Source organism: Sminthopsis crassicaudata, chromosome X (assembly GCF_048593235.1).
Source record: "Sminthopsis crassicaudata isolate SCR6 chromosome X, ASM4859323v1, whole genome shotgun sequence".
NCBI lineage: Eukaryota > Metazoa > Chordata > Mammalia > Dasyuromorphia > Dasyuridae > Sminthopsis > Sminthopsis crassicaudata.
Genome location: NC_133623.1, coordinates 61,618,109 through 61,762,287, shown reverse-complemented (window position 1 = coordinate 61,762,287; position 144,179 = coordinate 61,618,109). Strand labels below are relative to the sequence as shown.

Here is a 144,179-nt window from a genome sequence, read left to right as displayed (position 1 = left end):
CTAGAGAGGGGAAGTGGGAGTTTGTGCATTTTTTCTTCAGAGGTGACCACGAGGCGGGGGTGGGAAAAGAAGCAATTGGAAGAGGAGGGTTGGGAGGGGCGGTTGATAGCATGATGGAGAGCCCCACTTCGGCTGAATTTAACGATCGGCGGGAGGGACTAGTGGGGAACCTTCATTTTCTCTACAGAGAACTTTGGGCTGAGGTGAGGTATCTGGGCTGGGTGTCTTACCCCACGCCTTTGATAGCTATGGGGCTTTCAGACTCCTCCATGTTTCCTCTAAAGGACAGCACTGAGGTCGAGTATTGGTTAGGGTAGGGGGACACTGGGGCAAGAGCGGGCCAAGTTCACCCTTGCTGAGAACTAGGATGGGGAAGGGAGGAGAGCAGCCTCTAGAGCTCCTACCAAGAGCACGCTGAGGTGCCTGGCTTCTAGGTCCGGCAGCCACAGCCACCTCCCCCCTCCCACACTGCCTCCAAGGCAAGAAGGCCCTTTCTCCAGACTCTGTTCTGGGGCGCGGAGTGAGATAGCAAGCCTTGACCCTGCCCGTCGAGGCCCTTCGCAATTGCGGCGGTTTCTCCTTTTCCAGACAACCAACAGCAGCCCCCCCCACCCCCTGTAGAGGCAGGAGGGGAAGAACAGGCTGACGAGGAGAGACCCCCCGAGGTTGGCTTCGCTGGATTGGGCCTGGGCTTCGGTGCTGAGGTTCAAGCCGGCCTGGAGGAGCTCATGGAAGCTGGCTGGATCGGAGGAGAAGAAGGGGCAGCGGCATCAGCCGCCGCCGCAGAGGCAGGGGCGGCAGCAGCCACAGAGGCGGTAGTGGCTGCGGCATCAACAGGTGGAAGAAGAAGCCGAAGAAGAAATCGAGGCAGGCCCAACCAGGAAGAGCAGCTTGGTGGAGCCGAGGTGCCCGAGGAGGTCAACCCACCGACCGTGGCAGCCCCAGGAGCCCCTGCGGCCTCATCCATGGCCTCGACCCCACTGATTGAAGCAGCCCTGCCAGTCGAACCAGCCTTAGCAGAGGGAGAGGGAGCCATGCCAGCCGAAGCCCCCCTAACGAAGCCACCCACTGGACGAACCATATTCACAGCCTTCCAGCTGGAAGAACTGCTGCGGGCCTTTCAGGCATCTCAGTACCCAGATGTCATCGCCAGGTAAGGAGAGAAAGGAATTGGCGGGCACAGAGATAGGAAGCAGCCTCAGGCCCTCTCTCTCAGCCCACTCACTCACTCTGTGCCACACCTTCAGCCACATTTTCTCCAAAGACTCGGTGGTCCAAGCAGCCCGAGCTGACCTTCGCCCTTTCCCTCCTCATTGGGTGTGGCCTTGGGGATCTCCATCATAAAAAGTGCAGAGACTTTCTGGCTGGAAATTAATTGTGGACTCTTGCCGTGATCTGCTGTTTTAGTGGAGTGAGGAATGCCCGGTGTGGGAGCTCCCTCCACCAACACAAGGCCGAAAACCAATACACAAGTCGAACAGAGTTTGTGCTTATTATCATTTCAAACCTAGCCAATTAAAAAAAAAAAAACTGTCCCTCTTCTCACTTCACTTTAAAATATCCGATCTAAGACTCCTTAATTGAGTCTCCAGATGAATAGGAAAAAAATTCATTTATGTTTCCGTGTCAGCCCAACCGAGAAATAGAAGACAAGTGTGTGATCTTTTCCCCAACTTCAAGCCTGATCCTTAAACATTTGGGTTTTTGTTTTCTGTTTGTTCATTCGTTCCTTTGTTTTTCTTCCACAGAGAAGAATTAGCTGCTCGCTTGAATCTTACTGAAGCAAAAGTTCAGGTAAGTAGACCTAAGGATACATTAGGAAGGGTGGCTACCCAAAAACATGCCATAGAGGTTTCTCCTCCCTTTCCCTGTCCCGTCAACACTTTTTACTTCTATGTATTTTTCTTTACACTCTGGCTAAGATATCTAAAGAATGGGTAGAGGGGGTAGATGGAGCAGTAGACTGGGGAAATGGTGTATACCTTCTAACTATCTATTTGAAATAAATGTACCCCAATGATGAAGGAATTGATCCTTTAGCGTATAAACGCCTTTGGAGCAAGGATTGGTTTTTGTTTGTTTTTTTGTGTTTTTTGTTTGTTTGCTTGTTTGTTTGTTTGTTTGTTTAATATTCCTACTGCCTAGAACTTACTAAATACTTGTTGCTTGATCCACCCCTTGATAAATGCAATTCAGCATCTTATAAGGTAAGCTAAGAAGGTAAGAGACTTTAAACCCAGTGTATACATTAGATACTTTTTCAGTACCAGAGGATATATAGCTAGGACTGAAGTCCAAATCATAAGCCAAAGGGTTACCATACCAGGGAAAGTTCTATTGAATTAAATGACTTCTGTCCCATTGAAATTTAAAATATTTACAAATAGTCTAGGACAGTTAATTGGCTGGAATAGATAAAGTGCCAGGCCTGAAGTCAGAAAAACTCGTCTTTAATCTAGCCTCAGACACTTATTAGCTGACACGGAACCCCATTTGCCTCAGTTTGCTCCTCTGTAAAAGAGGCGGTGGCCAACCACTCTAGTATCTGCCAAGAAAATCCCAAATGGGGTTGGACTCCCCTGAAATACTCACCAACAAAGAATGAGTCTAGGAACTAATCAGTCCACAAACACAGAGCACTAGTGAGTGTAAAAATACCATAATAAATTAACCTTTCAACTGATAGGAAACACAAGCCATGAGCCAAGGAGCATCCCAAACTTTGGCTTTCCTAGGACTTTATTGAGTCAACAAGACCTGAGGATTCCAGTTTAGACAGTTCTGGAACCCAGAGCAAAATGAGGACCAATTTTATGTTCAATTTCCACATTTTGCATTGTGGATGTTTAATAAATTAATTTAATTTAATTTAGTAAATAAATTAATTTAACAATTAATTTATTATAGAAAACTTCAAGAAACATGTAAAATACAATTGAGGTAGGTTTTTAAAAAATTGACTTGGACCCTCTAATACAAACCAGCTTCTCAGTATTTGAAAGTTTACTGCTTTACAAGGCAAACTTAGTTTCTGCATAAATTTGCACTTGCCAAATTACTGACCTAGTCAGAGCCAGTGAAGACAAAGGTGGGTAAATAGAGAAAAGGGGCAATTATGAGAGGCCTTTTGGTTTCACCAACTCTCTCTCTTGGAACAACCATAAAGTGTCACTTTTTTTTTTCCCATCTTCCACTTTGGGTCTTAGTTCTATCGGATCAAACTTGCATTTCCTAAGTTGAGAAGCAACTTCTAACTATTCCTACTTTTCTACCCTAAATATTTCCAAGCAGGTATCAGCCAATGAAAACATAAGGCTTGTTTAATTAAAAAAAATTTAGATAAATATATTTTGAGAAATAACACACATTTAAATTTATAGAATATATTTATTTTTTAATAACAACATAGATTTAGGTTCAGATCATACAGGTAGGACAGGTGCCCAGTCAGCATTGGCAAAGAGCAGTTCCTCACTGGGAGTTCCAAAGAATTGAATTAAAAAATATTTTAAATGATATTTAAAATACAAATTTTTATCCTATACATATGTTTGTGTGTATTTACATTTCATGTATGAATAATCTTGTTATAATAATTATATTGATATGATACGTAATCTATAAATATATTTATATTTGCATCATGTAAAGTTGCAGACCTGGTACCACTCTACATTGGGAGACTTAGTTTTCATGGAAGCCCCTTATGCCAATGATACCCCAAGTCTGGTGTAATATTAAAATATTCATATTTTATATAATGATATACTATATAAGATCATATACATATATTTTTCAAACACAAATGCATTTAGATATGTGTGATATGAACCAAGGGTTCTTTATGCCAATGGAGTCATAGGACTACTGTAATTTTAAGATACTTAGATAAAATATACATTTTAAATTTATATAGATACATTTGATAAATGTGCACACGTATTTATAAAGCATGGATCTTTTAAGATTTATCAAACACATTTGCAAAGCAAATGATGATTGGCAGGAATAGAGGGAATTGCTATACTGGGAATCCCCTTTGCAAATGTATAATTTTAGGTATAATATTTTAATATCTAGACATACATAATATATTTCTATGGGAACTTGAGAGAGGGAAGGAATTCCCTATGCAAATGTATAATATTGGGTGTGATCTTATATATGTGTGTATTATATATTTGTAAACCATCTGTATGATACACAAATTTCAGGAAGGCACTTCCCTATACCTATGAAATAAGTTCAGCATGATTTTAAAATATTTAGATTAAATAGATTTATACTCCTATAAATATATATGCATTTATAAAGCATGAATTTATTTAAAGTTACTTAATGTAACATTGCAGAGCAGATGCCAAACTTCATAGTTAGAGAGAATTTCTGTTCTGGGAGTTCCTTATACCAACAGAAATCATAAGTCTGCTCTGATTTTTTAGTAGTTAGCTGAAACCAGTAAAAGATGTAGATTTCTATAGGTCCCCATGCAGATGCTGATATATATGACCTACATTGATAGAAGAATTTTCTTTCTTTAGAAATCTCTGCCACGCAAATAAAAGTCTGGCGTGATCTTTTAATATGTGGATTTCTGGAATATGTAAATCATAAATATATTTAGATTTATCTGATTTGGAAAGTGTCACAACAGGTGGCAACCTGCATTTGGAAAAGAAATTTCTGAACAAGGAATTCCCTTCACTGACAAAATCAGTGATTTTTAAAGTATCCATATTAAAATATAGATTGCTATGCTTATATTGACATATTTCAGTTTATATAATTGATAAAAACATGCATTATTTAGAAACTATATTTATGAAATATATTAAAATGCTATCAAAATATATTATATTTATAACTATTTAAAAATTATACCAGAAATGGGATTGTGGCAAGTACAGGAGGGACCTTCTAGTTCAAAAAATTCCCTCTACAAATCATCTAGGTACCTGCTCTACAACTTTCTAGGTTATATAACTTTAAATATATTTGCATTTAATAAATATATTATATAGTCTATTGAGATTATGGAATATACATACATATATATATATATATATATATAAACAGGAATATATTTCTAGAAATGTATACTTCTATATCATATTTATATTGTTCAGTGACTAACATTGAATCTTGATTCTATCTGAAGACTAAATCTAATTAAAACTCTTTCCTAGTCTCAGTGACAGCATTTCTGTGCCTAGTAGACTCTGCAAGTCAGGAATGTAAAAATGAATTCTATTTTCCATTAATTGGCTATGTAATCTCAAGGAAATCCCTTCTGGGCCTCAGTTTATCTATCTGTAAAATTACTGGACTAGACTCAATAATCTTTTTAGTCCCTATTCTATGAGTCTAGAGTTGTCTAGAACTATAATTAGAAGAATGTTGTACTAAATATATATTGAATCCTAGATATTTTCCCTCATAAAATTTTAGATGATGGCTATCAATATTTATTGATGATGGTTTTACTCTTTGTTCTAAAATTCACAGTGTTGAATGAGACTATATATGGAAATCACTGTGTAATAGAAAAAAACTATCTGAAGTAGTAGTACTAGTAGTAGTAGTAGCAGTAGTAATAGTAATAGTGGTGGTAGCAATAGTAATAGTAGTAATAGGGGTGGTGATAGTAATAGTAGTGGTAGTAGTAGTAGTAATAACAGTGGCAGTGTGGTAGTAGTAATAGTAGTAGTAGAAGTGATAGTAGTAATAGTAGTAGCTGTTGTAGTGGTGATAGTAATAGTAATAGTAGTAGTGGTGGTGGTGGTAGTAATAGTAATAATAGTAGTACTAGTAGTGGTAGTGATAGTAGTAATAGTAGTGGTAGTACTAGTAGTAGTAATGTAGTAGATATAGTACTAGTGGTGGGAGTAATAGTAGTAGCAGTAATAGTAGCGGTAGTAGTAGTAGTGTTTCCTGTTATTGTTGACAATATTTGGAATTACAGCATCTTGCCACTAAATGCTTGGGTTTTGTCATTCTTTCTTTCCCCCATGCACAAAAAAAAAAAAAAAAAAAAAAATTATGGCAACCCATGCCATACTTGACTTCGATTCTCTTGTTTTTTTTTTTTTTTTTTTTTTTTTTTTTTTTTCTGGTAGTTAATTTTGTTTTGAAAATGTCAAAACTGGTGCTTCGGTGACAAAGTTGGGCCTTAGCCCCCCTCCCCCTCATTTTTAATGCCCTATAGAAAATGTAAGGAATCACAGCATCTGACCAGCCTAAAATGGAGTCTGAGTCATGAGGCACGCATTTTCGGATGGAAAACAGAATATTTGCTTATTGTGGCAGCGGCAGAAATAGCACTTTACCATCATTAGAAATGGCCCAAATGGAAACAATCACCAAAGTCAGGGAATAGATTGCAAACTTGCTTACTTAACAAGTAGTTATTTAAAAGCTTTGGTTTAAAAAAAAGAAAAAAAGAAAGAAAGAAAAAGGTAGCTAGTGGAGGACAGAAAGTTCTGCTCTCTGTCACCTGAGTTTAAACTCTCAAAGCTCTGTAGCACTAGAGCTGGAAGGGACTTCATAGGCCATCTAGTCCAATTCCTTGAATTCACAGAAGAGGAAACTGAGGTTCAAAATTGGGAAGTAACTAGAACATCTACGCCCAGCTTCGTCAGACTGTGTCCTTGATTTAGGATTTAGTAAATGTGGTCTCGATTGTGTCCCTCTCCCCAGCACTTGAAATTTCACATCATAAAGGAAAACTAACCCCCCACCCCCACCCCCCAACATATTCCTTGGTTTTCTGTTACAATCCTGGAAAGAATATGGGACTGATTTCTGTGTATATAGCATGTCTCGTACCTTAAGATTTTCAAGGCTAATTTTAAGCCCGTGACTTCTCGGTACTAAAATAACCCTTCTTTTCCCTTCCGAATGGAGGTTTGGTTTCAGAACCACAGAGCCAAACTGCGCAGGATGGGAATGTTCAGAAGTTTTGAAGCCTCGGCCTTTGCTCAGCACGCACGCTACCTAAGAGATGGCCAGCTTCTTGGAAACCAATTGAATGCTGTCTGGAGAGGCATGCCTTTTGCAATACCCATGCTACACATGATGCCACCCATTGCACCACCCATGCCGCCACCTGTGCCACCACCCATGCCACCACCCATACCACCACCCATGGTGCCGCCCATGGCACGACCCCTGCTGCCACCCATGGCTGTACCCATGATCCCAGCCCTGCTGCCACGTATGGTGATACCCATGATACCACGTATGATTATGCCACCCATGATGCCTCCTATGATGCTGCCCCATATAGCACCACCTATAGCTCCACCCATGGGAGCATTTGTCCCAATACATGTACCACCACGTATAGCACTACCTGTAGCTCCACTTATAATACCACGTGTAGTACCACATATATTTCCACCTGTAGTGCCACCTTTGGCACCACTTATAGGCCCAGGCCCAAACGCAGCACTTGTCCCACCACCTGTTGTACCACCACTTGGAGCTCCACCTCTGGCACCACTTAGAGCAACACTCGCCGGCCCAGGCCCAGACGCAGCCCTCGCCGGCCCAGGCCCAGACGCAGCCCTCGCCGGCCCAGGCCCAGACGCAGCCCTCGCCGGCCCAGGCCCAGACGCAGCCCTCGCCGGCCCAGGCCCAGACGCAGCACTGGCCGGCCCAGGCCCAGACGCAGCACGTGCAGCCGCAGGCCCAGATGTAGCACCCGTAGGCGCAGGCCCAGGCGCAGCAGGCCTAGGCACAGCAGGCGCAGGCCCAGTCGCAGCCGCAGCAGGCACAGGCCCACCCGCAGCACCTGCAGCAGCTGCAGCAGCCGCAGGCGCTGCACCCGCACCACCCAGGCCCACACCACCACCACCCAGGCCTGCACCACCATCACCCAGGCCTGCACCACCACCACCCAGGCCTGCACCACCACCAGCTGTTGCCGCACCCGCAGTACCTGCAGCTCCAGCACCTTCAGGCCGAGCCCGAGGCCGAGCCAGAGCCCGAGCCCATGCACCATCTGCACGTCAGCACCATGTGAGTTGATCTTTGTTCAGAGATCCTTCTAATTCCTGGTTTGGAAGGTATGGTTTAAATTGAGCTGTCGTATCTCACGCAGCCCAGGCAAGGGCTTCATTTTCAAAGTTTGGGAATCTCCAGTACATTTGAAGTTATAGTTCTACTATTAAGCTCTTTCTTTTGCAGTACCCGGTATCCCAATAATAATGGCATATTAACACTCAGCCAACAAGGCCCATGGTACTGGACTGTCCCCCCTTTTAACCCCAGGCTCATGCTAGATAGCATGGTGTATGGTCTCTGGCCAGAGACCCAAATTTATTTTGTTTTGTTTTTTGCAGCTATGAAACTTCCTGAGTTCTATGTGCTATTCATACCCTAGCTGCTGTCCACTCCTTTAACGAACATTTCTGCTAATAGGGCAGAATGGGAAAGAGCTGCCTGTAAACTCTGTTCCTTATCTCCTCCTCCCCATCCCATCTGTGGGAAAGACGGGAGCAGACCCAGAGAAAGATTCTGTTTTCCTTTGTCCCCTCCCCAGCCAACAACAATACATTGTTGTCTCGTCCTCAGCTCAAAGGGAGACTATAGTGTTTTGCCCTCAAACACAGGAGAACTTTGACATCTGGGAGATAATCATCCATATTATAAGAATACAATTAGACCTGGACCTTACTTATACTGTTTGCTTGATAGGAAGTTGCCTAATTTCAAAACCAAGGCCAAGGAGGCCAAGAATAGCCAGTCATTTTTTTATTAAAAACATGAGTCACTTTTTGTTTTCCATGGGTTTTTCAGTCAGATATTTAGCAGTATAAAACTACTTAATTGAATCTACTACGAAGGGACTTGAACTATAGCAGAAACTATATAAGATTCCCTCGTGTATCAGTTTATATCAAATGTTAAGCATTACAAAGTTTATGTCTTCCCAATTGGAAGACCAAAGCCATAAATTCTTTTAAAAGCACATATTCCCAGTGCTGCTGCTTTTGATTTTTTAGTTTGTTACATTTGTGACAATCAAATGTCTACTAAGATTCTAATATGGGGGGGGGCAGTAAGAGAGGTAAGGAGTAAGAGGTTCAGAAACATACTTTAATTGATGTAGACAGAGGTAGAAGTTAGGAAGTTCGATCGCTTTTCAATATCTAATTTGTGCTATATTTCCTTTTGTAGAAATGAACTCCCATGAGACCGATCTCTGCCTCCTCTGGATCCAGTCACAGTTGAAAGAAAAAGACAGCCAGATCCAAATCCTTCTATTTAAGCATCATATCAGTCTTGCAACCACTCTGACAATAAGGACTATAGGGAAACAAACAAGCTTTACCCATTGGCAAGGAAAAACACCTACATTGAGTCCTTTCATATGGCACCCACACCAAGGCCTTCCATATGACGCCCATACCGAGGCCTTCCATATGACACCCACACCGAGGCCTTCCATATGACACCCACACCGAGGCCTTCCATATGACGCCCACACCGAGGCCTTCCATATGACGCCCACACCGAGGCCTTCCATATGACGCCCACACCGAGGCCTTCCATATGACGCCCACACCGAGGCCTTCCATATGACGCCCACACCGAGGCCTTCCATATGACGCCCACACCGAGGCCTTCCAAATGAGGCCCACACCGAGGCCTTCCATATGACGCCCACACCGAGGCCTTCCAAATGAGGCCCACACCGAGGCCTTCCATATGATGCCCACACCGAGGCCTTCCATATGACGCCCACATTGAGTCCTTCCATCTGGCCAATTGGGAACCAAGAGGCCAGGGCACAACATGGAAGCAGGAACAACACTACTGTGGGTCATTGATTTAAAAAAAAATACGAGATTGGGTGGGTATCCCTCTTGTAAAATGGCCAAGAACCATTCATTCCCTATAAAGAATTAGCGTATAAAGAGAGAATTTTGGTTGTTAAAAAAGCGAGTTGATATCCAAGAGCAGAGATGATATGGGAGTTCCAATATCAAGGTTTTGTTAAAATATCAGTTCAGTTTTGCTAAGGTACATATGAGATCTCTGAGTAACATCATATTGTTAGCTTTCAAACAAAGTGCACACTAAAGCATTTGGATCAATGAAATCTCAATTCAGAAAAGTGATTTCATCATCAAATTATAAGAGAAAGCATAAAATGTTTTGAATAAAAAGATCTAACTTTGCTTGTTTCCCATAAGCTGTACCTGTGTTCTAAAAGTTAAATAAAAGTTTACCAAGCATAAGAACTTGTAAGTGTCTTATTTTTTAAATCGTTTGGGATAGACATCAACTGCAACAACTGGGGGATGCCAGAAGAAGGATAAGAATTAGTCACTGGATTTAGTCACTGAGTGGTGTCCTATAGAATAGGAAATAATTACATGTCATTAATAAGTATAAAGTTGATTATAGTGTCCTTCCAACTCTATGATATAATTCCTCTATTTCCCTGACTTGTTTTGATGTTAGAATATAAATTTCTTTTTTTAAGAACATAAGTTTTGGGATATTAAAGGGTTCAGTTATAAGAAGAGTTATTGATGATCAGTTTGAATAGCAAAAATGTGGTATACTTGGAGTCAGGAAGACCTAGCTTAATATCCCACCTGAAATATGCTGTGTGACCTTGGATAAGTCACTTTACTTTGGGGAGAGTCTTAAATCTGTAAAGAAGATTGGGCATAATAACCTTTAAGGTCCCTTGCAACCCTAGAGCTATGTTCCTATGAATACTAATGAAAACTCCCTCATATTACAGAAGATGAAATCAAGCTTCCCAAAGATCTTAGAATATTCCACCTCAGATTGGATGGAATTACTTAGGTTTCACTCAGTTTTTCTATGACATGATTCTAAGGAACAATAAAGACCAAAGCAGTCAAAGGGTAATACCCAAACACCATCACCCATGGGGTACCTGCCTTTGAAAATCAAACTTTGACCCATTCCTCATCTTTAGAACATTCCTGGGAATATGAAGAATTTCTCATAAGATTATTTCTTCAACTTAGATTTGTGTTTGAAAACACAAGAACAAATATATCCTAAACATGTTTTGGGATTGTTCAAACTCAAGTTGTTGTCCCTCTGAAGTACCTGTCAAAGATGTACAGATAGACTAGTTCCATGGGTTGTCCATTCACCTGCCTATGAAATTCTCATCAATTGACTTTTCTTCATGCAGTTGGTTTGAAACCCCTTGAAGGTTATATAAATGTATTATTCTCCCCATTTTACAGATGAAAAAAAATGAAGTTCATAGAAACAAAACAATCTCCCAGCATTGTATGGCTAGTACTTAATAGAGCCAAGCTTTTAGGCCTGTGGCTGCCGACCAAAGCCAGGACTTCTCCCTTTCCAAGTCCATCAACAAGTATTAAGTGTTTCCTACATCCCACATTGCCTCCTACCACACTTAATTTTTTAAATTAAATTCATTTTATTAAAATGTTTCTCCTGATATTCATTTGAAAATTTCCCAATTCAGGACTTAGCTACTCTAATCAATCCAACAAACCAAAACAATTCCAAAGGACTCGGGATGAAAAAATGCTGTCCCCCTCCTAAAGGGAACTGAAGAATTCTGAATGAAGATTGAAGCTTTCTTTTTTTTCATTGACTTTCTTTTTGGTTTTGCATCACTTCCCATGTAGACTAGATATCACATTGCTTGCCTTTTCAATGGCTGGGGGAAAGGGCAGAGGGAAGAAGAGAATTGGGAACTCAAAATGATTTAAATGAATGTTCCAATAAGATGTAATGATTAAAAAGAAATCTTTCCACAACTCACAAGTGGATCCTGGGATGTCACAAAACTAGGAAATCATTGCCTCTGACTAGTAGTTTTGACTAATCACTGTCAAGTAATAGTAATAACTAATACTTACATGACACTCGAAAGTTCACCAAGCGCTTCAAATACATCATCCTATTTTAGGCTCACAACAGCCCTATAAAAGTATGTACTGTATCTATTATCATTATACCCATTTTTCAGATGAAAAAAACTAAGTCATAAAATGAAAGACTTCTCTGTAATCATATACCTAAGTGAGAGTTAGAAGCAGGATTTGAATCGGGATTTTTTTCTCCAAATCCATGTGATTGACTTTAACCCTCTCATTGTACAGACTGGGAAAATGAAATTAAGAGACATGATAAGATCTGTCCAGGATGAAACAAGGACTAAGTTTCAAAGGCAGAATTTTAATCTAGCACTTGAGACCCTTCCTTCCATCTTAATACTGTCTTCAGCTTGAGTCTTGGTTCTTGGATCTTACATCTCCATCTCCCAAGGAATCATTTCCTCTACAACGTGGTAGATTTGTGATTCAGTTCTCGGCCATAGAGTCGGTTGCTTTCTAGAATTAAACACCTATCTCTGGAGGGGATTAGACCTGTGACCACTTTGCTGGAGAGAGCAGCGGGGGCTAAAGACTGATGTGACACAGTATTGTGACACAAGGGAAAAAGTATCAGCTCCACCCATGGCATCTACTCTGTCTTAGGTAAGTCAGCTAATGGATCTCAGTTCCTTCAGATGACATTTTCATAGTCCTGCTGCTCAGAAAAAAAGTCACCTAAAAGGAATGGGTTAAATAGCCTTGGGAGGCCCTTTCAGTTTTAGATCTAGGTCCTCACTGGGCTTCAGCTTCCTCCTCTGTAAAATGAGAGGATAAAACCGGAAAACTTGGAAATACCATCCAGATTCATGCGGCCTTGAAAAGTCACATCTCCCTGAGCCTCAGTTAGGGTTAGCCTTTCAACAGTCCCTTTCAAATAAGAGGGAAACAGTGCACTAGCTGACCTCTGAAATCTATGACCCATGTGAGAGCAAATCACTCTCCCTGGCCCACAGTTTCCTTCTCTGTGAAATTAAGAAGTTGGACTCAAAGGCTTCTGAGGTCCCTTCCAGGTCTACATCTAGAATTCTGCTGAATGTATTCCCTCAACAACCTTCCTCCCATTCCCCAAATGGCAGGACCATTTGGGTGCCTTTTAGGCAGGGACAGGAAGAATTCACATTTTGGTAACGTCAGTGGTTTGAGCCTGTCATTGTGTAATTTGCATTCATTTTTCAAAGAATCCCTCAACATCATGCTCATCCAGTTTCAAGGGAATTCTCGCTTTGTTTTTTTAATTTTTGGAGGCAAAATGGATCAACTGACTTGCCCAGGGTCACAACAGCTAGTAAGTATTTGAACTTAGATCCTCTTGACACAGGGGTAGTACTTTTGCCACTGTATCACTTAGCTGCCCTTTTCATGTCTTTTCTTTAACTCCTGCTTGTAAAGCAACAACTGCATGAAAGATGGTATAAGTCTTTCATACTTATTTTTGAGAGGGAAACTGAGGCTCAGGGAAGGAAAGCAACATGAGAAAGGTCATGAAGCAAATTCAAACTCAAGTGAATTGACTCCAGGCCTTTTCTTCTTTCCACCAAACCAGTCCTCCTCTCTTTAATTTCTTTCTTGAACAAAGCCTTTTTTTAATAATAGCTTTTTATTTTCAAAATCTAGGCAAAGATAGTTTTCAACATTCAACCTTGCAAAGCCTTGTGTTGCAAATTTTTTCTCCCTCTGTCCCCCAGACGGCAAGTAATCCAATATATATTAAACAGGTGCACTTCTTCTATACGTATTTCCACAGTTCTCTTGCTGCATAAGAAAAATCAGATCAAGAAGGAAAGAAAGTAAGTAAGAAAACAAAATGCAAGCAAATAACAAAAAGAGTGAGAATGCTATGTAGTGATCCACATTCAGTCCCTCCAGTTCTCTCTGGGTATAGATGGCTCTCTCCATCACAAGACTATTGGAACTGGTTTGAATCATCTCATTGTTGAAGAGAGCCACGTCTATCACAGTTGATCATCCTATAATCTTGTTTTTGCCATGTACCATGATCTCTTGGTCCTGCTCTTTTCACTCAGCATCAGTTCCTGTCAGTCTCTCCAGGTCTCTCTGAAATCCTCCTGCTGGTCATTTCTTACAGAACAATAATATTCCATAACATTCATATCCCCTGGGATGGAGATGTCATTTACCCATCCATTCTCCAATTGATGGGCATCCACTCAGTTTCCAGTTTCTGGCCACTACAAAGAGAGCTGCCACAAACATTCTTGCACAAACAGGTCCCTTTCCCTTTTTAAAAATCTCTTTGGGATACAAACCCAGTAGAAACACTTCTGGGTCAAAGAGTAAGCACAGTTTGATAGACCTTTGGGCATAGCTCCAAATTGCTCTCTAGAATGGTTGGATCATTCCACAACTCCACCAACAATACATCAGTGTCCCAGTTTTCCCATATCCCCTCCAACATTTGTCATTATCTTTTTCTGTCATTTTAGCCAATCTGACAGGTGTGAAGTGGTACCTCAGAGTTATCTAATTTACATTTTTCTTATCTATAATGATTTAGAGCATTTTTTCATATGACTAGTAATTTAATGTTTTATAAACGCAAAGACTTCAGCTTCTGGGATAAGAACTCACTACTTGACAAAAATTGATGGGAAAACTGGAAAAAATAGTATAGCAGAAACTAGGCATTGACCAACACTTTAATTTCTTCATCTGAAAATTGTCTGTTCATATCCTTTGACCATTTATCAATGGAAAAAAGACTTGTATTCTTAAAAATTTGAGTCTATTCTCTATATATTTTAGAAATGAGGCCTTTATCAGAATCCTTGAATGTAAAACTTTTTCCCCAGTTTTCTTCTTCCCTTCTAATATTGGCTGCATTCGTTTTGTTTTTACAATTTTAAAAAAAGTTAATGTGATCAAAATTATTTATTTTGCATTCATTATGTTCTCTAGTTCTTCTTTGACCATAAATTCCTTCCTTCTCCACAGATCTGAGAGATAGACTATCCCTTGTTCCCCTAATTTCCTTTTATATCTAAATTATGAATCCATTTCTACCTTATCTTGGTATAGAGTATTAGGTGTTGGTCAATGCCTAGTTTCTGCCATACTATTTTTAATTTTCCCAGAAATTTTTGACTTTTTGTTCTCCTGATGAATTTTGTCATTTTTTTCTAACTCTAAAGAGATTTCTTGGAAGTTTGGTATGGCATTGAATAAGTAGATTAATTTAAACAGAATTGTCATTTTTATTGTATTTCCTCAACCTACCCATGAGCACTTGATATTATTCCAATTGTTTAGATCTAATTTTATTTGTGTGGAAGTATTCCAAGCAATTTCAAGGTATCCTTAGATCTCTATGAGTACCAAGCATTGTCATTTTCATTTATTTAGCTCCAACAAAATGAACAGTATGAGTGATTGTAAAAATATATTTTAGCTAAACACCCACAGTGAGTTCAGCAAAATATCTGTTGGGAGAACACAGATCAAATCAACTAAGAGCTTGTTTCTCAAGAACTTCAGAAATATTCTGTCTTTTCCTGTAGCCTAGATGTAGTCTTGTCATTCCTAAGTCATTCTTCATAAATATAGAGACACTTCCTTCTAGAGTGGAAGGGACCTTGGAGACCATCTCATCCAACTCCTTCACAGATGGGGAAACAAACTCCGAGTAGAGGGAAATGACTTACCCAATCAGATCATGACTACTATCTCTGCTCTTTTATATAAAAATTCTACTCTTGATCTTTATTTTATCTTTGTGTATATTTCTCATTTTTATAACATTTCCTGAAAGCAACACATTCAACTTTTTAATGTACTATCTGGTTCCATGTTATGGATGAATTTATCAAATTCACACCTATAATTACTTGTTATAATTACTTGTTAATTTTTCCCCTTCCTATTTTCCTCTCCATCCTTCACACCCCATCCCTATCCATCCTGATTGCTCTACTTCTACTGGCTACCTTACCCTCCTGTTATTTAATCTACCTTCCCCAAGCAAGTTTACCCTTGGTCATACCTTACAGTTGTTCAACATAATAGCTGCTAGGTCTTGTGTAATCCTTATCATACCTCCATGATACTTTGAAAACTAGAATTGAACAAAGGGAATTATTTTCTTCCTTAGATTTTTGGTTCTCTATTGCAAGTTGGTTGTTCTGAGAGGGGAATGTTGAAGTCACCCATTATTATAGTTTTGCTATCTTTTTTTCACTTGTAATTCATTTAGCTTTTCCTTTAAAAAATTTGTATGTTATACCATTTGATGCATATGGGTTTAGTATTGATATCATGTCATTTTCTATAATACCTTTTATCATAATGTAGCTTCCCTGTTTTTTTTTTCTTTCAGTTAAATCTGTTAGTTTTAACTTTGTAAAAAAAAATCATGATTAGTATTATGCTTCAGCTAAAGCATGATAAATTCTACTCCAGTCATTTATTCTTACTCAGGGTATATCATTCATTTTTAAATGTGTATCTTGTGAACAACGTATTATCAAATTAGGGGGTTTTCTGTTTTATTTTATTTAATTTTTCCCAGTTACATTCAAAAATAATTTCTTTACATTTGTTTCAAAACTTTTCAAGTTCTAGGTTCTCTCTTATCAACACCTACAATTAAGATACCACAGGTGAAGTTATGCAAAACATTGTCATAAAAGTCAAGATCTACTACCCTAATGAAAATAAATCATCAAGAAAACCCTCAATAATAATTAAATTAAGAGGGAGAGGGAGAGGGAGAGAGGGGGAGAGGGGGAGAGGGGGAGAGAGAGAGAGAGAGAGAGAGAGAGAGAGAGAGAGAGAGAGAGAGAGAGAGAGAGAGAGAGAGAGAGAGAGGAAAAAAGAGAGAGAGAGACAGAGACAGAGACAGAGAGACAGAGAGAGACAGAGACAGAGAGACAGAGAGAGACAGAGACAGAGAGACAGAGAGAGAGAGAGACATATTGAATCTCTTCTTTTTTCAATCCTTTGTCACATATCTTAAGATTCTGCAACCTCTTTGTAGTGGCCAGAAACTGGAAACTGAGCGGATGCCCATCAGTTGGGGAATGCCTGAATAAATTGTGGTAAATGAAGGCTATGGAATATTATTGCTCTGTAAGAAATGACCAACAGGAGGAATACAGAGAGGCCTGGAGAGACTTACATGAACCGATGCTGAGTGAAATGAGCAGAACCAGGAGATCATTGTATACTTCAACAATGATACTGTATGATGATCAGTTCTGATGGACATGGCCCTCTTCAACAATGAGATGAACCAAATCAGCTCCATTTGTTCAATAATGAAGAGAACCCAGTGAAAGAACTCTGGGAGACGACTGTGAGCCACTATGTAGAATTCCCAATCCCTCTATTTTTGTCCACTGGCATTTTTTATTTCCTTCACAGGCTAATTGTACACTGTTGCAAGGTCTGATTCTTCTTGTGCAGCAAAATAACTGTTTGGACATGTAGACATATATTGTATTTAACATACACTTTAACATATTTAACATGCATTGGTCAACCTGCCATCTGGGGGAAGGGGTGGGGGGAAGGAGGGGAAAAGTTGGAACAAAAGGTTTTGTAATTGTCAATGCTGAAAAAATACCCAGGCATAAAATTTTTGTAAAAATAAATAAATATTAAAAAAACAAAAGATTCTGCAAGTTTCAGGTAGGGTTCCTGAAATTGCTTTGAATAAACATGGCTTCTTTTTTCCTTCTTTTTTTTCATCCTTTATGAGTGATGGACTAAGGAAGAACTGGGCTTTTAAAAGTCAAAGCTTATTAAAGTTTATAATTTGACAGAACCTTTTATTGTTTCTTTTCTATATTGCCTGGTGCATTCCCCGCCCCCCATTTTACTAATTTAAATTTAATTTTCTTTTCCCATTTCCTCTTTGGATGAAGCTGTAGGCTGTGTTGCTAATGTTTTGTATGTGTGTGTAAACAGTGTAAAAGTTTGCTTACAGATTACAATCCATCCCATGAACTGTTCAGATCTGATCAAAAGTCCTTTGGGGTTAGAATTCTATCATTACAGAACACATTAAACCTGTGCTGTTCTTTTTTACAAAAGCCTTTGGCTAGTACATCATTTGGTGCATAGGTTTAGTATTGCTATTGCTTCACTGTCTATGAGGCCTTTTATAGCAACATAGCGTTTCCTTCTTTATCTTTTTAAATTAAGTACATTTTTTGCTTTGACTTTGAGATTTTACTTTTTTTTTTAAAGAAAATTATATATATTTTTTTTTTTTTTACTTCAGATGAAGTAATAGTAAATTCTGCTTCAGCCCTTTACCTTTACTTTCTGTGTCTCTGCTTAAAGCATGTTTCTTGTAAATAACATATTGTAAGATTCTGGATTTTGCTCTGAAATCATCTTTTCTAACTTCCTGTCAACTTCTCTTAGACTGAACAAGTGCCTTACCTTGGTTTTTACCACTTAAAGTTCACTTTGAAATATTATTTTTAATTATTTTTGATGGCGATGGGGAGATTCAGGACAGCCAGGTAATTTTCTGTCTGGTTCTGCCATCTTCTCAGGGTCCTTCCCCTGTGAATTTTTACATTTTTTTCTTAGCTGAGGCACTTGGGGTTAAGTGACTTGCCCAGGGTCCCACAGCTAGGAAGTGTTAAGTGTCTGAAACCACATTTGAGCTCAGGTTCTCCAGACTTCAGGGCTGGTGCTCTATCCACTGCGCCACCTAGTGCCCCTTAAAAATATTTTGATAAGTATTTCAATGATTGGTTTCCTTGGCAATACTATATTTTGTACCTTTTGAAACACAGTTTTGAGTGGGGATTCACACAACCTTTACCAGACTGCCCAACAAAAAAAGTTAAGAACTCCCCTGACTTTGTGCAAGTAAAATTAGCCCCATTTTACAAAGAAAGAAAGTTAAGCCCCTACTAAAGTATTATCCAAAGATACTGCCCCAAGGTCACCCAGACAGGAAAGTAGGAAAGCTGGCCTTCCTAACTATGTCCAGAGCTCCTTCCTCTAAATCCCACTAGCTTTCTGACCAAGCAGATAAACAGGTCACAACAATTATTTTTGTGTCTTAAAAAAAAAAAAAAGCAAGCTTCACAGCTAAAAGGACTTTGGTAATGTTCTTAGTTCCTTGTTAGAATAGTAACAAATCCACAGGAAAGTGTCATGCAATAATACTCTTTGGATCTGCAGAAGATAAAACTTCTGGTCTTTGGGGGCAGGAGTTCAATAACAAGAACTGGGACAATTCCAAGCAAGCCCAGAAGATAGGTCCATGGAGACCACGAGGGACTCTTTGCATAAAGCTCTTTGGCAAAAATATACGAAAGAATAGTAATAAATGGCATTTTGAAAATGGTACGCCACCACTAGAACCTAGAACCAAGGTGGACTTGCATAGTATGGGGTGATAATCTAAAGCTGGAAGCCACTTAAGAGGTTAATCTAGTCTGACCTTATTTTACAACAGAGGAAGCTGATGTACAAGGATGGGAAGTGATCTGCCCTAAGCCAGGAGTAGGATCTTAGTTCCTTAAAAGGAACATCAAAGACTATCAAGTCCAACCCCCTCATTTTATAGAGGAGGAAAGTGAGGTCCAGGGAAGGGAAAGGACTTGCCCAAAGTCATACATAAGATCCTAAATTTGGAGCTAGTAGGGGTCTCAAAGGCCATCTAGTCCAATGCCCTTCTCCACCATACATAATTTCATATTGAGGGTCCAAGAAGTTATGTGACTTCCCCCAAGTCTCTTTGTTAGCAAGTTACAAAGGCAGGATTTAACCCAGATTGGGATTTTTTTCCTTATCAATGAGTTTCTTGCTGTATAAGTCTAGTCTTGGAATCTCAGAGTCAAAGAGTATGCACATTTTAATTGTTTGCATAATTCCAATTGTTATCCAAATATTTTTATGATTGTACAATTGATTTATCCCACACTTCTGGAACTTATGACTGGAGGGCCTTTATTAAAGATTCACAGCTCCACCAAAAATACATTAGTGTGCCTAGCTTCCCACAACCCCTCTGACATTAATAGTTCTTATCTTTAGCCCTTTTTGCAAATTTATTGGGTGTTAGGGGAAATGTCAAAGTTCCTTTGATTTGCATTTCTCTTATTAGTGATTTAGAGCATTCTTTTGTATGGTTGTTAATAGTTTTCAATTCTTTTGAGAATTTTTTGTTCATAGTCTTTGATCACTTAAATATTGGAGAATGGCTTTTGATTTTAAATATCTATACATAGTTACACATATTTATATTTTTTTGCCTTTAGATTTTAAATAACAAACCCTTATCTGAGATATCTGATAGATTGTTTTCCCATTCAACCACTTTCCTTCTTAAAATTAATTTTATTTGTTCAGAAGTTTTTCAATTTCATGTAATCAAAGTTATCGATTTCATTTTGTGTCTCCATACCTTGTTTAGATAAGGATCTATCTCCTACCCCTACCTGTGAGAGTCATAGAATCAGCTTCTCTTCTAAATTTTTATGGTACAATGTTTAAAATTAGAGTCACATATCCATTTGGGTTTTTTAAAATTTAATTTAATTTTACAATTTTACAAATTCTCTCTCCCTCTACCCCCGATTGAGAATGGAAGAAATAAAATATTCATCATACATATGAAGGCACACAAAACATTTCCACATTCATCATATATGTGGGGGGGGACAAGAAATAGAAAGAAAAAAATTGTTTCTGCCTACATTGAGTCCATCAATTTTATATCTGGAAGTAGATAGCAGTTTTCATCATGAGTCCTTTAGAATTATGGTAGATCACTGTATTGATCAGAATTGCTAAGTGTTTCATAATTCACTATGTTTACAATATTGCTGTTACTGTGTAAATTGTTTTTCTGGTTCTTCTCACTTTACTTTGCATCACCATTCATGTCTTCCCAGACTTTTCTAAAATCATCTCATTCATCATTTTTTACAACACAATAGTATTCTATCTCATTCATGACTCGTTCAGCTATTCTCTGATTGATGACATCCCCTCAGTTTCCAATTCTTTGCCACCACAAACTTTGCCATGTATTTTTGTACATATGAATAATTTTCCTTTTTTTCTATCTCCTTGAGATATAGTGGTATTCCGGGTTCAAAGGATAAGTATAGTTTTATAGCTCTGGGGCCTTAGTTTCAAGTTGCTATCCAAAATAGTTGGTCTAGGGGTCAGCTAGGTGGCGCAGTGGATAAAGCACCAGCCTTGAATTCCGGAGGACCTGAGTTCAAATCTGATCTGACACTTAACACTTCCTAGCTGTGTGACCCTGGGCAAGTCACTTAACCCCAGGCTCAGGGGGGAAAAAAAATAGTTGGTCTAGTTCACAGTTCCACTTAGTGGACCTATTTTGTCACATCTTCTCCAGCATTTATCATTTTCCTTTTCTGTCATTATTAGCCAATCTCTGTTTTGGCTAAATATCCTAAGGGTCTTATTTTATTTTATTTTATTTTTACCTAGGTAAGAGACCATTCCCTGCCTTAATCCTTACCTAGCCTTAATCACTGACTGGACATTGCCTCGATCAAAGGGAGACCTGTCAGAGACCTTATCTTACCTACTGCATCCAGGGCTAAGTCCAGTTACCCCGATCTATATCTTGCCTACGAGACCCAGATGGCTCTGGAGGAGAAAGTGAGGCTGGTGACCTTGCACAGCCCTCCCTCATTTAGATCCAATTCACTTATGTGTAGTGCCATCATCTCTCTGATGTCACAATCTTCCTTGAGAACGAAGAACAAACAACAAAAGCCAATCTGATGGGGATGAGGTGACATGTCAGAGTTATTGTAATTTGTACCTCTCTAATTACTAGTGATTTGGAGTACTTTTTTATCATTAAGTATAGTTTGATCTCTTTCTCTGAATACTGTCTTTAAATATCCTTTGACCATTTATCAAGCAGGGTATAGTTCTTATCCTCATATTTGATTCTATTTTCTATATATTTGAGAAATGAGACTTTTATTGGACAAACCTCGCTACAAAATTTTCCTCCAGTATGCTTTCCTTCTGATTTTGGCTACACTTGGTATTATTTGAACAAAAACTTCTTAATTTTATGCAACCAAAATTATCTATTTTACTTCCCATGAATTTCACTACCTTGTTTGGTGATAAATTCCTCCCTTATCCATATAACTTCTCAGATCCCCAATTTGTTTATGATATCACCCATTTATGCCTAAATCATGTACCTATTTGGAACTTAATTCTCTATGTAGCATGAGCTGTCATTTTGTGCCTACCTTCTGAGAGACCAGTTTTCAGTTTTTCCAGCAGTTTTCATCAAATAGCAAGTTCTTGACCCCCAAACTGGGATTTATCAAACACTAGGTTACTAAGCTCATTTGCTTCTGTATTTTGTATAGCTAATCTATTCCACTGATCAACTACTATATTCTTATTCAGTGGCAAATTGTTTTAATGATTCCAGTTTTATAGTAGGATTCTGAGATCTAGCATGGGCAGGCCACATTCTTTTGCATATTTTCCATTAATTCCCCTGATATTTTTGACCTTGTGTTCCTCCTTGTCAACAATATATTGTTGGATTCTGGTTTCTAATCCCTTCCGCTATCCTCTTCTGATTTATGAGTGACTTCATCCCATTCTCATTCAGTTATGATTGCTAAACAACAGTTATATTTCCCTCCATCCTATTCTCTCATATTTATCATCATTTTTTTCCAACCGTGTCCCCCTTCAAACATCTGTGTCCTTTTGAATATTGCCTTCCTTAATTCACCTTCTCTATTAATCGTATCCCATCTTCTTTCTTTTAACTCTTTCCCCCTACTTCCCTTGTGGGTAAAATGAATTTCTGTATGCAACTGTGCAAGTGTATATTCTTTCCTCCTCGAACTAGTTAAAATGAAAGTCCTTACTCTCTCTTCCCCACAATACTCCCATCCAACAAATACTCTTTCTTGCATTCTTAATTTAAGATAATTTTTCCTACTCCTCTTCTTTCCCTTACCTGCCAATGCATCCTTTCCATTCTTCTTTTGAGATTATCCCAACATAACAGACTTGCATTCATGCCCCTAGAAACCATAAAGTTCTTAGGTGTTAGATGTATCTTCTTCCCATACAAGATTATTTAAAATTTAACCTCTTATTCCCTTATTTTTCACTCACGTTTACTTTGTTACACTTTTCTTGAGAATTGTCTTTGAATGCCACATTTTCTATTTGGCTCTAGTCTTTTCATCAGGAATATTGGAAAGTTCCTCTATTTTGTCAAATATGTTCTTTTCCTCCTTTAGTATCATAATGAGTTTGTTGGGTAGGTTATTCTTGGTTGTAATTCTAGAAATATCACATTCTAAAACTTGCACTCCTCTTTAATGGCAACTATTAAATCTTATGTGTTCCTGACTGTGGCTCCATGGTATCTGAATTATTTTTTCAGGATACTTGCAATATTTTGTGTTTGATCTAAAAATTCTGGATTTTGGATATAATATTCCTGGGAGTTTTCATTTTGGAATTTCTTTCAGTAAGTGATCAGTGGAGTCTTTCAGGTTCTACTTTGCCCTCTAGTTTTATCTAAGACTTGGGAAAATTTTTCTTTATAATTTCTTGAAATATGATATCTGGGTTCCTTTTTGTTCATAATTGTCAAGTAGTCCAGTCAGTATTAAATTATTTCTCCTGGACCCATTTTCTAGGTCAATAGTGGTTTTTTTTGTTTTTTTTTTGGGGGGGTTACAACAACAATTTTTTGCAAGCTCATATTTTGTTCTATTTTTCCCAGTTTTTTACTTTTCAAAAACTGTTTCTTGATGTTTCATTAAGCCATTAGCTCCCCCTTGAACAATTCTAATTTTAAATGAATTACTGTGTTCAGTGAAGTTTTTTTTAATTTTTTAAATTTTAAATTTTTAAAGATTTTTTCCCAATATTTTGGTGTCTCTTTTATTAAGCTCTTAGTTGTCTTTTCATAATTGCATTACATATCTTCACTTCTTTGCCCAATTTTTCCTCTGCCATTCATATTTGATTTTTAAAATTAGTTTTGTTCTACTTTAAATTTCTTTTATTACCTCTTTTAAAAATCCTTGTTGGGCTTGTGTTAAATATACATTTTTGAGGCTTTGCTTATATGTTTAAGTTATTGTCTTTTTCTTAGTTTGTGTCTTGAACTTCCCTGTCACCATGGTAGGTTTTTATAGTCATGTTCTTTTTTGATTTTGTTGTTTGCTCTTTTTTCCCCTCTTTGGACTTTGTTAGATCCAGCCTCTTCTCACTTGTAGGGGAAATGACTTGCCTAAGCTTCTATCTTATATCTCTTTCTACTACTTCCAAAGTTCAGCCTGGAGGCCTGTTCTCGGTGCTTCCAACATGGTATTATTTTGGAAGAGGTCCGTTCACTGCCCTCTTGGTCTGCTTTTCTGCCCCTTATATACAGGTGGAGCCCCTGCTTCCTCACAACTGTGACCATTTTACTTCATCCTGGGACTCTGATCCAGAACTAGGTAACAGATGACAAAGCTGCTAGGTGATATTTATTTCTGCTCCTAGTACTAGTATGAGAGGTCCCTGGGATCTCTTTCTCTTCAGGTATTCACTCCACTTTTACAGTCCCTGGATCCGAGGCTTCTCCTTGATGCTACCGCCATTTCCATGACCTATGCTACTCCCTCTGCTGCACTGTGTTCCTGGCTAGCCCTTACCCCAATGTCTTCAGACCTTTCTATCTTCCTTAGCTTCCTGGTCTAGAAAAATGATTCATTGTGACTGTCTTGACTTGCTTGCTCTGAGTTTCATTTGATGAATTTTCTAGGTCATTGGGGAAGAGGTTTTGAGAGAGTTGAGAGCAAATTTTGACTCCTCACTTTATCATCTTGACATCACATATCCATTTTGAATGCATTGTAGCCTACGAAGCATATGCTAGCTTAAGCCCAATTTCTTTTTTTATTTTTTTTTTAATTTTTTTCTTTTTCTGAGGCTGGGGTTAAGTGACTTGCCCAGGGTCACACAGCTAGGAAGTGTTAAGAGTTTGAGACCAGATTTGAACTCTGGTCCTCCTGAATTCAGGGCTGGTGCTCTATCCACTGCGCCACCTAGCTGCCCCAGCCCAATTTCTGCCAGACTGTTTTCCAATTCTCCTAGCAGGCTTAGGCAGTTTTTCCTAAAAATTTGTTTTTTTGATTTATCAAACATAGGGCAATTGAGGTCCATTATTTCTGATTCTCTCTTGTCTAGTCTGCTAGACTTCTTTTTTTAAACCAATACCAATTGATTTTGATGTGTACTGATTTAAAATGTAATTTGAGATCGAAAATACTATTCTCCCTTGATCTCTGCTTCTTTTCATTACATCCTCATCTAGATATTTTGTTTCCCAAAGTCAGTTTTGCTATTATTCCATCAAGTGCTATAAAACATCCTTCAGATAGTTTGATTTGATAGCATTAAAATTGTAAATTAGATTTGGAAGTATTGTCATTTTTATTATCTCAACATGGCCCAGTCATGAGCACTAAATATTTCTTCCAGCTATTTAAATTATTCTTTATTTCTTTAAGGAATATTTTGTAATTGGATTTGTATAAGCATTTTGTGTGCTTTGGTGGATTGATCTCCAAATATTTTATTTCCATTTGTTGTTATTATATAATACTTTTGATTTTGTGGGTTTAGTTTGCAGCTTGTGACTCTGTGTCTCAATTAGTATTTTGGCTAATTCCCCAAGATTTTCTAAAAAATATTATGATCTCATTCACAGAGATAATTTTATCTCCTCTCTGCTTATCTTTATGCCTTTAATTTCTTCCTTGTGTCTTGTTTTTATTAGCACTTCTGGAACTTTATCAAATAAAGTTTGACCTTGATTTATGTCTATATTTATTGGCAAGGCTTCTAGGGCATCCCCACTGAATGAGGATTGATTTTGATTTTAGATACTTTCTATGATATTAACAAGATCCTTCCGTGCCTATACTTCCTAGGATTTTAGGATAAATGAGTGTTATACTTTAGCAAAGGTTTTTTTTTCTGCATCTATTGAGATAATCATGAACTTTTGAATGTTTTTATTTTTAATGTAATTATATTAATTTTTTCCTAGTGGTGAACAATTCTCACATCTGATATAAATCCAACTTAATCATAATGAATGATTTCTTAGATGAATTCATGTAATCTGACAGGATTTTAATGACAAATTGTAATCAACATGCATTAATTACATTATTCTATTTTTCTCTTCCTGTGCTTTATGTTTTTTTTTAATTTACTATATTTGTCACCTATTTCAGAAAAAAAAAATTGAACAAACTATAAATGAGCTTCCTAAGAAAACAGCATCAAGACTAGATGGATTTACAAGGGAATTCTGTGAAACATTTAAAGATCAACTAATTCCAATATTAAACAATTTGGAACAATAGGCAAAGACGGAGGCCTATCAAACTCTTTGTGAGATAAATATAGTATGGATATCTGAACCAAGAAGAGCTAAAACAGAAATTATAAACCAATTTCATCAATGACTATAGATGCAAAAATCCTAAATAAAATACCAGGTAGGAGACTACAACATTATATCACAAATATTATACATGATGACCAAGTAGGATTAATACCAGGAATGCAAGAATGATTTAATATAAGGAAAACTATTAACATAATTGATTAAATCAACAACAAAACAATAAAAAGCATATGAATAGATGCACAAAAAGCTTTTGATATAAAATAAAGCACTCGTTCCTATGAAAAACACTGAAAGTATAGGTATAAATGGATTTTTCCTTAAATCTATAAGAAGAATCTATCTAAAACCATCAGTAAGCATTATTTGTAATGGGGATAAGCTAGAAGCTTTCCCAATAAGATCAGGAGTGATCAGGAGTGAATAATGCCCATTAGCACCCACATTATTCAATGTTGTATTAGAAATGATATCAATAAGAAAAGGAAAAAATGTGGAAAGAATCAGAATGGGCAATGAAGTAACAAAACTATCTCTTTTGCAGATGATATGATAATATGCTGGTAAAATCCTAGAAATTCAAGTAAAATGTTACTTTAAACAATTTTAGCAAAGTAGCAGGAAATAAAATGCAATCGACATTTCTATATGACAGGATTTCTTAAACTTTTTCCACACACAACTCCTTTTCACCTGAGAAATTTTTATGCAACACGGGATATGTAAGCATATAAAATAGGCGTACAAACCAAACATTTACTGATGATAAATTGCAATTTTGCAATCCCCACATTCAGTTTTGAGACCTCATATGGGTCATGACCCACAAATTAAGAAGCCTTGCTATATACCACCAAAAAAATCCTGTAAAAAGTGATAATAAGAGATAACCCATTTAAAATAACTGTACACTGTATAAAATATCTGAGAGTATATCCACCAAGACAAATTTTAAGAACTAGAGGAACATAATTATAAAATATTTTCTATACAGATAAAGTCAAATTTAAATAATTAGATAAATATTAATTGTTCTTGGGTGGGCATAGCCAATATAATATAAATAACAATTCTACCTAAATTAACCTGCTTATTCAATGCCATTCCAATTCAAATACTAAAAGAAAATTTTATTCAGCTAGAAAAAAATGTAACGAAATTACTTTGGAAGAACAAAAACTTAAAGGTATCAAAAGAGTTAATAGGGAAAAAAATATGAAAGAAGGAGGTTTAGCAGTACCAGATCTTAAACTATATTATACGGCAGTAATTATCAAAACTATCTGGTACAGGATAAGAAATAGAAAGGTGAGTCAGTAGAACAGAGTAGACATACAAAACCTTGTGTTTGACAAATGTAAAGATTTGAGCTTTGAGGATAAGAATTCACTATTTTATAAAAACTGTTGGGAAAACTGGAAAGCAATCTGGCAGAAATTAGATATAGATCAATACCTTACACCATTTACTAAGATAAGGTCAAAATGGATACATGACATAGATATAAAAAGAGATCATAAGAAAATTAGAAGAACATGGAACATATTATCTATCAAACTTATGAACAGAAGAATTTATGAATCAACAAGAGATAGTGAGGATTGTAAGGAGCAAAGTACCTAATTTTGAATGCACTAAATTAAGAAGGGTTTGTACAAAATAAAACCAATGTGACCTAAGATTAGAACAAAAGAAGAAAACTGGGGAGAATATTTTATAAATAGTGATACATGTATCCTTCACCTGATAGTGGCTGCTGGAGATCCACCCCAGACCTGCAGAATGGATCTCCTCTTGTGAGAGCATGATACAAGGAGACTGAGAGGCAGTTGCTATTCTCTGACCCCTCTGACTGAGAAGCCATTGCATTGTCTGACCTCTCCCCTCTTCCCCCTGCCTCCAATTTATCTGATTCCCAGTCTGTAACACCTGTGTCAGCAAAGGCTGCCCTGCGGCTCCTTCAGATGCTCTGATCCACAGCTGTGGAGGCTCTTGGAGAATTGACCTGCCCCTTAATAGTTATTGATTAGAGAAATGCAAATTAAAACAACTTTGAGATATCATTTTATATCTATCAGGTTGGCCGAAAATTACAAATGTTGAGGGGCTTGTGGAAAAAATGGGACACATACCCTGTTGGTGGGACTGTGAACTGATCCAACTATTTTGAAGAGCAATCTGGCATTATACCCATAGAATTATAAAATTATGTATGCCCTTTGACTCTGCTATACCATTATTAGATCTGTTTCCCAAAGTAAGGGGAAAGGAAAAGAAATTATGTATTCTAAAATATTTATAGTAGCTCTCTTTGTGGTGGCAAAGAGCTGGAAATTGAGGGGATACCAATCAATTGGGGAAATGACTGAACAAATCGTGGCTTATGAATGTGATCCAATACTACTGTGGTATAAGAAATGAGCTGTTTGGTGTTAGGAAAAAAAAAAGTGGAAAAGACTTGCATGAGATAATACAGTGAAATGAATAGAACCAAGAGAACATGGTACACAGTAACAGCAATATTGTTCTAAGAACAATCAATTACAAATGATTTCTGAAAGAAGATGATATCCACCTCCAGAGGAAAAAAAACTGATAAATTTATGTGTGCTTTCCATACATAAATATATGTGTGTGTGTTTATTTATATTTGCAACAAATGGTAATGTTCTCTAATGCAGAATGAGGAGGGAGGGTGGGGAAGTAGTTCAAAATTTAAAATGTAACAAAAATAAATCAAATTAGATATTTTTAAAATATAAAAAGCAAAAAAAGGATTATATTTGTTTCTCTGAAGTTGTGCATTCCTTCTTAGGTTTTGAAAATAATTTGTGAAACCATGATATAAGAATTCTTTTGTGAATCCATCAGGATCAGAAGTTCCCTCCACCCCTTTGGTAGTTCTTTCCAGCTAGTTCTATTTCCTTTTCTGAGACTAAATTATTTAAGATCTCTATTTGGTCTTTTGTTAGTTTGGGTATATGTTTGGAGGTATTCTTCTGTTTCTTTTTGTTCTCAGATTTGATATTATATAACCATGCATAATCTTATACTTTTAAAAATCTCTTCTGCTTTGCTATGATTTCAGCTTATTTATCTGCTAGTTTGTTGATGTAATTTACAATCAGGATAACTAATCAGGATAACACAGGGTTTATCAGCTTCTACATTAAAGACTAGAGGGGCTTGGAATATGACATCCTAGAGAACAATGGAGCTAGAATTACAACCAAGAATCACCTACCCAATAAGATTGAGTATAATCCTTCAAGGGGAAAAGGGAAACATTTGTTGAAAAAGAGCACTTTGAAACTTTCATGATGAAAAGACCAGAGCTGAATGGAAAATTTGATTTTCAAATACAGAACTCAGGAGAAGCATAAGGAGATAAACAGGAAAGTGATATCATAAGGGACATAACATGGTTTATCTGTTTACATTCCTACATGGAAGGACAATACTTGTAATTCATTAGAACTTTCTCATGATTATCGCAGTTTGAAGGAGTATATATAGATAGAGGGCACAAGTCTGAATTGAATATGGAGGGAAAATATCTTTTTTTTTGGAAAATATCTTTAAAATTAAATTAGGGGATGAGAGAGAAGTGTACTAGGAGAAAGGAAAAGGGAAAAGTGGAATAGTGCGAATTAGCTGTCATAAAAAAGCAAGAAAAAGTTCTTATAGTGGATAGGTAGATAGGGGAGGAGAGAGTGAGTGAACCTTACTCATCAAAATTGGCTCAAAGAGGAAATAACATACACACTCAATATGGAAATTGATAGATATAGATAGAAATCTATTTTATCCTGCAGGAACATAGGAGGGGATTAAAAAAGAAGAGAGAGAAATAAAAGAAATAGTATATTGAAGAAAGAATGCTGAGTAGCAAAACACTTTCAAGGAGGGACAGGTGAAGAGAGAGAGAGAGAGAGAGAGAGAGAGAGAGAGAGAGAGAGAGAGAGAGAGAGAGAGAGAGAGAGAGAGAGAGAGAGAGAGAGAGACAGAGAGAGAGAGAGAGAGACAGAGAGAGAGAGACAGAGAGAGAGAGAGAGAGACAGAGAGAGAGAGAGAGAGAGAGAGAGAGAGAGAGAGAGAGAGAGAGAGAGAGAGAGAGAGAGAGAGAGAGAATAGAATAGGTGGGGAGAAATACAGTTAGCAATATCATTTCTCAAACATAGAGTAAACCGAGTAAAATTTGCAAAAAATAAGAACCATTCCCCAATTGATAAATGATCATAATATATGATCTATACCCAAAAGGCTATACATTCATGCATATCCTTTGACCTAACAATACCACTATTAGGCATGAACACCAAAAGAGATTTTTTTGAGATTTTATTTATCATTTAAAGGTGAAAATATTCTGTTGTGATCCACATTCAGTCCACATAGTATCTTTCTGGATGTAGGTGGCTCTGTCCATCACAAGTCTATTGGAAGTGGCCTGAATCACGTCACTGTTGGAAAGAGCCATGTCCATCAGAACTGATCATCATATAATCTTGCTAATGCCGTGTACAATGTTTTCTTGGTTCTGCTCACTTCACTCAGCATCAGTTCATGTCAGTCTCTCCAGGCCTCTCTGAAATCCTCCTGCTGATCTTTTCTTATAGAACAATAATATTCATAACATTCATATACCACAATTTATTCAGCCATCCTCCAACTGATGGGTATCCAGTTAGTTTCCAGTTCCTTGCCACTACTGCTATAAATATTTTTGCACATCCCTTTTTGATGATCTCAAAAGAGATTTTTAAAAAGGGGAAAAGACCTACATATACAAAAATCTTTATAACAGTTCATTTTTCAGGGCAAACAAATTGGAAAGTGAGGTGATGCTCATCAATTGGGAAATGGCTAAATAAATTGTGGTATGTAATTATGATGGAATATAGCTATTCTATGGGAAATGATGAGCAGGATGCTCTTCGGAAAAAAACAACAATTGTAAAGTCCTTCATGAACTCAAGCAAAATGAAATGTACTGTGAACAAAGTAACAGTCATATTCTGGGATGATCAGCTGTAAATGACTTTTCTATTTTCCGTAGTATAATAATCCATGAGTACTCTGAAGGACTTATGATGAAAAATCCCGTTCATACCCAGAGAAGTAACTGATTGTGTCTCAATACAGATTGGAGAATTCTCTCCTTCCCTCCCTCTCTGTCCCTCTTTCCCACCCCCCCCCCTTTAAAATTATTTTTTTTACTTTATTTTTCGTGAAGATTATTTTAGGTTGAGAGATTTACATTTTTTTCACAATATGACTTTTATGAAAATGTTTTGCATAACTTTACATGTGGTTTCTTAATGGGGGTTAGGGATAGGGATAATGGAAAAATCTGTTACTCAAAAGTTTTTAAAGCAAATTTAAAAATTGTTTTAAATGTAACTGGGGAACATATTAAATAAATACAATTTTAAGATGCATATTCAGTTCAGTAAAGTTTTCCTTTTGTATTTTGTTAATGTCTATTTTGAAAGATATATTTTCCCTCCAGGGACCACTTTAGCTGAATCCCTTAAATTTTGTTATTCATTGTTATAATTTTTCCCAGTGTTGTTTCTATGATCTGCTCTTTGGCCCATTCATTTAGGGTTCCTTGTCCATTCAAGATTTTATTCAGCCTCCATTATATTTATTGTAATCATATGGGGTAGTGAGAGATATAAGGAAAAGATCAAATTATTGGATGGGGGGGGGAGGAAGAGATAACTGGGAATTGTGGGAAAGAGAGGGAAGAGGCAAAGGGCAGGGATCACTCAAGATTTGGGTGGGAAGATAGAAAGAGAAAATGAAAGGATCAGTTTGGAGGGAAAAAAATAGTGGAAAGATTGGGGAAGGTAGAAAAGTAAGAGAAAGATACCAGAGTAAAAGACAGAGAGAAAGAGACAAAACAATTACTCTAGGTTCTGGGAATATGATAAAAATGAATAAGTCCTTGTCTTTAGAGAGTTTACATTCTTTTGGAAAAAAAAAACCATTTATACACATAATTTTTATTTTATTATTATATTTATAATTATTTTATTTTTATATATAATATATTTATGCATAATAAATATTAAAATTATATATTATATCATCTATAGAATTATAATTATTTTATTATTATATTTATATGTGTAATTAATATGTTACATATATTTGACATATAATTTTATATACAATATTTTTACATATAATGTAAAAAATATATGAAGTATGAGGACTGTGATTTCATTGGTACAGGAAAACTCCCAGGAAAGTGACTATCAATGCAAGTGGCCACATTCTCTACAATTCATAGTCTTAGAGGGTTGTCCTGGGACACTGAGAGCTGAAGTAACTTAACCAAAGTAATTTCTAGGGGCATTATCAATTAGCGTGATCAGAAAAGGCTTCATGGAGAAGATGATACTTAAGCTGAGCTCTGAATAAAGCTACTAGGAATTCTTTGTAACAGAGTGAAGGAGGAACCCCCAGTAGGGGGTTTGCTGGAGCTAGAGCTACCTTGCTATATACACCATGTGTGGGGAATGCCCTGTGGCACAGTGCAGAGATAGAATTTATTGAGAAATGCAAAGAGTATTTTAAATCCATAGTGTTGGGGAAGTGTCTCCTAAGCTGTGAGGAAATAATCATTTAATGCGATATTGATAGTGAGGTAGTGTGTTGGAATGGGTAGAGCACCAGACTTCAGAAAGACTCACTTCTAAGTTCAATGTCACATATTGGTTTTATAACTTTTAACACCCAGGCAACTTTCTCTCAGTCTAGGGTCCTGATTTCAATAAAGAGATGGAGCCCCCTTATGGAATTCTTGATGCAAATCACAGCTCCGATGTAAAAAAATCTTGAATTGAAAATCGATCCAATTTTCATTTTATTGGTACATTTTGTTTTTATATGTCATTTTTATACAGATCCCTTACAAGAAAAACAATAAAGCAAAACAAACCACTTGGTGACCTGGTCCGATGTTGATGTAACATTGTGTTGCCATAGTCTCCCATCTCTCCAACAGAACAAAATGCAACGAGTTACAAAATATCACTAAAATTCTGTATCTAGGATTTTATCCTTTTTTTAAAATCACAAAAAAAGAACCTATTTCTAAAGGAACATGGGAAACTGGAAAGAGGGGTGAGGTGGTTCCCTCCACAAAGACATGAATATTTAAAAGAATAGAGAGTATGGGGGGAGAAAGCTAATTCTCTTTATTTGGAGGCCACATTGTAGTGGAAAAAGCCTTGCATTTGGAATGGGATAATCCAGTTTTTAATGTCCTGGATCCAGCACTAACTAGTTATGGAACCCAGGGAACATCCCTGTCCCTAATAGGGCTTCCTCTGTCTCCGAGATTGGATTTGATGATATCTGAGATCCCATGCCAACTTAAAAGAATGTGATCTTAACTTAACCACTCTTCAGATTGTAAATCCAAATGCAAAGTTAGCATTGCCTCTGAGAATTGTTATAAACAATATTTTTAAAAAATTATTTTGTATCTTTTGTTTTTTCTTCTGAATCTCTTAAATATTCTTGGACACACACACACACACACACACACACACACACACACACACACACAAATGGGCTTTTGCTCCAAATTCTGTAAAAAGTTTAGTTGAATGTTGTAGAGGGTCACAGATAGTGAAGGAACTCTGGGTAAGGTATAACTTGCTGACTTGTCTGATTTGGTTCCCCATCCCCCCAAGGGCACTCGGCCTTCCTGAGAAGTCAGGGGGTGGTGAAAACTTGTATTGTAGTTGAAGCAAAGTGATACCAGGTGGCAAAGAGACATCTACACACAATAGCAAGTTATGTGGTCCCACATGAGCAGTATATAGTTAGTGCATGTGCAGTGTAGGTAAAGATATTATGTAAGGGTATTAGGATATATAAAGCTGAGAGAATTTGGAAAAAACAGATTCCATGTTTGACCAACCATGTGAGTCCCACCTCCTCACTCCTCACCCATGATCAGGATCTGGACTGGTACTGAAATCCTCCAGAGAGCAGGTCGGGACAGAATACATATGACAGAATGGCAATGCCCAATGGCCCTGTAATCTGTGGAGATTAACTTTCCTCATATAACTCCGGCAGAGAGAATATTAGAGACATGTACATAGTGTGGAACTGACTTGGAGTTAGGAAGATTGATTTCAATCTGGCCTCAGAAATTTATTTAATGGGTATAGCCATGGGCAAGGCACTTAATCTCTGTCTCAGATTCATCATCTGTAAAATGGGGAGATTCTCAAGGCTCTTGTAAGGATTGAAAGAGAAATTATGTGCAAAAAAATCTGCAAACCTTAGAACAGTTAATAAAACACTGTTGGCTAAAGTAACTATTTGCTCTCCAGGATAAGAGTTGAACCTGTCCCAAGCACAGAAATTTCTGTCTAATGTTAAAGGCTGGTTTTTTTAAAGAAGGTGGGAAAGAGAGAACAAAACCATTTTTAAAATTTTCTGTCCTCATAATGAATCCACCTCATTCCAGAATGGCAACTCATCTGTAACTTTTAGTCTCAATCATCAAGTTCAAGATGTTGTCTTACAATGACATTCCAAGTGTTTATCAGAAACACTATTTGAATCCAGTTCTTCCTGCTGCCAAGGCCAGGCTGGTGCTGTATCCAGTGTGTTCTGGAACAACTCATCAGGATATGTTATAATTATTATCAAGAATTCCACTAGCTAAGATGGTAAAAAATTATTCGATAAAAATGTCAGTCACTACAGAGCTGGTATCAGGAGAAAAGTCAGGCATTTGTGTGTGGCCAGTAGAGCAGCCATTTCATGAGAAAAAGTTCCTATGTCTTCAGTTTTGTGCTTCTTCCTTTGTGTGGAAGCTACAAGCCAGTAATCATTTTCTCGCTGTTCCTCGAACATGATGTTCTATCTCCTGTGTCTCTCTACTGGTTGTCTCCCATGTCCAGACTGCACTTACATGGCCCCTTCTTTGGCTTCCATCAATACTCAGCTCAAGACTTTCCTTCTACAAGAGGCTTTTCTGTCCCTCTATCTGCAGTACCTCCCCTGTGAGATGAATTTCCATTTATATTGCTCAATATGAGAGAAAGGTGATAGTTCATTGATCCCAGGTCCTAAATCCCTGCGTGGAGAGCTCCTTGTAGTTTGGAAAACTCACTATGTACCAAATTTACATCTAAGACAGGAAGGTGATTTTCTTGGTTTTTATTTTTATTTTACTTTATTTTTTGCCCATGGATATCTGTGAAATGTCCATTATTTTCTTTGTATTTGAAGTTAAAAATAGGGAGAGGTCTGGGAAAGAGGGAAGATAATTAAGTTGGTCTTGGTCATGTTGAGTTTTAGATGTGTGTGAGATATCTAGTTCAAAACATCCAATGGGGATAGCTAGATGGAGCAGTGGTTAGAGCATTGGCTCTGAAGTTAGGAGGACCTGAGTTCAAATTTGATTTAACTTAACCTCAGTTGCCTCAAAAAACAAACAAAATGCCCAATAGGCAGTTGGAGATGCAAGGCTGGAGATCAGGAGAGAGGTTGGGATGGGATAAACAAATTTGAGAATCATCAGCATAGAAATGATCATTGGATCCATAGGAGCCCATGAAATCATCAAATTAAATAACAGAAAGGGAGATGACAAAAGGGCCAAGGACAAAGGATATCCAAGGTCAAAGATCATGACCTGTATGCAGACCAAAGGAGATTGAGAAGGAATTGCCAGGCAGAAAGGAAAACAAGGAGAGAGTAGTGTCCAAAAAATATAGGGAGAAATGAATATCAATCAATAACATCAAAAGCTGTAAAGTGGTCAAGAAAGATGAGGTTTGAGGGAAGGCCATTAGATTTGGCAATTAAGAGGTCATTTAGAGATCTCTTTAGGGAGAGCAGGTTGGGTAGAATGATAGAAGCCAGGCTGCAGAGTTAAGAAAGAAGTGAAAGGAAAAGAAGTAGAGTGACAGATTATAGATGGCCTTCTCCAGAAGTTTAGCCACGAAAGGTAGAAGAGATATAGTTCAAGAGATAGGAGGGATGAATGGAGCAAGAATGAGTTTTTTGAAAATACAAAAGACGGGGGCAGCTAGGTGGCACAGTGGATAGAGCACCAGCCCTGAAGTCATGAGGACCTGAGTAAAAATGTGGGCTCAGACACTTAACACTTCCTGGCTGTGTGACCCTGGGCAAGTCACTTAACCCCAATAGTCTCAGAAAAAAAGAAAAAAAATACAAAAAACATGGGCTATGTTTGTAGGCAGTGGGGAAGCAGCCAGCAGCCCCGGAGAGATCAAAGATGAGTGAGAGAGTGGGGATGATAGTGGGAGGCAATCTGCTGGAGAAGATGGGCTAGAAGGACTGGCCTTAATAAGGAGAAAGGCAGCCTTCTCATGTGAGAAAGGAAGGAAGCAAGAGGCAGAAAGGATACTTATAGGATTATCTATTGTCAATTGTTTTAGGACATTCCTGTATCACATTGGGAACATGGACAATGTGCTCCAAAAGCACCTCTGCCTATTTTCTGAGGACAGCAAAGTTTTCAAACAGGAGTAGAATGTAATAGAGTTTGGGGCTTTTTTCCAAGCTTTAAAATCTCGATCTCTTTCTCTTTCCATCTCTCTTTTCCCCTTTCTCCCCCATACTCTGCTCTCGTGTCGTGTCCTCAGAGAAACAGGTTGGAGTTTTGCTCTTTTTTGTTTATATTTTTCAGTTCTGGGTCCTGGGAGTGGTGTCCCAGATGCATAGACTCAGCCGTAGGGATCTTGGAACCCAGAATTCCAAGCTAGTCATTGCAGCCAGGTCAACCAAGAAGCCCTGAGAAACCAAGGTCCTGGGGAAGCAACACAGAAAAGTTTTGAACTTCATTTTGCTGACACTAAATACATCCTAGGAACTGAGTTCAACTGTGAGCCCAGGCCCTCTCTACTCCCCAGACTGAGGTTTGGGGGCGTTGGGAGAGGAGAATTATGCCACGTGTTGGGAGAAATGTTTGTATGTAATAATAATTCTTCTGTAAAAACCTTATCTGATGTAAAGTGATAAAACAGAACTGGGTGCCTGGACCCCTAAAACGGGGAGAACAATCTGTGGGATCTCTAGGCAGTGGTAGAGAAGAAAGACCTCACCTTTCTCCTCAGGGACACTGGTGAATCCTGGGGGAGAGGTGAAAGGGAAGTTCCCGGTTGTCATAGAGTGGAGCCAGAGTCCATCCATGTTACATGGGCACAGGTTGGATGTTGTCATCCCCATAGAGTCTCTTTCTTTGTATCATAGCACTTCCCATCTGCTGTTCTGCCTGGTTTCAACTCTGTGGAACAAGATACCCCCTTGTTGCTGTCATCCCCATCCACACTTTTCTGCTTTCTATGTTGTCACCCCCTTTAGATTATAAACTTCTTGAGGGCAGAGACTCTTTCTTTTTATTAACTGTATTCTCATCACTTAGCATAGTGCCTGGTACATAGTAGGTACTTGGATATTGGATAAAATATGCTTAATAAATGTTTTTTTCTTCATTTTTTATTAAAGCTTTTTATTTTTAAAACATATGCATGGAAAATTTTTCAACGCTGACCCCTGCAAAATCCTGCATTCCAGTTTACCTCCTTTCCCCCTACTCCCTCCCCTAGAAGGCAAGTAATCCAATATATGTTAAACATGTCAAAATATATGTTAAATCTAATATATGTACCCATATTTGTACAATTATGTTGCACAAGAAAAATCAGATCAAGAAGGAAAGAAAATGAATAAGAAAACAAAATGCAAGGGAACAACAACCAAAAAAGTGAAAATACTATGTTGTAGTTCACACTCAGTTCCCACAGGACTCTCTGTGATGGCTCTCTTCATCACTGAAGAAGTGGAACTGGTTTGAATCATCTCATTGTTGAAGAGATCCATGCCTGTCAGAATTGATCATCCTATCATATTGTTGTTGAAGTGTATAATGATCTCCTGGTTCTGCTCATTTCACTCAGCATCAGTTCCTGTCAGTCTCTCCAGGCCTCTCCGAAATCATCCTGCTGATCATTTCTTACAGAACAATAATATTCCAATGAGTGTGGACCACAATATAGCTTCTCATTCTCTCTATTCTCATTTGCTGGCACTTTGTTTTCTTTCTCAGTTTTTCTTGTGCAGCAAGATAACTGTATAACTATGTATACATATATTGTATTTAACATATATTTTAACATATTTAACATGTATAGGACTAGCTGCAATCTAGGAGGGGGGTGGGGGGAAAGAGGGAAAAGTTTGGAACAGAAAGTTTTGCAAGGGTCAATGTTGAAAAATTACCCATGTTTTGTAAATAAAAAGCTATAATAATAAAAAAGAACAATAACATTCTAGAATATTCATATACTAGAATTTATTCACCCATTCTCCAACTGATGGGCATCCATTCAGTTTCTAGTTTCTTGCCACTAAAAAAAGAGCTGCCACAAACATTTTTGCCCTGTAGAAACACTACTGGTCAAAGGGGATGCACAGTTTGATAACCTTTTGAGCATATTTCCAAATTACTCTCCAGAATGATTGGATCCATTTACAGTTCCACCAACAATGTATCAGTGTCCCAGTTTCTCCACATCCCCTCCAGTATTCATCATTATCTTTTCCTGTCACCTGTCAGAGCTGTCTGAATTTGCATTTCTCTGATCAATAGTGATTTAGGACACCTTTTCATATGACTAGAAATAGTTTCAAATTTCTTCATCTGAAAATTTGTTCATATCCTTTGACCATTTATCAAGTGGAAAATGGATTGAATTCTTATAAATTTAAGTCAATTCTCTATATATTTTGGAAATGAGGTCTTTATCAGAACTTTTGACTGTAAAAAATGTTTTCCCAGTTTATTGTTTCCCTTCTAATCCCGTCTGCATTAGTTTTGTTTGCACAAAATCTTTTTACCTTAATGTAATCAAAATTTTCTATTTTGTGATCAATAATGATCTCTAGTTCTTATTGGTCACAAATTCCTTCCTCCTCCACAGGTCTGAGAGGTAAACTATCCTATGTTCTTCTAATTTATTTATAATCTCATTTGTTATGTCTAAATCATAAACCCATTTTGACCTTATCTTGGTGTATGGTGTTAGGTGTGGGTCAATACCTAACTTCTGTCATACTAGTTTCCAGTTTTCCCAGCAGTTTTTGTCAAATAGTGAATTCATTGGGATCTTTGGGTTTGTCAAGCACTAGATTGCTATAGTTATTCACTATTTTGTCCTGTGAACCTCACCTATTCCACTGATGAACTAGTCTTATTTCTTAGCTAATACTAAATGGTTTTGGTGCCTGCTTCTTTATAATATAGTTCTAGATCAGGTACAGCTAGGCTGCCTTCCTTTGCTTTCCTCTTCATTAATTCCCTTGAGATTTTTGACCTTTTGTTCTTCCAGATGAACTTTGTTGTTATTTTTTCTAGATCTGTAAAATAATTTCTTGGGAGTTTGATTGATATGGAACTAAATATTTAGGTAGTATTGTCATTTTTATTATATTTGCCCAGCCTACCCATGAGTACCTGTTATTTTCCAACTTATTAGATATGACTTTATTTACATGGAAAGTGTTTTGTAGTTGTGTTCAGATAGTTCCTGACTTTCCCTTGGCAGATAGATTCCTAAATATAAATGTTTTTTTTTTTGATGTTTGGATTATGACCTCTGTGGCCGTGGCTTTGGAACCTATCACATTCTCATCTCCCCTTAGTGAAGGAGAATATTTGTCTCTCTGTCGAGGATGGATCTGACTCTTGGAAATGGCCACAGTCATTTAGAAGACTGATCTGGGGAATGATGGATTTGGTTGGATTTGAGGCAAAGTGGTGAGATGGGTGAGAATTGGCCTTTTTTGTGGATGTGGCTTGTAAACCACCACTATTGGTCCAAAGGTCCACTTTTCCTTCTAAAGGGGGATTGTAAAACACCCCTGGGGGCCTGTTTGGAATGATAGTGTTCCTCCTCTCCTCCACTCTCTACTGCAAAGGAGGTAGGTAATACATTTGAGTGTATAAATCTGCTTTCGTGAGTTGCTTTAAAATCTCCTTATTTACACCTGGCACCATACATGCCAATAAAGACTGGAGTATCATTTTCAGGGTATAGGCCTTTGTGGTTGTAACCAGGTTTGTCTTCAGATGAAAGACATATGGTTCCACACCAGGTCTTTAACTGATCACAGCTCTAGAGCTGAAATGAAGCTCCAAAACTATCCCCTTCAGGCCCATCCCCTTCATTTTTACAGAGGGAGAAACAGAGGCCCAGAGATGGGCAGAGACCTGTACAAGAGTACAGAGATAGCAAAATGCAGAATCAGATGTTGGAAAAGACAGAAATAAGAGTCCCAGAGAAGACAGTCTTTGTTCAGGTAAGGTAGACCTCCAGTCCTGAGACAATGGTTCAGAATAATCCCCTATTGATCTCAAAATACCCATTTTCCTTTCCTCTCCTGGTTGCTCCTGGGAATAGGTTCTTCATAGTCTTCAGTGTTCTAGATCCTGAAGGTTGGAGCTAGAGACTGCGACTAGAAACAGATGTAGTGTTGGTGGGGTGAGGTGGGCTGGGGCAGATTGGGCTTCCTCCATGCTTCCCTATGCCTGATGTGGATGGAACCATCGACAACAAAGAGGTATCTGCCTTCCGATACAGGGTTGAACAAAAAAAAAACCCTTTGGTTCTAGTTAATTATGACAAGGGAACCAGAATCTCCACAAACACCTTCTGAAAATACATCAGCTCTAGCTGACACTAGTTGAAATATTGTTCTTAGTCTATTTTAGCCAGTGCTGGTCTCTGTGGGACCCAAAGGGCCCTTCTCACCTTTTTACTGAAGCTCATCTCCATCCAAACATGGCGATCATATCACTGTGGGGAAATATTTGATTGGTACAGTGGAAATGATTTAGTCAAGACTTCACAGATCGAAAGAAGTCAGAGTTACAGCCTAAGCTGGCTGTCATTTTTCTAAAGATCTCTCATCCAAAAACCAAAACAAAACAATTAAAAATAAGTTCATTTGTTATCTTTTTACTCACAGCACCAAGGATGGAATCCAGAAAAATATCAGAAAGACACATGAAGAAATCCATGTTGCCATTATGTTCTGCCCATTGCTGTAACAAGAAATGCCAAGTAAGTTTTTAGTGGCAACAGTAAAATATGGTTTTACTGATTAAAATAGATGGATTGATGTTAATTGATTCATTAAGAAAATGAAAATGATACAAAATAATTTCCATACTGCAAAAGGCCTTTTTTTTCTAGTTCAGAAAGAATATCTTCTCCATCATAAACTTAGATGGCATTTCTTCTAATACTGAACTTGCTACTTAGTCCTCACTGTGAAGTTTTCAAGGGGAAAAAATGGTTTAGTTAGCATGAGTCATCCTTTCTGAACTTTGAGAAATGGCCAATTCCTTTTGAGTAAGTAAGACCAGCAAGTAACAGTTGAAGGGGATATGAAGAGTGGGACAGGAATAGCCTGAGACCTTCAAAGGAGCTTTCAGGAGGACAAAGATGAATTCTTACAGAAAATAGGAATTTTCAGGCTGAACATGGGAAAGCTCACAAAGTCAGGGAGAGTTTTCTTAGAGCAGAAAAGCAACAAAGATGGTTAGAAATTTAAAAAGGACGAAGTGACTCCTCAACCTCCTCTAAAACTCCAAAGGCTTGAAAGTAATAATATTTATATAGCATTTACTATATAGCACTATATAAATAATATTTATATAGCACTTATAGGCACTGTGCTAAACACTTTAAAATTATTATCTCTTTTCTTGTGCAACATGATAATTGGAGAAACATGGATAGAATTGCACATGTTTAACATATATTGGATTACTTGCCGTCTAGGAGAGGGAATGTGGGGAAGGGAGGGAAAAATTTGGAACACAAGGTTTTGCAAGGGTGAATTGTTGAAAAATTATCCATGCATATGTTCTGAAAATAAAAAAGATAAATTCTTTAAAATAAATAAAAAGAAAAAAGATCTTAAGAGTTTGAACTTTTTATTGAAGATATAAAGATTTTTGTTTGAAATTCCTATTGTTAAAACTATTTTGTAGTGGTAGTTTTTGGTGTTATTCATTATTGGATTGTGTTAATTCTATCCATGTTGATATTGATATTATATTCATTAATGATCATATTCCTGCTATAAGTATACTCCATGTGATATATAAAAAGATAAAATAAAACGAAAAAAAATATCCCATTCAATTCTCACAACAAACCCAAGAGGTAGGTGATTTCCATTTCACAGAGTAGGAAACTGAAACAAAGAGAAATTAAGAAACTTGTCTGGGATGACATGGCCAGTAAGTTTTTCAGATCACATGTGAACTCACTTCTTCCTGACTTAACATTTAGAGTTCTGGGCACTAAAGTGCCAGCTTGCTGCAACTAAAGTACTCAAGCTAGGCTGTATGACTCCCGAAGCTTGAAAGGTCTATGATCATAGGATCCTAGATCTGGAGCTGAAAGGGATCTTAGATGCTCTTTAGTCCAGGTCTTTCATTTTACAGAGGAGGAAACTGAGGGCCAGGAGGGGAAGAGACTCATTGAAAGTGAAATCTAGGATCCCAGATATAAAGCTAGAAGGAAACTCAGATGCCTTGTAGTTTAGTCACTTCATTTTACCAAGCAGGAAATTGAGGCTCAATGTTGGAAGTGACTTGTCCACAGTAATACCTAGGCTCCTAAAACTAGAAGGGCTCTCCAAGGCCCTTTAATCCAATCCCCTCATTTTTCAGAGGAGGAAATTGAGGCCCACGGAGGAAGAAAGAGATTTACCAAGGTCATCCAGGTGGGTGGTCTACTTGTGGATAGCCTCAAATTCTGCAGGTGGGATTTGAATCTAGGTCCTTTGTCTTCAGGGCCAGTTCTCCTTCAGACCACCACCTTTTCCCACTTAGTTCCTTGGTAAGATGTAGTGAAATCAGAAAATGGCTAAGAATTTGGGTGAAAACTAAAGGAATATGGAGAGTCAAGGGGGAAGTGACTGTTTTTGTCCCTATTTTTTTTTTTGTATCTTTAAAGTTTAATGAGTGATGAGCACTTGTTGATTGATGCCCTATCAGATTCATTATTACCCTTGCATTTCACTGGGGGATAGGGAAAGGATAGAATAGGTTTTTTCCCCTCCATATTCATACTTCTTGCAAGTCATTTCATCTCTCATTAGATTCCTCTAAGATCCCTCTTGATTCTAAAACAGCTATGATGTTCAAGGTTGGATTTGTTAGTAAAAAAAAAAAAAATAGACTTTTCTTTGCCCAGCCATTGAATTAATGAATTTACTCAAAATTGTTTAATTTTGAAGCTGGACATTACCTCAGGGATGACTTAGCCCTGAAAAAGGTACTTCTTTCCTTCCTTCTTCTTCCCCTGGATGTTACATGTACCCAAAAAAGAATTACCTCTGATAATTCATCTTACAAGTGACCATCCAGTCTTTGTGCATAAATCTCAACCGCTTTTTAGGGCCAAACAGAATGAATATAACTCATCCCTCTTCTGGGACACTAAGTGGCACTGCAATGGATAGAGCTCTGGGTCTGGGAGCAGTATGACTCAGACTCTGTAACTGTGTGACCTTGGGGAAGTCACTTCATCCTGTTTGCCTCAGTTTCCTCATCTGTAAAATGAGCTTGAGAAGGAAATGGCCAACCACTCCAGTATTTTTGTCAAGAAAACCTCAAATGGGGTCACGAAGAAATGGACAACTGAAAGAACTGAACAACCACTTGGAAAGAGCCAAGTGGAAATCCTTAGCAACCAGCATGGGCTTATTAAGACTGTGTCGATGTGTTGGCTTGTTACAAGGGAAGATACTTAGTGAAAACCCTCCAATCCCTACCCACCACCACCACCTCAAACACAGAAGAAAAATTGGACGGGACACAATCAAGGCAATTTTGAATGACCTCATTAAATTTCCTATTTTTAAAAACGAAATGTAACAAGTTCTGTTTGATATATAGTCCTAGATTGTGAACTCCTTGGGAGCACTGACTGTATTTTGTTGTTGTTGAGGCAATTGGGATTAAGTGATTTAACCAGGATCACACAGCTAGGAAGGTTAAGTGTCTGAGACCAGGTCAGAGCTGGTACTCTATGCACTGCGCCACCTAGCGGCCCCACACTGGCTGAGTTTTTGCCTTTTTTTGTATCCCTAGAAAATACTGAGCAGGGCATGGCATGCAATAGGCATGTTCTGCCCAACTGGAAGGATCGTATTCATTTGTGAAGTTCATACTAAAGAAAAAAATTGGCTACGCCCGCCTGAATTCACTTCATTTTTTGATAGGATCACTAGATAGGTGAGGAAAATGATTTGAAAATGATACATGGAGATTTCAGCAAGATTCTTGACAGAGCCTCTCATAACACCTCTCTGAGGCAGCTGGGTGCTACAATGGGTAGAGGGCTAGACTTGAAACTAAGGCCCAAGTTCAAATTCTCTCTCAGATACTTCCTGTGATCCTTTCCCACCTCCTTGGTCCAGTGACATCAGCCTGCCTTGTCCTCCTTTCCGTGAGACACTTCATCTCCTGGTCTTGAGCATTTTCTCTGGCAGACCCCATCCCGGAAATGTTTTCTTTTCATCTCTGCTTATGGACTTAAAGCCTCAACTAAAATCTCATTGTCTTCGGGAAGCCACTGCCAACCCCTCTTGCTTCCTACTTATTCTATATATTGATTTATTTGCTTATTGTCTCTCCCACTGAGCTCCTTGAGAAGAGAGTCCTTTTTCTATCTCCAGAGTCTGGCACATAATGTTTGATTGGTTCTGGGCAACTCACTTGCCTCAGTTTCCTCAACTGTAAAAAGGATCAGAATAGCACCTACTTCACAAGGTTGTGAGGATCAAATGAGGTTATTTATAAAGCAGTCTGGTCCCTAGCAAATGCCTCATAAAATCTTGTTTCCTGTCCTCTGCCCTTACTTTGTGGGCAAGATGGACTCATGGAGGCGATCCAGTTACTTCAGTGACTAGGTTTTCATAAAGAACGGGCAGACCAGTAATGGAAAAAACAATACCTTTATTATGGGGCAACCTGCTAAGTAACTGTTATCTAGATGAAGTGATGGGAGAGGGAGGGAAAGAGAAAAGGGGAGCAGGATAAAATGTATGAGCAGATCGGTCCCTGGGGTATAGTGTCATGGATTTCCGGTAGTTGTCATGAGGATCAGGTGCTGGCTGAGGGGGATGGCAGAAGAGGCTGCCCTTCAAGCCGGCACATTCAGATCCCCACTTTGCCTTCGTGGTTAGGTAGGACTCCCAGATTCCTCATATCTTTCACATTAAGGTAGCACTTCTGGTGGTTATTCTTCATGGAAATCTGGTCCCAAACCCTGCTAGCTAAATAAAGGCTTTTAAGTGCTTCTTGGGATGGAGCCCTGATGTCAAGGAAGTAGGTAGAGTAAAAGGAGGCAACATGGAGGAGTAGGGGAACGGAGGGATCCTTCCACTGGGCAATTCTCTCCAACTGCCATCGGGTGGATTCAAAAGGGGGCCAACAGTGATTCCTTGACAAACACTTTTTTGGTTCCACAAGATATTTTAAAGCAATGACTTGGCATTTATTCAAATATGCAGATGATAAATTGAGAGATAGATGGCTAAGAGTGGGATACGGGCTCATCATTTTCACCTATCTGAAGGGATCAGCCAAGTGACTCTCTTGAACTGTAGGATTGTCATCAACTCCAGTGACTCACTACCACGGCCAGTACAGAAAGCATTTGTAAAGGTTTACTCTATGCCGGACACTGTGCTAAATGCAGAGGATACAGAGGAAAGCAACTGGCACTGTTCTCAAGTTTACGTTCTAATGGGGAGGACAACATGTAGGCAAAGTGGATAAATGGGAAGTAACCTCAGAAAACAACAGGGAAAGGCCTCCTGTAGAAGGTGGGATTCAGAAGCCAGAAAAATTAAGTAATAGGTGGGAACAGAGAGCATTTTAGGCATAGGGGACAGCCAGTGCTAAGGCCCAGAGATAGATGGAAGCTCAAGGGTGGGCAGCAGCAAAGAGGTTGGATGGTAGAATACGTGGAGGGGAGTAAAGTACAAAGCAGGGGTGGGAAACATCTGGCCTGAGGGCTGTACATGACCCCATGAAATCATCTGGTTTGGTCCTGCCAAGTCAACCCCAGGCAATGATGAGTTGAAAGCTTGGGAAAACAACCTCCCACTGATTGAATTCTAAAACTTGTTAATATTGTTTGGCCCGTGAATGTTGTTTTAACTATCCAGATGGCCTTTGATAGAAAAGAGGTTCCTCATTGCTAGTGTAAAGGTAGGAAAGGGGCCAGGCTGGGAAGGGATTTAAGTATCAGAGGACCCACACTTGACTCTTCTTAGGACTACTAACCTGCTTCCTGCGATGCTCCATTTTCCATTTCGGGACTGTCCCCCATGCCTGGAACGCATCCTTTTTGACATCTGCCTTGACAATCACTAGCTTCAAGATTTAGCTAAAGGCCTCTTTCTCAAGAGGCCTTCCTGATCCCTTCAGCGACTTGAATACTTTTCTATGATTAATTTTGAAGTTTTCCACATTCACTTCTTTAATTCCTTGGGGACAGGAGTCGCTTTTATGTTTTTGCCTTTCTTTGTATCCTTAGTGCGTAGCAAAATGCTAGGAACATAGAAAGCACTTACTAGATATTTGTTGACTGACATCTAAGGAGGCTTTTTGGCATTCTGTTTGGTCCTGAAGGAAATAATCAGCACTACTGGGCATGTTTAAGGGAGGCAGATTCCGGCTTGACATGAGTTTCTGGAGAAAGTTGGGGTGCTAAGGTAGGACTTGTGCTTTAGAACCATCAATCCGACAGGTCATAGAGTATGGACTAGATGGAAGAAGCTCGGCGGGGAGACTGTTGTCACCTAATGTTCCAGGCAAAAGAGAAAAAGAACCTGAACTAGAGTGGTTGTTATTGAGAAGGGGAGGGACACAAAAGCTACTGTGGAGGCATGTGCAGTGACACTCAGCAACTGAATGGTTCTCACACACGCTAACTTTATACTGTTGTATAAATAAGGCCAATGACACCTTGCTACCCAACATGGTGGGGGGGGGGACAGTGAGAGATAATCAGCACTTGAAGTACATGGAACGGTGACATTTGATGGAAAACCACCACAGGAGATGCTACTCCAGGGGGCCATAATTACAGAGTGCCTTTAAAGCTGATTCCAGCAGTCAACAGAGACTGGCGATTGACACTGACCAACTTGAAGGTGGGTCAATCTCTGTGTAAGAGGGCAAAAGCACTTCACATAGTATGCCCGCACTACAGTGGCACTGAGGAACCTTGGCTTTTAACTCTCATGTTTATGTTTACGCTAGATTCCGGTACCCAACACCTTCAAATGGCTCAATAAGGCTCCTTGTGTAGATTCTGTGTGTTTTACCCTTGGGAGAGTTGACTCTGGGGGCTGCTGCTAAGTGTATTTGTCCTATGCTAGGGGAACACAGTGGCCGCTGTAGTGGAGGATACTTGTTTCTGACAATAGAGGGGGCGGGTGATTCAAGGAGAAGTTGAGGAAGGTGACCATGTAAAGTCCTCTTTGTGTCTGTGACCGTTTATGCATTTTGTACACAACTCAAACTTCAATTTAATCACCTACAACAGGATGAAGTGATAGAACAAATTTATTAATTCCCCCAAATTTACCATTCCGAGTGTGAGGTTAATGTGGCAAATACTTGGAGAAACTTGAAGGAAGGGAAAAACAGAGGTGAGACAAAACTTTTTTTTTCAATTCAGAGCCTAACCAACAGCAAGGTGCCCAATGGACAACCACAACTACCAGGAGCAGTGCTGTTCAAAATCAAGGTTATTATTTAGTCCCAATTCTTCTTTGGGGTTTGCAAACAAACACACTCTCTTCCCCACTTCCCACCCGCCCCACCCGCGTCCCCTTATATCTTTAAACAACTCTTAGTCATACGCACAGTTCATGGCCACAGCCATTTTCTAGATGCACACGAGATACATGGAGCTACTACCACTGAGCAAACACAACCTCGTTGTTCTACTAGGATCACAGATGAGTCACTAAGTAAAAATGATTAATCACAAATCAATGCTACTAGGCTCATTTCAAGACTATTCTCCCCTCACAAAGCAGGTACAAGCACTAAATTAATAGGCGAATGAGTTTATTCTGGCTATGGTAGTCATGTTATTGGTCTCAGCATCAGAGTGTACAGGAAGTTTGTGTGCAATTATGATGAAGTGATGACCCCTTATACACATTGTCAGCACATCTGTAACGGACAAAGCTATAAAATGCAATCAATCATCACAGACAAATCAGGGTTAATGCAACAGCGAGAAGTGTTCTAGAACTTTAATACATACATCAATACAATATTTAAGAACCCTAAATGACACTCACTTTATCAGCCTGCAAACGGGCTTGTCCTAAGGATCAAGCCTTTGCTTCATCTCCCAATGACCGGCACTTGTAGCAAGCTCAATCAACAACAATGTGCAGCTCCAAACCATTTTGAAGAGAACGAGGATCGGTAGAAAACATAGAATTTCACATCTACTTTCAATTGAATGGACTCCTCTAAAACAGGAGGAAGGGAATGTTGTGCCTGGAGCTTTATGAAATTCTATTTGGGATCAAAATATATTCTTTCTGCACAAATCCTAAAAGCTCTCGTGACTAATAACGGCACTTCAGTATATACCTTCAGATACTCACAAGTGACTAAAGCTAAGTCACATTCAGAAACAGTACATCTTTGGATCCCCTAAAGCAACAGGGAGATTGTAGAGTAGAGGGAGAAATTTGTTTAAGCAATTTTCTGATGGATAGTTGTCCAAATTCATTTTGCTTCCAGTGTTAATTCAGTTCAATTCATTTAAGTAGCTATTGAACTCTGACAATGTCCTCTCCCACTGAGCTAAGTGGAGAGGCCTAACAAAGAAACAGAAGGCAGTCCCTACTCTCAAGGAGCTTATACTCTACTCAAAGAGACACAAGACACACAAACAACAATCAGATAATGATGCAAGTCAGGGACTTTTAGAGAGCCCAAAGAGCCAGAGTACCAGAATGGAACAGATATGGAAGGCCTCAGGGAAGGGGTGGTACTTGGTATGGGTCCTCGGAAAAAGGAGAAGATCTAGATAAGCAGGAAGGAGGAGGAAAGAGACACTCCAGATAAGTCCAGATGGGGTGGGTGGGGAGAAGCAGAAGCAAAAATTGCAAAGGCAGGAAAGAGTACAACCCACTTTTAGCACAGTGAGAAGACCCAAGTGACTGAAATGTTGAGGAGACAACTAATCAATCAGTAGTGGGCTAAGAAGGAGCATCATCAGTAATGGATCCTCATATATCCCTGATTCAAAGAATAATTAGACATTTAGACAAGAATCCTCAAACCTATTCAAATCCAGCTTCTCTCATTCACCTCCTGGAAAGGAGTCCCATAACTTTAGGACCTGGCATATAATCTAGTTTTATTTGTCCTAAAATTACCTCTTGCCAAACTCTTAAGGAATGTCTCCTGTTTCTAGAGTACTCTAGGAGGTGGCAGATAACTTGGTATAAATTTCACCCCCGATATAGTCATTCACATAATCTGAGCCATTCTTTCCTCATTACAAGGTGAAACAAGGCAATGCTTTCTCGCAAAGACTTCTGGGAACGTATACCCTAATAGATGGAAGCACTGGTCTCTAAAAGGTTGTGACATGCGAGGCTGGACAAGTACTAAATGAAACCACGATCATTCTTAGCTTCTTTGGACTCTTTGGGAATGGTCCTATCTTGTTTTGGAACCAAAACCCGAAATCCCAGCTTGATTTCCTAGCCTTGCCTCCCAGATGATTTTTTGGTTAGTTTCCAAAACCAAATCCTTCCTCAAAGAGATAAAAAGATTTGCCACCCCCTAAAATACACCTTCCAAAGAATTTAGCGGTTTCCATGCTAGCCTACCTATGTAAAAGGAGACAACATATACCAGAATGGAAAGAGCATCAGGCCAGGAATTAGGAGACCAAGGTGCGCATCCTGACTCTGACACCAACTGGCTTATGGTTCCTTCACTCACTTCATCCCAATATCCTCATCTATAAAACGAGGGGGTTTGAGCAAGATGAATTCTAATACACCTTTGAAATCTAAAACTAATTTGATCTAAGTCCTGGTACAATTTTAAAAATAATAATCTTGATATAGTCACATATTTGGGAATTTCAATTTCTTAAAATTTCTAGAAAAACGAGGATAGGGACTATGTTTTTTGTTTCTTTGAATTCCTTCAAATGGCTAGCAAAGTGCACTTGTATAACATAGATGCTCAACAATGTTTATTGATTGGTCTGGCCAAAACTAGCTCAGATTATTTAGGTCCTGGGGTTGTAAGATAATTTCTGGTTTTGTCCTACTCCTCTTCAGTAGTTCCTTTCCTCCTTTCCTCCCATCCTCATGTTCTTTATTCCCCATGGCTCAAATGGAAGGAGAAAAACAGACACAGGCTTCTTTTAGCTCAAAAATATTCACTAAGCTCAGTGAAAATGTATTCAAACACCATCAGTAGTTTACTGCCTAGCATACAATAATAGTATAAACAATTACTCTATGAGTGATAGTCAAATGCACAATGATTAACTCTAATTTTTAAGAGCTTAATTTAAAATGAAAAGGAACAGTGAACACTATATATTTATTTCAAGATGAACTCTCTTTGATTCTTACTACTAAAATAAACATAAATGACAAAGATTCAGATGATGAATTTTACTCACTGGAAAAAACAAATTCAGAGCCGGCTTTATTCTCTTTCAACCTGCTAAAATTCTAAGAAAACACACACATGTAAGAAACACACACTCACTTTTACACACGCTCAAACACATCGCCTACATTTCCCACTAACCCCCCAAAGATGAAGTAAAATGTGCCCACCCAAGCATGACAAGAAGGGCTTCTCTGCCCCAGCAATGTACCAACACTGCACAATGTGCCACAAACACTTTATGGAGGATGGGTCTGGAGTTTCACATCACTGTCAATGGATTTTCTGATACCACAGTAATATATCAATGTAAAATGGATTTCTTTCCTTCCCCATGTTACTGATAACTGATCTTGACAGAGAGGAGTACTAGGCTAATAAGAAAAAGTTAAGTGGCTATGGACAGGGGAGAGAACTAGAATTTCCTAAGCTAGATTAATGAAGATAGAGAATTTCCTACACTAGTCAATCATTAGTTATCATCCCTCACCCAAACAAAACAGCTAAGATTTGAGAAAGCTGTTCACTCAGCTATGTTAAACTGCCCAGCTCCCCAATTTAATGGTAGTTTTCCACAAAGTGAGGCCACCATTTCCTTTCAAATACAACCCTCAAGTCCCCCATTTCTCGATCACCAAAGCTCATTCATAAACTGAGTGGTTTTGCATCCCATCCAAAGTTTTACATGACCAAAGGTAGGAGCATAAGCATGTGTATATGTGTGTGTATATATAATATATATATATATATGTACCATATGTTCTAAGCCACATTGTTTTAAAATCTAAGATTACAGAGAAAGCATGAATTAGAATTTCATGAAAAACATGAATTATTTTCTTTTATCTTTGACCAAAAAACCTGCTTCTCCAACTCTACTTTTTCTTCCCCAAAGCAATCTGAAACAGATCAGTCCATTTCATTCTACACAATCCTACAGCTTTTTCCAAGAAGGTAGGTGTGGATGTGGGGGGGATAAAGGCTATTGTTATTCTCCACTGCAACCCTCCCTCTAGTGGCCAAGATATTACTAAAAATCTAACTGAAGTCTGTCTCTGGATATTTCTTAACCATGGTTCAATGATAATCTTCAATTTAATCAGTAATGGAAACATTCTGTTCATAATTATTAATTTTTATAGAAAAATCTGTGAAAGGCAATATCTGAAGTGAGAAAGAATAAAAAAATACTATGTTACAGGTGCTATGCAAACCTTCTAAGCTGGTTTTATATTAGTTTTTTTTTTTAAATGACAAAAATGCACTTAATTATGATGCCCATAAAGTGTCAGAAGTGTCTGATCTTTTTGGGCAATTTTGGTATTACCAATGAATGAACCCTGGAAAACAACATCCACAAAAAAGTTTACAGGGGACTAAAGAAAATCTTCCAAGGTGTAGGTAGAAGAAAGAGAAAGAGAAAGAGAAAGAGAAGAGAAGAGAAGAGAAGAGAAGAGAAGAGAAGAGAAGAGAAGAGAAGAGAAGAGAAGAGAAGAGAAGAGAAGAGAAGAGAAGAGAAGAGAGAGAGAGAGAGAGAGAGAGAGAGAGAGAGAGAGAGAGAGAGAGAGAGAGAGAGAGAGAGAGAGAATGTATGTGTGTAGAGGGAGAGGAAACAGAGTAAGGGAAGAAGCATCAAAATGTTTTTCTATGTAACCCATGTGTACAGTGTAGTAATTTATCAACTGCATCACAGTAGGTAGATAGCACCATTGTTATGTTCCTTCCTTGACAGTAAGTTGAGATTCTTGGGTAGAGTGAGAAGGGGAAGATTAGGCAAGAGCAAGAGTGAAGTAAATGCGGGATGTGTATAAATCCAATGTGTAAACATAGATTGATCAATGGTATCTCTGCATGAAGGCCTCACGATCCAAACACTTCACTTGTATATACAATTTCAACAGACATCTCTGCCACGTTGTCAGTTTTAACTGCAACCCGTATGTGTTCGTTCCTAACTGCATGACAATTTTTAAATGAGGGCCTCAAAGTAACAAAAACTATGAATATTGCAGCTATTATTAATTCCTTCACTTCAGAAAAAAGGCTTTTATATACATTGTGGTAGGTATAGAATATACAGAAACAGCTTGTATGTACAAAAGTGCATTATAATGTAATATTATAGTGTAATAATATAGTGACCAGAGATCAGGAAGAAATCCTGATTTATCTTATACAGTAATTCAGAGAACTCAAAAATTACTCAGACCAGCCAATTTTATCCTTGTTTTGGTTCTGAGCTTGGGCTATATAACTACTGACCTTTGAAAGTGAACAACTGATTTGAAATTTAACCACCTATGAAATGTTTTAAGTCTATTTTCATTTCCTTCACTGATTTTGACAGCACAGCTACTGAATTTCAGACATGCGAAGGCTCAGAACAGCAAACGGTGAACTATCCAAATGAATCCAAACACCAGTAATGGGAATTTGCTGCCATCTTTCTAAAACCTTCAAGCAAATAACCAAACATCAACCTGTCAGATTCAAAAGCTTAATGGATCAAGTACTACTGAGAAACAAGCTGTCCCATGCATGGGAAGGGTTCTGGCTTCCAGCTCCATTCAAGTCACCCAGCTGAAGCCTTAAAAATAACTTAAGGAATTCTTTCTCTGTTTCCATAGTTAAGATGCCCATGCACAGCTAGAGCAGAGCCCCAAGCCACACACATCCCCGTACTTCCATCTCAAAAGGTTCTACTCATCACAATGATGGAAAAATACATTTTCTAACAAATTACAAACTTTCACCATGGAACCCGGTGAAGACCAATTAGTCTGCTTACTGTGCTTAGTAAGAACTTCATTTTCAAGTGTTCTAAAAGTTTTCATTTAATGATTGTGCTAAGAGGCTGAAAAGCACTCAAGAACAGGTACTGAAAGACAAAATGAGCCAAGCAGTTGTTTTGCCCCCTGCCTGGGCAGCAGGACTTCAGAGCTGTTGCTTCTCTACAGTCCAGATGAAACTTAGTTGCCAATGTTCCTTTGAAGCCTTTTTTAGTACATAAATTATTACCAAAGGAAATAAAATCTAAACATGATCTGAAATTGCTTAAGTGGAGCATTTATGTCCCAGGCCAAAGCATGACAGCAGTGCCTAGGTGGGTATTATTCCTATACCTCTCAACTGTTTCTCTTATTCATTGAGCATGAATATACTGTCTGATTCTAGATCGCAAATCCTATCACTTAACAGACCATGAGGCATTACTGCATGGTCCCAAACTACACTGTTTGTTCTTAGGTGGAATGATAATGAGAAAGACAAGTCTGGAACAGAAAAAGAGAAGTGTTTACTGAATTTCTTACCCAGCTCCAGAGGCCTTGATGGCACAATTAAAATACTGAACTAGTAGTGTGATTTGATGTGATTTGAGATTTTAAAAGCATTTGTAAATTTGGTCTAATTGTCATTTAACATAATATGCACTTCTTGTCCCCAGGTCAAAAAACAATCACATTTTTCAAATTCAGACAAGCTTGGTATGAGTTATAACCTAACATAATAAAAATGACCATGTGTCCCAAATTAACTCACCTATTTAATGCAATACAAATTGAATTGTCATGGGCTTCTTTATGGAACAAGGCAAAAACAATCTGCATGGAGAAAAGGGAGCAAAACTGCCAAAAAGCACACTAAAGAACAAAGCTGACTAAATCACCATTGATCAGAGAAATGAAAATTAGGACAACTCTGAGGTACCACTACATACCTCTCAGACTGGCTAAGATAATGACGAATGTTGGAGGGGATGAGGGAAAACTGGGACACTATTACATTGGTGATGGAGTTGTGAGCTTATCCAGCCATTCTGGAGAGTCATTTGGATCTATGTCCTTTGGACTAAAAAACTGTGCACACTCTTGGATCCAGCAGTGTTTCTACTGAGCCTGAATCCCAAAGAGATCGTAAAGAAGGAAAGGGGTCCCACGTGTGCAAAGATATTTGTAGCAGCCCTTTTTTGTAGTGGCAAGAAACTGGAAATGGAGTGGATGCCCATCAGTTGGAGAATGGCTGAGTAAGTTACAGTATGTGAATGTTATGGAATATTATCATTCTATAAGAAATGATCAGCAGGATGATTTCAAAGAGGCTTGGAGAGACTCACAAGAACTGATGCTAAGTGAAGTGAGTAAAACCAGATCATCGTACATGGCAACAGCAAGACAATACGATGATCAATTCTGATGGACGTGGCTCTTCTCAACAATGAGATGATTTAGACCAGTTCCAATGATCTTGTGATGAAGAGAGCCATCTACAACAGAAACAGGACTGTGGGAACTGAGTGTGGATCACAACATGGTTTCACTTTTTTTGTTGTTGTTTGCTTGCATTTTGTTTTTTTTTTTCTCAATTTTTTCCTTTTTGATCTGATTTTTCTTGTGCAGCATGATAATTGTGAAAATATATATAGAATTATTATACATGTATAACATATATTGGATTACTTGGTGTCTAGGGGAAGGAGTGGGGGGAAGAGGTTTTGGAACACAAGGTTTTGCAATGGTGAATGTTGAAAATTATCTATGCATATGTTTTGAAATCACAAGTTTTAATTTTAAAAAGGATGAATGCTGAAAACTATCTTTGCTTATATTTTGAAAATAAGCTATTATTAAAAAAAAAAAGAAAAAAGCTGAAAAGGTGGTCTTACCTTGTCAGACCTTAAAACAAATTATTCCCAAGTGGTTACTATCAAAATGATCTGGTGCTATACAAAGAATGGAACAGACTAGATAACACCATACATCCAACCAAACATCGAAAAAGACCAGTGTTTGGTAAACTGATAGAAAAGAAAGAGATTAAGCAGAAGATTCATTACTCATCTTGGGAAAACTGGCTGGCAATCTGGTGGAAAAGGATTTAGCCTCATTTTTTTTACACACTACATCCCAGTAAATTTCAGCTAAAAGAGAAACCTAAACAGAAAAATATGTATGAGGATAAAATAAAGTATATATCTAAATTGTAGAAAAGGGATGGATTTTTTTTAAAAAAATCAAATAGAAGACAAAACTGATGTGCTTAACTATATTAAGACAAAAATGTTCTGTACAATAAAACTCAATGTAACTTTTTAAAAAGAATAGATTGAGGAAAATATTTAAGGATAAATATGACAGATAAAGATTAATATCTAAACTACATATGGAACTCTTAAAAAATTACAGTGCTAACTACCACACTCCCTACTCCCCATACCTCATCCACAATGGGTAAACAGCAAAAGGATACAATTTTCAAAAGAAAAACAAGTTACTAACAACTTTAAAAATGTTTTTAACCTCACTAATAATCAAAGAAATGCCAAATGAAACCAACTTTGAGGTATCACCCCGAAACTATCAAACTGGCAAAAATAACTAAAAGCAACAGGGATTGCTGTGAAACAACTCATTCATTGCTGGCAGAATCTTTCTGGAGAGCCATCTGGCCAGGACAAGTCATAAAACATAATCAAGCCTGAGTTTCACAGAGGCATTAATTTGCTTGCAAAAAGACCTGGAAATAAACTAAAGGTCCAACAATAGGGAAATGGTGAAACAATTGTGGTACATCAACAAAATATAATTATGATGACCCATTTAAGGAATACCAAAAAAATCTAGACCTTTATGAAATAATGTGAGATGAAACAAGCAGAAGCAATAGAAACAAGTACACATCAATAAGAAACATGAAAAAGAGAAAGGGAAAGAATCAAGACGGCCAAGGTAGGCCTTAAAATACAAACACGGTGCAGTAGTATCTTCCACATATGGACTGGAGAGAAGATTTCCCTATTGTTTCTGAACTCAAATGCATATTTGAGTCATCAACATGGAAATATGTCATGAATTTAGTCTGAGGATCAGAACTATTCCAAAAAAAATGTAAACACAATAGGCTACTCCTTCAAGAGGGGATTTTTACAATTATAAAAAGGCAGATTAAAATAATATCTGTACCAAATCTGTGAGGAATCACAAATGTCAGTATCTCAGGATTCCTTTTGCAATAGTGACTTTATTTGAAGGAAAGCAGGCTTGGTCAAAGTACTGTTATATTTTATGAATTCTGACCAAGTTTTATTTCATGGGCAAGGAAGATGGTATTCAACAAACACTAGTTGAGACAGCAGATCAAATGATCCTTTCTGTACCTCACTAGACATTCAATTTCTTTCTCATGACTCCTCTTTATGAATTTTGTTGATCTGAAAAGTTGGATGTTGCCATCTTGATCAGGACCTATGGTTTTATTGGTGAGGTAAATTGCCACGGTAGGGATTGAATTTCTACTTGACAATGAGATTTTCCTGGAGCAATGAGAGGTGTCATACAACTAGACTAAAGAGGAAACAGGACTTGAAACCATTATTTTGCCTTTAAAACCCTTGAGAGAAAAAGAATGAAAGCTAAAGTACAGAGTCATTATAAATGATTCTGCTACATCTGTGAACATGGATCAAATCTAGAATTAATAAATTCAATATCGTAAATTCAAATCATTCAATGATATCTGCAGAAATGATGTCTCTTTTTTGCTATAAACTAAAAGAATAATTTGATTTCTAATTTTTTAAATGCATCGGGAGAAATTGGTTCATTTCTGTTGCCTTATCATGGCCAGAACAATGACTCTAGATTCTCCAAGGCTATTAAGGCTGCAGGGTCCAGTCCCGGGGGCTATGAGTACTTTGTAAGGAATAATTCCAACTGGTGTGTTCATTATTGATAGGCTGGCTATAGAGCGATCATCTGCCCAGTTTCTCACGAAATAAGGAGAAATATAAAATGGCTCTCAGTCACGTAAGAGTGGCAGAAAAAAGAGAATACTAAATGCTCAAGTTATTCACAAGAGAAATACAAAAGCGCTGAGGCTTTACCTAACACCCATCAAATTGGCAAGTATTCTAAATGATGAAAACAGTCAACATTGGAGAACAATATCTAAGACAGGTATACCAGTGCACTGTTGGTAGAACTATGAACTGGTTCAACCATTCTAGAAAACAATTTGGTATTATGTTTACATCCTTTGATCTACTCACTACTCATATTTGATAAAGATCAATGACAGGAAGCAAGGTTCTATACATATTAAAATAGCAGAGTAGCAACTTTTTACAGTAGAAAAAAGGCAGGGGGCGAGAGGGGAGTGAATCACATGCCCAACAAAGTGAGGAATGGAAAAAAATATATCTTGCCATGTCAATGCCATGGCCTGCTATTGTGCTGTTAGAAATCATATGAAGAATTCAGAGACATATGCTTAGAATTATATGAACTGCTACAGAGCAAAGAAAGAACCAAAAGATCATATAGAACAGCTACAAATAATGGAAATGAAGACAAATGAATTCAAATCAAATACAATGACATGTTGGTTTCACAGGACTAATAGTAGTTTCACACAACTAATATAATTTCACACCACTAATATTAAAACATGCTTCTTTACTCTCTAAGAGCATAAAGTGACATGTGCAGTCAATTGCAATTGCAATATTAGACGATTTAAGAAAAGGTAGTATGAAAGGGGTATATATTTCATAGTGATCACTCATAAAACAAAGTGTGTCAAGATTTGTAAAAAACAAGTGTAGAATGTGCACCGTGTAGACTACAGCATGCAGTTGAAATGAAAACCCCTCTACTCTGGACATACTGTGGGTGTACAGGGACCTGAGCACGAAGTTGAATAGGAGGAAGAAGACTGATGGAATTGCCTTTGGAAAAGTGTGCAGGGCTTTCAATGACCCCAAATTTCATCATAAAACAAAGGCCTATATTTTTGGTATTAAGATTCCTCCTGTGATATATAGTATGACTCCAGGTCATGGGATACCCCAGCAGTCTCTAACAATATAAAGTTGAGGGTTAATCAAAGGACAATGGAAAGCTATATATGAATAGGCTACCACAGATTATCAAAGAGTAACTATGCACAAAAGTGGTATAAAGGATACCAGTGAAATCTATGATTTGTTTCAAGCGACACAAAACAAAGACATCAAAATCAAAGAATATATACATAGTGATTATATAATGGAAATGAAGACAAGAATTCAAATCAAGTACAATATTGATTTCACACAACTAATGTTACGACATGCTTCCTTTCTGTTAAGAAATGGAAAACAATAATAGTATAAAGTGACATGTGCAGTCAGTTGCAATTGCAATATTAGACAGTTTTAAGGAAAGTTACTATGAAGGGGACGGGCTAGATCTGTATAAAGAAAGGGATAACCAATGGTTATTAACTCACTCCTCTAGTATCCCCAATCCTCTCTGTATCACAAGATCTTGTGGAAGAGTCCCGCATTGGGAGAAACTCTAGTGGAGGAGTTTCAGGAGCACATAGACAAGAATCACAAGATGGACAAGGATGGGTTACTCTCTGCAGTGCTGCAGGGAGCACTCAACTTGATAAGATCACAGATCCACTGAAGTGAAGTGTACCTGGAAAGGGATATCACTGAATGGGGAAAAGGCATCCGACTAAAGGGAGAACACAAATTCTCACGCATCCATTCATTATCCAACATGCCCACGTGAGTACGATAAAAAACATCAGCCAAGACAGAACACTTATGGAGTGTGACAGATGGGTCTTGAAGGTTATCACTGAATTAGAAACACTTTCATAGTCAAAAGAAATGAAATTCATCTGAATTCACATTTGGATAAATTTCTATTTATCTGATGGACAAATGATACTTTTTTCAAACATTTTCCTCGAAATGCAGCTCCAAAGACCAACCAATCATTCTCTTGAACTTCTTTCTTGGCTAAACTTTTCAAGATTCAGTTATAAATTACCTAGAGCAGAGGTATCAAACTTAATGCCATGGGTTGATCCAGATTAATGGGAAATGTTTAACAAAACAAATAGAAATTTGCAACACAACATAGATAATGTCATTATGGAGTCTCAAGGAGCTGTTTCTATTCGAAATTTGACATTCCTGGCCTAGAGCCATGTTGTCCAACCTGGCTTTGCCTACCCTTTCTTGGAGAATTTTAGTGTCTGGCTTTCTTGCTCCTGAAGCAAAAGAACCATTTGAAGGTGTAAAAAGTAGCAAAGAAAGAAGAGAAGTATAACTACTGTGAGAAAACAATAGGATTTCTTACAGATGTGATCTTTACAATATATCTGCAAAAGTCACATTCCCATTGTTCTGTGTCACAAAAGTTAACAGTTCTTTTTCATTTGTCATTTTTCTTTCCCCTCTGCTTCATTATTTAAGCCTCTAGGTATCAAAGTGAAATAAAAATAAAGTCACTGGAGATATCAAATTAGGAATCAGGAGCACTTCTCTCTTCAGTAAATTACCTGCTTAGAACTAAATACAGAAAAGTAAAATACTGCAGAAGAATGTGGACTCTAGGGCAAGATTATTCTGACTTGTTTCTTTTATAATCACACATATTTTAGCCCCAAGAATGTAATCATCAATTATAAAAAGCAGCCCATCAACTGTCAACAGTAGTCCCCAACATACACTTCCCTATAGAAAGATTCAAAATCTGTCTTAATTAAGCTACTTAAAATTTTCAGTGTTTCTAATACTCATCAAACATACTACTATGAAAATATTTTAAAGAATGCCCTCATTTCACACTATCTTACAAAGCAGTGATTAACTAGCCAATATAAACATGTACTTAGTTCACGTTCATGTCAGACACTTTAAATTATGGTTCTGATGGAAAACCCTGATGGTTCAAAGGTTTTGTGCACTAAAAATGTTTCACACGGAAGTTCAGAAGAATTTCCAGAATTATCACCAGGGAATTTTGTACATGCGTCTCTTAGCAAGCCAGAAAGTATTACTCAAACTTAAAGGTCCAAGTTGGGCTAAGTGAAATCAATTGCAAAGATTAGATCAAATTGAAAAGGAAAATCAGCCTTGAAGAGAAAGAAAAAATTCTAGATGCTAAAAGTCCAGAAAATGTCAGAAAGAAAGTCCTCCTTTAAAAGTTTTCTCACCCAATGACTATTCAGCATGATGTCAAGCTCCCCAGAATGTGATTGCATGCAAAACTATTCCCCCTACAATCATCAGGCTCAAATTCCAATGGGATTCTGACTTCACAAAGAATGGAAAGGAGAAAAAAAGTAGGATCTAATCTTGTAACTATGACTTTGTGAATAAATAATAGGTGAAGACATAAGACAATACTCCCTAAAAATATACAAATGGTACCTTCATCTACAGCCCTGCCTCCTTGCCCTCAATACCACAAAAAAAGGTTTTCAGCTGGGCATCAAACACAGAAAGAGCAACCCTTTGGAAAAGGTACTACAGCAAAGAGAATTATCTATGATGGACAATGATTTTAAATCTATACACTGATATGACTGAATTTAACTAAAACCAACCTGTGAAGTCTTCTAACTTGGAAAAGCATTTGTCTTTTTGCAAAAAGCCACTTTCAATACTATACTTCAGTCTGAGGAGTCAAACATTTACCTATATCATCAGCACAGCTCTAATCAAAATTTTGGTTAAAAAAAATCCACATAAACTGTGAGGATAATGTTAAGGCTTAGAAACCCCATGGCCAAATTCACCCTGGTCACATTAAAACATCAACATCTCCTTCATGATCTTCTTCGGTCACTTTCAAAGACAGCACTTCTTCATTGAGGAAGAGCCCACTCAACCTCTCTTTGCGGGCCTGCCTCTGCTCCTTCAGCTGCCTCTTGCGGAAGGCCTTCTGCTGTAACTTCCGCTGCTTGGAACGTTTCTGGGAAAATCAAGTTTTAAAAATGGCATCAGTTCTGGTGTATTCTCTACAAGAACTTCACAGATCAAACAACAGTATTCAGAATGCTAAGGGACTGCTCAGATTTCATTGCTGTAACTCATATTGCTTGAGTAAAGAGACCACAGCCCGGGGCTTAGAAGTTTTAATAAAAAAATATAGGTAATAGTACTAAATCCACATTTAGTCACATGAACATTTCTTGCTATTCTATATACATTTTTTTTCTATATACATTTTTGATGCTAAATCAAAAAAAAGAATAAGAAATTTCTCTAGCACCCACTGTTATGGACTAACAAGTAAACTGTGATATACATTATATAATATGAAGCAGTAATGAAGTATAGTTTTGTGGGGAGAGAAGTCACTGGTAGAAAGACAGAATTTACATGCTATATGGCAGAGCTGGCTGGGCCATGGTCATTCGCATGAGTTTAGTCAGGCAGTAAAACTCTCAATATGCTTTAAAATGATCTGGTGGCTGTATGGTAGACATCATTTGGTAAATATTCTTCCTCTAGTTTGTCCCCAAATGTTTTGTGCTGTAGAGATACTGTGGGCATTACTCTAATCCTCCCTATGCTTTAGAAGTATATGATGACTTTGTGGATGAAGCCCTAGCACTTAATGCTCAAGAACTTTCCCTATTTCCCAAGTTAGGAAAGTAGAGGTTACAGAATAAACACTCAAGATAAACCTTAAAGAACTTCAGAGGAGTGACTTAATCCATGGATCTCAGCACTTGACTTTTAAGGTGCCTTAAATTTGGAGGAAAAAAACCCAAAAAGACTGTTCAAAAGAATTTGCTATTTTTGCTAAATATAATAGGATAAGATCTTTTTTAAACAGCAAACTACCTGCTGCAGAAACTTGGAATCTGAATGGAAAAAGATGAACCTGATGGTTTTGATTCTAAGGATGAGGCTGCTCAGCATAAGACTATGCAGGTGGTGACTGATCCCTTATTGGAAATCACTCTCTGTTCAAAGAGCTTCAGTTAATAACTCAAGAAGACATAGATGAGCTTGTTTGGGTCTTAATACATCCAAAAAAGCTGTATTTTTAGCTTCCAGACCAAAAAAAGGAAGGATGGCAAGAGGATACCAAAGTATGTTCTAAACAGAACTTCTCCCTGAAACATTCCATGTGAAAGTCATTTTTGGCATCTGTGTGGGGATCTGCTCTCTTATTAGGATTACAATGTGCCTCTCCGAGAATGCCATTTTATTTATAAGTGAGATTGGGAGAAACAGAAAAACAAGCCACAATATATCCAAAAATACTGACCTCAAAGAAAGAACAGATTCTCAAAAAGAATGAGGGATAAAGAAAAACTAGCTGGCAGCTAGTCCTGAAAGTTACCTTACTTATCATTAAAAATTAAAACTTTGTCCAGTGAAAAATGGATCAAATAAATAGGTTTTCCTTATCTGAAAACTACATTTTCTAAGAACTTGTGAAGCTAAAACTCAATGAGAGGATAATTTTTGGGTGCCCCAATAAGAAATGATAAAAGATGAACCTTCTGAAGAACAAGTGAATGAAATGATGTGACTACCTGTAGACTGTTTTTCAAAGGGACCAAAATGGTTTTCTTTTTTTGGGCAACCAGGAGGCATAAAATTACCAAGAAACTGTCAAGGATGTTCTCAAGCATTCATTTACATTTGGAATCCTTCTCCCCAAAACCTCATAGAAGGCCTCCTAGGGCCCCGGCAATGTTTCCAAAAAGAAATCCCCACAATGGACAAATTTCACTGGGGCAAATAGAATCCCTATGTACTGCCTAATGCCAGATGTTGAGGAAAGCTGGTACACAGGTGAAATACCACAGAAATGTAGTGGTGGTTACATTTTGGAGAGTAAAAAGGATGCAATTTGTTTAGAAAAATAAATTTTTTTAGAACTATACAACTATATTCCCTGTAAAAACAGTGGGTGATAGATAAAAATCTGAACTTATACTTGAAGTCACCACAATAATATTATACATAGGTCACTTAGTTTTCTGTTCATGACAGGAAGGGAAAAAAAACAAAACCAACAAAGCTATTTTTCAGCTGTGGTCCAGGGCTATGTTGAAATGGTATTTGACTAATAACACTCCTCCCTTTTTAGATAAAGAGAAGGTAAATTGGTAATTTTACTTAGTAACAGGACTCAGTTAATTCTAGTTTAAATGAACTTTTCTGTAAATGTAATTAAGGCTCACTAACAAAGAAGCTAAATGAACATTACTGATGCTCCCATCAGGCAGCCCCTACTCCCGGGAACCTCTGCAGATTCTCTTCACCCCCCAGTTTTTCTTGGTAACTCAATTGGCCCTCCCTCTTTACAACACTCACATTTGCTTTCCTCCCCAATTTACTCGGCTTGGTTTACTGACTAGCATGTGTCATCCCTATGAGGGCAGACTTAGTCCCATTACAGCTCTGGATGACTGGACATAGAGGAGGCTTTTTAAATGCAGGTGGAAATAAGTACCTTGGAACTGGCCTTCAGGCTGGGAAAGAATCAGGACCCTTCTCCTACAAAGCTAGCTATGGTCCTGCCTCCAAGAACCATGGGGATCTTCTCTACTGGTTCCAGAGTTGGAGGAACACCTCCATGCTCAAGAACCAGGCTTGAGGCTCTGTTGCCATGGCAAGGACCCCAAAACCCCACTGAGACATTAAAGAACTCTATTAACGTGACTTCTGTTTGTTAAGGTCAGGAAAAAAAAAAACTATACATAAAGTTGTAGACATAAAGTCTGAGGGAGAAAAGAATTCTGTCAGGCAGGAATCACACAGGAGGAAGTGTGTCCTATACAAACAAGCAGTTAGCATACAAGTTTGTAAGCACACTGACCTAAGCTGACAGGGCCCTTGGAGAATAAGGAGGCCATGTGTGGGACAGTCTGTTCTGCCAAGGCACCATCCACATTTCATGTTCCATGGTGACACTGACTGAACAGTGAACCTCAAGAAATAGTCCAACCCTCCGAAACACTAATTCTATTTTCAGCAGTTCTCTTTGCTTATAATGGACAATGTATTTCTACAAAGTTTGCATTTGAACAAACCTGAAAACTGCTGTCTGGAAGAACATCATAATAGTTACCGACATTTACAGAATGTAAATATTATATATTAACTTTATAATTAAAGCTATATTAGCTTTATAAATTATATATTAGCTTCTTTAATGCCCAGTGCTGTGAGGCAGGTGCTCTGGGCATTGGTGAGGTAAAATGATCACATGGCTAGGCAGGTGTGGTGAAGAGTAGAGCTCAGGTCCCAAGAGCTGGGTCCCAATCCAGCCTTAGATACTTCCTGGCCAAGTCCTTTCCCCTTCCTGGGTTCCTCAGTTTCCCCAGCTTCGATAACCTCCAAGGTCCCTTTTCTAGCTGTAGAGGTGACAGAAGCAGGCACCTTCCAGCACTAAACCCAGAGCCACCTGTACCTGAGCACTGGTATATCTTCACATGGTGGATAGAGCAGGGAAAAGGGGAATTTCAGCAGCATGCCAAGCACTCCCTTACTCAGTCTGGGAAGACTTGAATGAACTGATGCAAAGTGAATTGAGCAGAATCAGGAAAACAACTGAAATAAGAATACTGTCATGATATACAATTTTGAAAGATCTACGAACAATACAATGACCAACCACAATTCCAGAGGAACCGTGATGATGGCCACCACTTAACAGAGAAGTAAAAGACTCAAAATGCAGAATGAGACATATGATTTTGGCCACGACCAATGCAGGACTTTGTTTTGATTGACTGAATTATTTGTTGGATTGTGTTGTTCTTTCTCAATTGGGGAGGAAGGGGGAGAAAATAAATGCTTGCTAATTGAAAAAAAATAGTTTAAAATAAAAAGTCCTGTTTTCTAGTCCAGTGGTATCAAACTCAAATAGAAACAGGGGTTGCTGAAAGTATATTACAAGCCACATACTTAGAAAACCACGACAACTTTATCTGTTCTATTGTATGTCTAATTATTTTGTTAAATATTTCCCAATGTCATTTTAACTTGGTTCAGATGGATCTCTGGAAAATTGTGGGCTGTAGCCCATGCAACATATTTTGACATCTCTATTTTAAATGATGCTTCAAAAATGTGGCAATGGAGGTGAGGTAATAAACCCTTAAGGACAAAAAATCATTTTCCTGATTCTTTTGTAGAAAACAACATTATCAAGTGTCATGAAAAATAATGGTCTACTCCATAGAACATGCGATTTTTAACACTGCATCCAGCTCGTGCAACAAAACAGCCAAGCCCCTATCCTTGGAACTTAGTTTGCAAAACATCTCAATGAGTTCCAAGTTTGGGCACAGCGGTACTATTACTAACTACCAAAACCACAATAGGCCCTTGCACTTACCAATGGGACACTTTACCTTAGAATCTCGAATCCGCTCAGCTGCACTGGTAGATAGGTTGCTGTCACTGTGTGCCCGGCTCATGTTGGCACTTGAGTTGGAAGCGGAATTGCCCACACTGGAACCAGTACTGCTGGCAGAACTGACCATGCTGGCACTGCTGCTGCTGGCGCTGGCGCCGCTCACACCGCTGGTGCTGCCACAGTTATAGCTGCTTCTCTTCCAGGGTTCTCTCGTGGCCCGCTGGCGAGGCCCATGCTCCTTGATGTAATTTCTCACCTTGAAGTACACAGAGAAAAAATGGTTTAAGTCTGGGCCCTCAATGACCTTTCATCAACCCACTACAAAATCAAATCAGATTTCCATCCCAGTGTGTATTTAGCCAAATGTGCTAGGCACGTCCAAGGAAGAGGTTAATTTTTAAAACCAGAAAAAGTAGAAAAAAGAAAAGCATGAGTGTTTGAGGTTTCAAAAAAAAAAAAAACCTAACACATAGCTTGATGATCAAAAAATAAAAGCATTATCAGAGACTAATGTTTGTGGTATAAAACAGTAATTCTCAAAATGTGGTCTCAAAGGGTTGCCCTGGGAGATTTTTTTTTTTTTGGGGGGGGGGTCTTTGAGGTAAAAACATATTAAGATGTTTAAATTTCTGATATTGACAGGTATAACTCACATAAACATAAGTTACGGGGAAGAGAGGCCCTCAAAAAATTTTAACAGCATAAAGGGGTCCTGAGACCAAAAAAAATTTGAGAACCATTAATATAAAAAAGGTACCAAATTAAAAGGCAAGCTTCAGCTCTGCCTCTTACTACACATCTGACTTTGTGCCAGTCAATCTCTCTGAGCTTCCTCATCTTTAAAAGGGAGATAATACTATCTGACTTGCCGACTTTAAAGCCCTGGAGTAAAGATCAAATGACATGTACATACAACTTAGTAAACCATAATGTGCTATCTAAAAGCATAATTGTCATATCAATTGTAATATTTTAATCATTCATGTATATTTCCACAGAAATCTGACCTTTTGCATATTACCATTTGTGATTCTTTCTGATTACATCTACAGACATGAATTTTTTCCCCTCACATACCTGTTTGAGTTTTTCATCGGTGAGACAGTTCAGTTCAATAATAAACTCACTGTCTGTAGGGGAGATCTGTGCAGTGGGATCAATAATTTTAATGATATCAAGTTGTTCCCGAAGACCCATTTCAGTACTGACTTTACGACTCAAGTACTCAATATATTCAACCTATTTAATGAAAAAGAGTGTCGTTACTAAAACCTGTTCATGTTTAGTATATAATCCATGGATAGATATTGTGTCACATTTCAAAAAGTATTTTTCATTGCCATGTTTTGCTTGAAGAGGTCAGGTAGAGCTCCATCCCACTCCCCATTCCCCACCTCCCACAGATATCTAGGCTCTCATAAGGTTGTTGTGAACAAAGCACTCTGAAAGCCTGAAAGCTCTATGGACAACAAAAAGCTGTCTCTAAGGGCAAATTTGAGTTTGGAGTGCCTACATGCGCACTCCGCCTTTAGAGAGATATTCCACTGACCTTCACCTTTTAATTACAAATGGAGAAGAGAGTTCTACCTGCTCATCATTTGTCATGGCACTCCAGGGGAGCTCATCAAGATTTCGGTGTTTGTTTTTCTTCTTTGGAAGTAGGCACGGTGAGCTGGGAATGCTCGGGATGACATCAGAGAATACATCACTTCCACTTGCAATGTCACTGCCTGGTAACTTCAAAATGGGAAAAAAAAAAAGAGCCAAACTTTCAGTTCTGTAGGAACCAAGGGCCTGAGCAAACAAAATCAGTTCAATCACTCAATAAACATTGTGCCTACTATGTGCCATGTATTTCCCTAAGGTTAGAATGCAAAGAGGTAAAAGAACCAGCACCTGTTGTTAAAGAGCTTACAAGATAAATCTAATGACAAATAAAGGAACTCAGAATATCAATTTTTAGCCAAAATTTCAGACACCTGAACAAGAAATATAAGGTGGTTATTCAATGAGCCCGTTGCTGTAGTTTGATTTGTTAATATCATATGCAAGTTATTCTTTGAAAATAAGTGTGGAAAAAAAAAGAATAGTGCCCTAAGGGTGGGACATAGAAAGCTTTGAAGAAGATAAATATAATATCCTTATTACATATTATTCTCTAAAATTGAAAAGATTATCCCTACCAAGCTCCTCTTATAAAACAAACAGCTCTAATACTTAAACTAGGGAGTCTGAAGCAAAGAAAACCAATATAACCAAGAGATATCAATTCAAAAAATTTAAAATAATGTCCTGATCAAAAACCAGTAGTGAGTTCTAAACCTCACACCAAAATTATAGACCAAGGTTTTTGAATCTAGGGTACATAAATTTGTTTTAAAAAATTGTGACTTAACATGTCCTAGTTATGTGACCCTAGGCAAGTCACTTAACCCCAATTGCCTTAGCGCAAAAAAAAAAAAAAAAAATTGTGAGAACTGTATTTCAATGTAATTGGGTTTCTTTGCGACTCCATTCTACTAAAGCATTGCTGATAGATTTGTGAACTGATCTAACCAATCTGTAGTGCATTATGCCCAAAGGAATATAAAAGTGTACATATCATTTGACCCAGCACTATCACTAAGTCTGTATCCCAAAGAGATTTTTTTTAAAAAGGAAAATGATATATATTTTAAAATACTTCTAATATCTCTTTTTTTGTGGGGGTAAAGAATTGGAGAACAGCTGAACAAATTATGGTATAGGACTGTAATGGAATAATATTATGCAACGAGAAATGAAGAGCAGGATGCTTTCAGAAAAACCTGTAAAGACTTATATGAACTGATAGAAAAAAAGGTAAAAAGAAGCAGAACAGTGTACACAGTTACAGTAATATTACAAAGATGGTCAATTATGAATGACTTACCTATTATGAACAATACAATGATCCAAGATAATTCCAAAAGACTCATGATAAAAAATGCTATCTGCCTCCAGAGAGAGAACTGATGGAGACTGAATGAAGATGGAAGCATACTGTTGTGTTTGTTTTTTTTTTAAACTTTATTTTTCATGGAGTTTTTTATGTTGTTGTTGTTCTAAGACATGACTAATATGGAAATATGTTTTGTATAACTTCATATATAACCTATATCAAATTGCTTGCCTTCTCAATGAGAGAACGAGGAGTGAGAGAAAATTTGGAACTAAAAAATTTTAAAAACAAATATTAAAAATTGTTTTTCCAATATAAGTGGGAAAAATAAAATGATTAAAAGAAAAAATTTTAAATATGGCTTTGAGAAAGGGATAGCCAACCAAATGTATATGAAACATTAGTGTTTGGTGAACCTGCAGAAAAGAAAAAGTGACCAAAGGATTCACTATTTAACTTGGGAAAATTGCCTGGCAATTTGGTAGGAAAGGGCTTTAAATTCACATCTTGCAAAAAAACATAGTGACTTCCTGCAAAGTGATAGACTTAAAGATAAAAAACCACTATCAGAATACAGAATGACATATTTATCTGAATTGTAGAAATCTGAACTTTAAAAAATTCAACAAATAAAAAGGCAATGTTAGCAATAAAACTGATAAGCTTGACTAAATTAAAATATAAAATTGACTATATTAAAATATAAACTCAATCATATTAAAATATATGCTTTGTATAATATAGATCAATAATTTTAATACTGCTTATAATAAAATTTTATTAATAATCTTTTCATGGCCTAAATTTCTCCCTGTATCTCTCTTCTAATCAATAGATTGGGGGAAATATTTATAGTCATATTCACATACAAATATATGTCAGATAAAGATACATACACACACAAAATAGATATATATGACATATATATTTAAAGTATATATGAAATATGCAAGGTATATATAACTATCTTAGACATCTAACAGAAAAATATAGGATATCTAAAATATATAAATATACCATTATGACAAAAAAAAAAATCAAATTGGCAGCAGCACGCAGTCCACAATAGAAAATGGTTCCAGAATAAAAACAATTTCCAAACAGGAAACATTTTCTTACTTGAAAAATACCCAACTAACAATCAGAAAGCAAATGAAAGCAACTTTTAGATACTAACTTGTACTCATCGATTTAGAAGGGAAGGGAAAGAAGAAGAGGAAGGGGAGGGAAAGGGAAAAGACGGGAAGAGAAGAGAAGGAGGGAAATCATGAAGGAAGGGAACAAGGAAAGGAAAGAAGGAAAAGAGAAAGAAATAGGGCAAACAGGGGATGTGGAGAAACAGTTTAAGTGCTGGTAGAATCTCAAACTCATAGCATTTCTTGGAAAGCAATCTGGCAGCACTGAGCATCAGTCATAAAAAATAATAATAATCATATTATTTGACCAATCACTCAATTATTGAGAATGTACCTTGAAAGTGTAGCTAAAAAAAAAAATCAAGGTATTTTATGTCCCAAAAATGTTCATAGCAACATTATATGTAATTGCCAAAAACCTGGATGCAACAGAAACATGCAATGATAAGGGATGAAACAGACCAAGTGTGGCACATCAGTGTGAGGTCCTACTAGAGGCAGCCTAATGCAGGGGAAAGAGTACAGGCTTTGGAATTGGAGTGTCTACATTCTACAGCTTGCTTTGACCACCTGCTATTCCCTATGGGATCTTGGGTAAGTCACCCCATTTCTCTAAGACTCAATTTGTTCACATTGAGGGGGTTGGTCTCTATGACCTCTTCCCTATGACTTATAGTCCCTTCTCATTCAAGAGTTAGGATCCTGTGAGCTGAGTTCAAATGCCCCTTCTCCCTGGATGATTTTGAGCATCACCTAATCTCATCTGACAGGAGCTTCATCATCTGTAAAATAACAGGGTTAAGTTAGATGACCACTATGAACATTATGAATATTCTTGAATACTGAATATGAGTATTACACAACTATTAACATCAATATATGAGGAAGAAAGATATCCAGAAAAACCTTCCTGAAAGAATGCAAACAGAAGAAAGCAGAACCACAATGGGAAATCTCAGAGGTGGTAACTAAAAAATGGTTATACTTCATGCATAAAAGTTAAGCAACTTAAATATTAATAGCTGCTGAGAAAGTTTAGATGGGGGTATCGATGTTCAATACTCAAGGTTTTTAAAATGTTATTTGTTGAGTCCTTTATTTTCTATGTCACATTCACTTCCAAATATGTCTCTCTTCACTTCTACACAGTGAACAAAGCAAAACAAAAGCAGTTCGGCAAAACAAATCAATATACAAAAAGTGGGGGGAAAAAAGGAGTATGAAAAAACCAAGAATCACAATGATTTAAAAGGAGCAACTGAAAAGTTGTGACAATTTAAGCATCACAGCTGATTAAATAAAATAAAAATAACTACTGAGAAGTCTTTAATGAAAGATGTAGTAATACAAAAGGACTGGGGCATAAGTGATAATGCGCAACAAGAACCTGAGGTCTCAGGAACCCAGATGAGGGTGGAAGCCATGGTAAGAAGGAACAGGTGTTCATGGATAGGTCTGATTAATGCAGGAAAATTAACATGCACCAAATTAATGGATTGTATTTAATAGTATGTCAAACAATTACAAAGGAACCCCCTTTGTTGAACACGAGAAAATAACAATGAAATTTATATGAAAAAAGGGAAGTTTTTGTGATAAAAAAGAGCATCTATGGGGGGGAAGATACAATGTGAAGGGAGCAAAATCAGAACATCTGTACATAGTAACAGCACTACTATAAGATGATTAATTGTGAGTGACTTAGCTACTCTGATTAATACAATGATCTAAGACAATTCCAAAAGACTCGTGATGAAAGATGCTCACTCTCTCAGAGAAAGAACTGATGATTCGAACATTTTTTTCTTTGTTTTTCTTGCTTTTTTCCCCTTGGAACACAGCTAATGCAGAAACATGCTTTGCATGATTTCATGTTTATAATAATAGGTATCACATTTCTTGCCTTCTCGATGGGTAGGGATGGGGTCGGGAATTTGGTACTGAAAATAAATAAGTTTTTAAAGAAACAAAGGGAAGAAAGGCAGGCAGCAAAGAGAGTTGAATTTGAAGTCAGAGAACTTGGTTTCAATTCCCACTTCTGCTCCTTAGTACCTGTATGATCCTGGGAAAGTAAGTGACCGGTTTGGACTTCAGTTTTCTACAGATTTGAGAAAGGAGATCATAAATATCTAATCCAATCTCTTCATCATACATATAAGGAATGAGGAAAGAAGAAGTGAAGAGACTTGCCTGATCAGGGTCACACAAACTAAATCAGGAATTGAACCACAATGCTCCACATAACAGGACATGCTTGCCACATTCTCAAAACAGATTCATGTGCTCCAGAGACAAAAGAAACAGTACAGGGATGATGACAACAGTTTAAAATTTCATCAGTGTGGTCACTTCCCCAGTTCACTGTCTTCTTCCTCAGTGTAAGGATTGATAATCTGAGGTCTGTGGATTTCTTTTTTTTTTTTTAAATATTTTGCCAACTATTTCATTATTTGCATCTCATGGATTTTTAGGCATTTAAAAAATCCTGAGAAGATGATTCCCAGGCTTCACTACACTGCCAAAGGGGTACAGGACATAGCAAAAGGTTAAGGCCTCCTGTATCAGTACTATGGCCAAAACCATTTGTCAACATCTAGCAGAAAGATGGCACAATGGATAGAGCTAGACTTGAAGTCAGGAAGACCTGAGTTTGAATCCTGAAGAAGACATTTAGTAGCTTTCAGACCCTCTTTTTTAGTTTCAGATTCATCCCCATAAAGCAAGGATAACAATAGCACCTCTCTCTCACAGTGTGGTGAAGACTAAATGAGATAACACAGGTTAAAATGCTTTGCAAGATACCCTTTGACCCAGCAGTGCTACTACTGGGCTTATATCCCAAGGAAATACTAAAGAAGGGAAAGGGAGCTGTATGTGCCAAAATGTTTGTGGCAGCCCTTTTTGTTGTGGCTAGAAACTGGAAAATGAATGGATGCCCATCAATTGGAGAATGGCTGGTAAATTATGGAATATTATTGTTCTGTAAGAAATGACCAACAGGAGGAATACAGAGAGGCTTGGAGAGACTTACATCAACTGATGCTGAGTGAAACGAGCAGAACTGGGGGATTATTATACACTTCAACAATGATACTGTACGAGGATGTATTCTGATAGAAGTGGATTTCTTCAACATAGAGAAGAGCTAATCCAATTCCAATTGATCAATGATGGACAGAATCATCTACACTCAGAAAAGGAACACTGGGAAATGGGTGGAAACTGTGAGCATTTTTGTTTTTGTTTTTCTCCCCAGGTTATTTTTACCTTCCAAATCCAATTCTTCCTTTGCAACAACAACAAAATTCGGTTCTGCACATATATATTGTACCTAGGATATACTATAACATATTTAATATGTATGGAAATGCCTGTTATCTAGGGGAGGGGGTTGAGGGAAGGAGGGGAAAAATTCGGAACAGAAGGGAATACAAGGGATAATGTTGTAAAAAAAATTACCTATGCATCTGTACTGTCAAAAAATGTTATAATTGGGGCAGCTAGGTGGCGCAGTGGATAGAGCACCGGCCTTGAATTCAGGAGGACCCGAGTTCAAATGTGATCTCAGACACTTAGCACTTCCTAGCTGTGTGACCCTGGGCAAGTCACTTAACCCCAGCCTCCAAAAAAAAAAAAAAAAAGTTATAATTATAAAATTAATTTAAAAAGAAAGAAAGAAAGAAAAAGAAATGCTTTGCAAGCCTAAAGTGTTAAAGACTAGCTATAATCATCACCACTCCCCAAGTTCTCAGAGATGAAGCTCAGGAGCAGATGAGGTATTTTGCCCAATGGAGGCAGGTGCCTCAATTTGAGGGAGTTTGACTTCAGCTCTAGTTCTCTTTAATGAAAACCCACATTTCGATGGTGCTTGAAGGTTTGTAAGATGCTTAACATACATCATCTTATTTGGTCCTTGTAACAACCTCAGCAAGTGATAAGCCTTCTAAAGGCAGTGTGGCATTGTGGCATTGTGGCAAGCAAGCTGTATGGAGCTGGAGTCAGAATACATGGTTTGAAACTCTGCTTCTTCTACTCAGCATCTCCATGACTTCTTCTAGCTCCAATTCTACTTAATACTGTTTTGCACATTAGGTGATCCAAAAACTCTCAAGTACTTTAACTTAGTCTGTCTCAGTTTCCTCATCTGTAAAACGGGGATGATAATAGCACCTATCTTCTGGGGATGCTGTAGGAATCAAATGTAATAACATATCAAATACTTAGCAAATCTCAATGTGCCCTAAAATGGGAGCTATTATAATTATTATTTTCACATAATTCTCATCTGTGGTCCTTAGCCTAAGTGATTCCATATATAGTCCTATCATTATAACTATAACATCAAACAATATAAAAATTACAAAGATTACATCCTTGAATTAGGTTAGGATCTCAGATTCAAGAGACACCAGAAGAACTCAAGTTTGAAGTTAAGGTGAAAAGCAAGTGCCATCAAGGGAATCATATTTTGTGTGCCTGTTGATAAAGAGAAAAAAAAAAAAAAAAACATACCTGCCACTCAAACTCACTGTCTGACCAGTCCCAGTAAGTACTAATAGAAGAAGAGACATCACTGCAGACACTTCCTTCAGGGAATAAATCAAAAGATGTGAACTCCTGGTCATCTAACAGGGAATAACAATCATCCTGGTCACCAACAGAAACTGATGAAAAGAGCTCCTCGCTGCACTCTGAGCTCGCTACGCTGGTTCCGCAGGAAGTTAAGTTCCACCTGTATAAAACCCAACAAAAAGTAAATGAGTAGCAGCAACCATTTACAGCAAAAGGAGCAGTATTTTAATTCAGTACAGATATGCACACACATGTGTGCATCTCACAAACAGCCACAGCTTTATACACAACAGACCAACGTCTGATGAACTGAAGCCACATGCGGGATTTTTAGGCTAAGGTAGGCACAGTCAAGGAAAAACCTGACTTCAGAGTTTAAAGGACCCAAACCCAAAAGGTAACAATGAAACTACTGGGTTCAATTTAAGAGATATTTTTAAAAACAGACTATATGTAATATAATCATAGTGAAGTCAGATACAACTCTCCCTGATATTTTTTTTTTGTTTTCCTAATTTTTTTCTTATTTTTTTAAGCTTTTTTATTTTCAAAACATAGGTTTGGATAATTTTTAATCATAGCCTTGTTTCAGATTTTCCCCTCGTGATCTTTTTTGTATAAAGAAACATTTGTGTTTGTTGATATTTGTCAAATTCTTAATAATAAAAATACAAACAAAAAGAATTTACCCCCTTCATAAAAGATTCATCACTAAAAAGTGAACTTGGCATCTAAAAGTGCTGAAGGGAAAAAAAGTTTTATATGCAAAAACATAAACCCTATTTCCTTGATACCTGTGAATTTAGAATGTGATCATCTTCAGATTTTAATAAATGCACATTATTATGAGGGGAAACTGAGGTATGCACCAATTGAGAAATCAAGCAAATTATGAAATCATAGCTGTCAGTTAGAAATGGGCCTTAGAGGTCACCAAGTCCAACCATCTCATTTTAAAAATGAGAAAACAAAATCAGAAAAGGGTGACCCTGCCCAAGTAATTGGTCAGTAACAGGATTAGTCTTAGAACCCTGGCTCCCAATGCATTGTTTCACTATTTCAATCCCCCCCACCGAAAAAAAACACAATGAATTCCATGCCCCCAGAGTGCAAACATTTTTGTACAAAAAGAATTTCTATGAAAAACAGGCACAGTCGGAGTGAAACCATAGGGACTCTAAGGAAGAACTTGTGATTTCTAAGCACAGCTTTGCTAGTGACTCACTACAAGGCACAGCAAGGTCAGCAAATTCCTTTCCTTTTACCACCTACCGGTAGGGATGCTGTGAAGTTAATATTTGTAATAAGCTCGAGTCCTAGAATTAGAGAGTTTGTTTATAATATGTTACTGTATTCCAAAGGAGGCCCCCTTCTCAACAGATACTGACTGAAATTTGAGGGAAAATCAGAAAGTATGAAAAGATGTTCAAGCTCAAGACAAACATACCACTTTTTCCAGTTTAAAAAAATAAATACAAAAATGCTTCGCACCCCACTATTATTTGACACAGAACTGGAAAAGATAAACACAGCTATAAAGCAACAGAAGAACTAAAAGTATAAACATCTGCAAAAAGAAAACAAAACTTATCCCTATTTGCAGAAGATCTTAATGGCTTACTTAGAAAACTGAATCATTAAAGAAACGGAAATACTTAACAATAAAAAGTATATAATATATTAAATAAAACTAAACTAAATCGAATTTTGGAGGAATATGATGGAAAAAAGTAGGAATGAAGGCCCAGAATTAGCAGATCTCAACTGTAACATAAAAAGAGTAATCATCAAAATCATCTAATACTAACTAAAAAACTGAAAAAGAGATCACGGTTACAGGCTAGATAAGCAATAGCAACAAGCATTTACTGAGTACCTAGACAATGGAAATACAAAGGCAAAAAGGGAATAGTTCCTGCCATCAATGGGCTTATGACACCTAAAAGCAAACACTGTATCCTAATGCTCTGCTCAGAATCACTTCAGTCCCCTTTCCTTTTCCCTCTCAAAGGGTTGAGGATCAACTAGTAAAAGTTTGTGATGGGGTCTAATGCTCTGTCAGTCACTAACCCACAGGGAATGGGCAGCATGTGCTGAGCACTAAGCCACAAACTTATAAAGGCAAGGCTATTTAAAATGGAAATGGGGGCAGCTAGATGGCACAGTGGATACAAGTCAGGAGGACTTGAGTTCAAATTTGGCTTCAAACACTTACCACTTACCAGCTGTGAGACTCTGGGCAAGTCACTTAACCCCAATTGCCTTGGGGGGAAAATAAAAATCAAGAACATATAAAATGGAGTTCCAAATGTATGAAAAAGCAAAATTCATGAGGTGGTATTTAACTCAATAAGCTACCGGAAAAGAAATCTTCTTAGCAGCCGTAAGAACAGTAAAGACAGCCTTAGGAGAGATTTTGAGGATGTGGCAGTTTAACATGAAATTATTTGGGACATTTTTAAACAGTAGGCTATGAACTAAAGAACAACCTTAGAAGGAATGACAGAGCAGCTATCCATGCTGGGCCGCTGAATCTTTCAAGGTATGATCAATCAATTAGGTTCTGAGACCTAATTTCTTCATTGTAGATAGGCAGGAGTATGAAAAGCACATAGTTCTCTGAAGGCCTGTATGAAATCATTATTAATCCATAGTTTCAAAATTCCTAAGCCACAGAAAAGAGGCAGTGTGGTAGTCAAAACAGAATTCATCACAAAACCTGGACTGATGTCCTGACATTTCCAAGCTATATGACCAGCAAGTCACTTTGCCCTGAGTCTCAATTTCCTCACCTGCAAAATGGGGATAATAAATCTCTACTAACTATAGCACAGATTGTTGTTTGGGGGGGAAGGAATTGGTTCTTACTGCTCTAGCAAAGTGTCTTTGGCCTTGGCTGTATGAGTTGTAAATAAGGTACAATCCTTCTACACAGTTTTCACAATTTTCTAATGTTAAAAGATTCATACATACATGAGAAATAAAGAGAATAGTTTTAGGGGTGATATTCTTTTACACTAGAAAATCTTTCCTGGCAAATAAAACATGTAGTACATAAGAGTACTTTAAAAAAAAGTGATAGCTGAAGGGAGAAAAGAAATCAAGAGATTCAAGTTCAGGGCACTGAGCACTAATAATGCAGACTGATGCAATTAGGATATTCCATTGGAATATCTGAAATAGGACCAGAGCCTAAGACTGCACTGAAGTGCTCCATGATGGTCCTTTCTCTTTCGCGTCTGCGTGTGTGTGTAAAGGGGGAACAAATAATAATGATTCTATAGCACCTCAAATGCTTTTGAAAATGGCAAAACTGGGCAGCCAGGAAGACGGGAATGTCCCCAGACACCTTGAGCTATCCTTCATCTCCCTCAGATAGGAAAGGAAGGTTAACATAGAATACTGCAAAGCAACAGGATCCCTGACACTCAGAAGGGCAAGGTATGTACACTAAAAACATTAGTCTTCAAGTGTGAGCAACTCTAGGGAGCAGACAGTGGGTGAGAGTGCAAATCTTGGCAGAGATACCTGAGTGGATTGCCATTTCCTTCTCCTGCTCATTTTATAGATGAGGAAACTAAGGCAAACAGGGTTAATTGACTTGCCCAGGGTCACACAGCTAGTGAGTGCCTGAATTCAGAAAAATGAGTCTTTGGCACTCTATCCATTGCACTACGTAGCTGCCCATCAACCCATATGGATTTAACGATCATCTCTAAGCAATTCTTAGATGGATTTGTCCAGCCTTAACCTATCTTTTCACATCCAGGCTTGCAGCTCCCAACTGCATATTGGACATTTCAAACTGGAAGTCTTGTAGAGATTTATGGAACTCATTATTTCCAAAAGTGAATTATCCTTCCACAAAACCTCCCCTGTTCCTAACTTGCTTAACTAACTCTTTCACCCTGCCCCTCCCACCAATATCTATTCAGCTGTCAATTCTTGCCATTGTCACCTTCAAAATTTCTCTCTCGAATATGCCCCCATCACCTCACAGCTGGACTACTGCAATAGTCAACCGGGTAGTCTCCCCTCCACAAGTCTCTCCCACCTCCACTCTATCTTCCACTCGGCTGGCAAACTGATTTTCCTCAAACACAGGTCTGAACATGTTTATGTCTCTTGCCTGCACAAACCAAGTCAATTAACTCCAGGGGCCCCCTATTGGCCCCAGAATCTAATACAAAATATCTTCAGTTTGGCTTTCAAAGTCCTTCTTAACCTGACCCCCTCCTACTTCTCTAGTCTTCTTAGACCCCCCCTCAAACTCTTTGATTCACACACACTGGCCATCTTGCTATTATAGGACATTCTATCCCATGGCTCCAGGCATTTTCACTGACTGTCCTCCCAACTTGAAACATTCTGCTTCCTGGCTTCTTTTAAGTTCTCAACATTATCCGTGGTATCTCCACTTAGAAGACAACTAGATTTTGAGGCAATTAGGTGGTACAGTAGATAGAATGCTTGTCCTGAACTCAGGAACACCTTAGTTAAAATCTAGTCTCAGATACTTCCTAGTAGCTATATGAGCCTGGCAAAAACACTTAACCTGCCTCAGTTTCCTCATCTGCATCACAATAGCATCTACACTGAAGGGTTATTATTGTGTTGAGAATTAAATGAGATAATATTTGCAAAGTGCCTGGCACACAGTAGCCACTCACTGAATGCTTGTTCACTGAATGGTTCCGCGTTTAGTACTTTGGTCATTCTGGGCTTCTTTTTAGACAAGTGCCAATTTCAAAGGGCATGACAACTGGGGTTTCTCCAATCTCTCCTTTCTCAGATCACCATCCCCCAGTTAATGCTCTTTCTTTCCTCAGATTACTTTGTATTTAAATACCTATGATGTAATCTCCCCAGTAGAACATAAGCTCCTTGAAAGCAAGAACTGTTTTATTTCCTTTTTAACTGACTTAATAAATATTGAATTTTGAACTAGTCAGAGAAGGGGAGGCTTGGAGTGGCTGGCAGCTCTTGAAGGATGGGGGGCAGAGGAAAAAAAGAAGAGGGAGGGTTTTCCAGATGGAGACCAGGCTAGTAAAAGTCTGAAAGCTTAACTTGTATTTCAGAGAGCAGTCTAACCCAGCTGAACTATATTTCGAGGGGTGAGGAGATGGTAGATAAGTCCCTTTAGGTCAAACTGGAGATAATCCTGGAAAGGCAAAATGGAAATACATTATGTATAGCCCTGAATCCAGCATTAACAAATTTAGGCTTTATACTCCAGGCAGTGGGAGCCATTAAAGGTGGGTTCTGTTTTGGCAGAGAAGTGATATGCACCCTTTTAGGAACTTGAGGAACACTGGTTTCCAAACAAAAGCAATCAAAATGGATGATTAGATTCAGAGAATGCAGAGATTCAAGAGAATCTATATAAGATCAGAAGTGTGAAAACGAAGGCACAGAAAACCAATGTCAGCTAAGTAGTGAGGAAAGGAGCCAAGATTCAAAACCAGGTTGGTGGCTTCCCAAAACACTGCTTTTTCCTCTGGTTCTTCCCTGTACATTATCCCTCAAAGTCTCAGGCAAACTAGAGGTGCTTGTTATTCCACATGCCTTCTTTCTGTTTTAATCAGGCACCAAGCATTTATTAAGCACCTACTGGGTACCAGGCACATCAGGATTTAAAGAAAGATTCAAGCTCACAGTCTAATGGGAGAGATAACATTTAAACAACTATGTGCAAAGAGGATATATCCTGGATATACGGGAGATAATCAGCAAAAATAAGGCACTAAGATCCCATGGCTAATAAGTGTCTGAGATTGAATTTGAACTCAGGTCTTCCCTACTCCAGGCCCATTGTACTATCTGCACCTTCCAGCCACCTCAAAAATTTAGTTACCTTCAAACCCACTAATAGCATCTGCCTCGGAGGGTTTTGATGAAGTGAAAATGAAGTAATGGATGTAAAGCATTTTGAAAATCCTCAAGAACAAAATAAATATCTGCTCTAAGGCAACAAGTGTTAGAAATTGCAAGCAGAGCTGGGATTACTGTCTGGTCATTTTTTTTTTTGGTAGTTTTGTCTTCCACGGTTATATAAGCTCTATAAATGTTACCTATCATTATGCCTACTTAACTCAACATAATTTGTGCCTTGTTCCCACAACCAGAACGCTAGTCCCTTGAGAACAGCTACCATTTTGTGTGCTCCCCACAGAATCCAGCACCACTAGTAGCTCAGATATAGGAGGCACTCAAATATATGTTGACTGGGGGAAAAGTGGTAAATTGTTTCATTTGCCTGTCATCACATGGAGAGCTGCTAAATACACCAGAAACAAAAACTAGAACTTTTGTAATCTCCTCTCCAATTTTCTTAGACCTTGATATCCTAACACCTTATTACTAAGAGGGAATGTATTCACTAACAAATCTGTATCTTTACAACTGATACTATCCTTGGCTCCCTTCCACTGGGTATGCTAAAAAGCAAACAACTTGTACAAGGGGAGAAGGCGGAAGGGATGGAAGATGAGATACCTTGGACTGCTGGAAGGACCCAAAGTAATTGATAAAAAAAAAAAAAAAAGATCTGGTTGAAAAAAAGAGTGGGAGTCTTTATTCTGCAAATCTTTAGCAGAAGGGAGAGGTCCTGAACTGCGTCAAGGTCAGAGAAGACTCCCTGCTAATAGCACAGTTCAGGCAGAGCTGTAACATCAATAAGAGATTTAACCCTGTGTTTGTCACAGACATTCAACTGAGAGACAGCTGTATCACAGAAGATTGCTAGCTGCTGTCTGAAGAAAATCCCATGCCTGGTGTACCCCAAAGTTAGGAACTCTAGAGCCCAGAGGTGACAAAGGGCTGATGTCCATATGTTGGGTGGAATGTTCCTGACAATAGCCTTGATGAGCCGAGTGCCCAAGAGCCATGGCGCCTGGACGTGGCTCTTGTCCCAGTATCTGTTTTTTTTCCTTTGAAGTTCTCCTTGCCCTGGAACTTACTGCTACTTGTGGAGAAATCTCTGCTCTGTCCTGGGTTGCCAAACCATCTGAGAAAACAAGGCAATAGCCATTTGTTATTACTGAAGGTTCAGGACTGTATCTGAAGGTCACTCCTCTCTGGAACTTACTCCCACATATGCAAACACTGTCGACTTCACCTGGGTACACAAAATCAGGATAAGTAACAATCCCTCAGCCTCCCCTGTCCAACAGCCACCAGGCCCCACAAAGAACCAAGAGCCACATGCAGGGTATCTTCTGAGGCTGCACCATCTTTTCTCGCTTTGGGATAAGGCAAAGGAACTGCCCAGGGCCAGTCAGGCTCACGAGACCTGATCACCAGATATTTATCACCCTAACACACTCTCCTTTTGGCTCAAACCATTTCTCCCTGTTGTCTGACAGAGTCTGGAGTATAATATTCCATTGTCACCAGGACCCTGAAGAGTGGGACCCTTGGCCAGCTGCTGTTTCCTATATCCTTTTGATCTAGTGTGATTCAAAGGTGCCATCTTTTGAGAGATTATCATCCCTTTTCCTCTACTATCACTATACATAGTCTCATCCCTTAATTCCTTTCAGTCCTGTATTTCCCCTAACCATTTCTACTGTGCCCTATGGGATTCTCATTGTATCATTAATAAACTCTTCATCCTAGATCTCCTCTTCTCAAATTCTATTTCCTGATACGTAGAGAAATCTGGCTGCTTCAGGAATATACATCTCTCTTCAACTCTAGATACTCCTCTCATGTGCCTGGTCCACTAAGCAAAAAAGAATAGCCACATTTCTTGCTCCTAGATGCCACCTCTGGATCGTCCTTTTGCCAGACCTCCTTTGAGGTTGTCTTTATTACATGGTTCAAACCTAATGTACCATCTATTCTGGTACATTGCATGTCAGAATTTCAGCATTCCAGAACCCAGTGCACCCCTGAAAAATGATGCCCCCCAACATACCTGACATCATTCCTTTTAGGTACTCTACATTCTAGCCAAACTGGCTAACCTCCCACTCACGCTCTTGATAACATCCCTTTCTATCTGCACTGAGAGTCTGACCACTACATCATTCACTCTCATCTTCATCCTCTTATCTCCTGGCTCCTTTCCTATTACCTACATGCCCAGGTCTCTCCCTTAAAAATCCTTACTCATTCCTGCTACCTCAAGCTATTTCTTGTACTACTTCTCTCTTTTGTAATCAGTTAGCTAGTGTCTTCTAAATCTCATTTCTAGATTAGTCTCCATTTCTTCACCTCCCACTCACCTTTTCATGCCTTATTCCCTCCAGGTTTCTGACCCTACTACTTAATAAATTGTCCTCACCAACGTCACCAATGATCTCAAAATCTGACGGCTTGTTCTCATTTGTCTCTTGCCTTTGAATTCTCTGAGGCTTTTAGGATGGTCAACTACATTCTCTTAGAATCTCTCCTCCCTTGGCTTCTCCAATATAACTCTTTCCTTATTCTTCTCTCATCTACTTAACCAATCTCCGTTTCCACTGCTATCTCCATCCATCTCCTATCTACCAAGAATGAGTATTCAGCAAGGTTCTACCCTGTGCCTCCTGTATCCATATAATTCTCTCTCTCTCTTTTTTTCCTGAGGCTGGGGTTAAGTGACTTGCCCAGGGTCACACAGCTAGGACATGTTAAGTGTCTGAGACCAGATTTGAATTCGGGGCTTCCTGACTTCAAGGCTGGTGCTCTATCCGCTGCGCCACCCAGCTGCCCCCATAGCCATATAATTCTCAACAAGTTTGGCAGAACAGTTTTCAATCTGAACTGATAGGGATTTCTGACATTAGTCAAATTGCAGCTTAAAAAAAAAAACCCTAAAAAAATTATGTTTATTCTTTTTCAAAGAATAAAATGTAGATTAAAAACTAGTATCTGACTCAAAGAGCCTAGTAACTATTCATAATTTTGAAGCAAGTCAAGGGAGGTGATTTTCCCCAGGTGCAATCTGGAGAAATGGCTGCTTAATAAATGTTTGTTGAATTTTACTGAGGACTAAGATAAGGCCTTAGGCATAAGATAAACACAAAAGGGCGTACTTTTCAGAGGTAGGGATTTTTCTAGCAGAAAAAAAAGGATTAGTTGTTCAGTTAAAAGCACTTTCCAATGACTAGAGCCCTGGAGATGTAACTATAGATATACCTTCCCTTTTACCTTACCAATATTACGAAAGCTATCTTCAAATATTTATAAGAGGCTGTCAGGTTGAAGAAATATTAGACTGGTGCTTGTGTGGTTTCTGAAAATAGAGCTAGAATAAATGGGGAGAAGTTAAATCAATATAAGGCAAAACTTTCTAACAATTAGAGCTGTCCAACCACGGCTTCCGAGGCAGCAAATTTCCCACCATTCAGGGAAGATGTTCAATCAAAGCACAGAGAGAATCACTCCATGGAATGGAGAGTTGGATTCAAAAGTTCTGAGATTCTATATACTGGATTTGGAATTTGAGAAATTAAGTCCTAAGAAATGTGGCAAAAGGGAGGGCCTTGGGACTCAGCACTGGTAGTGACAGAATGGGGATAAAGGGTATATTTAAAATGGGAATACAAAAGTAAGGAAAATAAGAACAAAATACATGCAACAGGGCCAACCATGGGCCTGGGCAGATCTAGGAGGTGGGAAGAGCCCGGGGCTGGGGGACATGCTGGCTTTGGAGTCTCGGGAGTTGGATTAGAAGTCGGCACTTGTTAGTTGCCATGTAGTCTCTGGGCCTTAGATTCTCTATGTGTAAATGAGGATGTGGTACTAGAGGGTTTTAAGGTTCTTTCCAGCTTTAAATCGAAGCATGTACTATGGAAAAGATGGCTGCTGGGGAGGAGGTAGGCTAACAGCTGGGCAGGGCAGAACACTGAATGGAAAATAGGGGGGTGGACTAGATGGCCCCGTAGTTCCTTAAAATGGGTGACCTTGGGTAAATCACTTCCCTTTCTGGGGCCTCAGTTTCCTCCCCTGTAATAAGGAGGAGGAGGGTTGGAGTATGGTCTCAAGGATCCCTTGCAGGTCAGGATGGAGATTCCTAGGTGTGATCTTGAACAAAGGTGGGCTAACTTCCCCTCCCAGACCCTCAGTTTCCCCAGGCTCCCTCTGGCCATTTTCCAGCTACTCAATGTCCTCTTTCCAACAGCGGCTTTCGGTATTGAACAAATCCTCCCCGGGGTTCCCATCTCTGATCCCTCCTGGCTCCGGATTTGCGGCCCTAGGAGGCACAGAGGGGATGAAGGTCGAGGGCAGAGGAGACCCAGGGCTCTGCCAGTGAGTTGGGTTGCTAGGAGCAGAGAATGGCAAGGGGCCCACCGTGGGGGAAAGGAACCTAGGGAAATGGGGTGAGGGGGGCGGGGGCCGGGAGGGAAAGAAGAGATAAAATGGGGGAGGGGAGGAGCTAAGGTCTCGGGAGACCGTGAAGGGGGTTTGGAAGGGTCCCCCCCGTGGGTGTAGGGGAGACGGGGACGAGGAGCGGAGCAGGTGCCAGGGTCCCGGGGGGAGGGGTGGGGCTCCCCATGGGAAGGGAGATAGCCGAGGCGAGAACGGGGGTGATAGCAAGACTGGGAGGCGACGAGCAGGTGCCAGGGTCCGGGAAACGGAGGGACGCAGAGGTGGGGAGAAGCAGGTGCCAGGGTCCCGGGGAAGGGGCGAGAATCGAGGCGGCGGAGACTGGGGGATGCGGCAGGAGCAAGCGCCCGGGTCCCGGGGAAGGGGTCGGGGTGGGCGGTGCCATACCTGTTGGTGTGGAAGCGGTGCAGGGGGTCGGTGCGGTGGCAGGAGGACAGCTGGCAGCCGAAGTCGCTGACATCGAGGCAGCCCGATTCCTCGCTGAAGCAGGTGCCCGGGCCGCGCGGGGGGCCCAGCAGAGGGAAGGGCTCGTCCGGCGTCAGGAACTTCTCGGCCAAAGCCGCCGCCGCGGCCCCGTCGTCCGCCATACTGCCGCCGCCGCCGCTGCTCTCACCGCTGCCTCCGCCTCAGCCGCTCCCTCCTCCGGGTCTGGGCGGGCGGGCCCCGGCGGCGCTGCTTATAGGCCGCCCGCGGGCATGGGGGAGGGGGCCCCAGCCAGGCCCCGGACACGAGGAGAGCGCGACCGCCGCCGCCGCCGCCGCCGCCGCCGCCCAGAGAGCCCGAGCTGCGGCACTGGCCTGCTCTTTCTCCTCCTCCTTCGCCTCGCCCGACGACGACTACGCCGCCGCCACGCCCGCCACAGGCGCTGCTAAGTACAGCGGGCGGCTGCGGGTGCCTGGAGGGGACGCCGAGTGCGCGTGCGCGGGGCTCTGCCCTCTGCCGGCCCGGAGGAGGAACTGAGGGCCCTGCGCTGGCTGGGCGAGCCGGGGCGGTGACTCAGGGCCAAGGCCAGGTAACTCTATCCCGGGAGGAAGCGGAAAAGGAGATGATCTCTGACCTCGGGTCCTACCCCTCTCCGAGCCGCATCAAAACAAACCCCACGCCCTCGGGAGGACTCGGCCGTGCCGAGGAGTGCCTGCTTGGGCGGGCGGAGGGAAACTTGAACTTTACCTAGAACTTGGAGAACTCGGGGAAGCGCTGGCGGGCCTGAGAACACGGGCAGAGAAGAAAAGGAGGAGGGGGGAAGTTGAGGATCTTGGAGGGCCTCCCCTGTTTCCTTTTGCCATGGTTCTGTCTGAGATCCCCAGGGCCCGTCCCCTAGTATGTGATGGGGTCGAGATAGCAACACCTAGCTTGAAATAAACACGTGACAGAGTCACAATGGTCATTCTGGCAAAAGGCTGGCTGATTTAGGAGAGGGGGTTGATGAGAGCTCACATAGGCCCCAGGAGTGACAAACGGGAGGTAGAGTTGGGAGAGCATATAGTTAGACTGAAGAAAAAGACAAGTTCCCCGGGGGGAACTCCCACTTAGCCGGGAGAAAGGGAACAAGGTGGGAGAAAGTCGCTGTCCGGCTGATTACACTGACCAGAGTTAGCCAGAGTAAGGAGGATGTTAAAAGGGAAGGCAGTATGACGGAGATCCTGAAGAGAATTTGGCAAAGATTTTCATCATAAGCAGAAAGGAAAAGCCAGGGGGAGGGAGGGCGGGGTTGCAAAAGCTCCCACCGAAAAGGGTCCGACCACCAGTTGGCAGATCAGGTCTACATGCTGCTTAAAGATATGCTAAGCAATATCTCCCAAGGTTGATGGAAGAGACCCCGAGGTGGGGGGGATGGGTCGCGGGGAATGGCTCAAAAGTCCCTTCCTAATTGTGTAGGAAAGCTACATTGCCTTCCGGGCCTTCTCCGAGATTTGTGGTGAATGTCTTCAAAGATGCTAACTCGATTGGAGCCCTGATGGATGAATTAACAAGAAACTCTGCCTTCCCAGTACTCTCTAGGAACAGGATTTGGCAGTTCACATCGGTGTTTAAAAGTGCTTGTGAATTTACAAAATTGATTCCCCAAGTGCCCTTGTATATGATCAAGTGTCCCCTTCCCATGTCTTCTAGCTGGAAATCCCTCACTAGGAATGCTCCTTTCTAGGAATCCTTCCAAGCCGGCTTCCCTGAAAGTGCTCCCCACTAAACTGATTATCCCTTTCTGCAGCACTGCTCGGGAACCTAGAAGTGACTCACTCTCGGAGGTAACCAAACATGCTGCCTTGCATTCACAGAGATATAAAACTGGAAGGGGATCTGAAGATCCCAGGCTGGCTAGGCTGGCATGACCTGTTCCTAATGAAACCATCCTGACTCTTAGTAATCACCACTTCCTTTTCTAAGTCATCGAGAGCTGAAAGGAGCTTCAGTGGCCATCTCAGGCTTACTCCTTCATTTTATAGAGGAGGAAATGAAGGCCAAGGACATGAAAGGACTTGTCTGTGGTGCAATTGATGAGGTCCTGTTTTAGACCCAGTAAAATGAGAGTCTTAATTCCTGAAGCAAGCAGACAGAAGGCACTGATACAGACGAGTTGTGAAACAGAGAGATGAGTTTAGCTCCAGGGTCCCTCCCTCTGGGGAGGTCAGCCAATCAGAAATCCAAGTTATGCCAAACTCCTGAGAATTTCCCTCTGGAGAGGTCTCAAGCACTATTACCTCGCCATGCCCTGCCAGAAATCCCACTTATGTCCCTGAGATTAAATTGTAAACTTTTCCTATAAAACCTACTTACAGGCCATCCCATGGCTGCTGCCCTCCTTTGGGTCAGTCCCCCTCATGGTGTCTTTCCCCTTCCCCTGTGCCTCGTGGTCTCTCCCCTAACTCCACTCTGCTTCCCAATCCCACTTCTCCTCCTCACAGCTAACTTTTAAGGTGCTAAGTCCCTGCCAGAATAAGCTAAGGGCATGCTCCAGCTTCATGCAGTGCTCCCTTTCTATTGGGTAATTGGGAGTTCCAGTGAGGAACTGGTCTTTCATATACTCTCCCACTCCATTTCAGATTTACCATTCCCAATGTCTATTGTATCCCTTCATTTTGTCTGTAACCTCTTCCTTAAATAAATCTACCTTTTGCCAAAGAGAACGGCCATTGTGTCTTCTTTGCATGATGGAACCCCAGGTTTTGGTGCCTATCATCATCTGATGTCTACATCAACTACATCATGTTGGTCCTCAAACCAGATCACTTGGTGCTAAACCCCGCATCATAGATCATATCATTTCGGTGCTCAAAACCCTTGGCCTTCTTCTTGACGAAAGATAAGCAATTGTACCTCAGTATTTTTCCTGCTACTCAATCCCTGCTCCTCAGTCAAGGAGGGGAGTAATCAGAAGCCCAGCAAACAGCCGGTTCTTCAAAACCCACTGGCCTTCTACATCTCAATGGAAAGGGGGTCCCCCAATTTAAAGTCCTATTCCTCCATGTAGCAGAGCTTCTGGGGGGAGACGCAGTGTTTTTTGCCTTTCCAAGCCTTGTTAATCACTTAGCAAAACTGGGGACTAGTGGTCAAACTTACCTGGGTGATGCCCTGAATGAAGTTGTTTTGGCATTTCTGGGGAGGACCCCACTATTCTGGAAAGCTGGATCTGTGGACGTGGGCTACGAGGATGCGATGGGAATGGGAGCCGCCACAAGAATGTAGGAGTGTGTTCTGGGGCTTTTAGGGGTGTCTGCATCCTCAATATTACAAAGGGAACTAGTGTAATATCTGGCCAGCTAAGATTAAAAAACACAGTTTTCTGTTTTGTTCCTGTCTCTGTGTTCTCCTTCCTATCTCTATCTTTTTTTTTTCTTTTTTTTGCTGAGGCAGTTGGGGTTAAGTGACTTGCCCAGGGTCACACAGCTAGGAAGTGTTAAGTGTCTGAGGTCAAATTTGAACTCAGGTCCTTCTGACTTCAGAGCTGGTGCTCTATCCACTAGCCGCCCCTCTATCTCTATCTATGACAGTTTGCCTTGACTTTGCAATTCAAATTAACTGAAATTGTTCTTAAGTTAAGCTTCTCTTGCTTGAGGAGAGATTTACTGTCCAAGACTATCCTGATTAAATCAGTATACCCTAGGGATAAAGATCCCTGGTTAAGTAGAGCCTCAAATCCAATTCTCCAGACCCCAAATGTGTAAAAGCTAATGGCTTATTAGCCCAGTCATCCTGTGCCCTCTTTCTCTTTAACCTTAACTGCAGAAAGGTTGAATTGAATGGACAGACTTAAAGGGGAAGTTTTCTGCCACTTTTAAATTTGGGGGCTCTGTGTGTGTTTACATTGGAATTCTGGTTCTAAAATTGTATGAGAGAATTGTATGAGATAATTACTATTAACAGGTACATGCTAAACTGTGAACTTGTTTATTCTGGGTATAAAATCTTAGAAAGATCTTAGAAGATCTCTCTGGTAACTTATTCAAAGGGCTCATATTTTTGTATCTCTTAATTAGATAAAATATGTTAAAGGTGTTTTGTCGCTTTCTAAACTGTACATGGTATAATTTGGGAAAATGTTATGAGCTATGTATTTAAAAATTCTGTCAGGCCTGCTGGATGTGAGCTTTATTTTATGAAATTTTTGCTCAACCTTATTTAACTATCATCCACCTTTTAATTTTAGAAGCTTGAGTTTGCTGAAATTCATTTTCAAATCTAAACCTGATACTGTGTATAGGACAGTGACCAATTTATCTAGATTTTATTTTTCCTTCAGTTACCCTTCCCCATCCCCACCCTCCCCCAGTGAGTGAATTCACAGAACCACTCTTGCTAGCAAGGACATAAGCTCTAGGAAGTGACCTTGATATGAAATTCCTATTCAAGAAAGAAAATTCAGGTGACAGTTTGGCTATCATTTCAAAACATTCTAAAGGATTTTTGGTTGTAATCTGAAATTTAGGATTGAAAACTATCGTTTTATTTTATTTTAGACCCACTGACATCATTATACATGGGGGTGTAGTCCACCTTCTCTCATTAGGTGTGGCTACTCTCCTAGTCTGATCTGAGGCTTCCCCCCCACACTTCACTGATTATTGAGGGAAGTGGAAATAATCCTGTTGCTCAGTCCTTTTCTGAGCCCCCTGGTGGTTCAATGAAATTTCTTCAACTAGACATTTCATTAAGTGGAAGTTAGCACTAACCTTCCACCAAGCTACCCACCTGAAAAAGGGGTCCCTATTCAGCCTATGTTTACAAGGTGTTTTATACCTGAATGTTTGGGGTTTTTTCCAAGTGTGTGTGGGTGTTTTTAAGAATAAAATCATTTCCATAATGCTAAAGATCACTTAGGTAAGATGCTGTATCAAAGTTCTGTTACTTAGTAATGAAAGGAACTTTTAAGAGAAGTTTGTTCAATTTCTGGCTAAATAAAAATTCTCTGAAAATGATTATTTCAAAACCCATTCAGCAAATGATCTAATATTTACTAAGTGCATCATGGTCTCATTGTGTACAGCCTCCCACCATGTATGGGGCCTGAGAGAGTTACAGGCAAAGTGATTTGTAAGTTTTTTTTTTTCTTTTTTAGATCTAAAATGGATTGGGCTAATTCAGAGAAAAAATTGGGCCAGAAATGTACTTAATATGACTTTTCAAATAAGTTTGAATCTAGATATAAATAAGGACCAATGTCCTCTAGTATGGATTGGGATATATGAGAGGGAAAAAATTGGGGCAGAACTATAACTAATATTATTTCTCAAGTTTGAATCCAGGTATGGATAAGGACCAATGTCCTCTAGTATGGATTGTGTTATTTCAGAGAAAAAATGTGGCAGAACTACCATTAATATTATTTCTCAAATTTGAATACAAGTATGGATAAAGACCAATGTCCTCTAGTATGGATTGGGCTATTTTAGAGGAAAAAATTGGGGCAGAACTAAAACAATTATTATTTCTCAAGTTTGAATCCAGGTATGGATAAGGGACAATGTCCTCTAGTATGGATTGGCCTATTTGAGACAAAAAATTGGGGCAGAACTATCATTAATATGTTTTCTCAAGTTTGAATCCATGTATGGATAAAGAGCAATGTCCTCTAGTATTGATTGGGCTATTTAAGAGAAAAAAATCGTCATAAATATAATTATTATTGTTTCTCAAGTTTGAATCTAGGTATGGATAAGGACCAATGTCCTCTAGTTTGGATTGGGCTATTTGAGAGGAAAAAATGGGCAGAACTATCATTAATATTATTTCTCAAATTTTAATACAGGTATGGATAAGGAACAATGTCCTCTAGTATGGATTGGGCTATTTGAGAGGAAAAGAATGGGCAGAAGTATAACTAATATTATTTCTCATGTTTGAATACAGGTAAGGATAAGGACCAATGTCCTTTAGTATAGATTGGGCTAATTGAGAGAAAAAATTGGGGCAGAACTATAACTAATATTATTTCTCAAATTAGAATCCAGATATAGATAGGGACCAATGTCCTCTAGTATGGATTGGGCCATTTGAGAGGAAAAAATTGGGGCAGAAATATAACTAATATTATTTCTCAAGTTTGAATCCAGGTATGGATAAGGACCAAGGTCCTGTAGTATGGATTGAGCTATTTTGGGGGAAAAAATGGGCAGAACTATAATTAATATAATTTTTCAAGTAAGTTTGAATCCATATATAAATAAGGACCAGGCTCCTCTAGTATGGTTTGGGCTATTTGAGGGGAAAAAATGGGCAGAACTATAACTAATATTATTTCTCAAATTTGAATCCAGATATAAATAAGGACCAATGTCCTCTAGTATGGATTGGGCTATTTGAGAGGGAAAAATGGGCAGAACTATAATATTATTTTTCAAGTTTGAATCCAGGTATGGATAAGGACCCATGTCCTCTAGTATGGATTGGGCTATTTGGGAGAAAAAATTGGGGCAGAAATATAACTAATATTATTTCTCAAATTTGAATCCAGGTATGGATAGGGACCAATGTCCTCTAGTATGGATTGGGCTATTTGAGAGGGGAAAAATGGGCAGGACTATAACTAATATTATTTCTCAAGTTTGAATCCAGGTAAGGATAAGGACCAATGTCCTCTAGTATGGATTTTGCTATTTGAGGTGAAAAAATGGGTAGAACTATAACTAATATTATTTCTGAATTTTGAATCCAGGTAGGGATAGTGAACAATTTCCTCTAGTATGGATTGGGATATTTGAGAGGGAAAAAATGGGCAGAACTATAACTAATATTATTTTTCAAGTTTGAATCCAGGTATGGATAAGGACCTATGTCCTCTACTATGGATTGGGATAATTAAGAGGAAAAGAATGGGCAGGACTATAACTAATATTATTTTTCAAGTTTGAAGACAAATATGGATAAAGACCAAAGTCCTCTGGTATGGATTGGGCTATTTGAGAGGGAAAAAATGGGCAGAACCATAACTAATATTATTTCTCAAGTTTGAATCCAGGGATGGATAAGGAGCAATGTCCTCTAGTATGGATTGGCCTATGTGAGAGAAAAAAATTGGGGCAGAAATATAATTAATATGTCTTTTCAAGTAAGTTTGAATCCATATATAAATAAGGACCAGGCTCCTCTAGTATGGTTTGGGCTATTTGAGGGGAAAAATTGGGGCAGAACTATAACTAATATTATTTCTCAAGTTTGAATCCAGGTATGGATAGGGACCAATGTCCTCTAGTATGGATTGGGCTATTTGAGAGGGAAAAAATGGGCAGAACTATAATATTATTTTTCAAGTTTGAATCCAGCTATGGATGGAGACCAATGTCCTGTAGTATGGATTGGGCTATTTGAGAGAAAAAATTGGGGCACAACTATTATTAATATGACTTTTCAAGTAAGTTTGAATCCAGATATGAGTAAGGACCAGGCTCCTCGACTATGGATTGGGCTATTTGAGAGGAAAAAATGGGCAGAAGTGTAACTAATATTATTTCTCAAGTTTGAATCCAGGTATGGATAAGTACCAATGTCCTCTAGTATGGATTTGGCTATTTCAGAGAAAAAAATAGTCAGAAGTATAATTATTATTATTTCTCAAGTTTGAATCCAGGTTTGGATAAGGACCAATGTCCTCTAGTATGGATTGGGCCATTTAAGAGGAAAAAATTGGGCAGAACCATAACTAATATTATTTCTCAAGTTTGAATCCAGGTATGGATAGGGACCAGTATGCTCTAGTATGGATTGGGCTTTTTGAGAGAAAAAATTGGGGCAGAACTATAATTAATATGTCTTTTCAAGTTTGAATCCAGGTATGGATAAAGACCAATGTCCTCTAGTATAGATTGGGCTAATTGAGAGAAAAAATTGGGGCATAAATATACTTAATATGACTTTTCAAGTAAATTTGAATCCAGATATAAATAAGGACCAATGTCCTCTAGTACGGATTGGGCTATGTGAGAGGGAAAAAATGGGTAGAAGTGTAACTAATATTATTTCCCAAGTTTGAAGACAAGTATGGATAATGACCAATATCCTCTAATATGGATTGGGCTATTTGAGAGGAAAAAATGGGAAGAACTATAACTAATATTATTTCCCAAGTTTGAATCCAGGTATGGATAAGGACCAATGTCCTCTAGTATGGATTTGGCTATTTCAGAGAAAAAAAATAGTCAGAAGTATAATTATTATTATTTCTCAAGTTTGAATCCAGATTTGGATAAGTACCAATGTCCTCTAGTATGGATTGGGATAATTGAGAGGAAAAGAATGGGCAGGACTATAACTAATATTATTTTTCAAGTTTGAAGACAAATATGGATAATGACCAATATCCTCTAGTATGGATTGGGTTAATTGACAGAAAATTTGTGGCAGAACTATAACTAATATTATTTCCCAAGTTTGAAGACAAGTATGGATAATGACCAATATACTCTAATATGGATTGGGCTATTGGAGACCAAAAAATGGGAAGAACTATAACTAATGTTATTTCTCAAGTTTGAATCCAGGTAAGGATAAAGACCAAAGTCCTCTAGTATGGATTGGGCTATTTGAGAGGAAAAAATGGGCAGAAGTGTAACTAATATTATTTCTCAAGTTTGAATCCAGGGATGGATAAGTACCAATGTCCTCTAGTATGGATTGGGCCATTTAAGAGGAAAAAATTGGGCAGAACCATAACTAATATTATTTCTCAAGATTGAATACAGGTACGGATAAGGACCAATGTCCTCTCGTATGGATTGGGATAATTGAGAGGAAAAAATGGGCAGAACTATAACTAATATTTTTTCTCAAGTTTGAATCTAGGTATGGATAAGGACCAATGTCCTTTAGTATGGATTGGGATAATTGAGAAGAAAAGAATGGGCAGAACTATAACTAATATTATTTTTAAAATTTGAATCCAGGTCTGGATAAGGAACAATGTTCTCTAGTATGGATTGGGCTATTTGAGAGGAAAAAATGGGCAGAACTATAACTAATATTATTTCTCAAGTTTGAATTCAGGTGTGGATAGGGACCAATGTCCTCTAGTATGCATTGGGCTATTTCAGAGAAAAAAATTGGGGCAGAACTATCATTAATATTATTTCTCAAAATTGAATACAGGTATGGATAAACACCAAGGTCCTCTAGTATGGATTGGGCTATTTGAGAGGAAAATAATGGGCAGAATTATAACTAATATTATTTCTCAAGTTTGAATCCAGGTATGGATAAGGACCAATGTCCTCTAATATGGACTGGTCTATTTCAGAGAAAAAATTAGGACAGAACTATCATTAATATGTCTTGTCAAGTTTCAATCCAGGTATCGATAGGGACCAATTTCCTCTAGTATGGATTTGGCTATTTAAGAGGAAAAAAATGGGCAGTACTATAACTAATATTATTTCTCAAGTTTGAATCCAGGTATGGTTAAGGCCCAATGTCCTCTAGTATGGATTAGGCTAATTGAGAGATAAAATTGGGGCAGAATTATAAATAATATTATTTCTCAAGTTTGAATCTATGTATGGATAAAGACCAAAGTCCTCTAGTATGGATTGGGCTATTTGAGAGGAAAAAAATGGGCAGAAGTATAACAAATATTACTTCTCAAGTTTGAATTCAGGTGTGGATAGGGACCAATGTCCTCTAGTATGGATTGGGCTATTTCAGAGAAAAAAATGGGGCAGAACTATCATTAATATTATTTCTCAAATTTGAATACAGGTATGGATAAAGACCAAGGTCCTCTAGTATGGATTGGGCTATTTTAGAGAAAAAAATGGTCAGAAATATAATTATTATTATTTCTCAAGTTTGAATCCAATGTAAGGTTAAGGACCAATGTCCTCTAGTACGGATTTGGTTATTTAAGAGGGAAAAAATGGGCAGAACTATAACTCCTAAGATTTCTCAATTTTGAATCCAGGTATGCATAAAGACCAATGTCCTTAATATGGATTGGGCTATTTCAGAGAAAAAAATAGTCAGAACATTAATTATTGTTATTTCTCAAGTTTGAATCCTGGTATGGATAAGGACCAATGTCCTCTAGTATGGTTTGGGCTATTTGAGGGGAAAAAATGGGCAGGACTATAACTACTATGACTTCTCAAGTTTGAATCCAGGTATGGATAAAGACCAAGGTTCTCTAGTATGGATTGGGTTATTTGAGAGGAAAAAATTGGGCAGGAGTATAACTAATATTATTTTTCAAGTTTATATCAAGGTATGGATAAGGACCAATGTCCTCTAGTAGGGATTGTGCTATTTGAGGTGAAAAAATGGGTAGAACTATAACTAATATTATTACTGAATTTTGAATCCAGGTAGGGATAAAGACGAATGTCCTCTAGTACGGATTGGGATATTTGAGAGGGAAAAAATGGGCAGAAGTATAATTAATATGTCTTTTCAAGTAAGTTTGAATCCATATATAAATAAGGACCAGGCTCCTCTAGTATGGTTTGGGCTATTTGAGGAGAAAAAATGGGCAGAAGTGTAACTAATATTATTTCTCAAGTTTGAATCCAGGTAAGGATAAGGACCAATGTCCTCTAGTATGGTTTGGGCTATTTGAGGGGAAAAAATGGGCAGAACTATAACTAATATTATTTCTCAAGTTTGAATCCTGGTATGGATAAGGACCAATGTCCTCTAGTATGGATTGGGGTATTTGAGAGGGAAAAAATGGGCAGAACTATAACTACTCTGATTTCTCAAGTTTGAATCCAGGTATGGATAAGGAGCAATGTCCTCTAGTATGGATTGGCCTATGTGAGAGAAAAAATTGGGGCAGAATTATAATTAATATGTCTTTTCAAGTAAGTTTGAATCCATATATAAATAAGGACCAGGCTCCTCTAGTATGGTTTGGGCTATTTGAGGGGAAAAAATGGGCAGAACTATAACTAATATTATTTCTCAAATTTGAATCCAGGTATGGATTAGGACCAATGTCCTCTAGTATGGATTGGGCTATTTGAGAGGAAAAAAATGGGCAGAAGTATAACTAATATTATTTCTCAAGTTTGAATCCAATGTAAGGATAAGGACCAATGTCCTCTAGTATGGATTGGGCTGTTTGAGAGGAAAAAATGGGCAGGACTATAACTAATATTATTTCTCAAGTTTGAATCCAGGTAAGGATAAGGACCAATGTCCTCTAGTATGGATTGGGCTATCTGAGAGGAAAAAACTGGGCAGAAGTATAACTAATATTATTTCTCAAGTTTGAATTCAGGTGTGGATAAGGACCAATGTCCTCTAGTATGGATTGGGCTATTTCAGAGAAAAAAATGGGGCAGAACTATCATTAATATTATTTTTCAAATTTGAATACAGGTATGGATAAAGACCAAGGTCCTCTAGTATGGATTGGGTTATTTTAGAGAAAAAAATGGTCAGAAATATAATTATTATTATTTCTCAAGTTTGAATCCAATGTAAGGATAAGGACCAATGTCCTCTAGTATGGATTTGGTTATTTAAGAGGAAAAAAATGGGCAGAACTATAACTCCTAAGATTTCTCAATTTTGAATCCAGGTATGCATAAAGACCAATGTCCTTAATATGGATTGGGCTATTTCAGAGAAAAAAAATAGTCAGAACATTAATTATTGTTATTTCTCAAGTTTGAATCCTGGTATGGATAAGGACCAATGTCCTCTAGTATGGTTTGGGCTATTTGAGAGGGAAAAAATGGGAAGAACTATAACTACTCTGATTTCTCAAGTTTGAATCCAGGGATGGATAAGGAGCAATGTCCTCTAGTATGGATTGGCCTATGTGAGAGAAAAAATTGGGGCAGAATTATAATTAATATGTCTTTTCAAGTAAGTTTGAATCCATATATAAATAAGGACCAGGCTCCTCTAGTATGGCTTGGGCTATTTGAGGGGAAAAAATGGGCAGAACTATAACTAATATTATTTCTCAAATTTGAATCCAGGTATGGATTAGGACCAGTGTCCTCTAGTATGGATTGGGCTATTTGAGAGGAAAAAAATGGGCAGAAGTATAACTAATATTATTTCTCAAGTTTGAATCCAATGTAAGGATAAGGACCAATGTCCTCTAGTATGGATTGGGCTGTTTGAGAGGAAAAAATGGGCAGGACTATAACTAATATTATTTCTCAAGTTTGAATCCAGGTATGGATAAGGACCCATGTCCTCTAGTATGGATTAGGCTAATTGAGAGAAAAAATTGGGGCAGAATTATAACTAATATTATTTCTCAAGTTTGAATCCATGTATGGATAAAGACCAAAGTCCTCTAGTATGGATTGGGCTATTTGAGAGGAAAAAAAGGGGCAGAAGTATAACTAATATTATTTCTCAAGTTTGAATTCAGGTGTGGATAGGGACCAATGTCCTCTAGTATTGATTGGGTTATTTCAGAGAAAAAAATGGGGCAAGTTTGAATCCATGTATGGATAAAGACCAAAGTCCTCTAGTATGGATTGGGCTATTTGAGAGGAAAAAAATGGGCAGAAGTGTAACTAATATTATTTCTCAAGTTTGAATCCAATGTAAGGATAAGGACCAATGTCCTCTAGTATGGATTTGGTTATTTAAGAGGAAAAAAATGGGCAGAACTATAACTCCTAAGATTTCTCAATTTTGAATCCAGGTATGCATAAAGACCAATGTCCTTAATATGGATTGGGCTATTTCAGAGAAAAAAAATAGTCAGAACATTAATTATTAGTATTTCTCAAGTTTGAATCCTGGTATGGATAAGGACCAATGTCCTCTAGTATGCATTGGGCGTTTTGAGAGGAAAAAAATGGGCAGAACTATAACTACTCTGATTTCTCAAGTTTGAATCCAGGTATGGATAAGGAGCAATGTCCTCTAATATGGATTGGCCTATGTGAGAGAAAAAATTGGTGCAGAATTATAATTAATATGTCTTTTCAAGTAAGTTTGAATCCATATATAAATAAGGACCAGGCTCCTCTAGTATGGTTTGGGCTATTTGAGAGGAAAAAAAAGGGCAGAACTATAACTAATATTATTTCTCAAGTTTGAATTCAGGTGTGGATAAGGAGCAATGTCCTCTAGTATGGATTGGCCTATGTGAGAGAAAAAATTGGGGCAGAATTATAATTAATATGTCTTTTCAAGTAAGTTTGAATCCATATATAAATAAGGACCAGGCTCCTCTAGTATGGTTTGGGCTATTTGAGGGGAAAAAATGGGCAGAACTATAACTAATATTATTTCTCAAATTTGAATCCAGGTATGGATTAGGACCAATGTCCTCTAGTATGGATTGGGCTATTTGAGAGGAAAAAAATGGGCAGAAGTATAACTAATATTATTTCTCAAGTTTGAATCCAATGTAAGGATAAGGACCAATGTCCTCTAGTATGGATTGGGCTGTTTGAGAGGAAAAAATGGGCAGGACTATAACTAATATTATTTCTCAAGTTTGAATCCAGGTAAGGATAAGGACCAATGTCCTCTAGTATGGATTGGGCTATCTGAGAGGAAAAAACTGGGCAGAAGTATAACTAATATTATTTCTCAAGTTTGAATTCAGGTGTGGATAAGGACCAATGTCCTCTAGTATGGATTGGGCTATTTCAGAGAAAAAAATGGGGCAGAACTATCATTAATATTATTTCTCAAATTTGAATACAGGTATGGATAAAGACCAAGGTCCTCTAGTATGGATTGGGCTATTTTAGAGAAAAAAAATGGTCAGAAATATAATTATTATTATTTCTCAAGTTTGAATCCAATGTAAGGATAAGGACCAATGTCCTCTAGTATGGATTTGGTTATTTAAGAGGAAAAAAATGGGCAGAACTATAACTCCTAAGATTTCTCAATTTTGAATCCAGGTATGCATAAAGACCAATGTCCTTAATATGGATTGGGCTATTTCAGAGAAAAAAAATAGTCAGAACATTAATTATTGTTATTTCTCAAGTTTGAATCCTGGTATGGATAAGGACCAATGTCCTCTAGTATGGTTTGGGCTATTTGAGAGGGAAAAAATGGGCAGAACTATAACTACTCTGATTTCTCAAGTTTGAATCCAGGGATGGATAAGGAGCAATGTCATCTAGTATGGATTGGCCTATGTGAGAGAAAAAATTGGGGCAGAATTATAATTAATATGTCTTTTCAAGTAAGTTTGAATCCATATATAAATAAGGACCAGGCTCCTCTAGTATGGTTTGGGCTATTTGAGGGGAAAAAATGGGCAGAACTATAACTAATATTATTTCTCAAATTTGAATCCAGGTATGGATTAGGACCAATGTCCTTAATATGGATTGGGCTATTTCAGAGAAAAAAAATAGTCAGAACATTAATTATTAGTATTTCTCAAGTTTGAATCCTGGTATGGATAAGGACCAATGTCCTCTAGTATGCATTGGGCTATTTGAGAGGAAAAAAATGGGCAGAACTATAACTACTATGATTTCTCAAGTTTGAATCCAGGTATGGATAGGGACCAATGTCCTCTAGTACGGATTGGGCTGTTTGAGAGGGAAAAAATGGGCAGAAGTATAATTAATATGTCTTTTCAAGTAAGTTTGAATCCATATATAAATAAGGACCAGGCTCCTCTAGTATGGTTTGGGATATTTGAGGGGAAAAAATGGGCAGAAGTGTAACTAATATTATTTCTCAAGTTTGAATCCAGGTAAGGATAAGGACCAATGTCCTCTAGTATGGATTGGGCTATCTGAGAGGAAAAAAATGGGCAGAAGTATAACTAATATTATTTCTCAAGTTTGAATTCAGGTGTGGATAAGGACCAATGTCCTCTAGTATGGATTGGGCTATTTCAGAGAAAAAAATGGGGCAGAACTATCATTAATATTATTTCTCAAATTTGAATACAGGTATGGATAAAGACCAAGGTCCTCTAGTATGGATTGGGCTATTTTAGAGAAAAAAAATGGTCAGAAATATAATTATTATTATTTCTCAAGTTTGAATCCAATGTAAGGATAAGGACCAATGTCCTCTAGTATGGATTTGGTTATTTAAGAGGAAAAAAATGGGCAGAACTATAACTCCTAAGATTTCTCAAGTTTGAATCCAGGTATGGATAAGGAGCAATGTCCTCTAGTATGGATTGGCCTATGTGAGAGAAAAAAAATGGGCAGAACTATAACTAATATTATTTCTCAAGTTTGAATCCAGGTAAGGATAAGGACCAATGTCCTCTATTATGGATTGGGCTATCTGAGAGGAAAACAATGGGCAGAAGTATAACTAATATTATTTCTCAAGTTTGAATTCAGGTGTGGATAAGGACCAATGTCCTCTAGTATGGATTGGGCTATTTCAGAGAAAAAAATGGGGCAGAACTATCATTAATATTATTTCTCAAATTTGACTACATGTATGGATAAAATCCAAAGTCCTTTAATATGGATTGGGGTATTTGAGAGGAAAAGAATGGACAGAACTATAACTAATATTATTTCTCAAGTTTGAATCCAGCTATGGATGGAGACCAATGTCCTGCAGTATGGATTGGGCTATTTGAGAGAAAAAAATTGGGGCAGAAATGTAATTAATATGTCTTCTCAACTTTGAATCCAGGTATGTATAAAGACCAATGTCCTCTAGTATGGATTGGGGTATTTGAGAGGAAAAAATTGGGCAGGACTATAACTACTATGACTTCTCAAGTTTGAATCCAGGTTTGGAAAGGGACCAATGTCCTCTAGGATGGATTTCACTTTTTGAGAGAATAATTGGGGCAGAACTATAATTGATATTATTTCTCAAGTTTTAATCCAGGTATGGATAAGGACCAATAAATGAGAAAACCCGCCATCCCAGAAGAAATTCCACAGAACTTCAGAATGTAGAAGTTTGTTCATCTGGGCAAAAAGTAGTTTAAAGGATGGCTTTTTGAGCTCTACTTTATGTCAGACCCTTCTAACTTGATTCCCAAGATTCCTTTTTATAGGAATGTTTCCCACCAATCCTGAGTCTGGTAAGCGGGTGGAATTCATCTGTGTTTTTCATACTTAAAGTCAAACAGCTAAGGATGCTTTGTCCTGTCTCTGCTTTTTTTCTCTTATAACAAATATCTATATTCACAGCAAGTGAAATTTAAGCTTTAAGCTGACCATGATCATAAAAAGCCATGGACAAAATATATAATCTCCATGTTTCCTCTCTGAAAATGTATGGTCATTAGATAAATGACTGTTTTCCATCACTGGGTAGGTGAATATTTGGCCTAGTCATTTGCCTGTTACTAGAAATATATCTTATTAAAAATATATCTTCATAAGGTCTCTAAATCTTTCAGAATGTAGGAACATTTAGCTATTGATGTAACCCTTTGAGAGACCCAGCTGCTAGTCTCATGCGATGTGACTCAATTAGAAAATTTTAGTGCAAAATTTATTTTTAAGAAATAAAACTTAGAGTTTTTTTTTATTACGTCCATGCAAAAGGTCAATTCTATTTAAGCTAATTGGAAATAACCTCTATCTGTCCTCTGTGTCTGTGACACAAGCATGTCTTCTTAGAACTTATTTGATATGCACACAGACTAAGCCCTAGGAAACACATTTCCTGATGCAGCCACAAAAGAGACTGCTATTGCATTGGCCTTCTTATTCCCCTAGTTCTCCAAGCAATGGATTTTTGATTAAAGTCCCATCACCAGTAGGGAGATCTGGAAACCCCGCCTTTACTGTATCCAAACAGAAAGCCATGTTACCATATCAAACCCCCAAGGTTAGATTTCTCTGCTGGGTCATATCTCCCTAATTAAGTCTGTTTTTATTCCTGGTACAGAGAAAATTCCCCAGGAGAAACAGCCAGGCCAGCCCAAGAACATCAAAGTCTTTGCTAAAAGACATCATACTTTGTTTTGGCCTGCCCAGTTCTTTATAGAGTGACTAGCCTTCGGGTCATCAAAACTAAGGCTAAGGCACTTAAAATTGATTTTCATCTCCATTCTGCCTGGCATCCTCAACCTTTAAGGAAAATGGCAAAAACTGATCATAGTCTCTTCAAGTGAATTATTTTTCCCCATACTTCTTAAACCACTTTTTATGCTCCTTTAACCATATATCCCAAGGATGAGAGCCCTGCTCTCTGTGCTCTCTCTCCCAAGCTCTCCCTGCCCCATCCTGTGGGCTCCAGTCAGTGCTACGTAGTATCACTTTTGGTCAGACTAGGACAAAGCCTGATCGCACCCTGTTATCCTCTCTGCCCAATTTCTAAATCCCTTTGAACGCTTTGGCACATGTGTCCTTGGCCACCCAAGCGACTCCGTTTTCTGTTTGAAAGAACACTGTCCTTCTATTTGGTAGATCTGTTTTCTTTTAGGCTTTGCTCAATTCACATTCAAATGGCCATCACTAGACTGCTGTATTGACCAACTTCAGGGATCTGACTCGTTGGATACCTCATTTCAGTCACCTCCTGGTCTACCCCTCCAAATCAACCCTAGGCCTACTTCCAGCAGGAAGTAGTTGCAGAAAGTAAGGTCATCGTCCCATACCCCAAAGGAAACTATTGTTGGGGTGAACAGACCCCAGCAAAATACTACCAGTATCTGAGTGGACCCTCAGTAAGGTGCAAACTGACTTTGGGCTAATCTCTACAATTGTGACCTAGTAACTAACTTTGGACCCTTATGATATCACCAAACTTTGGCTTCAGTTCATCTTTGAACCCTCCAATCTTATAGACCACTGTATTTTACTCACAGTTTTTGAACACTACTTAACAAATGTCCCAGGATTTGGCCCCTAAAATTTCAGCGTTGGTCTGATAGACCCCCTTCTATTTAGGGATACCCCACCCACTTTTCAAAAGATTTCTTTAACAAATTAAAAGTGTGGGGAATAATAAGTCCTGAAGGGTGTTTTAAAGGTCCAAGTGAAACTAAAGAATTGATCTCAGAGGCAAGCAGGCGGAAAGTACTGATAGAGATCAGTTCAGCTCCATGGTCTCACCCTCTGGGGAGGTGGTCCAATTTAAAATTCAAATTATGAAAAACTCCTGAGAATCTTCCTCTGTAGAAGTATCAGCCTTACCTATCCATGCCCTTCCAGAAATCCTAGTCATGTCGCTAAGTTTACATTTTTCCAATAAAATCTACTTATGAGCCATCCCATGGTTGCTAACCTCCTTTGGGTCAGTCCTGCTCATGGTGTCTTCTCTCCCCCATGCCACATGGTCTCTCCCCTAACTCCACGCTGCTTCCCAACCCAACTTCTCCTCACAGCTAACTCTTTTAGGGAGCTAAGTCCCTTTCAGGATTCAGCCTGCCAGCTAAGGACATACCCCAACCTCATGAAGTGCTCCCTTTTTTCCTGGGTAATTGGGAGTTCCACTGAGGAACTGGTTTTTCATAGGCTCTCCCATTCTATTTCATATTTACCATTTCTGGTATCTATGTATCCCTCCATTTTGTCCATACCCTCTTCCCTAAATAAATCTACCTTTTGCCAAAGAGAATGGCTATTGAGTATTCTTCACATGGTCAACCAAAACCTCAACTTTTGGTGCCTGCCATCATTTGGTGTCTACATCAACTACATCTTGTTGGTCCTCAAACCACATCAGTATCAGAGGCAGGATCTGAACCAAGATTCTCTGACTAGGTATAGCACCATAGTAGATAAAGGGTGCCAGGCCTGGAGTCAAGTTAGATTGGTTCTCTTTAAGTTATATACATTGGGGTTTTTTTAGGTACACTATTGCACACTTCATAGACTACAGATAATGTAAACAAAACAAAACAAAACAAAACAAAACAAAAAAACAAAACCCTTTTATATATATTGTAGGAAACTTCAAACCCTTGCTAGCTGTGTGACCCTATGCAAGTCAGTTAACCCCAAATTGGCTGTTTCCTTATCTGTCAAATGAATCAGAGAAGGCAATGGCAAGCCACCCCAGTATCTTTGCCAAGAAAACCCCAAATGGGGTCACAGAGTTGAATAGGACTGAACTGAACAATAATCTCTGATTCCAGGGTCAGTATTCTTTCTACAGTATTATACTTCCTTAGAAGTTTAACCAAATTTTCCAAATGAAGAAACTAAGGGCCAGGGAAGTGAGGTAACATGCTCAAAATTACTTGTAACAAAGCCAGTATTTGGATTCAGGGACTCTACTCTGACTCTAAAGTCTTTCTATCATGAAGAATTGGGTCCTTAATTATTTGAAGTCTGTATATCTTGTGACTCTGCTAGGTCAGAAGTGTCTGAAATTCAGTTTATTAAATACCTACTGTGTCAGTTGGGGAATGGCTGAATAAGTTATGATATTAACCAATACCAATTAACCAATAAGGTATGGTATGGTATATGAATATAATGGAATATTATTGTTCGGTAAGAAATGACCAGCAGGAGGATTTCAGAAAAGCCTGGAGAGACTGAGATGAACTGATGCTGAGTGAAATGAGCCGAACCAGGAGATCGTTGTGTACAACGATGTGTAGCAACACGATTATGTGATTACCAACCGTGACGAAAATAGCTTTTTACAACAATGATTCAGGCCAATTCCAATAGATTTGTGATGGAGGGAGCTATCTGCATCCAGAGAGAGACTTGGGGACTGCATATGGATCAGAACATAGTTTTCCACCTTTTTGTTGTTGTTTGCTTGTCTTTTTTCTCATTTTTCCCTTTTTAATCTTATTTTTCTTGTACAGCATGATAATTGTGGAAACATGTATTAGGAGAATTGTACATATTTAACATATATTGGATTACTTGCTATCTAGAGGAGGGGTTGGGAGAAAAGAGGGAGAAAAATTTGGAACACAAGGTTTTGCAAGGGTGAATGTTGAAAACTATCATTGCATGTATTTTGAATTAAAAAGTTATTATTTTTAAAATAAATGTAAAAAAAAAACAATAAAAAAATACCCACTGATCAAGATGTGTGGAATACAAAGACAAAAATGAAACAAGTCTTGGCCTCCAGGAATACAATATGTAGTCAAAGAAGTAAACACCATCTAGGTACAAAGGACAAAAAAGGGTACATCTATAGCAATCTAGTGTTTGATAAACCCAAAGATACCAACATTAGGGATAAAAATTCATTATTTGAAAAAAACTGTGTTGGGAAAACTGGAAATTAGTATGGCAGAAATTAGATATGGATCCACACTTAACACCATATACCAAGATAAGATCAAAATGGGTCCATGATTTAGGCAAAAAGAATGAGATCATAAATAGATTAGAGGAACAGAGGATAGTCTACCTCTCAGACCTGTGGAGGAGGAAGGAATTTATGACTAGAGAAGAACTAGAAATCATTATTGATCACAAAATAGAAGATTTTGATTACATCAAACTAAAAAGTTTCTGTACAAACAATACTAATGCGAACAAGATTAGAAGGGAAGTAACAAATTGGGAAAATATTTTTACAGTTATAGGTTGTGATAAAGGTCTCATTTCCAAAATATATAGAGAACTGACCCTAATTTATAAGAAATCAAACCATTCTCCAATTGATAAATGGTCAAAGGATATGAACAGACAACTCTCAGATGATGAAATTGAAACTATATCCACTCATATGAAAGAGTGTTCCAAATCACTACTGATCAGAGAAATGCAAATTAAGACAACTCTGAGATACCACTACACACCTGTCAGATTGGCTAAGATGACAGGAAGAAATAATGATGAATGTTGGAGGGGATGTGGGAAAACTGGGACACTGATACATTGTTGGTGGAGTTGTGAAAGAATCCAGCCATTCTGGAGAGCAATTTGGAACTATGCCCAAAAAGTTATCAAACTATGATCCAGCATTGCTGCTATTGGGCTTATATCCCAAAGAAATACTGAGGAGGGGAAAGGGACCTGTATGTGCCAAAATGTTTGTGGCAGCTCTTTTTGTAGTGGCTAGAAACTGGAAGATGAATGGATGTCCATCAATTGGAGAATGGTTGGCTAAATTATGGTATATGAAGGTTATGGAATATTATTGCTCTGTAAGAAATGACCAGCAGGAGGAATACAGAGAGGCTTGGAGAGACTTACATCAACTGATGCTGAGTGAAATGAGCAGAACCAGAAGATCACTGTACACTTCAATGCTGTATGAAGAGGTATTCTGATGGAAGTGGATATCTTCAACATAAAGAAGATCCAACTCACTTCCAGCTGATCAATGATGGACAGAAACAACTACACCCAGAGAAGGAACCCTGGGAATTGAATGAAAACTGTTAGCACTACTGTCTATCTACCCAGGTTACTTACACCTTCGGAATCCAATACTTAACGTGCAACAAGAAAATGGTATTTACACACATATATTGTATCTAGGTTATACTGTAACACATTTAATATGTATGGGATTGCCTGTCATCTAGGGGAGGGAGGGAGAGGAAAATTTGGAAAAATGAATACAAGGGATAATGTTATAAAAATTACTTATGCATATGTACTGTCAAAAATTATAATTATAAAATTAATAAAAATAAATAAAATTTTAAAAAAGTTATTAAAGTAATTTCAAAAGCTAAAAAATTCCACCAACTAGGGATAGGGACAGGAAATGCCCCATATAGAAGAGCGTATATCAGCTGTAATTTAAGGCAGTGGGGGTTCTAAGAGGCAAGGGGAAGAGATACTGTCTCAAGGTTGGGAGATGGGAAATGGTATGTGACCCAGGTCATGGGCACTTGCTCCTTCAAAGGGACAGTTTGTGAACCAACTTTGAAAGTTGACAAAATAAGTAGATTTATTAATTTCCTGCTGTGTGTTTGGCACTGGAAAAAGAAGTATAGATATACCTTAGAGATATATAGATTCGGTTCCAGACCACCACAATAAAGGGAAATACCACAATAAAGTGAGTCACAATTTTTTTGGTTTCCCAGTGAATATAAAAGTGATGTTTACACTATACTCTACTCTATGAAGTATGTAACAGTATGTCTAAAAACCAATTTATACACCTTATTTAAAGATACTTCATGCTAAAAATGCTAACCATCATCTGAGCCTTCAGCAAGTCATAATCTTTTTGCTAGTGTAGGGTCTTGCCTCAATTTTGAGGCCGCTCACCGATCAGGGTGATGTTTGCTGAAGGTTGGGATGATGATAGCAATCCACACTGATTGACTCTTCCTTTCACTTGCACCCTTAGAGGGCATTGTAGGGTTATTAGTTGATTTTATATCAATATTGTTGTGTCGCAGAATATCAATATTTTTGTGTTCCACCCAAGGAGAGGGAAAGAGCGTGGGTGAAACAGTAAGAACAAATATAACATTTATCAACTAAGTTTGCTGTCTTATAATGGGCACAGTATGTGAAAGCCTAAAACGGGAACATCAAAGATCACTGATCATAGATCACCATAACAGATATACCAATGATGAAAGAGTTTGAAATATTGAGAGAATTATCCAACTATAACAGAAACCCAATGTGAGCACTTGATGTTGGTAAAATGCAAATATCTGCAAAATATCAAAGTATCAAAGCAAAGCACAATAAAACAAGATATGTGTGTCCAAAGAGTGGAACAACTCCTACCCACAAAGGGGTTCACATTTTAATAGACAAGTGTACATAAAAATGTATTAACGTAAAATACTACCAAAACTTTAACAAACTAACAAAAAGTGCACATAAAAATATATTAACATCAAATATTGCCAAAAATATTAACAAACTTTAACAAGTTCACATAAAATATATTACCAAAAATATTAACAAATATTAATAAGTGCACATAAATATATTAATATAAAATATATTACCAAAAATATTAACAAACATTAATAAGTGCACATAAAATATATTACTCAAAATATTAACACATATTAATACAAGTGTACCTAAAATATATTAACATAAAAATTAAGGTTATACGCCCACAAAAGTTCAATTAAGTGTAGTTTTAGGAGACAGTGCATTAGCATTTGGGGGCAACAAGAAAAGCTTCCTCCATATATAAATTATATAAAAATGCTTACTGTCTTAAGGAAGAGAATGGAGGAAAATTTAAAACTCAAAATTTTATTAAAAATGAATGTTAATGGGGCATAGTGCATAGAGCACCAGCCCTGAAGTCAGGAGGACCTCAGTTCAAATGTGACCTCAGACACTTAACACTTGCTAGCTGTGTGACCCTGGGCAAGTCACTTAACCCCAATTGCCTCAGGGGGAAAAAAAAAAGAATGTTAATGGAATTTTGCCCAAAGGGCTATCAAACTGTTCATACCCTTCAATTCAGCAGTGTCTCTACTAGGTCTGTATCCCAAAAAGATCATAAAAAAGGAAAAAGGACCCACATGTGCAAAAATTTTTATAGCAGCTCTTTTTGTAGTGGCAAGGAATTGTAAACTGTCTAGATGCCCATCAGTTGGGAAATGGTGAATAAGTTATGGTATATCAATGTTATGGAATATTATTGCTCTGTACAAAATGACCAGCAGGATGAATACAGAGAGGTTTGGAGAGACTTACATCAATTGATACTGAGTGAAATGAGCAGAACCAGAACATCGTACATAGTAAAAATATGTGATGATCAATTGTGATGGATTTGGTTCTTCTCAACAATTCCAGGCAATTCCAATAGACTTGGGATGGAAAATGTCAATTGCATCCAGAAAGTGAACTATAAAGACCGAGTATCAATAGAAGCATATTTTTCACCTTTTTTGTTCGTTTTCTTTCTTGTGTTTTTTTTTTCCCTTTTGGTCTTATTTTTCTTGTACCATATGACAAATATGGAAATATATTTAAAAGAATTGTACTTTTTGTTTTTTTTTCTCCAGATTATTTTTACCTTCTGAATCCAGTTCTTCCTGTGCAACAAGAAATTCGGTTCTGCACACATATATATTGTACCTAGGATATACTATAACACATTTAACATGTATAGGACTGCCTGCCATCTAGGAAAGGGGGTGGAGGGAAGGAGGGAAAATTCGGAACAGAAGTCAATGCAAGGGACAATGTTGTAAAAAAATTACCCATGCATATGTACTGTCAACAAAAAATTATAATTTTAAAATAAAATAAAAATTAATGTTAAAAAAAGAATTGCACATATTTAACCTGTATCACATTGCTTGCTGTCTTGGGGAGGGAGGTGGTAAGGGAGGGAGGGAGAAAAATCTGTAATACCAAATCTTACAAATATGAATGTTGAAACTATCTTTACATGTATTTGGAAAAGAAAATACAATCAAAAATGAATGATAAAAATTGTCTTTCCAAGAAATTGGAAAAAATAAAATACTTTTTATTTCATTTATATGTTGAAGGAAAAGAGGGGCCTTATTAGGCAGAGGTAACAAGGGAGTACATTCTAAGCATGGGACACAGCCAAAGCACTGAATGAGGAGATTAAATCTACCTTGAGGAAAGGAGAGAGCCAATTTGACTGGATTATAGAGTTGGGGAGGACAAAGGTTGGCCAATGAGCCTGAAAACAGAAGTTAAGGTCAATTTGTGAAGTATTTTAAAAGCTAAACAGGGGAGTTTCTACTTAATCCTAGAAAACTACTGGAGCTTATTGAGTAAAGGACATGATATGGTCATATCTGAGCTTAAGGAAAGTTGTTCTAGAATGGCTGAATAAGTTATGGCATATGACTGTTATGGAATATTATTGTTCTATAAGAAACAATGAGCAGGATGATTTCAGAAAGGCCTGGAGAGACTTACAGGAACTAATGCTGAGTGAAATGAGCAGAACCAGGAGATCGTTGTACATGGCAACAAGATTACAGGATGATCAATTCTTTTTATTATTATAGCTTTTTATTGACAAAACATATGTATCGGTGATTTTTTTTTACAACACAGTCCCTTGTAATCACTTCTGTTCCAACTTTTCCCTTCCCTCCCTCCACCTCCTCCCCTACATGGCAGGCAGTCTTATACATGTTAAACATGTTAAAGTTATCTTAAATACAATATATCTTAAGAACAGATATATTGTACAGTTCTCTTGTTGCACAAGAAAAATCGGATTCAGAAGGTAAAACTAACCTGGGAAGAAAAACAAAAATGCAACTAGTCCATATTCATTTCCCAGTGTTCTTTCTCTGGGTGTAGCTGATTCTGTTCATCATTGATCAATTGGAACTGAATTGGATCTTTTCATTGTCAAATATATCCACGTCCATCAGAATACATCCTCATACAGTATTGTTGTTGAAGTGAATACTGATCTCCTGGCTGTGCTCATTTCACTCAGCATCAATTCCTGTAAGTCTTCCCAGGCCTTTCTGCAATCCTCCTGCTGGTCATTTCTTGTAGAACAATAATATCCCATAACATTCATATACCACAATTTACTCAGCCATTCTCCAACTGATGGGCATCCATTGAATTTCCAGTTTCTGGCCACTACAAAGAGGCCTGCCACAAACAGTCTTGCACATACAGGTCCCCTTTCCCTCCTTTAAAATCTCTTTGGGATATAAGCCCAGTAGTAGCACTGCTAGATCAAAGGGTATGCACAGTTTGATAACTTTTTGAGCATAATTTCAAATTGTTCTCCCGAATGGTTGGATCTATTTACAATGCATCAGTGTCCCAATTTTCCCACATCCCCTCCAACATTTGTCATTATCTTTTCCTGTCATCTTAGCCAATCTGACAGGTGTGTAGTGGTATCTCAGTTGTCTTAATTTGCATTTCTCTGATCAGTAGTGATTTGGAACACTCTTTCATATGAGTAGAATTAGTTTCAATTTCATCCTCTGAAGATTGACAGTTCATATCCTCTGACCATTTATCAATTGGAGAATGGTTTGATTTCTTATAAATTAGAGTCAGTTCTCTATATATTTTGGAAATGAGGCCTTTATCAGAACTTTTAACTGTAAAAATGCTTTCCCAGTTTATTGCTTCCCTTCTAATCTTGTTTGCATTAGTTTTCTTTGTACAAAAACTTTTTAACTTGATATAATCAAAATTTTTCTGATCAATAATGATCTCTAGTGATCTTTAATTCCTTCCTCCTCCACAAGTCTGAGAGGTAAACTATCCTATGTTCTTCTAATTTATTTATAATCTCATTCTTTATGCCTAAATCATGAACCTATTTTGATCTTATCTTGGTGTACCATGTTAATTGTGGGTCCATTCCTACTTTCTGCCATACTAATTTCCAGTTTTCCCAGCAGTTTTTGTCAAATAGTGAATTCTTATCCCAAAAGTTGGGATCTTTGAGTTTGTCAAACACTAGATTGCTATAGTTAATGACTATTTTGTCCTGTGAACCTAACCTATTCCACTGATCAACTAGTCTATTTCTTAGCCAATACCAAATAATTTTGGTGATCGCTGCTTTGTATCTGGCACAGCTAGTCCACCTTCATTTAATTTGTTTTTCATTACTTCCCTTGAAATTCTTGACCTTTTGTTCTTCCATATGAATTTTGTTGTTATTTTTTCTAGGTCATTAAAATAGTTTCTTGGAAGTCTGATTGGTATAGCAATAAATAAATTGATTAGTTTAGGGAGTATTGTCATCTTTATTATATTTGCTCAGCCTATCCAAGAGCACTTAATATATTTCCAATTGTTTAGATCTGACTTTATTTGTGTGGAAAGTGTTTTTGTAGTTTTGCTCATATAGTTCCTGACTTTCCCTTGTCAGATAGATTCCCAAATATTTTATGCTAGCGACAGTTATTTTGAATGGAATTTCTCTTTGTAGCTCTAACTGTTGGATTTTGTTACTGTTATATAAGAATACTGAGGATTTATGTGGGTTTATTTTGTATCCTGCAACTTTGCTAAAGGTGTGGATTATTTCTAATACCTTTTTACTAGAATCTCTGGGGTTCTCTAAGTATAACATCATATCATCTGCAAAGAGTGATCATTTAGTTTCCTCATTACATACTCTAATTCCTTTCATCTCTTTCTCAACTCTTATTGCCAAAGTTAGCATTTCTAATACAATACTGCAGGAAGATAATTGTATAAATATGTATACATATATTGGATTTATCATATACTTTAACATGTTTAACATGTATGGGACTGTCTGCCACCTAGGGGAGTGGGCGGGAGGAAAGAGGGGAAAATTTGGAACACAAGGTTTGGCAAGGGTCAATGTTGAAAAATGATCTATGCATATGTTTTTAAAATAAAAAAAGAAAAGTTGTTCTGCAGACAAATAGAAATATGTCTAGTTTGATCTTACATATTCATATCTGTATGTATGTATATATGTATGTATGTATATGTGTGTGAGTGTATATTTCTCAATGTGTGTGTGTGTGTGTTGTATTCATGTTTAATTATAACCTTCTCTAAGGTAGGATGGGTGTTTATAGTGGAGAACAAAAGAAAACTTGGAAGACAAAAAAATTGGGTAGCTTTGAAAACAAAATATTGTACTTTTACATAGGGTTTTTTTTAAATAAAAGTTTGAAACAGAAATTTATTATTTTACATTTAATCCTCTCATATTCTGTTGTGTACACAGAAATGTTCTTTCCCCCCCTTTTCCCATTTTGTATTTAAATTTAAAATGAATAAAAAGTTAAAAAGAAAAAAAGGAATGTTGTTCTGGATTGAAAAGGAAGCAGGGAAACCAATTAGAAGATTATTTCAATAATTGAGGCTGGAGGGGTGACAGAGGCCTAAACTAAAGTGGTAGCTCTGTGAATAGAGATAAAGGATTTGTTTTGAGAGCTATTATCAAAGTAGATACAAGATTTGGTGATTAGATTGGATATATGGGATGAGGTAGAGTCAGGAGTGTAGGATAACTACAAGGTTTGCAAAGCAGACCCATCTTGAGGATGGTTGTTGTTTTTGGCAGAAACTGGGAAATTTAGAAGAAGGGAGGGTTTGGGGAAAAGAAAATGAGTTCAGTTTTAGATATAATGAATTTAAGACATACAATTTGAACCATCTAATAGGCAATGTGTGGTACGGAATAAAAGTTGGGGTGAGGAAAGCAGCTTGGGTTGAAAATGGGGCTGGATATATTGATTTGAGAATCATCAGCATAGAGATGGTAGTAAAAACCATAGAAGCTACTGAGGAAAGGGAAAGAAAGGGGAGATCAGGAAAGAGAAGGAGCCAGAAAGATGTTCAGAGGGAGAGGAGAAGACTAAAGACAGAACTTTGGGGATAGCCTACAATTATGGAGTGATAAGCCAGCAAAGTTACTGAGTGAGAGAGAACAGCCATATAGATAGGAGGAGAAACAGGAAAAAGAGGTTTCGGATATTATCAAAGGAGATGTTTGTAAAATGCCTAGCATGTAGTAGGTGCTTAATAATTGCTTGTTCTCCCTCCTCCAAAAACCTAGACATCAAATTCCGGAGGGGAGTGTGATTAATAGTGCCAAATGTAGCACATGGATCAAGAAGGATGAGGACTGATAAAAGACTATGACATTTATGAATAAAAAGATCACTGGGGTTTGGAGTTGTTCCATTTGTGGGATAAGGTCAACAGCCAAATTGCAAAGGGTTGAGAAGTGAGAAGAGATGAAAGAAAATATGCAATCCACCCAGAAAAAGAGACTGGAGCTCTGGGAAGGATTTTTTTTTTAAATTCTTTTTCTAGTTGTTTTTTTTTTTTTAAAGCTTTTTATTTTCAAAACATATGCACTGATAATTTTTCAACATTGACCCTTGTATAGCCTTGTGTTTCAGATTTTCCCCCTTCTTCCCTCCACCCCTTCCCCTTAGATGGAGAGCAATCTGATATATGTTATACATGTTAAAATATATGTTTTGTGAAGTTTTTTTTTGTTGTTGTTGTTGTTTTTTGCTGAGGCTATTGGGGTTCAGTGACTTGCCCAGGGTCACACAGCTAGGAAGTGTGTGAGACCACATTTGAGCTCAGGTCCTCCCGAATTCAGGGCTGGTGCTCTACCCACTGTACCCCTCTATGAAGGATTTTAAAGGGACAAAAACAACAAGAAGAAAAAAGTTTTGTATTTGATCCTAGAGACAATAGGGGCTTTTGGAGCACTGGGTCACATGATCAAGGCCTGCGCTTTAGGAAGATCACTTTGACAATGGAGAGGAGGAAGGACTGGAGTGGGGAGGGGTTGGAGACCTAGAGATCAGCTAGCGGGCTCATCCATAGTCCAGGGCTGAGGTGAGGAGGGTCCCCGGCATTCCGACCTGCCCCGCCCTCTCCATTCGCCCTCCGCCTCCTCCTCCCCACAGCCTAAGGGGACTGTGTTGGCCTGTACCGGACACTAGGGAGCGCTACAGAGCCATCGGATTCTCCGGGGGGAGGGGGGAGCACGATGCTCCCGCACCCCGCCCTCCAGCTGTCGCACCCCGGCCTCCAGATGTTGCACCCCGCCCTCCAGCTGTTGCACCCCGCCCTCCAGCTGTCGCACCCCGGGAGGTTCGGGACCGCTGAACTGCAGAGTCCCAAAGGGATGCACGGGCGGCTCCGCGGCTCCCCGACCTCCCCTCCGGCCCTCCGAGCGGGGGCGGCGGCGGCGCCTGCAGACCCCAGCCCACCTCCCGGACCCGGGGACCCTCCCGACAGCCGGCCGAGCGGCCCGAGCCCCCCGCCCAGGTGTAGTGATGGCCAAGCAAAACGTAGGCGAGGATGCGTCGGGCCAGCTCTGGAGACGTACGCACGCGCCTGCGCAGCGCAGCCAAGACGACGGGAGCCGAGACAGGTGCCGGGGACTCATCCCTCCTCCATCCTGGGGGCAGCCGTTCTCGGGGTCCTAAGCAGTAAAGCAGCCCAGCGGACATTTAATCGAACGTCCTCCATTTTATGAAGGAGAAAAACGAGTCACGTGGATCACGTAGCTAGAATCCTAGCTCCAAAAGGAACCTCAGAGGCCATGAGGATGAGGCAGAAGGGAAATAATTATGTGCCTACTATGTGCTAGGCTCAAGGCTAATCTCTTGACACATTTCAACTGACCCTCACGACAAACTTGTGTTATCCCCATTTTACAGTTGGGGAAACTGAGGCAAACAGGTTAAATAACTTGACTTGCCCCAGGGTTAAATGTCTGAAGCCCAATTTCAACTCAGGCCATCCTGATTCCCACCCAAAGTTCTCGTCAGTGATACCATTTAATGGTATTTGATACCTCTGCCTCTACTTCTCATTTCACAGAGGAGGAAACTGAGACCTGGGAGTTACTTCACCTCTTCTTTATAGTCACAGTTGGAAGGGACCTCAGAGACCATTTAGTTCAATCCCCTCATTTTACAAAGAAGGAAATTGAGGCAGGATGAGTAGCTGTGCCCAAGGGCACATAGGATCCCATATCTATAGTTGAAAAGAGCCCTCATTTCCCAGAGGAAGGCCCATAATGAGGTTCATAGAGGTCCTTGACCTCTTATAATCCTAGCCTCTGAGCTGGAAGGGCATCCCAAAGGGCCAAACCCTCATTTTATATATCAGGAAACAACACCAGAGCAGGCAAGGAATTTGCCCAAGATTGCATAGGAAGTAAGCACCAGAAGCAGCATTTGAACCCAGATCTTCTGATTCTAGGAAGTGTATTCTTTGCCCTGTATCCCAGGCTACTGCACAGGAAAAGGAAGGACAAAGAAAGGCTTTTTGTCAGTTGGCACAGTTCTCTCTCAGACGAGACATCCCTTTCCTCCACTGAGTAGACTTACAGGTGTTGTGGTCAGAGTAGCTGGCCTGGGCCGGACCAGGCTGGCTAAAGGGCGGGCCAATTCTTCTGGCCACAGCTCTGAGCAGGAGTTTCCTGGAGTGAAGCTTTTTTTTTTTTTTTTTTTTTTCACCACTCAGGCTTATTTTTTCCCCTGGCTATCACAGGGAACACAGAGGAGGGAGGGGGTGTCACAAGTGGAAACTAGCAGAGATTGATGAGTGAGGGTTTCAGGGAGAAATTTGGGGAGGGCAGAGTGAGGTCCGGTAACTGGAGACATCCATCAGTTTCAGAAAGAGATGGAGTCTTTGAGGCTCACTGATACCCAAGCCTCAGGATCCATAGGCAATCAAAATTCTGCACGAGCCCACGTTCCCCCCGGGGATTTGTATTTCCAAGTATCGTAACAGGGAGACTCTTGCCAAAAGAAAATGCATGTCACACATTGGGTTTGCCAACCCACAGTAGCCAGGAGGTTCCTTTTTTTCCTTAAATAAACCAGCCTCCTGCAGATTTGAGGACACTCCATCATTCCCCCCCCCCCTACACGTTTGGTTTTTCCATATGCAAAAGAGGAATCTGAAGGTTACCTTGGGAAATACTGCCAACCATGACCTCCAGCCTCCCCCATTGGAAACTGAGGAGGTAATAAATATTCAGGCTGAGCCATCATGCCTCAGATGCAAAAAGTACATGGAGAAAATATTTGTGGAGGCAGATTACAAATCAAAAGTGCAAATCCATTGGTATGCTGGCCCTCGTAGGATCTCAGAGCTAGAGCCACCAGGGACCTCCAAGGCCTTCCATTTTACAGAGAAGAAAACAGATCCAAGCAGGTATTTAACCTCGGCCTTATAGTCAGTCAGCAAGCATTAAAGCGTTTGCTATAGGCCGGGGTGGGGGGCAGTATATGAGTAAAGAGACTTATATGAGAGTCATCAGAAAGGTACAAATGACCAAGTTATTAGTTAAAGTCCTAGAGGGACCTTAGAGATCTCATTTTACAGATAAGGAAACTGAGACACAAAGAGGTTCAACTTAAACCACCTGGTCTTTCCTTTTGACCCCCAATGCCAGCTTCCTGCCCACTCTGCCATGCTACCTGTAATGCTCGTAGCTGTAAAAACTGCTAGAGATTTTATTTGTCAGCCTTTCTTGTGAACAATTAGTCAAAATGGGGACTGTTTTCTTGAAGCAGTACTTCCTGATGTGCAAGTCAGTCCCGGGGCCTAATGAGCCAAGTGAGTCCTCTGGTTGGTCTTAGATTAGTCACAAGTTGCATTCATGTTTATATAATAATTTATAGAATGCTTTCTTTTTTATGGGATATGTTTGTTTACAATGGCACCTCATTTAGAATTACCACGAAAGTAAGACCAGGAACCCCCAAACTGTAATCACTCTAACTATAAAGAAGTGTTGTGTGCTTTTTTTTTTTTTTTTTTTTTTTTTTTTGAGGCTGGGGTTAAGTGACTTGCCCAGGGTCACACAGCTAGGAAGAGTTAAGTGTCTGAGACCACATTTGATGTTGTTTGCTTTCTTAATGAAGGAAGGGAGAAAGGGGGAGAATCTGGAATTCAAAGGGTTTTTGTTTTTTGTTTTTTGTTTTTATTTATTTTGTAAATTCAAGTTAAATTTAATTGAATTCAAATCTTTTACTTAAGACTGAGATACATAGAAATTTCACTCATTCTTTCAAGGATAAAATATGAAAATATGAAAAGTATTATGATTTGGACGTTTTTAATTAAAGCTTTTTATTTACAGAGCATCTGCATGGCTAATTTTTCCAACATTGACCCTTGCATAACCTTTTGTTGCACATTTTCCCCTTCTTCCCCCCACCCTCCCCTACATGGCAGGTAGTCCAATACATGTTAAATATGTTGAAATACATGTTAGATCCGATATGTGTATTCATATTTATGCAGTTATCTGGTCATGCAAGAAAAATCAGATCAAGAAGGAAGGAAAAGAAAAACTGAGAAAAAAAAACAAAATTCAAGCAAAAAACAACAGAGAGAGTGAGAATGCTATGTTGGGTAGATGACTCTCTTCATCACTGAACAAGTGAAACTGGTTTGAATCATCTCAATGTTGAAGAGAGCCATGTCAGTCAGAATTAATCATCAGATAGTCTTGTTGTTGCCATGTACCATGATCCCCTAGTTCTGCTTACTTCACTCAACATCAGTTCATGTAAATCTCCCCAGACCTCTGTGAAATCATGCTGCTGATTGTTTCTTATAGAACAATAATATTCCATAACCTTCATGTAGCATAACATATCCAGCCATTCTCCAATGGATGGGCATCCACTCAGTTTCCAGTTTCTTAACACTAAAAAAGGGCTGCCACAAATATTTTGGCACATGTGGGTCCCTCCTTTAAAATCTCTTTGGGATACAAGCCCAGTAGAGACACTGCTGGATCAAAGGGTATGTACAGTTTGATAACTTTTTGAGCAGTGGAACTCAAAGTTTTAAAAAACTAATGTTAAAAATTGTTTTACATTTAACCAGGGGAAAATAAAATACTAAAATTCAAAAAACAAACTCCTACTTAAACACAGACAAGTCAAAACCTGTCAGTAAATGAAATACATGAGATTATTCCATAAATAAAGAAATAAAAACAAAACAAAAAACAAGAAGTGCTGAGAGTTTGGGGTGGTTTGGGATTTGGTTGGTTTTTGATGGTGGAGGTGAGTTGGGACTCTACCCTTTCAGACCTGAGCTCCTTCAATATCAAGCTGATACTGCTTCCCATCATCCTAGTCTCTCTGCCAATTTGTTCCTTTTTTAGGATTAGATTGAAACACAAAACACACAACTTCAATTAATTAGATTCCAACCGGAACACTAAAAAAAATCATCTTTGCTCAAGAGCTAGACTAATTATAAGAAAATGGACAGGTATGATCCAGTTGAGGAAAAGATTGTTAACCTTCTGTGTTCTGAACCCATTTGGCAGTCTGGTGAAGCCTGCGGACCCTGGCTTAGAATCATGTTTTAAATGCCTGAAGGAAATGCACATTTTCAGTTAGAGGTTAATGAAAATAAAAATGTTATCCTTGGCCTATCCATGTTCATGACACCCCAGAATCAATCTATAGATCACTTAGGGCTCTGTGGCCTAAGATTAAAAACCCTTGGTCTAGTAGAAGGAAGTTAGGGTTCTGATACCAGTTTTGTTCATAATAATTGTGTGACCTTGTGAAAGTCACTTCCTGTCTCTAGGCCTCAGTTTCCTAATCTGAAAAATTCAGGATTTAGATTAGATGGTCTCAGAGGTAATTGCCTCTTCCTGGCAAAAAAATCCCATGTTTAATTATTCTAGTTATTAAATCTAGTTGTTCTAGTTAGGATTCTAGTGCCCCCATAGATTTAAATGTGGCCCAGTGAAGGGGGGCTGCCCATCATGCTCCAGGCAAAGTGGCCCTTCCTGAAATGTTTGCTTGAGACTCTCCAGGTTTAAACTTACCTGCTCTCATTCCCAAGACCATTATGCTGCCCCTTTACCCAGGGCTTCCTTTCAGGAGGTCTAAAATGCATCTTTGATTTGACTGCACCGGTGGTCATACTGTCTCTCTGCCCCTTTTTTTTTTTCTCCTGTGGAAATGATCCATGAATCACCTCTCTTTATTTTCTCCCTTGTGCCAGGCACACACTACTATCAAGATCCCTTCCTCTAATTCTGTAGGAATCCTTTTGTCCCCAGTCTCCCTGACTTTGGTAAGCTAAGTCTGCAGAGGGCCAGGATGGAAGACAGGATTCTTGACTCCTGTTTGGTATAATTTATTGACTGGGCCACTAGGTAGTTGAGGCTGGGGAACCCTCCCCACTCACCTTTTAATAAAAGTGAAATCTGATTTCATTGCACTGATAGAAGATGGTCTGTAGGGATATCTCCCTCCATAGAATCAGGGAGCAACCTAAGAACCTCTAAGGATCCATTAGGGCAGTTGGGGTGCACTAGATATACTGTGGTACATAGAGAGCTGGGCCTGAAAATCCAGCCTCACACACTCACTAGCTGTGAGATCCTCGCCAAGTCACTTCACCCTGCTTGCCTCGGTTTCCCCATCTACAAAATGAACCACAGAAGGAAATGGCAAACCACTCCACTGTTTGCGAAGAAAACCCCAAATGGGATCATGAAAAATAATAGAACAAGGACCCCTACACTTTGCCTCTATCCCATCTCCCCCACATTTGATCCATTGATATGTTTCTGGATAATTCCCTCTATTCCTAGGGCATGATCTATAGTTTGGGGATAACTGTTCCTCCTGCCTCCCTTATTTATTACATGGCCAGAGTATTTTAACATACCCGGTCTCCTTGCCTCACTGGCTGATCCTGCACATACACTGTTAACAGACTTGTTATGTTTTTCTAGAGAGAAAACCTGGATGTCTGCAAGTGGAAAGAGTTCAGAAGAGGGGAGCGCTTGAAACCAGCTGAAACTGGGTAGAACTGGGTAGTTAAAAAAAAAAAAGCTGAAAGCAAGACGAAGGATTATAGCTTAGCTGAAGTCTGTATGCTTAATTGCTTCATAAATATTAACTTCTCCCCAGGAGGAGCTAAGGATCATTTTAATGATCGTACAATGTATGTAGTGGGAGGGGGAGCATGTTAAGGGGCGTATGCCGTAGGAGGATTGGAAAAATATGTTAACTTTGTCGCCACAGCCAGTGGGGAGACCCTGACTCCTGGAAAAGGGACCTAAAGCTTTGCTCTCACTTCTATAAAATGTGTATACACTCATCTCAAACTTCAACTTCCTGTAGGAACATATTAAAAGTTTAAACTGCTTCATTCATCTTGAATCAGTTCATTCACTGTGCCCTTTGGGGGTTCAGAATTTAGTTTCCAACAGAGTGATCTTTCAAAAGCGCTCATTCTGATCTTGCATCAAATCAGTGCTCTGAAACCTCTGATGGATCCTTATTGCCTTCTAAGCTAAAGGCAGGGCACTTTAGATCAGCACCATGGGCCTTCCTTCACTCCGGTCTGATGTCCTAGGGCTGAAAAGGCAGCATGAGAGAGTAAATAGAATACTGGTCTTGGAGTCAGGATGACCTGGTTCAAATCAAATATTAATAGCTCTAAGATTTCAGATAAGTGACTCCACTTTCCTAGCTCTCATTTTCCCCCTCTATAAAATGAGAAATTTGGGCTAAATGCTTTTTTTCCCTAGCTTTAGATTGTTGATATTAAGATATCTTGGGAAGGCTCAGAGATTGAAAAGAAAAAGCTTCCTAAATTGTAATTCAGCTTAAAAATCAGCGCTGCAAGGAACCCCAGAGACCATCTAGATAAGGAAACTGGAATCCAGAGAAGGGAAAAGATGCCCAAGGTCCCACAGGTAGTAAACAGAGATAGAATTTGAACTAATATCCTCTAAGGGAAGAGGAAGGATGGAACGATGGCAAGAAGGAGGGATGGATGGAAGGAAGGAAGAGAGAGAGGGAGGGAGGGAGTAAAAAAGGGAGGGAGGGAGAGAGGGAGGAATGGAGGGAGGGAGGGAGTAAAAAAGGGAGGGAGGGAGAGAGGGAGGAAGGAAGAAAGGAGGGAGGGAGGAAGGAAAGAAAAAAAAAGAAAGAAAAATGGGAGGAAGGAAGAAAGAAAGGAATAAAAGAAGGGAGGAAGGAAGGGAGGGAGGGAGGAGGGAGAAAGGGAGGAGGAAGGAATGGAGGGAAGGAAGGAGGGAAGGATGCAAGCAAGCTTTCTAACTCACACAGATGCTTAGTACATGTCTGATTTTTTTAACTTCCTCCCTTCCGGAACCAATCCCAATGATGGGCATGGATTATTGAGCTGGCCCCCATATATGTGCTATATCCTGTTATAGCGTCTGAGCACTTCCTCCCACTGGTCCTTTTCAGTGCGTGTGCATGTGCGTGTGTATGCGTATTGGGAGGAGGAACGGAGGAGAAAGGGACTTTCTTCCTTTGTCACAGATGCTCACCTGTGTTACAGACGCCAAGCCTCTGCCTTCTATTTTGCTCCCACCAGAGGGAGCAGCTTCCCAATTATCTTCAGCATCCAAGAGCAGAGTGCCTTAAAAGATGGCTGTAAATTTCATTTTCTGAGCAAAGGTTGTGATTACCAGGCCCTGGTCTTTAAAGGCCTATACAGCAGATGCTGTTCAGACTTTTTTTCCAATCCCCAATGCATGCCGGCCAATTCCTAACGCAGAATTCTAGCTTTCAGTAAATGAATGATCAGAAGCAGGAGCTGTCAGAAGCCATCTTGTCCTTTCTTCCCTCCAGTAGGAGAATGCTGATGATGATGCCGTGCTAGGAAAGGACCAAGGCCTCACTCGTTAATTGAGGTAAGTTCCTAAGAATGGCAAGATTGAAATGACTGCGTGTACCTGGCATATTGTGAGGGCTATAGAAATATTAGCTGTTGTTATGATTGGATACAAAGAGATTTTATTTCTGGGTAAAAGAGATTCTTTTCCTTGTGGTAACTGCACATCAGGAGAAAACAGAGCCAGCTCAAAATGTCTTCCATATGAAATGCTTGAAATTATTGAAGATTCCTCTCGTGTGCTCCCTTCTCATTGTCTAGCAAACTCCAAGCCTATAAGAGCTTAAGGATGGCTACTTTAGATGGGGCTCGGTTCTAATCTCTTGGGTTTATTTCTAACAAAGCACTAGAGGCTATTTTCTGATAAGGTATGGTAGAATTAGCAATTGTCCAGAGCCAAAAGAAACGTTTGAGACCATTTCATCCAGCCCTCTTTTGTCTTTCAGAAAGAAACATGAGGTTTTAGTAATCATTTTCTCTGCTGTCAATTCCAAGGCATCCATCTGGACCTTGATTGTCCTCAGGTCTTAATTATTCTAAATGGACCACATAGCCAAAAATTCACATCTGTGATATTTTATATGGAGATGATCTGAGATATTGAACTAGAAGGGATCTCTGGGGCCATCTATTTAATCCAATCCCCTTGTTTCATTGAGTAGGACGCCAAGATGCTGGAGACCGCAGTGACTTGGTCACCCAGAGCATCTTAGAGCTAAGACTGGAGGGACCTCAGAGTATATCTAGTGCAATCCCCTCATTTTACAGATAAGGAAACTTAGATTCAGGAAGGGTGAGGGGTTTGTCCAAGATCACACATCTGGGACCATCCCTTCATTTTACATATAAGAAACCTGAGGCTCAGAGAGAGGAAGTTTATGTGTGTGTGGATGTGCCATATATGTAATAAGGGAAAAAGAAATATCCTTCAGTTGTATTTGTATTTATAGAATCCTAGACCTGAGCTGGAAGGGACCAACCTCTGGGGTTTTACAGAGGAACAAATAAAGATCCAGATTTCATCCAAGATCCCACAGAGGATCATAGATTTACAATAGGGGTTCTCAATCTGGGTCCATCAGGAGATTTCATGTGGTCCCTAAACTTGGATGGGGGGGGGAGGAAGCAGTTGCATTTATTTTCATTAATCTCTGGGTTTCTTTGTAATCTGTATCTTGTTTTACAATCATTAATCTGAGGAGGAAGGCAAGAGGAATAGATGGATTGATTAGGGACCTACTAAGTGTCAGGCACCTTGCTAAGCCTTTTACAGGCATTATCTCATTTCATCCTGACCACAGCCTTGAAAGGTACATTGCTATATTATCCTGATTTTGCAGGGAGAAAACTGAGGCAGACAGACAGTAAATGACTCAAACAGGGTCACACAAGCCGGCATCTGAGGGCACATTTAAATTTAGCTTTTCCTGTCTCCAGGCTCAGCGCTCTCTCCATTATATCACAAACAACTAAATTAGGGGGCTTACTTTCATGCTTTTATTCTATTTTTCTCAATAGGCTGAGTCTCACTGTGCCTTTCTTTCCTCTGCCTAGTCCCTGTCTACCTCCCTCCTTACACACAGGCACCAACATTTCTTATTTCAGCTCATTTCTACCATTCCTTTCTTTAGCTTTATAGTGATTTATTTTATCAGATTCTTGTAAAGCCCTTTAAGTCACAGGATTTTTAGCCCTGGACAAGATAAGACTTCATAAAATCCTGCAGTATTATTATGCTTCCAGGCATTGTGGTGTACTTCCCACAGCTTATTCAATTGTTACTCAATCACAGAATGGCAAAGAGTGGCAGGTAGTCTTGCCTTTATTTTCAGAATGAACAAATTGAGGCACAGACATGATGAGCAATTTCCTCATCATTACCTAGATATCTCCTGGCCAGACCACGTACCGTGGCAAGAATGCTTTGTGATTTTTTCCTTAACATCTCCCCTGAGCTGCTTCCTAACCAGCCTTGGGAATAAGAACTCATATTTAGTCTCAGCTACGCAAAGGTTGCTACTCCCTGTTTCTGATCCAAAGGAGTTTTAGTTGAATCAATTCCAAGATAGTTGTCACAGGCTCAGTTGTATCTTGAGACAAGGCTAGGGATGATGAATTCTCCACAGAACAACTCAAGTTAACAAAAATAGATTAAAATGCCTACTGGGTGCCAAGTATTATAATAAGCACTTGGGATACAAAGAAAGAAAACTAGAAGGGAATCCTCCCTTAGTCATAAGGAGTTCACAGTCCATCCTTCCTCCACAGGAGTTCCTCACTCCAAGAAAGAGATGAAGTCTGGCATCCTTCAAAATGAAAATTTTCACACAGTATTTAATGTTTTGTTAGACCCAGGATTCTTTAGCTCTGAGCTTCTAGAATTCAGGGGGTTTGTGTCTATCTAGTTGAGAGATAGTATGATGTAAACTGTGGTTCCCATTTAGAAGTTCCCTAAACTTTTTTTGTGTGTTTTGTGACAATGGCTCAAGGGGTTCACACTAAAAATCAGTGGTCTTCAAACTTTTGAAATAGGGGGCCAGTTCAGTGTCCCTCAGATTGTTGGAGGGCCAGACTATAGTAAAAACAAAAGCTCATGCTCTGTCTCTGCCCCGCAGCCCATTTGCCATAATTCAGTGGCTGCATCCGGCCGGCAGGCTGTAGTTTGAGAACCCCTGCTAAAGATTCTTTAATGGACCCTTACACACTAAATAATTGCCCAATTATATGGCAAATATATTTTTCCTCTGTGATAACAAGCAGGAACATGTTTGAATATTATGGATTTGTTTCTGCAGTGCTTTAAAATCATGATGATAATATGCATAAGAATTTTGGGTAGCAATTGGGTAGCGATTATAACTGACTCTGTTTCTGACAAAGTGGTACGAGTACTTGCAGCTTCTCAACCTACCATCAAATTGTTTCCAAACTACCACTAGGGTTTGACTTTTGACTATAAACCATTCCCCTCAGATGTCAAATGAATGCACTTACTTGCATTTACCTTTTGTACCCCACACCAGAATAGCTTCATGGTTCCCTTATGTTATCTTACTTAAATCCATATTAAATATTAAATATCTAGGCTATTTAATCACATGATCAAGACATTAAGAATGTTGAGTTACCGCAATGAAAAGATCAGCCAATTTGAGAACTGTGATTGCTGGGCATGAGCATTACAAGCCATTTTGAAACCATCATGGACCAATCCAAATATTCTGCAAAAATGAGCCTTGCATTGCCTCTTGTTGCAATGTTCAGGCTGCTTTATAATTTAAATTTATCCTCTATTTAGTTAAATAAATATTTAAATAAAAAAAATTAGATAAATAAATAAATAAATAAATTCTGCAGAATTTCAAATGAACCATTTGGGAGCACTGGTCAGTCATTTAATAAAATCTCAGTAAGAGTGCAATCATAATAACAGCTCGTATTTATATGATGCTTACTATGTGTCAAGTACTATACTAAGCATATCACACATACTGTCTTATTTGAGCCCTAGAAGGTGGTTGTTTATATGGTTGTTTATATTATTTCTATTCTATAGTTGAGGAAACTGAGGTAAACAGAAATTAAGTGAGTTTCCCAGGGTCAGACTAGTATGAATATTTGAGACCAGATTTGAATGCATATTTTCCTGAGTCCAGACTTGGCATTCTAACCATTGTTCCATCTAGGTGCTCAACAGGTGTACCAATGGTAAAAGTGGTCAAAGAGGAAAAAGTCCTATTTGAAGAGATTTTTTCCTTACAAAGTTAGTTTGTTTATATATATACATATATATACATATATATACATATATATACACACATATATATAATATTTTATAATATATATATTTTTAAAATATATATATATATATTTAAACATATATATGTTTAAAAAAGAAATATTATATGCAATTGAGCTTAAAGTACATTTATCATTTAAAATAGTTCTCATCATTGGCTATTGGACAAATAAATGTTTTACAATTGATCAATTCATTTTGTGGGTTGATTAGATGGCTAAAAATTAAAAATGAATTTTCTTCTCTTAAGTAAGAAAGTTCATAAAATTCTATTACTATTTCCTACCATATATTTGTATAAATATGCATTTTAATTTTATTCTTATTTTAAACCAAACTACAAAAAAATATACTTGATGCAGAGCTAGATTTAAGATTGTGTTTGTCTGGTTTTGAGCCAAAGATTGCAAATTTCTGTCTAAAGAAAAAAGTCTAAAATTGAAATGAAGTGTATGTGCAGGATTATTATATTATGTTAATCATCTTCCATACTGTAACATTTCACTTAAAAATCTTATTTATATTCAATAAATTTTGTAAAGAAAATTTAATATGAAATCTTGCACATAACAATAAGCATATGAGATCTAGGCTGAATTACTTATAATTCTTACAGAATATCACATATGTGCATAATTTCTCATTTTATATTTAGAGTTTTCATAATTACAGATGGGATAACATTATATATGATATAATGTAAATTTTAATTTGGAGCTGTTGGGGGGAAAGTTATTGTTGTTATTGTGAGTACTTAATGAAGAAATTTAAAGAATAGTATGAATAATATACTGACTTACCCTGGGATTCATATCATATTTTTGTTGAAAGAAGTTCAAAGAACAAAAAATCATTGAGATCCACTGGTATTTTGGAGGGAGTACTGAAACTGACATAAGGAAGACCTAGTTTGTGATGATGATGATGATGATGATAGCTAGTATTTCCATAGTTCTTTAAGGTTTGAAAAGAGCTTTTTAAAATATTTCATTTTACCTTTAAACAAACTTAGAAGGAAAGCATTATTATTATTCCCATTTTATAGATAACAAAACTGAAGCAAACTGAGGTTAATAACTTACCTAGAATCACAAAGCTAATAAGTATTTGAGGCTGTATTTGAGCACCTAACTGGTGGGTAACAAAAGTGGTGGGTAGCAAAGATTAGTCATGTTCTAGATATCAAGTAAATTCAATTTCATCTCTTAAGACAACCAACTATTTCTTTTTTATTTTGAACTTAGGCAACACCAAATAAAGTTAGCATTTCTACATATAAAGCAGAACCAAAAAGAGAGATAGGACATGAAATTATGACTATGGCATATAGCTTGATTTTCTGTTTTAAGTATATAATAAATTCAACATATAGCTTCCTTTTTTTTTTTTTACTTACTGGTAGTTTATTTTTTTCAACTACATGTAACTTTTATCTTTGTAAGACTTTGAGTTCCAAATTTTTCTTCCTCTTTCCCTTCCCTCCTCCTTCCCTAAGACAGCAAGTTATCTGCTATCTATGTACAATCATGACATGTAACTTGCAAAGGACATCTTTTGTTTCCTTCTAGTCTTCTTTCTATCCTTTTCTGTACATTCCTTACAATGCTTCAGTGTCCCCCTTATCTTTCTTTTTCCTGACTACTCTCTGTCCCTTGCTCTCCCTCCTGCATCTCCTCCCACAAATTGAAAAAGTAAAAAGACTTTTAATAATATGCCCAATGAAACAAATTTGCCACATTGTCCACATCCAGAAAACACCCCATTGTCTATCTCTCTGCTATCACCTCTCTCTGGAGGTCAGTAGTATAGTGTATCATCAGTTGTCTGGAATTATGGAAACAATTATTTCTGAGACTAGGAGGAGAATGATTTCTACCAAAAATTCAATTGCATGCACTTTTCCTCCTAGATTTTAAAGGGGGTTCTCAGGATCTCAGATATTTGAACCCTAATTTTCTCTTCATTATAATCAATGAGTCATCAGTTACTCAAATACAATACCTAAATCATTTGAAGTCTTACAAGACTATTGGGACTTCTTGAAATCTACCCAAGTTACCTTTGGAAAATCTTTTCCCTTTCCCAAGCCTCAGTTTCTGGGTCTTTAAAACCATAATAGGACTGGAAAGCAGTCTGGCAGAGACTAGGTATAGGTCAATGTCTTACACCATTCATCAAGATAAGGTCAAAAGACAAACATGACCTAGACATAAAGGGAGATTATCATAAGTAAATTAGAAGGCTATGGGAACATATTTTCTATCTGATTTATGGATAGGAGAAAACTTTATGAATAAATGAGATAGAGAGGATTGTAAGTTGTAGAAAGGATAATTTTAAATACTTTAAATTAAAAAGATTTTATATGAATAAAACCAATGTTGCCAAGATTAGAAAGAAAGCAGAAAATTGGGGAGAAATTTTTATAGATGGTTTCTTGGATAAAGGATTCATAACTCAAATATATAGAGAACTGAATCACATTTATATGAATATAAGTTATTTCCCAATTAATAAATACTCAAAGGATATAAACAGTTTTTGGAAGAAGAAATTAAAGAGATATATGTATCTGTAGTCCATGAAAAATGCTTTAAATCATTATTGATTAGAGAAATATGAATTAAAACAACTTTAAGGAACAATCTCACAGATTTGCTGAACTGAGAGAAGGGGAAACTGACAAATGCTGAAGAGGTTATGGGAAAAAATGGGATACTAATACAGTGTGATTGATCCAACCATTTTGGAAAGCAATCTGGAATCAAGCCCAAAGACTTATAAAACTGTGTATACATATATACATATATGTGTCTATGTATATATATATGTATAAATATATACATACACACACACATATATATACATACATATATACCTGTATGTGTGTTTAGAACATACAGGTTCTTTTATATATATATATATATGTGTGTGTGTGTGTGTGTGTGTGTGTGTGTGTGTGTGTGTATACACACATATACATATATACCTGTATGTGTGTTTAGAACATACAGGTTCTTTTATATATATGTGTGTGTGTGTATACACACATATACATATATACCTGTATGTGTGTTTAGAACATACAGGTTCTTTATATATATATATATATATATATATATATATATATATATATATATATATATATATATATATATATATATATATATGTGTGTGTGTGTGTGTGTATACACACATATACATATATACCTGTATGTGTGTTTAGAACATACAGGTTCTTTTATACATATATATATATATATATATATATATATATATATATATATATATATATATATATATACATATATATATGTGGAAATTGAAGGGATGTTTATCAATTGAGGAATGAGTGAATAAGTTGTGGCATATAATTGTGATGGAATACTATTATGCTGTAGGAAATGAGCAAATTGATTTTAGAAAAACATGGAAAAACTTGCATGAAATAATGAATGGCCTTAATTTTCAAAGAGGACCAAAATTACATCACTACATTAGAGCCAAGTCACAGGGTGTCCAACTGTGGTTGATCAAACCAATATGAGCTCTGAATGTTCTACCACAGGTGGATACAAATAGTTTATGTGAACATTTGGGGTGGATTCTGTAAATTTGTTCACATTTCTTTTTGAGATAATTCAATTATGCTTTGCTCTTAGAGCACAGAACCTTCTGTGAGGAGGGCAACCCATACTGAGCTGTCCTGTGTCTATGTCTCCCATGGCACATAATCACTTCCAAAGTTCTTTTTTTGGTAGCATTTCAATTTTTTTTAATTTTAATTTTTCCAAATATATGCAAATATAGATTTCAACATTCACCTTTGCAAAACCTTGTGTTCCAGATTTTTCTCCTTCCCTCTCACTCCCCTCCTATAGTCAGCAAGCAATCCAAAATAGGTTATACATGTGCAATTCTTTTAAATATATTTCTATATTCATCATGCCGCACAAGAAAAGTCAAATCAAAAAGTGAAAGACAAAAAAGAACAAGAAAAAGCAAGCAAACAATTTAAAAAGATGAAAATCCTATGCTTTGATCTATATTCAATCTCTAAAGTTCTCCCTCTGGATGCATATGGCTCTTTCCATCACATTTCATTGGAAATTGCCTTGAATCACCTCATTGTTGAAAAGTCAAGTCCATCAGAGTGGATCATCACATAATCTTCTTGTTCTCTTGGTTCTTCTCACTTCACTTAGCATCAGTTGATGTCTTTTCAGGCTTTTCTAAAATCAGCCTTCTCATTATTTCTTATAGAACAGTAATATTCATTTACCTTCATATACCATAACTTATTCAGCTATTCTCCAATGGATTGGGCATTCAGTCTATTTCCAATTCCTTGTCACTACAAAAAGGGCTGCTACAAACATATTTGCAAATGTGGGTTCTTTTCCCTTTTTTATGAGCTCTTTGGGATATAGACCCAGTAGAGACATCGTTGCATCAAAGGGTATGCAGAGTTTGATAGCTCTTTGGCCATAGTTCCAAATTCTTCTGCAGAATGGTTGGATCACTTCACAACTCTCAAATAAACTCTCAAATATTTTATATTATTGACAGTTATTTTATTTTTTGTTTGTTTTTTTATCATAGCTTTTTATTTACAAGACATATGCATGGGTAATTTTTCAGAATTGACAATTGCAAAATCTTTTCTTCTAAGTTTTCCCCTCCTTCCCCTCACCCCTTCCCCCAGATGGCAGGTTGGCCAATATGTGTTAAATATTGACAGTTATTTTAAATGGAATTTCTCTTTGTATCTCTTTCTGTTGGACTTTGTTGGCAACAAGAAATGCTAATGATTTCTGTGGATTTATTTTCTATCCTGCAATTTTGCTAAAGTTGTGAATTGTTTTTAGTAGTTTTTTTAGTTGATTCTCTAGGATTCTCTAAGTATATCATCATATCATCTGTGAAGAGTGATAATTTGGTTTCTTCATTGCCTACTCTAATTCCTTCAATTTTTTTTCTTCTCTTATTGCTAAAGCTAATATTTCTAATACAATAGTAATGGTGATAGTAGGCAGCCTTGTTTCACTTTTGATCTTATTTAAAATGGTTCTAGTTTATCTTCATCACATGTGATACTTGTTGATGGTTTGAAATAGATGCTACTGATCATTCTAAGGAAAATTCCATTTATTCCTGTATTCTCTATTGCTTTTAATAGAAATGAGTGTTAGATTTTGTCAAATGCTTTTTCTGCATCTTATTGATGTAATCATATGATTCCTGTTTAGTTATTGATTTAGTCAATTATGCTAACAGTTTAACAAATATTGAACCAGGTCTGTATTCTTGGTATAATCCGCCTTGATCATAGTGTATTATCCTAGTGATAAATGGTTGTAATCTCGTTGCTGATATTTAAGATTTTTGCACCAATATTAGGAAAACTGGTCTATAATTTTCTTTCTCTGTTTTGACCCTGCCGGATTTAAGTATCCACACCATATCTGTGTCATAAAAGGAATTTGGTATGGTAGGACTCTTTCTTTCCCTGTTTTTCCAAATAGTTTGCACAGTATAAGAATTAATTGTTCTTTAAATTATTGGTAGAATTCACTTATAAATCCCTTTGGCCTTGGAGATTTTTTCACAGGGATTTCATTAATAGCTTGTTCAATTTCTTTTTCAAAAATAGGACTATTTAAATAATTTATTTCCTTCTCTTTTAACCTGGGCAATCTATTTCACTTAGATTATCAGATTTATTGGCATATAGTGGGGCAAAATAGCTTCTAATTATTGTTTTAATTTCCTCTTTATTGGTGGTAAGTGGTAAGTTCACCCTTTTCATTTTTGATACTGGCAATTTGATTTTCTTCTTTCCTTTTTCTAATCAAAATAACTAAAGGTTTATCTATTTTGTTGTTTTTTTTCCTAAAACCAACTGTTAGTTATATTTATTAGTTCAATAATTTTCTTACTTTCAATTTTATTAATCTCCCTTTTTATTTTCAGAATTTCAAATTTGGTTAATTGGAATTTTAAATTTGTTCTTTTACTATCTTTTTTAGTTGCATGCCTAATTCATTAATCTTCCCTTTTTCTATTTTATTTAAATAAGCTTCTAGAGATATAAAATTTCCCCTAAGAACTAGAGCATTACCCAGAGAGAGGACTGTGGGAACTGAGTATGGATCACAACATAGCATTTTCACTTTTTTGTTGTTAGCTTGCATTTTGTTTTCTTTCTCATTTTTTTCCTTTTTGGTCTGATATTTCTTATGCAGCATGATAATTGTGGAAATACGTATGGAAGAAGTGCACATGTTTAACATATAATGGATTATTTGCCATCTAAGGGAAGGGGTAGGAGAAAGGAAGGGAAAAATTTGGAAGGCAACGTTTTGCAAGGGTGAATGTTGAAAATTATCCATAAGTATGTTTTGAAAAAAAAAGCATTAATTTAAAAAAGAACTAGAGCATTTTTTTCATATGACTAGAAATGGCTTTAATTTTATCATTTGAAAACTCTCCGACCCCAAATTTCTTAAGAGAAACTGTGAGAGTATCTTTGTATCATTTCTTTTAACCACCATGTGAGTGCTTGTACTTGATAAAATAGTCTTTTTGGCAAGTATGTTTGACTTTGAACAACATGGCCAGCCCTATTGGAGTTGAATTTTCTGAGTAGAATTTGAATGCTTGGCAGTTTAGTTGTTCAGTAAAGGACCTCAGAAACTGAGCCAGGAGACCTTCGAAATGTTCCTGAGACAATTTAAATGGAAGCAATTCAGTTTCTTGGCATGGTGCTAGTAGACTATCCAAGTTTCACAGACATACAACAATGAGGTAGGCACAGTGGCTCTGTAGACCTTCAATTTGGTAGTCAGTCCAATGCCTCTTCTATTCCATACCTCCTATAGAAGCATGTGTTACATGGTTACACACACACACACATTTATATATATATATATATATATATATATATATATATATATATATATATATATATAAATGTGTGTGTGTGTGTGTATACACACACATACACACACACACACACACACACACACACACACACATATATATATATATATATATATATATATATATATATATACACACACACACATATATATAAAATTTTGGCCCTTTCTAATCTGAGGTTGGGAGGGAGACAGCTTTAGAACTCAAAATGTAAACTAAATAAATAATTTTAAAAGGAAAAAATAAAACAAAAAACAAAACAGAAGACTGAAAAAGAATTGATAGGAGTTAGATGAGAATGTCCCTAAAGTCCCTTCTCGTTCTTATTTCTTGAATTTAATAAAGCAGTATATTTTCCAGCTCTTCTTTGGAGGAGCTTTCATGCTCTTCTAACCATTTGGAAAGAGAGTTTGTGGCAGCCACATCAGCCCTCCCCTCATTTTCTGAAGAACTTGATGTCACCTTAGTGACATTCTGTTCAGTATCCTCTGTCCAGGCAGGTAATAAAAGAATCTATCAGAAAAGATGGCAAAGCAAGATACTTAAGTGGAGTGAGGCTTTTCACATTCTTTGGGGGGAAAATTAAAGGAAGGAAAATGGCTGAAAAGCACACTCTAATACAGACGGATGTGCCCAAAAGGAAAGTGAACAAATTATTATCACTGCACTTTAAAAAGAATACCGTGGTGCCATTGAAATAGCCACAGTTACCAGAAGAACACAGACAGGCAAAGGAACAATGCACAATGTCCCCAAAGACGTCAAATGGATAAATGACTCACTTTAAAGAATTCAAGCAAGTCTTAAGGTTGGTAAGAAAATCACCATGGAAGTCAAGTAACTTTTTGAAATTAGTACATCATGGAAAGAACTCTAGCTCAAAAGCTCTTCTCCAAAAAGCATCCCTCCCTCCCCCATTTGGTTGAGTGCTGATGTTGAGGACTTACAGGAAAGCATGAGATGTTCTGGGTGGATCTATGGATGATTTCTGAAAGAACATGGCCACTAATTGCACAGGATGAAAAGGGAAAGATGAGTCATAAACCATAGAAATAGAGGGAGACACCTGAGGTCCAGCAAAGGAAACAAATAAATTGAAGTTATTATTAAAAAAGGAAAAAAGATCAATAAGTGAGTCTGAGGTAGCATGGTCCAGAGGCATAAACTAAGTGCAAGTGTACATGTGACACATCTACCTTGATGACTCTAAACAAGTTACTTTCCCTGTCTTGGCTCAATTTTTCTCCTCTGTTAAATGAGAGGATTGAACTAGGTGGCTTGAAGTCCATTCTTGTTCTCACTCTATTGTCTGTCCTATGCAAAGATGAATTCGTTTTACAGGAATAAAACAGTATCACTCAAATAAAAAGGGAAAAAAAAACCTTGAGGTAATTATTTGCAGTGGATATAGCAGATAAATGTCTGGTTTCTCAAATCCACATAGATATATACACACAAACAAAAGTAATATAAACTTGCTGATGAAGAAATTGCCAAAAAACTGTTTTTGAAGGAAGAAATACAAGTTATTAATAACTACATGTCAAAATGTTCCAATTTCCCAGTGATCAGAATAAGATAAATCAAGAAAACCTTAAAGTACTACCTTGTACCATGAAATTGGCAAAAATAGCAAACAGTGGCAGAAAGAGAGATGCTTTTAGCCTTGCAACACATTGAGTCACAAACTAATCTTTTTCTCGATCTAGAGTCTAAATACAAGAAGAGAGAGATTCATCTATATAAAAAAAATGTTGATAGCTGCTTTATTTGTAATAGAAAAGGAAAAAAAATCCAACTGCAAATGACAGCAATTTGGAGAATGACCAAATAAATGACAGTCTATAGAAATGAAAAGGAATGTTATGGCATATTTAAAATGAAAACATAAAGACTCTAAGGAAATATGAAAAAGATTTCCCATACAAGGACATAGAAGGCAGAATGAACAAAATCAGAACTGGAATGGCATACATGCTGACATTTTTCGAAAGGATGACACATCAAGGGCACAGTTGCTTTATAAATAGCTGAATTTAGAAAGGAACATAGACCAGATATGTTGGTTTGTTAAAATTTGATTTGAGTTTATTAAAAAATGTACAGTTTGGATGGGTTTTATTTTTCCTTTCTATTCCATCAAAGTATAAGTGGTTAGAATTTGGGTGTTTTAGATTAGTGATTTATGTCTATTGTTTGATTCAATTGGTGGTTTATTGGCATTTGTTCTGAATGTTACATTTCTAGTAGTGATGATAAAACAAGTGGAAGGTACATTGGTAATCTAGTCTAATCCCTTCCTTTGATAGATGAGGAAACTGAGACCCAGGGGAAGTGACTTGGCCAAGAACATATAGGTTTATGGAGTCAGAGCTGGAGGAGACCTCAGAGGCCACCTTATCCAAAGGAGTTCTTACCCTGGGGTCTATGAACTTATTTTGTTTATTCTTGATTTTGTTACTTAATAGTGTTTTCCCCATTACATGTAATGATAGTTTTCAACATTCATCTTTGTAAGATTTTGCGGTCCAGCAATTTGGAACTACAGCCAAAGGGCTATGAAATTGTGCATACCCTTTGGATCCAGCAGTCTCACTACTGGATGTGTATCCCAAAGAAAACGTAAAAGAGGGGAAAGGACCCACATGTGCAAACATGTTTGTAGCAGCCTTTTTTGTGGTGGCAGGGAACTGGAAACTGAGTGGATGCCCATCAGCTGGGGAATGGCTGAATAAGTTATGGTTTATGAATGTTATGGAATATTGTTGTTTTATAAGAAATGATGAACAGGCTGATTTCAGAAAGACCTGGAAAGACTTAGATGAAATGATTTTGAGTGAAGTGAGTAGAACCAACAGAATATTGTACAGAGCAACAAGATTAGGTGATGATCAACTGTGATGGACTTGGCTCTTTTCAACAATGAGAGGATTCAAGACAATTCCAATAGATTTAGGATGGAGAGAGCCAACTGCATCCAGAGAGAGAAGTATGGAGACTAAATATGGACCAAACCATATTTTCATCTTTTTTAGTTGTTTTTTTTTTCTTTCTCATGATTTTATTCCTTTTGATCTGATTTTTCCTGCACAATATAACAAACATGGACATATGTTTAATAGAATTGCATATATTTAACCTTTATCAATTTTTTGCTCTTTTGGAGAGGGGGGAGGTAAAGGAGGGAGGGGAAAAATTTGGAACACTAAGTTTTACAAATATGACTGTTGAAAACGATCTTTACATGTCTTTGGAAAATAAAATACTATTGAAAATTTAAAAATACTAAGAATGGAAAAAATAAAAATAAAACAAACAAAAAAGATTTTGAGTTCCAAATTTTTCTCCCTTCTGCCTTCCTCAAGACAGCAATCAATCTGATATAATATGAACTTATTTTTATAATAATTTGATAACATTTTCAATATTGGTATCTTTTTAAAAAAACTCCTTTGTATTTAATTTTGTGCATTTAAAAATATCATAGGCTTCACCTGACACTGTCAAAGAGGTTAAGAACCTCTGTTCTGGTTCACTTTTTTTTCCTTTTTTTTGTTCACTTTTTTTTTCTTCTTTTTTTTGTTTGTTTCATAGTTTTTCCCTTTTGATCTAATTTTTCTTTCACAACATGACAAACATGGACATATGTTTAATAGAATTGCACATATTTAATCTTTATCAAATTTTTTGCTCTTTTGGTAAAGGAGGGAGGGGAAAAAATCTGGAACACTAAGTTTTACAAATATGAATGTTGAAAACTATCTTTACATGTATTTGGAAAATAAATGCTATTGAAAATTTAAAAAATACTAAGAATGGAAAAAATAAAAATAAAACAAACAAAAAAGATTTTGAGTTCCAAATTTTTCTCCCTCCTGCCTTCCTCAAGACAGCAATCAATATGATATAATATGAACTTATTTTTTATAATAATTTGATAACATTTTCAATATTGGTATCTTTTTTTAAAAACTCCTTTGTATTTAATTTTGTGCATTTAAAAATATCATAGGCTGCACCTGACACTGTCAAAGAGGTTAAGAAACTCTTTTCTGGTTCACTTTTTTTCCTTCTTTTTGTTCACTTTTTGTTTTCTTTTTTTTGTTCTGTTTTTTTTCTTTCATAGTTTTCCCCTTTTGTTCTGATTTTTCTCTCCCAGCATGATCCATAAAGAAATGTGTATGGTAAAAAAAATTAATGTACATGTAGAACAAAAAAAAAGACAATAAAAGCAATCTATAAAAAAAGAATTTCTGATCTGGTCCAAAACACTCATTTTATAGATGAGGGAACTGAGCCCCAGAGAAGTCAAATGATTTACCCAAAGTCACAAAGCTAAATCTGGAAGGGATCTTAGAAGCCAACTAGTTGTTTGTTTTTTTACAGAGAAAGAAACTGAGGTCCAGGCAGGTGAAGCAATTTTTCCAAAGTCATCAAACTGTTGTTCAGTTGTATCTAACTCTGTGGGACCCTTTTTAGAGTTTTCTTGGCAAAGATACTGGAGTGGTGTGGCATTTCCTTCTTCAGTTCATTTTCCAGATGAGGAAATTAAATGAAATAATATAGTGTCTGAGTCCACTGAGCCATTTAGTGTCTCGTTTTCCAAAGTCACATAGCAAGTAAGTATCAGGGGCAGAATTTGAACACAGGTCCTCTGACACCAGGATCAAAAAATACTTTTTTTTTTTTTTGGAAAAAAACACAAAAAAGAAAACAACAACCAAAAACCCATGCCTCTTTCTGAATAAGTGACATGAAGCCATAAGAAAGTCTGAGGTTGAATAAGACGTGATTTAGCTTTGAACTCATCAATTCATACAGCAAGTTGAAAACCCCTGCAGAGCTGTCCCCTCAGCCATCATCTGAGTCCTTGTAGGGAGCAACTAGAGACACAGCTTCTTAGGGCAAAGCTTTCTAGCACCTCCTTTGTGTGTGAGCATTACTTATGTCCTTTAGCTCTTGAATAAATGGCCCAGAGTTCCACTTCTCCCAGCGGGAAGGCAATTTTGCTCCTGCCTCCTGCTTGACACTACATTTGATTTTCTGGTTAAGAGCAGAGGCTTCTGTTCCCTTAGAGTTACCAAAGACATGTCTGAATTAGCCCTTCTGAAAAACCTGGCTCTTTCTCCTTCCATTCTTTTCTATCAAGATTCTTAATACACTTCTCTGATTGAGGGTTCTGCTTTGGGATTCATCTAGAATGAAGAAATAAGTGAACTTTATGGTAATGCAATAATTGTAGTGAAATGCAGCCCATTATAGTGGGCTGGGAGTCTGGTCACAGTAGTTCTAGTCCTTACTTTGTCACTTCCCAGAACCTGATCCTTTCAGACTAAAGTTTTCCCCTCTGTAGAATGAGGACTTGAATATGCTTTTTCTCTTTTATAGGATAATTGATCCAGAGCTGGAAGGAATTGCAGAGATCAATTGTTACAAATCCCTTATTTTATTTTTTAAACTTTGAAAAATATTGTATTTGTTTTAATCAGCCAAAATCTGCCTTCTCACCCTCCTACCCTACCTTACCCATCCCTTCAAACGAAGAACAGGAGAAAAATAAAACTCATTACACAGATGTTTAGTCAGTCAAAACAAATTTCTACACTGGCCATGTTTTAAAAAAAATTGTTCTATTATACACAATAAATCTTTCATCCCTCTGATCAGGAGGTGGGAGCATGTTTTATCATTAATCCTCTAGAATCATATACTAGCTAATGAGTTCAGTGCAACAGTGTTCCATCTACATTTAGGTATCATAATTTCTTCATCCATTTTTGGGTACCCCTGTTAGATTCCCCTTCCTTGCCACCTTAAAAAAAAAAAACTAGAAAGATTTTTTTTGTACAATCTTAGTTTGTTTTGCTTAGGATTAAGTTTACCCTTCATTTTAGTTATTGTTGTTTAGTTATTTTCAGTCATATCTTACTCTTGTAAGACCCAATTGGGGGTTTTCTTATCCGAGAAACTGGAGTGGTTGGCCATTTCTTCTCCAACTCATTTTACCGATGAGGAAATTGAAGCAAACAGGGTAAAGTGATTTGCCCAGGATTACACAGCTAGCAAGTGTTTGAGGCCAAATTTGAATTCAGAAAGATGAATCTTCTTGACTCCAAGTCTGGTATTCTATCCACTGCACCATCCAGCTGTCTAGCCTTAATCTGATCTTCCTCTAATTCCCCTTCCCTCTTCTCCTCTTTCCCTCCTTTTCCCCTATTGAGTGAAATGTATTTCTGTACTCAAATCTGTGTGTGTGTGTGTTTGTGTGTGTGTATTCTTCCTTCTTTTGACCAGTTCAGATGAGAGTTAGGTTTCAAGCGCTCCCTTACCTCCTTCTCTAGATCTGTTTAGATGTCTACTTGTGTATCCTGATTATATGTGATAATTTCCCATTCCCTTCCTTTCCCTTTTCTCCCAGTGTATTGCTCTTCCCTTCTTTTTCCATGATTTTCTTAAAATCATAATGACTTAACACTCAAGTTTTGTCTAATTGGACTCCCTCTATGAGCCCTCAAAATGAAGGGGTGCAGAGGGGACACATGTAACATCTCCCCATATTTATTTAAATTTATTTACTTACATTTCTGAATAGTTTATCCTTGTTTATTTCTTTATTATTGTTCATTCACGTTTACCTTTTTATGTTTCTCTTCACTCCTGTGTTTGAACTTCAAGGTGCCTACATGGTGCTCATCTTTCCATCAAAAACACTTTGAAATCCTCTGTTTCATTAAAGCCCTTTCCCCCACCCATATCCTTTGCCTTCTGGAATATTGCATTCCAAGATCTTCATTTCTGTACAGCAGTGACTGCCAAATGGTATGTGATTCTGACTGTGGCTTCTCAGTATTTCTTTCTGGCAGCTTGCAGTACTTTTTCTTTTACCTAGAAACTGGATTTTGGCTGTGATGTTCCCGGGAATTTCAATTTTGAGATTTCTTTCAGGAGGGGACCGATAGATTCTTTTGATTTCTACTGTACCCTCTGATTCTAAGAGATCTGGCAGTTTTCTTCTAATATTTCTTGAAATAGGATGTCTTAGTCTTTTTTTTTTCATCATGTCTAATGATTTTTCAATTTGTTCCCTCTGTTTTCCACATCAGTTTTAGTTATGAGAGATGTTTTAAATTTTCTTCTTATTTTCAGTCTTTTAACTTTGTTAAAATATTCCTTTTTTGCTTCATAGAGTCATTGGTCTTTTTGGTCCATCCTAATTTTCAAGGAGTTGTTACTTAGGTCACGTTTTTCATCTTGTGCCAAGCTATTAATTCCCTTTCTAATTCTTTCTTCCAAAACTCTAATTTCTTTACCAATATTTTCCTTAAGCACCCTAATTTAATTTCTAAAAACAGTTTTCAACTTTTAAAATGCTTGCTTCACCTTTCCTGGAATTCTAGTTGAGTTTGTACCCAATCTGGGTTTTTCTCCGATGCTTTACTTGTAGATGTTTTAAAGCCTGAGTTTGTGTCTTGAGCTTTCCTGCCACCATAATACCTCTTTATAATGGGGGAATCTTTGCTATTTCCTCATTCTACCAGTCAACTCCCTGATATAGGATTTGAGGTTACAGCTGGGTTCTACAACACTTCTACCAGATTTCTATGCCGGTCCTATTGTTGCTTTGTCCCAGGATTGAATATTGTTATCCCAGGATCTCAGTAACAGTATGGGAGGTAGAACCCCTGCATGACAAACCTGTTGATTCAAAGGGTCAGAATAGTGGGTTCCCCTTTGTTCTGAGATTCCAGTTCTTGTTATTTTTCTGTAGCCTGGGTTAGATGCTGTAAATGACATCCATTCTGCTTCTAGAGTCTGAGACATATGGCTCCAGCTGCTGGCTTCTGAACTTCCTTTCTCAGGTATACCAACCTATTCCTATACAGAATGCCTCTCTTGTGTCAAGGTCTCCTTCCCAGTCCCCCCTGGATCTGTGACTAGCTAGTGGAGGATAAAGATGCCAGTGTGTACCTATCCTGGTCATGGTGCTATAGTATGGGGCTGGGACCTCATCCTTCCCTGTACATAGTATGTCCCAGGGCACTGGTGTATGCTAGTGAACCCAGTGTCCACAGATCTCTCTTTCTGTCTCTCCATGCTGAGCTGAGCTAGAGAAATGATTCACTGTGACTTTTTCTAGATTTGCCCATCAGGATTGGGTCTGGTGCATTTTCTAGATCTGTCTAGGGGAGTTTTTTTTGTTTGTTTTTGTTTGTTTGTTTGTTTGTTTGGAAGGGAGTTTGCTGCACTGCTTCTTCTCATACTGTTATGTTGCCTCTGTCTCACCCGAACTCCTTATTTTATAGAAGAGGAACCCCTAACCTGCTAAAGAGAAATGACTTGCTCAAGATCACACACAGCATCCTAGAGCTGGAGCTAGAATGGACCTCAGAGGCCAGTTTGTCCAACGCTGTCATCTGACAAAAGAGGAAACCGAGGTTCAGGGAGAGGAAGGCATTTGTCCAAATAACAAGTGACAAATCTAGGATTCAAATCCAGGTTCTCTTCCTCCAACACCAACCCAGTCTCACCATCCCATGTTTGAGGATGGCCCGGTTGCACTGTGGATGGGAAATGGGGAGGGAGCAGTGGCTCCCCGGGTCTCCACTTTCTACAGAGAAGGTCCCATCTCCGGCCCAGGTTTATAATGCTTTCATTTTCTGGTTCCCAGGGATCTGGTAACAATGGTCAGCCGGTGGAGATGGTGGGTGGAAGCTCAAAAGCTTGGTCTTTCTTACCATTTTAGAATTATACAGAATATATAATATATGCAGAAGCATAATGTACAGAATGTACAAGAATAACAACAACAGTCATATACAGAAATCTATAGAACCGGGGTGGGTTGGGATTGAGAGAAAAAAAAAAAAAAAAGCTCCCCTTGAATGGAGGTATGCATTATCAGAACTTTGGAAACAGGGAGTGTTCTTTCCAGCAGTTTGGTGTATTTAGACAAAAGAAAGCAATTGCCAGAGTAAGCAGGAGAATAAGCAATCAGCATCCTGAGGAGCTCCTTTCTTTCTGAATAGCTTGGCCACTGCCAAGGCGAATGACCTTGAGGCAGGTTCTTTTGAAAAGAGGAAAAGGCCTGAGCTTTCAAGTATTTACAGCTTTCCCTAGGGATTTTTCATCTGAATGCGAGCCTAAGATTCTAGGTGAGAAAACCTTTCAGGAAGGTCCTAAGGACCTGGAGACAAAGGCCTTCACTTTTTAGCAGAAGAGAGAGGATCCCAGAGCTAGAGCTAGAAGGGACCTCAGAAGCTTGGCTTAATCTTGTCCATTTGACAGAGGGGGAAACTGAGGCGCAGGGAAGGGAAGGGCCTTTTTTTTTTTGCTTGCTCTTGAGCTCTCTGGAGTCTCGATTATTTGAACTGTAAAATGTTTGCTCCCATCTCCCAGGGTGGTTTGGAGGATCGTAGGAAATCACTCTGCAAGGAGGACAGCAAAAGTAACCTCGTTTAGCTGCTATCTGAGTTTAGGCAGTGGAGTGGATAAAATGAATCCGTTGGCTGCACAAATGGGACATAAAGAGACAAAGTTCTGGTACTCGGCATCTGGATGTTTCAGTTGGGAAGGCGGCGGATGAGATTGGAGGGGAGGCAGCGGTGTGGGACCCTGGGACTTGGTAACATGCTCTGATCTTCCCAAGCCCTGAGAAAAGCCAGGGGTGAATTGCAGAGATAATTGTTTCTTTCGCTCACGTTCGGGAACATGTTCTTGTTGCGTTCATTACCAAATTGGCTACAGATGGGCTCGGAGAGTTACATTTCAGGACGTCTAAAGAGTCTGCTCTGCATCTTTGTACCTCGCTCTGGGAACGGGTGAGAGGGCCTGATGTGGTGTGGGGGAAAGCTGGCTAACCTCCGAGTCCGCTTGAAGCCTCGGGGGTACACTGAACCGGGTACCCTAGGAGACTCCCCATGAGTCACAGCCTTTGCGCCCCCTGAAACTTTCTGAAATGATAAATTGCACAATAGTGGAAGATTTGAGGGGCTAGAAGTTTCCCATGTCAATCATATTATGAAAGGAGAGAGAGGGGAGGAGGGAGGAAGGGAAAAAGGGAAGGAGGGAAGGAAGGAAGGAAGAGAAGAAGGGAAAGTGGAAGGAAGGAAGGAAGGAGGGAGGGAAGGGAGAAAGAAAGGAAGAGAAGAAGGGAAGGAAGGAAGGAAGAGAAAGGAAGGAAAAAATTTAAAAGAAATAAATAAAAAAAGATAAGGAAGGAAGGAAAGGAAGAGAAGAAAAAAAAGAGAAGAAGGGAAGGAAGGAAAAGAAGAGAAAAAGGGAAGAGAGGAAGAAAGAAGGAAGAGAAGAAGGGAAGAAAGAAAAAGGAAAGAAGAGAAGAAGGGAAGGGAGGAAGGAAGGAAGAGAAAAAGGGAAGAAAGAGAAGGGAAAGAAGAGAAAAAAGTAAAGAAGAGAAGAAGGGAAGGAAGGAGGGAAGGGAAGGGAAGGAAAAAAGGAAGGAAGGGAGAGAAGAAGGGAAGGAAAGAAAAAATTAAAAAGAAAGAAATAAAAAAGAAGGCAAGGAAGGAAGGAAAAGAAGAAAGGAAGGAAAGAAGAGAAATAAATAAGACAAAAACAGGTTGAGGAAGTATTTATGGTAAATAGGACAGATCAAATACTTGATGTTTAAAATATGAAAGGAACTGTTGAAAATGTATAAAAAATAATAACTAGTCCCTAAAGAACAAATAGTCCAAGAGTATGGAAATTTTTCAGCAGAAGGAACACAAGTTTGTAATCATTATCTAAAATAGTGCTCATCTCACTTATTAACATTCACACAAATGAAGAGAGGTTCCAACTAAAGCTCATCAAATTGGCAAAAAAAGAATATAACAATGTAAGAAGGTTATGGAGAA

At 38.2% G+C, this 144,179-nt stretch overlaps 2 protein-coding genes across 2 annotated transcripts in view; one reads left to right on the top strand and one right to left on the bottom strand.

Moving 5' to 3' along the window:
• The window catches only part of LOC141548556 (uncharacterized), a 14,537-nt gene extending 4,303 nt beyond the window's left edge, over positions 1 to 10,234 (top strand). The window contains exons 2-5 of the mRNA XM_074277533.1: positions 589 to 1,153; positions 1,749 to 1,794; positions 6,904 to 8,019; positions 9,181 to 10,234. Coding sequence (XP_074133634.1) covers positions 589 to 1,153; positions 1,749 to 1,794; positions 6,904 to 8,019; positions 9,181 to 9,186 — 1,733 coding nt within the window. The 3' untranslated portion in view covers positions 9,187 to 10,234. The remainder of the gene's footprint in view (positions 1 to 588; positions 1,154 to 1,748; positions 1,795 to 6,903; positions 8,020 to 9,180) is intronic.
• Positions 10,235 to 47,983: 37,749 nt separating this feature from the next.
• On the bottom strand, positions 47,984 to 86,068 carry FAM199X (family with sequence similarity 199, X-linked). Its single transcript, XM_074278026.1, has 6 exons — positions 85,603 to 86,068; positions 74,842 to 75,061; positions 67,861 to 68,010; positions 67,351 to 67,512; positions 66,269 to 66,529; positions 47,984 to 61,857 (listed from the first exon to the last, which is right to left on the bottom strand). Exons 1-6 carry the CDS (start codon positions 85,800 to 85,802, stop codon positions 61,687 to 61,689), a joined length of 1,164 nt encoding a protein of 387 aa, XP_074134127.1. The 5' UTR covers positions 85,803 to 86,068; the 3' UTR covers positions 47,984 to 61,686.
• Between the last annotated feature and the right edge of the window lie 58,111 nt (positions 86,069 to 144,179).

Bases quoted from the DNA above. Each gene is read 5' to 3' on its own strand.
- FAM199X (XM_074278026.1), bottom strand. From the start codon at position 85,802: ATGGCGGACGACGGGGCCGCGGCGGCGGCTTTGGCCGAGAAGTTCCTG. The intron at 68,011-74,841 runs GTATGTTTTTTT...CCCATTTTGAAG, and splicing joins ACAGTGAGTTTGAGTGGCAG to TTACCAGGCAGTGACATTGC. The intron at 67,513-67,860 runs GTAGAACTCTCT...TTCATTAAATAG, and splicing joins CCATGACAAATGATGAGCAG to GTTGAATATATTGAGTACTT.